This window comes from Euprymna scolopes, chromosome 26 (assembly GCF_053919585.1).
Source record: "Euprymna scolopes isolate OS-2025 chromosome 26, ASM5391958v1, whole genome shotgun sequence".
NCBI classification, from domain to species: Eukaryota; Metazoa; Mollusca; class Cephalopoda; order Sepiida; family Sepiolidae; genus Euprymna; species Euprymna scolopes.
Window position 1 is genome coordinate 73954020 of NC_136507.1, and position 144179 is coordinate 74098198.

General features: G+C 32.7%; 2 protein-coding genes across 3 annotated transcripts in view; one reads left to right on the top strand and one right to left on the bottom strand.

Annotated features, from left to right (window-relative positions):
* The first annotated feature begins 2553 nt into the window (after positions 1 to 2553).
* On the top strand, positions 2554 to 66248 carry LOC145248186 (protein pelota-like). The gene is made up of 12 exons (XM_080110043.1): positions 2554 to 2712; positions 20116 to 20208; positions 22353 to 22503; positions 23872 to 23959; positions 28772 to 28935; positions 30883 to 30943; positions 32403 to 32443; positions 39725 to 39845; positions 43944 to 44064; positions 53312 to 53383; positions 64298 to 64404; positions 66002 to 66248. Exons 1-12 carry the CDS (start codon positions 2672 to 2674, stop codon positions 66085 to 66087), a joined length of 1146 nt encoding a protein of 381 aa, XP_079966169.1. The 5' UTR covers positions 2554 to 2671; the 3' UTR covers positions 66088 to 66248.
* A 38986-nt stretch (positions 66249 to 105234) lies between these two features.
* Positions 105235 to 144179, bottom strand: part of LOC145248188 (uncharacterized) — a 558365-nt gene continuing 519420 nt past the window's right edge. The window contains exons 12-16 of one of the 2 annotated variants that reach the window (XM_080110044.1): positions 125234 to 127612; positions 122649 to 122777; positions 116780 to 117754; positions 113920 to 114031; positions 105235 to 105867 (exon numbers count right to left, since the gene is read on the bottom strand). In XM_080110044.1, the coding sequence (XP_079966170.1) occupies positions 105371 to 105867; positions 113920 to 114031; positions 116780 to 117754; positions 122649 to 122777; positions 125234 to 127612 (4092 nt within the window). In that variant the 3' untranslated portion in view covers positions 105235 to 105370. The remainder of the gene's footprint in view (positions 105868 to 113919; positions 114032 to 116779; positions 117755 to 122648; positions 122778 to 125233; positions 127613 to 144179) is intronic. The other variant, XM_080110045.1, reaches the window with a different exon arrangement.

Sequence of the window (144179 nt, forward strand, 5' to 3'; positions counted from 1 at the left end):
GGATCGGAATGTGCCTTTAAATAAACCTTCAGTTGGCGATACAAGCATTCGACCAAGCTGTTTGAGGACAGGTGATAAGGCATGGTCCGTATATGCTTGCATCCAAGTAGATGTGAAAATTCAGTGAAAAGATAGGAATTGAACTGTTTACTCCTGTCGGTGGTAATAATTTCGGGCACACCAAATCTTGATATCCACTGTGAAATGAGTGTTTTGGTGATAGTCTTGGCAGAGATGTCAATGATGGGTAAGGTTTCGAACCATCTGGAGAATCTGTCAACCCAAGTGAGCAGATATGTAAAGTTCTTCGAAGGTGGTAATGGACCCACTATGTCAATATGAACATGTTCTCCAGTTCAGGAATAGGGAACTTTACCAGGGGGCTCTTAATATGTTGAGTGACTTGGGATTTCTGGCAAGGGCTACAACTCCGTGGTCAGTGGAGTACATCCTTGTTAATAACGGTCAATATGAAACGTGTCATCACCAATTTCTGTGTCACTCGGACGCCTGGGTGCAATAAATTGTGTAATTTTGAAAAAAACTGCTCGTCTGTGTTTGAGGGATACATTATAGACGTTTGTGTCCATTTAGAGTATACTGAGGAGCTGAGCGGTAGCTGGGCAAAATATTGTAGGTTATATAATTTCTCGTCATGCCCCTGGTTTAAGTGCAAGTGGGTCTGCATAGTTAAAAGTGATGGGTGCAAGTGAGTCTGCACTGGTGTTATTGATGGCTTGAATGGCATAATTATCCATGCGTGACGATGTATTGGGATTGCTTAAGAATCAGAGGTGGTTGTAGTGGGCTCATTCTGAAGGTGCTAAGCGTGGTTGGCCCGGTGTGGGGAGGTGGAGCATTATTAAATTCTGCACGTGCCGAAAATATGGCCTGTGTGGCCGTGATTGATGTGAGAGCATCTATCTCCATTGTATCACATATTTAATAAGAGATTCGGTGTTAAACAGGTGTTGATAATCACCGCTGGCAATAGTGTAGGTAAAATTCCAACGGAGGACAAATTGTTCAATGTACTGACTGCGGGATGTGAATCCATAGGAGGACCATGTGTGGCGTGAAGTTGGAGTCTGATTCATAGTGAAGCCGGGTTTTGTTTAATTTTCGATTTTTGAGCGATTATTGGTATAAATCGCTACTTTATTGAGACCAGTGTCATTAATTTGTAAGGAGGTCTGTGTTTGCATGAGTCGATATTCTGTTTAAGTCGAAATTAGATGACGGGAAAAGAATGATTAGTTTTGTTCTTTTTTTCTTTTCTTACTTTCAGAATGTGTTCGTTTCTTATTTGTAACGCGTTAATTTTTTTAAAATGAAGTGATCCACGATTTTGATGTATTTATTGTTTTAACAAAACTCATTAAAAAAATTCATGAGGACCAGCAGTAGTTTGTGGGGAGCGCCGAGATTTTGTGTGCCACCAATTCACTGTAGTCGAATTTGATAACAGTGTCGTTCTCCATTGTGAGCCATGTGGATGTTCTAGTCTGCCACTGTCGTTCGGTAATTCCTTGATCACTGTCCGTATACCACAGAAATTATGATTTATTAAATTAATAAAATTATTGTGAACTTAGTGCAGATTTTTGAGTAAGCAAAAAGGAACTGTCTCGCATCGTCATCTTGAAGAAAAAAATAAAAGCAGATAACTCTAGGTCGCTTGTTATAATAAAGTCGACAGATCGATTTTTTAATATGTAGTTTTAAGCAAAAACAACAGTACTTACTTGTCATGTCGAAAATAGTAATATAGCAAAAAAATTACGAAAATTCATCGAGTAGAAAATTATTAAAAATAATTTTTACAGAAAATTAAGAGAAATGGCATTTTTCCTAGGTCTGAACACCTTGAAGATTGCGAATCCAGGGGACATACGTTTCGCTACTTTAACGAGTGACGTACTGTTTTAGACCATACGAATAGACCGTTTTTTAACTAAAAAAGCAGTTGTTCTATTCGATGAATTTTCGTAATTTTATTATTTATTACTATTTTCGACATGACAAGTAAGTACTGTTTTTGCTTTAAACCACGTATTAACAAAAATCGATCTGTCAACTCTATCAGAACAAGAAAACCTGGAGTTATCTGCTTTGGTTTTTTTCTTCAAGATGACGACGCGAGACAGTTCCTTTTTGCTTACTCGAAAAATTTGATTTTTCTAATAAAACTACTTGATCAAATAATGTGACTTTTGGAATCAACACTTTCGTTCCGTGACAAGTACGTACATAATAAAGATTTTTTTTTTTTTTTTGAAATGTGGACTTGCACCAAATTCTATTTCAAAACCGAAGACATAATACAATTTTTTTTTTTTTTTTTTTTTTTTTGCGTAACAATGAAATATAATAATACTTAGTCCATAACCTGCTCGTAAACAAAAATATTAAGTCATTGTAAACGATCATATTTTAATTTTCTGCATGAAAACAGAACACATTTTTTTTTTTTTTTTTTAAGGAACTTTTTGTAGATTGACCGAAAAAAATGACCAATAAAAACCAATGTAACAATTGCTAGTGAGAAATAATTAGCCAATGAAATCGTAGTTTGCAAAAAGAGAAATCGCTCTTTTTATATATACAAGTAATGGCGACTAGGTGACAAACGTGATTTTACTGATGGGGTTAGCTTCTTGGACAAGCAATCATGAAGATTACACACCGAAATTTGGATAAAAATAACGATGGGTAAGTCAGTAGAACACCTCACATTTACTTGGAAGTGATTTCACCTGTTGTCTTTTAAGCTATCTAAATATAATCGCCATTACTTATGTTGGAGAAGGGGGGTACTTTTGGTTTGTAACCATTATTTTCCCGAACTTTTTTGTCTTTTACTATTTTTGTCATTCCAAACATTTCTAAGAAAATAAAAATAAAGTTTCCATTACTTACTCGTTTATTTATCAAAGTTCAGTAATATTTTTTTTTAAATAAAATTTAAATAATGGTATTTCAAAATCTCTATATCGAAAAGATGTTGATATATAAACAGGTTCGTTCTTTTTAGAGATTCGTCGAATAAAAGACAATTCTTTTACAAAGTGCGCTTCTATGGCCGAAACTAAAATAGCTAATAAATTTGGATGCTTCTTTACATTGGTGATTTTTGGTCAATGTGGTCTTGTTGTTCCACTGAAGACTTACTTACATGCAAAAGGGTGTTAATTCCGAAAGCCAATCTTAACATGGGGAGGTTGGGGGGTATCTCTAAAAAGAAGCTCTTTGCAGGTAAGTCTTCGGTGGGACAGCCAGGCCACATTGACCTATATTTTAAACCAACACATTTCAGGTGAAAACCTTATTACGTATTTACGTGTCATGGCGAAATTAATATAAATTCCAAAAGGTAAATTTTCAGATTAGGTCCACCGCCACAATTTTCTTTTAAATGACGACTTGAATAAGTTTTCTATGCTGAATACGAAAATCGCCTTGAAATTTTGCAGAAGTAATTAGTTATCGAGATATAAAAAGTTGTATTATGCATTGTATTCTTTGTCGGCCATCTTTGTTACGCGCGTAAATTTGTTTATGGAGCGCGCGCGTTAAAACGATGGCCGCTAAAGAATACAATGCATAATACAACTTTTTTATATCTCGATAACTACTTATTTCTGCAAAATTTCAATGCGATTTCCGTATGCAGCATAGTAGAAAACGGGTTTGTATTACTGTACACATAGATTCGAAAAAGTTGTCAAAAAACAAATATATAACAAATAAATGTTATCAAAGGCAAGATAAGTTACTTTTCTACCTAACTGGATATATTTTTCGTGTTTTTATTCAGTGTAACATGTTTATTCAGCTCGAAAAGCATACAGTGTTTACACCGATGTATTGGAAAATTCAAAATGGCGCCCGACACTCTCTTTAACACGGTAAGTTCAGGAAAAGATGTTATGAATAATAAACTAGACAAAATACTGTTAGAAATTCGCTCATTATATGTTACCGTGACATATATTCGGTGTTTTTTGTTTTTCGAACCGAATAAACGTTTAAAGTGAGTAAAACCACTAAAACCAGATAAGAGTAACTTACCTTGCCTTTGATAACATTTATTTGTTATAGTTTTGATCACTTTTTCAAGTCTCTGTGGACTGTAAAACATACTCGCTTTCCGGATATTGAGCTATGTAATTCCTTATGCTAAAAGTGGTGGCCATTGTTGCGCGCGGAAACTACCTATTTGCCGAAAATTTAATGCTATATTCGTTTTCAGCATACTCAAAAACCTAGACGTCGTCATTTTAAAGGGAAATGGGTAATGCTCCAGCATATTTTAAACACCCCAACAACCTCCCCATGTTAAGAACGGCTTTCGGAATACCCCCCCCCCAACCTCGAAAGCCGTTCTTAACATGGGGTGGTTGGGAGTGTATTTACTACGCTGGAGCAGGTTGTAAAAAAAAAATGGTAAATTTATACAAATACCGTGACAGCGAATTAGTAGAAAAAAATGTACCCTAACCCTAACCCTAACCCAGTTTTCAGATTCGTGTTCAGCCAAGACCGTCTTTATAACGAAGGCCACGGTTCAGCACACCGAAACGTAACAGAATACTACGTAAAAGATTTTACTAATTCGCTGTCACGGTGTTTGTATAATAATACCAAAAAAATACCGGAAAATGTTAAGGTAGAAACCAAGTCAAAAATTTATCGTGAACTCTTCATCGTCTACTTTATAGCATCTAAGAAAAATGCAGTTTAACCTAATTTTCTGTAAAAATGTTAACTATAAATAACCCGGATTACTCTAAAAAATAAATTAGAGTGGTCGGTGTTCGCTATATTTACCATAACTTTCTACATTATTTCTACTCGATGAATGTGTAAGAAACAAAACGTTTACGAAACTTGGAATATTATTTGCTAGTAACTAGTCTAAAGGAGATAAAAATTAAAATATTTTTCGCCTTGATCGTCATAAAGCATTATTTTCTTCTTTCAAAAAAAAAAAAAAAAAAGGCCTGAGAAACTGAAGACTTAATTTTAACCTTTTAAAAGCAAGTTAGGATCATTAAACCGTAAACGGTGCTTTTATAGATCAGCCCCAATGGCTGTTGTTGTACCTCGTTACCGTATTTTATTGAGCCAATATTGTCTGCCATAGGGGGAGATGCAAAAGCACCCTAATAAACATAAACACAATTAAGTTGATCATTTCCACCGCCTCGTTGGTAAATGTTGTCTATTTTATTCCTGTTTGCGAATTTTTAATTGGTGTGTAGTGTTAAGAACTTAAAACTGTCCTTGCAAAAAAAAAAAAAAAAAAAGTTCATATTCCACTATTGTTTTTGCCAATTTGTTACGATTTCATGTTTATGTTTTCTTTGTGTTTTTATTATTTTGTTTTTGGACATTTTTATATGGAAAGTAAATCCCATAGTCTGTTAAAGGCGCGCACCAGCACCACCTACCTACGCTGAAAGAATAAAAAAAAAAAAAAAAAAAAAAAAGCTCACACTGATAATGATGATACAACGAAAACAAAGGGGGGGGGGGGGGAATGATGAATTAAAAATGTAATTTTTACATTTTTGAAATCTCAACAATGACTTAAAAATAAAACAAAACGGTGGTAGAAACTCACCCAATAAATGTTACCGTCAGATTTATTGGGTGGGTTTCTACTCCAATTTTGTTCTATTGTTAAGGCCCAAAGATGTAAGAGACCTTGCTGCTATTTTTTCTTGTTCTCACGTAGCGTTCAACACTACTTGTTTTTCAGACTGAATAAACATTTAAAAATAAGTAAAAACATTACAAACTTATCCAGTTAGGTAGAAAAATAATTTGGGTTTGTATTACTGTACACAATAGATTCGAAAAAGTTGTCAAAAAACAAATATATAACAAATAAATGTTAATAAAGGCAAGATAAGTTACTTTTCTACCAAACTGGATATATTTTTCGTGTTTTTATTCAATGTAACATATTTATTCAGCTCGAAAAACATACAGTGTTTACCGATGTATTCGAAAATTCAAGATGGCGTCTCACACCCTCTTTAACACCGTAAGTATGGAAAAAGGTGTTATAAATAATAAACTAGACAAAATACTATTAAAAACCCGCCGAATATATGTCAACCTATGTCACAGTAACATATATTGAGCGAGTTTTTAACAGTATTTTATCCGTTTTTTTATTTATAACATCTTTTCCCACACTTACTGTGTTAAAGAGAGAATAAGACGCCATCTTGAATGTTCCAATACATCGGCAAACACTGTATGGTTTTCGAGCTGAATAAACATGTTACATTGAATAAAAACACGAAAAATATATCCAGTTTGGTAGAAAAGTAACTTATCTTGCCTTTGATAACATTTATTTGTTATATATTTGTTTTTTGACAACTTTTTCGAATCTATGTGTACAGTAATACAAACCCAATAATTTCTCTTGCCTTTGGTAAGACTTATTTGTTATATTTTTGTTATTTGACCACATCTTCGTACCTCTGCGGATTGTAAAACAAACCAATATTTTATTTTCTAGATAAAAAATGAAGCAGAAGGATCTGTGAAAAAAAAAAATATACAAACCTGTACTTAAAAAAATAATTGATTATCTAACACACACACGCACACATAATTATAAAACTCGGGACCTACTTGTATCTTCCCTGATTGGGCAATTCCATCTGTTAAAAAGGCATGACTGGTGAATTATATATATATATATATATATATATATATATATATATATATATATATATCTTTGAAGTTTTTAACCTTTAAAACTATATCAAAAAAAAATATTTATCATTCGTTAAAAAACCATCTAGTCAGTAAGTCATTTAATCACCTGCAATCACTGCATCAACTCGCTCTCGAATTTACTATAATACCAATAATTTATTTTTCAAGGGATCATCAGTTGTTTACCATGAAACACTGTTTCGGGGGATTTAAAAACTATATACTAGCAGGTGCAATGTATCCAGCGTTGTCTGGTATTAATCGTAACAAATTCCTTAAAAAAAGAAAAAAAAGAGACATGTGCATGCGAGTATGTTTTTCTTAACAATTCCTTTCTTGTAACAAAAAAAAAGAAAGTACTCGAGCTGAGATTGAATCCAAGATCTACAGTCAAGCACGATAACCGTTAGACCAGTTTGACATGATCTTAGAAAAGTGATTTCAAACCAACTTATACTTAACATAAGGGAGCTGTCATGTTTCACAACCGTACATGTGTAGTTGTGAAATAATTGAGAACAGATAAAAATCTGACGCCTCCCACGTACTAATTTTTCAATTTTGACTCCTTAGCAACCCTTTTTTTTTTTTTCTGGATGAAAACCGATTAAAAAGTTTTTCACATGTCTGAATATTCTATATACCAAATTTCAAGTCTGTAGATCAAAAATTCGTTGACTATATAGGTTGAGAATTGTCCTCAGATACACACAGTGGGCTGAGACGGTGAAATATTAGAAATAAGTCAATATCTCGGGTAAAAATAATCCTCCTGATTATGGTTGATGGCTCGTTGAAGACGTATTACCAAGCTTATTAGTGATAAAAATCTTTTTTGTGATAAAAATTTCGATTTTTGAGCGGTATGAGTCCAAATAACCATATTTGGTATAGTTGGCTCCCTCTACCGTGCTAGAAAACTACTTACGCCTGACAGTATCCTATACCTCTATAAGGCAACCATTCGCCCATGTATGGAGTACTGTTGTCACATCTGGGCTGGTGCATCTGTTGCTTGTCTCTCGCTCTTGGACAGGGTTCAAAAGAGAGTCGCCAACCTGATAGGTCCTGAACTGTCATCTAGGCTTCAGCCTCTGTCCCATCGACGAGATGTTGCATCCCTCTGCCTGTTCTACAAATACTTTAATGGTGAATGCTCTGACGAACTGCAAACACTTGTACCTCCCCGACGTAACTACCCCCGACAAACCCGACAAGCTACCAAGTCTCATCCCTTTACAGTAGAGATCCCTAGGTGCAAGAAAGCCTTTTACTCCAATAGTTTCTTCCCCAGAACTGCGGGTCTTTGGAACTCCCTTCCGGGATTCTGCTTTCCCAACTGCAATGATATGCAGAAGTTCAAGTGTAATGTTAACAAACATCTTTCTACTCATCTCCTTCATAATGACCCCGCTAATTAAGTCCCTGATAGTAGGCCCCTGCTTCAAAGTGGCAATGTGCCTTGTTTGGGGTGAAAATTGAATAAAAATGAAAAAAAAAAAAAAAAGAAATATTTGGGCATTGCAGACCAGAAACACGTTTTTGGCATATTTTAGCATAAAATAATCCCCTGATAATGGTTGAAGGCTCATTGGAAGCGTATTACTGTGCTAATTACAGTGGTAAATGGATTTTCCAAAAATTTCTATTTTTGAAGGGTCTGGGTCCAAATTACCATTTTTGAGCATTACGGGCCAGAAACACGTTTTGGGCCAATATTTGGTTTTAAAAGGATCCTCTGATTGTGGTTGAGGGCTCTTTTAGAAGAGTATTACATAACAGAAAGAAATGATTTGTTCAAGGTACTTATTAATGGTACATTTTTCGGTTTTGAAGACCAAGGCCAAAATAAAATCTGGATAGTAGGCCAAGTCTAGAAAGAAGTAATGCTTGAAAATTGGCAACTCCATTTCCAAATTTTTATCAACATTACCATCTGACTTTAGAAAATAAACCATGTTCAACTATTAAGACAAACAACATACAAAGCATCACATCATCACTTCAACAACATAGTTTCTCATAGACTGGGTGGGTTTTCTTGCAATATTGTGTACGATGACCATTCTCACTACAATGTTTGCAGAATGGCTGAGCTTGCATTCGTATGTTTACTTTAGGATCTGAACCTAACCGCAATCTGTTTATCACGTCTTCCAAATTGTCAGCTTGAGAGATTTTGTTGTTGGCCTCTAAACCAGATTCATCAAAAGACTTCAACCAACGACCATCGTTCATGTCAATGAGTTCCCACGAGTGGGCATGTAGTTTGTGTAGAATCAGTGGAACACTAATCTACATCAAATTCACTGGTTGAGTTGGTTTCTTCTTCGATTGGGTGGGTTCGAACTTTCTAAATACAATAAGTAAAGGGTGCAAATTTGGAGGTTTGAAGTTAACTTGTTTTTTTTGCACTTGGCAGATGGAATAGAATAGTCGTCCCATGTTAATTTTATAGTGAGATATAATCGAAAAGTATAGTGTACTGTCAATATATGCAATGTATGGTATGAGGCAAAATGTGGTTTGGTGTTATCATGCAATATGTGGTAGTTTACATATGATAATGCATACAATCATAACTAGAAAAAGTAATTTTTAATAATATTAAAAGGGTTGATTTGGAGGGTAAATCTAACAGCATTTTTTGATTTCTCAAGTCAAAAACGTTTCCGATGTAAAACTTCAGCATCAGAACTTAATTTGATCTCAAAATATTCAAGAAATGCTAAATTGGAAATTGGATGTTCCGAAAACGGCCTCCATTAGTTATTTGGAAATTGGCTTCTGTGTAAAATTAATTTTTCTTGAATTGCCACAGATCCGATTTCGCCATATATGGATTTTTTAAGACCTATAGACCTATCCCACGAGTGGGCATGTAGTTTGTGTAGAATCAGTTCAGAAAATATACACTGGGAAAAATCTAGCTTGTGGCATTTTGAAATGTTTACTATTTTGGGCAGAAAAAAAAAACATTGAATTTTAAGGATTTTTATCAAAAATAGGCAAAAATTTTGATTGAAAACCTAGATTTTTTGCACTTGAGGACAGCATATTTGATTAAATTCAGTAAACTTGGGGGCATTTCTAGTTTACTGTGAAAAAAGTAGGCTTTTGTTAATTTTTAAGCCTTTCAGCGATTTGGTGGTAAAATAAAGTTTCCATGAAAAAAGTGGGATAACGTTATTGCAAAATTAAAAAATTGCTAATCTTCAAACGTTCACCATTTTTCTTGGAATTGAGCATTTAAATTTTTTTTTTTTTTTTTTTTCTTGTTTTATTGAACTGGATTTTTTTCTCTAGTTTCTGAAACACCATGAGCCGTTGATGCCTGAGGAGTCGATTTTTTTATAATTTCCATACTCCAGCCCACTATAACATATTCTCACTTTTATAGATATTTCCGCAAAATCTCTCGCCTTGATGGAGGGGAGACTAAAACTTGCTTCTATGGTTTCAAATGATCTGAAATAACAGCAAAGGGAGATTTAATTCCACATATTTCTCATATGTTATATCGTCCCTCTTTTGGCAACGGGGTACGATTATGAATATCTCTAGTATCAAATAATCTTTATACACTGTGAAATTTACTTTATGTATGAAAACCAACGAAGGGAGATATAACATATGGAGAAATATTTGGAATCCAGTCTCCCCTTGCTGTTATTTCAGATCATTTGAAATCATAGCTGCAAGATTTAGTCTCCTCGCCATCAAGGCCAGAGATTTTGTGGAAATATCAGATATTTTGTAATTCATATGCAAAACTAGGAAAACAAGTGACTATGATTGCAGTATTGGTAAAGGTGCAGCATCTTTCCACCCACAAAAAAATCCTTTAAAATTACTGCTACTATAAGTTTTGGAGGATGATGAAAATGAAAATAAGTCAAAATCCCAGAAAACGAGTAGTTTCCACGAAATGAAGAAATTATAGTTTGAAAAAAATGGACGCTCACTTTTCTATATTAATATAACGTAAAATGAACACTCACTTTATAGCCGTCTTTTTTTTTGGGGGGGGGGTATTGTATTTGTTTTAGGGGTGATGTTTATTTGATAATTGTGGCCTAGTAGACCGACACAAAACCTACCTTAAAAAATCTTATTTTCTATAGGTTTTTGGGTGTGCTGAAAACGAATATCACATTTTTCCACAAATGAATATTTTTCCTGATATTAAGCGATATAATTCTTTGTTATAAGTGGTAGCCATTGTTGTATGCACATACGCATGCATATTTTTACTTAATACCTGGAAAAATACTTATTTGCGGAAAATTTAAATGCGATATTCGTTTTCAGCACACCTGAGAACCTATAGAAGATAAGTTTTTTAAGGTAGGTTTTGTATTGGCCTACCAAGCCACAACTCCCCCCCCCCTAAAAAAGGTAGCCATAAAGTAGGTGCTCATTCTATATTAAATTAATATATAAAAATGATTTTTGAAACAATGTGCAACCTTAAGAACAAATGTCACATAGCCCACTACACAATATAATATAATCGGTCTATAATAATCGGAAAGAACGTGTTTTTGTTACTGTTTGTTGGGTTGTTCTTCCGCCAATACTTTTTTCGTTGCCTCCTCACGAGGGCAAAGGTCCAGCTCCCCCCCCAAAAAAAAAGGCACTCCGGACGGGTACAAAAATCAAAATCGCCTCAATTTAGAAAGATTGCTCCTCCACTGATCGAGGACAGAGTAAACCAAGTGTAGCATCATAACAGATACTACAATTTGTTCCTAGCCAAAAGGTCAATCTGAGGCAAATACAATTTTTGATTTAAGGAATATCCTCCTCTCGCCCAGACGAGTATTTTGGATTGAACAAAAGAAATTAAAAAAAAAAAATAACAACCTGTCTGCACTTCCTAATTAATTAGTCAATTAATTGTGGAGGACACAGAGACAACCAGTTACAAAAATCGATGGTGATTCTTTATTTCATTGGACCGGTCGAATGATGATGACGTCAGGATTTCACATTTGGGATCTACGTAGTTTGATGTTCTTTCCTTCGCTTCCAAAGGACTCGGACTCCAACTCTCTCTCTCTCTGACTAGCAGATGCGACTGTTCTGCCTCAACTACCCTCATCTGACTAACTCTAGCTCCTATATTGAGAATCCCCCTTTTGCTATGACATCAGAAGTGTGTTCCCCAAACATGACCAATTCATGTGACTGTGCACACGTTTTTCCTAACACACTTTTGACAACAATTCTCAACTAACCGATTTTTTAGCCTAACTTATTTTTTAACAATACATTTTTAATTTGTATTGTTCATTTTTTTTTTTTAGCTGACATTTTTAATATTCAGTTTTGTAAAAGAATGAACAATCAATTCTTTTTACGATATAAACAATATCTTAACTATTTATAATAGAATTTAACAATATAAACAATATCTTAACTATTTATAATAGAATTTAACAATATAAACAATATCTTAACTATTTATAATAGAATTTAACAATATAAACAATATCTTAACTATTTATAATAGAATTTAACAATATAAACAATATCTTAACTATTTATAATAGAATTTAACAATATAAACAATATCTTAACTATTTATAATAGAATTTAACAATATAAACAATATCTTAACTATTTATAATAGAATTTAACAATATAAACAATATCTTGACTATTTATAATAGAATTTAACAATATAAACAATATCTTGACTATTTATAATAGAATTTAACAATAGACCTTTTTAACATTCCGATTTCTAACATTCCATTTCTTAACCTTGCTTACAAGGTTCGAGTCTCGGCTTATCCTAATCTCATTTTCACTTATCTAATGTTTTTTGTTATTTACATGGAAAGGGACAGCCCTTTTTCCTGTAACACAACTACAACTGTGTGATATAAGGCAAAGCTGATATAATTCAAATCCAGGATCTACATAGTTAACCTTCTACCCCCTTCGCCTCTAAGGGGACCCTCCTCTGACCATGTCAACTTTTGGTCGATCAACTCTCTCCGACCGACTCTGCTGGCTGTTCTACCTCAACTGCCCTGATCTGACTAACTCTAGCTCCTATATTGAGATTCCTCCTTTTGCTATGACGTCAGAAGTGTGTTCCCCAAACGTGACCAATTCACGTGTCTATGCACGCTTGTCCAAAACACACTTATGCAAACAAAGAATCCTCTCCTAACCTATGTTTTTAACAATGTATTTTTAATTTGTATTGTTCATTCCTTCTAGCTGACATTTTTAATATTCAGTTTTATAAAAGAATGAACAATCAATTCTTTTTACGATATAAACAATATCTTAACTATTTATAATAGAATTTAACAATAGACCTTTTTAACATGCCGATTTCTAACATTCTATTTCTTAACCTTGCTTACAAGGTTCGAGTCTCGGCTTATCCTAATCTCATTTTCACTTATCTAATGTTTTTATTTACATGGAAAGGGGACAGCCCTTTTTCCTGTAAAGTTTTGATCGTTACTTAGCACATATCCATTGAGCAAAGGGTTCTTGCAAATAATTCAAGTACAGATTCTCCAGTGTGGCGAGATAAACAAGGGGGAAAGAAAAAAAGAACATTATCTTCCAAAAAGTATTGGACTGAATGAATAAATTAAAGATTATCCCTTACATTTTGATTTTAGTATTTGTATTGAACTATGTAGCACAATATTACTTTAAGTAAGCTGATAGGAGGTTACGTCGACCAAAACACAAAAATATCATCCAAGATGAGAGCATTACTATAAATAATAGAAGCTAGTGGAGCCTGTGGAAATTCCATGGAATGAGAAATATATTTAATCAACAAACATAAACCTGATATTTTTCTGGAGAGAGCCAAAAAATTAGTGTTTTGGACAGAAAAAAAAACAATAACCTGCAGCAAATATGAGATTATTAACATTGCTATGAAAAAATGTGTCTGTTGTATTTTAAATTTAGAACTGATCCAAATGAGATAAATTAATAAATACTTAGACAATAATATTGTGCTACATAGTTCAATACAGATACTAAAATCACATTGTAAGGGATAATTTTTAATTTATTCATCTGTCCAATACTTCTTAGAAGGCAATGTTCTTCACCCCCCCCCCTTTATTTTGAATGTTCCCTTTTTTGCGTCACGTTTTGCTGACTTCCTTCGGTGAAGAACCACTGCATGTCGAAATTACGAGTTTTTTCTCATACTATTAGAACAAGGATTATATATTATTATAATAATATTTCAAAAGGAGGCTACATCAAAGGAGGTCACTCATATTCTTGTCCAGGGTTGCCAGATTGGCTTTTTTTGAAAGAAAATCATGCATTTTTTTTTTTTTTTATATATATATACTTATTAACACCTTAAAACACAGATTTTTATGTTGAATATCTATCTCATAATGACAGGAAATTATGCAGGTTTCTAACAGATAACACTTGGCTAGAAACTTCCAAATCTGACCCTCAAGATCGCCATAGGCATGGAATATGTGCCTATATAAAAGATGGCTTTCCATGTGGTAGGGACATCTCCAGAGAAGATCCTAACTTACCCTATATGTGCTTCCGGGTTGCACTAGCTCAAACTACTGCATTTACATTTGCTCTCTATCGCCCCCACAACAGCAGAGTTACTATCTTTAAAAGAATATCTGAGAAAATTGACCACGCCCTATCTGCTTATCCTTCAGGTAATATTCATGTATGTGGAGACTTCAATGTTCACAATGTGGAATGGTTAACTCCCTCAAACAAGACGGATGATGAGGGGAGGTTCTGTCATGATTTCTCCATTGCTTATGACCTCACTCAGATTGCTCACGAACCCACCCGTGTTCCGATACTGATGGCCAGTATGCAAGTCTCCTTGACCTCTTTCTCACAACTTGCCCTGAACTGTGTTCAGCTTCTCTTCTGTCTCCACTTGGATCTTCCGACCACTCAGTTGTATCAGTTAAGATAAAAATGAAATGTAATAAGTCCTCAGATGTACCTCTCCATTGTACAGTATATCGATACTCTATGGCTGACTGGGATATTTTCCGCACATTAATATCAGATCTACCTCTGGGTTCCATATTTAAAAAGAATGTGTCCTCTGTAGTATCAGACCTGACAGAATGATTAATTGTAGGTATAGACCGTTTCATACCCTCGAAAAAATTCCAGCGAAAACCTAACAGCCAGCCGTGGTTCTCTCCAGAATGTGCTGCTGCCATTGCACATAGAAATCACTTTTTCCATTGCTTATAACATAATAGATGTACTCAGACTAAAGCCGCTTTCAGGACTGCCAGCAACCACTGTAAAAAAGTAATAAAGAATGCAAGAGAGTTGTATGCTCAGTCCGTCAAGTCCAAAGTAGCTGAGCAGCAGCTTGGTTCCCACCAGTTTTGGCAAATAGCAAACAGAATCCTGAACAGAAGCGTGTACTCTATCCCAACTCTCATAAATAGACCTGAGGTAATCTCGTCAGCATCAGACAAAGCCAAACTCTTTGCCAAGAACTTTGCAGCTAATTCTAACCTTTGCGACCAAGACTGCCAACCTCCAATATTTCCTCCTGTATCAGAAAACATGCTATGTAATTTACAAATATCTGTATGTGATGTTGCCAAGCTAATCAAAAACCTTGATTCTAGTAAAGCAACCGGCCCTGACGATATTCCAATTATAGTACTCAAAAGACTTCAATCAGAACTTGCGCCCATCCTATGTTTAAACGTTGTCTTAAGGAGAATTGCTTCCCGTCACCCTGGAAAATCTCATCAGTATGCCCCGTATTTAAGAATTCAGGTGATCGCTCATAATCTTTGCAGTACAGGCCAATAAGTCTCCTGTGCATCATGAGTAAGTTGCTGGAATCTGTTAAATAGTGAAATAATCAACCATCTTAGCAAAAATAACCTTCTTAGTGACACGTAATATGGTTTCCGTTCTGCTAGATCTACAGCAGATGTGCTTACAGTTATATCTCATAGGATTAGCTAATCTCTCGATGGAGGCTACCTTTTCTAGGGCAATTGCTCTTGACGTATCAAAGGCCTTTGATAGAGTATGGCATAAAGGTTTACTTCACAAGATCTCCAGCTACGGTATAGCTGGAAATGTCTTCTCAATTATTAAATAATTTCTCTCTGATAGGTTCATAAGAGTAGTAGTTGATGGGCAGAAATCAGAAGCTCTTAGTATTAATGCTGGAGTCCCTCAGGGGTCCATCCTGGGCCCAACTCTCTTCCTGATCTATATTAATGATCTTCCAAATCACATCCTTACATCATTCGTAGACATCTATACTGATGACACTACTATCTATGGTAGCACATCTAAGATTGTAAACGACCAAGTTCTCTCTGATTCTCTCTCCTCTGATCTTGAGCAAGTGGTACAATGGGGAAAGAGGTGGCTTGTTACTTTTAATGCATCTAAAACCAAGCTTTTATCTTTACATCATCAATGCTCTGATCCCCATCTGGCATCAATTGAAATGAATGGCTCTCGTCTTGGGGAGGCCTCATGTTTTGACAAGCTTCTGGGCTTGACCTTTACTCCTGATCTTAAATGGAACACATACATTAAATCCGTTGCCAAGGCTGCTGGAAAAATGGTGGGATCCTTCTATCGATCCAATAATCTCACTGCTGATGCAATACAAGAGCCAGGTACGTCCAAGGATGGAGTACTGTTGCCACATCTGTGCAGGAGCTGCTAGAAAGGACTTATCCTGCTTTGATAGTTCAAAATAGACTTTGTAGCCTTGTGGGGAATGTCCTTTTCTTTTCCCTGCAACTTCTTTCTCACAGAAGAGATGTTGCGAGTTTGTCTCTGCTTTATCGTTGGTTTCATGGCAAGTGCTCGGCTGAGCTCCATTCTATGGTCCCCCCCTCGCCAAACTTTCACAAGAAACACCCGTATAGCAGAAAACACTATCACTAATTTCCCCCACTCTTTATCTGTGCCTAAACCTAAACGTAGATTCCATGAGCAAAGCTTCTTTATTAGAACTGCACGCCTATGGAATTGTCTTCCGTTTTCCAGCTGACTACAATATGGTTGGTTGTCTTCAAGTCTAACGTAAACAAGTTTTTGATGAGCCGTTCCATATAAGTTAACAAATTTGCTGAATCTCCATTATTAATGGTTACTATATTGTCCAATTTCTACTGAACACTCTTTAACCCTTATCCTCGAGTGGCCTCTTGGCCTTAATAAGTGGTGATGCCTATGCAAAAAAAAAAGAAAAAATCTGTTAACGCAGCAATACTGGAGGAAGTATGTCTGTTTGCTAAATAAACAATGCGTAGTTGAAATCACACATGCTGTGCCATAGGGAGTTTTACTACATTGATTGTGTAGAGGAAATCGCAGAATAAGTGTTGCAGCTGAGAATATGCAGATATCCAAAAAAAATTCCTTCAATCTGTTAAATGTGGAAAGAGAGCAGTTTTTAACAAGATCACACTGTTGTTGGATTTGGGGAGCCATTTCAAATCTGTTTGTGAGGCTGCGGATCTTGGTAGCATTGTCTTCCATGTAAGAAGTAACTCTAGGACGACAATATTTAGAGGCATCACGAACGCTGCTTGTTTTGGTGTTTTTGTACAGTTATTCATACCATTTTCTCATCACATTTAAATCTGTGATCGATTTCTTGATTGGATAAACCAGAAAGATGAAGATTAATGAGTTCCTGGCGATCACTAAGAGATATGGACTAAATGTTACGTTATATTACCTAGGAACAACAATTATGATTAGAGATGCTAAAAGGTGGATATTTTAAGCTCATTTGCTGCGGAGTTTCTTTTTGCCTTCTCGATTTGACGTTAATTTTTTTAAAATTGACTTGAACACTAGGATACTTCAATAAAAAGTCAAATATGAACAGGTAAAATTATAGAGAAATAAAAGGTGAATCAAAAAAGGTATAGATTGTTTAAACACTTACATTCAATTTTGCTTATTTTTTCAGTTTCTAAAAAAATGACGAGTGCAGCATCTTTTTGGCGGCACTGTGTGTGTGTGTGTGTGTGTGTGTGTGTGTGTGTGTGTGTGTGTGTGTGTGTGATCTCTGGAAACACTAATGCTAGGGTTCCTGTTGTGTGTTCGTTTTTCACGTGTCTATTTCACACTAGCAAGACCGTGTGAAAATTCTATGGCGCTTTCTACATAAATTTGTATAATTTACTGTTAATATTTTTTTAAATAATCAGTATTTGACAGGGTCAGTACTATTAAAGAAAAACTTCTATTTTCATATAATATTTTAAAAATTAAAATGCATATTTCTTTATTTCATTTGAAATTGTAATTTGATTCATTTTAAAACAGTACATATTTTCTATCTGTAAAAATAATTCTCAAATATTCTTCAAACCAAAGAAACGAAATGTATTTAAAATGCTACTCTTGTAACCAACGGATTGACAATTGTGATTTTAGAACAATTCACTTTAAAATATATAAAGTCAGGTGATTAATGACATTGCCACTAGCATCATTTTTATTAATTAAACAATCTTTTTTTTTTTTTTTTTTTTTTTTTTTTTTTAATGGGTGTGGAAATGTTTTGACAAAGCTGATATTTTTGTGGATAGTGCAATTTTTTTTTTTTCCTGGCAAAAAACAATAACATGCAGCAAATATAACTTTGACATTTCTATAAAAATAGTCCAGTGTGTTATTTTTTTTTATTTTTTATTTTTTTTCCTTACACTATTACAACAATGATCACATATTATTATAATGCCCGGTGCTTCCAGATCAGGCTGTCTGAAGATATTGGCTTCCTGATACGAGGTCCTGGATATGACCTTAAACTATATCCGATGGTGAGGCCCCAGCTTGCAGGCTCTGGAGAGTGTGGAGCCACCCTTTAATTGCCATTGCTCCCAGGTCCACTCTGACCCGGAGTGGTAGTACCTGTTAGGGTCCCAACTATGGGTTGAATAGAAACTGACTTGCAAAAAACAAATATATTCTATTAAAAAAACATTTCTTCAAAATCACCGGATTCTGCATTAAATAACCTGAAAAGGGTTGATATGCCGTAAAACAAAAACAACCAACCATCTTGATACGAAATGCACCTAACATTGATGCTTTTTGTTTTTCTACTTTTGCAAAAACAAAAACAAAAGCAACAACCCACCTTTTCCCCTTTTCCGTTTTCCCATTTCCTCTTACCCACCCTCCCCACTTCCTGACTGGTTTCCTTACTTAAAATGTACCAAACATTAATACTGTAATCCTTTTCCCTCTCTCATTGCAAAACTCATTCATGTTCTGCAGGGCAGGGAACAAAAACGATAAAATCCACTATAAAACGACCAAACCAAACACTACAAACTAGCGATTGAAGATACAAAAAGCTTGAAGGAAAACCTTCTACAAAATAACTGGATGCAACATGAACGCTATTTCAAAAGTAACTGGATTTTGGCATGAAATAACCGAAAAGGTTTGATATCCCGTAAAACAAAACGGCCAAACCTATTATAATGATATTCCAAAACGGGGCTACATCAAGGGGAGGTTACTCATATTCTTGTTCAGGGTTGCCAGATTTTGCTTTTTTAAAAGCCAAATTTAATGAATTTGTTCTCTCTTTGGAAGTAGTTTAGCCATAAAATTATATTTGGCCTTTTTCAAAGTGTAATGTACGGACGAAACAAGGAAGGAACAAGCATGGTATTAGATAATAGAACGATGAAACTACTAGTGTAGAATAGAGAAAAATCTTTAAATATTTGTATCCTCCCCCTTGTAGTGACTTGAGAATTAGTGCCACAAAAATTATTGTGAACAGATCATTTTGATGGAAAGACAGAAGTTAGACCTCCACTGGAATGGCACAAAGAATGCTGGAATCCTGGGATAGTTTCTTTCCACTCAAATTCTAGGGGGAAAAAAGTTGTTTTCAGCAAGAAATCAGTGGTAGATAGCTGTTGAAAAACACTGCAATTTGCAGTGGTTATCAAAAAAAAATGGAGAGTACTAGAAATCTGGGGAGACTTGTTGTCATTCAGACTCCAGGGAACACAACCTGTTGTCAGTGAGTAATCCCTGATAAAGATTCCTATGAGAACCTTTAGTGAATCAATAATAATAATAAACACTTATGTGTTCTAAAACTATTGGTCAGAATTACACCACGTTTAGGCATGAAGCCACCTTGGCATGTTGATTGTACCATAAAGAGAAGTATCAAAATTACTATACTACTACTAATAATAATAATAATTTATCTGTATAGGCTTCAAACTTATTGGGAAGCAAGTACCATTAGCTATGCATAAAAAATTGTCTAGAAAGCAGCTTAAAGTTAGTATACCGTTTTTTTTTGTTTTTTTTTAATTTTCTTTTTTTATTATATAGAGCTGTTACACTCATTCCTGAGGAAGCAGAGGATATGTGGCATGCCTACAATCTTGTAGCCGTGGGTGATACACTCAAGTCCACAACTATCAGGTAAGATAAAGTGTATTTGTGTGCATATAAATCTCTTCTGTTGTAAGACTATGAGCTCCCCTTGCTTGAAAACAATCACTAACACCAGTTTTGTTTACATGGTTTTCTTCTCCTTTGTCTTATTTTCTGGCCACGTTATTGTCATTGGCAACTACTGAGGGGGGCACACACTGGTTCACAAGTATAAAAAAAAACAAGGAAAAATACAAAAAACACATACTCCAATGCATTCTGTAAATATTAGTTGAGCTCTGTGCATGTGTGACTCCATCGCAGAAGACTATTCTTTAAACACTAACATCCACATCTTCGTCTGTCAAGGCTTCTTTGTTGTCGGTTGAGTTCAGCTCATTTTGGCTTCCTTAAGCTCTTCCAATTTGGTCCAAGCTGCAATCTGCCTTCAACTGTTCCAACCTCAAGACTATCCTTGACTGTTGCAAACAGTCAAAAACAATATATTTCTACAAAACAATCAAACCAAATACTATGAATAAATATAAAGAAAAAAATAAACTTTTCTCAAAATTACTGGACTCTGTATTAAATAACACGAAAAGGGTTGATATGCCATAAAACCAAACAATCATTTGGACTCTACTGAAATCTTGACTTTCCAATCCTATATATATATATATATATATATATATATATATATATGCAGGGTGACCCAAAAAAAAAAAAAAGCTAAATGGAGTAGAATGGAGAAAAAAAAAAGGCCAAAGACCCTAGTGTTTTGATGTGATGTTTTAAATATAATAAACTAGTTATGGCCGAAGTTTCATTTCATTCGAACAAAACACTAAGAAACGGGGCCTCATAGAGTTGGGGCCAGTTTTTTTTTTTTTTTTTTTTTTTTTTTTTTTTTTTGGGGTCACCCTGTATTAAGGCTCATCAGGTGGGTTGATGGCAACCCATCTAGGAGAAGCAAGCTCCGATGTAAAATCTGCAGCCAAAGTAGTTACCAGTTATCTTGCCTCGGCATGTCACCATGTTATAGTCATGGGTGCTCAAAGAGTAGTACCTGTGTTGTACAAGCATTTTTCACTATAATCTAACAGGTTCTTACCAGGACAACAAAATGGGTATATAACAAATGCACAGATGTCTCTCTGTAAACTTATGTGATACGAAATTATATTAAGTCTTAAAAGCCATGGAGGAGTTTACAGATATAAAATTCTGGCAATATAGATCTGGAGTTTGTCTAAAAAGTCCCCCACAAAATCATGAACAAAGCTGTAATATCAGTGGGGAAAGATTATGCATAGGCAATCTGAAAAAAAAAATATCTTGAGCTGAGAGCCATTCTTGTAATAGGAAAACGATCCAAAAAGGAATGGCAAAAGAAAGAACTATCATAGAGAAAATAAAATTCTCGAAGTGTGGATATTTAATTTAGTTGCCTCAACAAAAAGTTGGAAATATCAATTTAGTCAGAAGATTTTATTTTTAAAGAATTTCAGGTAAATAATGGTAATATTAATCCAGTCAGGATCAGCAGAACATAGTTTCCTTCTCGTGTTGAGACAAAAAAAAAAAACTATGACTGAAAAAATCAGATTCACTATATTTTATAGTCATTCTGGTACCTGATATTGTCATTTTTATCACACCTAGCTATGAATGTAATCATCAAAATCTTTGTAATCATACCTAGTAAAATTATGCCAAAAATATTTTTAAAAAGTCCTAAATATTCAATTAGAACAACAATCAGTTAAAATTTTTAAAAATGATGAAACTGATATTTTTGAATTTACTTATTCCATGTTTGGTATCAAGAATTTGTCTAAGTAGCTGAAATTTGGAACATGCATTTTGTCTATACGACTGTATCATGAAACCATTAGTCATGAGACTACATTCTTCTGCGTGACAACAAAAACTCATTCATTTTAACACATTTTTCAAAAAACTATTATATTATATAATAGGAATATTTATTAAAACTAATGGGCTAGAACACTGACAATTCAAAAAAGCCAGTTCTGATAACAATATAAAATACTGCATTTTTTTTTTTTTTTTTTTTTTTTCAAAAATGAAAATCTTATTCGAGTAATGTGGTTTACAAATGTGTTAATGACTGTAAATATAGAAGCCGTTACTGTTTTTTATCAAGAGTTCAAATTGTTCTGTTTCAGGAAAGTACAGAATGAATCTTCTACAGGTAGTGTGAGTGCTAGCAAAGTACGGACAGTGCTTACCATTTCTGTTGAAACGATAGATTTTGACACACAAGCTTGTGTTCTCCGGGTAAAGGGTAGAAACATCCAGGAGAACCAGTATGTGAAGGTAAAGACTTTCTTTGTTTTCTCTCATCTTTGCCTCTCTCCTCCTCATCACCCCACCCCTGTTTGCCTCTCTCTGTCCTCCTCATCACCCCACCCCTGTTTGCCTCTCTCTGTCCTCCTCATCACCCCACCCCTCTTTGCCTCTCTCTGTCCTCCTCATCACCCCACCCCTCTTTGCCTTCCTCCTCACAACAACCTCTTTGCCGCTATCCTCTCTCTATTTCAGGTGAAAATATTACATGCTTACGTGTCATGGCAAAATTATAAATTACAAAAAAGAAAATGATTCAGTAGATGTGTAAAAAAAAAAGAAAAAAAAAAAAATCCCAATTACATTTCATTAGCATCTCGTGGTGGGGCTATCGTTTTTCTTTTTGTTTTTTTTTTTTTCACACTTTAATTTACAACTTTGCCTCAACGGTTCCGGTTCGATCCTCATACTTACCTACCAAAACATTTTTTTTAACCCCCCCCCCCCCCCCCGGAGTTCACACACACCTCCAAACACCCGGGCAATGCCAGGTACCCCTCGCTAGTATATATATAAGGGCAATTGTCTGTGTGCATATGTCCAGCTAAAAACCAATAACTACAAAAACACCCACAAATTTGGTATTTTCTTGATCAGTATTGCTCCAGATGAGTAATATTTACAATTAAAAAAAATATATATATATCATTCTTTGACTCTAAACTAATGCAGATTTCATCAAAGGTGCTCGGTTTTTCAGCTATTTCATGTACTAAAGGGAAATAATTCTGATTTTTCTATCAAGGAGTTAATTCTCTTATGCTGACTTCTTCCTCAAATAATCTAAATAAAGGAATAGTTGTATATGTCGAGAGGGGAATGGCCTGGGTGAAGAGGAAAGATGTGTGGGGAGAGGGAGGCAGAAAGATAGAGATCTAAAAAATAGACGTTTTAATAGAAATGTTACACTTTTGCCCTGGGCAACATTGGTTAACTCTGCTAATATATATGTACACACACACACAATTAGCCTGGTGGCTTTCCTTAGAAATGAAGCATAAATATTTTTGTGTAGCTTACTTGCCAAAAGCATGTTTTTATATTACTATTAAGTGAAGCACTACAGAGTAAATGAGGAAAAAAAATATGTAATATTTTGAAATACCACAAAAAGGGGTTGATATGCTGTAAAACAAAAACAACCAACCAACAAAGAACATTTCGTTTAACCTTTTATAAGATGGGAGTCAACAGTCATTGACCTCTTCAAAAACTCTTTCGGATGGTGTTCTTAGATATCCACTTTCCTTTTCACTGTTTGTACAACAAATTTTGATGAGTAATGATAAAATAAACTTTTGGTTCTAATTTTCATTCCGTCTTTTGTTTCCCTGACAGATGGGTGCATATCACACACTTGACTTGGAACTGAATCGAAAGTTTACACTTGTTAAACATTGGGACTCAGTTACATTACAACGAATTGGTAAGTAGTTTTTGCAGTAAATTTATATTCTTGAATTAATTTTTAAATTCTTTTTCTGGTAGGTATTTATTCCATACTAGCGGGGGTACCCGGCGTTGCCCGAGTGTTTGTTTCCGGGACGTGGGGGGGAGTTTTAAAAAATGTTATGGTAGGTAAGTAGGAAGGATCAAACCCGGAGTCATGAGTAAAAGTAGGAAAATAAAGTGTGAAAAAAAACAAACATCTGCAACGTTAACAGTTCGGCCACCAAGAAAAGTCCATTCCAGTTGTTTAGGAAAAAAAAAAAAAAAAAACGACTACGGTAGGTCGGCGCGAACGTGAAAATATAATGTGAATTGTCCAGCACACTAACCACTACGCCACAGAGCACTGCAGCTTAGTTTAGTGATTTTAAATAACTTCACATGAAAGAACTACGAAGCCAAACCGGTGTTCTCTTCTCAACTGTTCCTTGTGAACGATCCCCAAACGGTGTTAAGTGGTGGCAGGGGGAGGAGAAATTTATTAGAGAGAAAATATTTTACCACTTCCACTGATCTTAACCGATTTTGGCCGTGACTTCTCAGCAGAAAAAGTATAGAAATCTAAGATTATCGAGGAATTTGAGAAATAATAAGCCTATAACACACCTCAGATATTGTTCTGCCGTTTGTGCATATTATATTTTGCATGAAATATCTTGATTTTTAATCCTATTAATGTCAAAATCCGACGGGAAAAAATGAGTTCATTTTATTTATATAGAGATTAGTTTATTCTGATTCCTTTTATATGTGAGTTTGTATTTTTTTTTTTTTTTATCAACAAGTGTATTCGTTTCTGATGGTATTTAATTGGTTCTTGTCTAGAATTCCCAAATCAAGCATAATGCAAAGGGACTTAATTCTGTTCCTAATGTTACAAGGGAAATAACTCCATAAGTAATATTTAAAAAGTCTAAAAAAAAAAAAAAAAAAACAGTTAGGGGGTATATTATGATCAGTTATCTGACTTTAACACCTGCTTGATTTGTCTATACCGGCCAAATTAAAAAAAATTGAGATTTTTTTCCATAAGTGTTTTTACAGGTATTATTCAATTTGCTATATCTTGATTTTTTTTTTTTTTTTTTTTTTTTTTTTTTAACAAAAGCTTTAAATATGGTTTTATGTAATAAGTTGTTTCAAAATAGTGCTGAGCAGTTTTTTGTTTTTTAATGATTCCTTTAAACGTAATTAGGTTCTTGTCCAAAATCTTCCTCATATTAAAAAACAAAAATAAAGAAAATCTCTGTATTTACTCATTCATGATGAAAATTGAATTGGCACTATATAAAAAATTGAAAATATCAAAAAAAGGTTATATTGTACGTATTCGTTTTCTACTGAAGATATCCGGGAAAAAAATTCACTTAATTTGATCGAGTAGTGTTTTTTCACAGCGAAAAAAAAAAATGTTTTTATGACAGTGTGTAGAAGATAGACATCTTGGAATTTTTTTTTTTTTTTTGAACCCGCCACTGGGAGATAACTCAATGTAAAGCGCCAACACTCCCTCTCCATCTTTAATACTAGCTTTTCCTCCTAAAAATCGAACCTTTTTGTTTTTTTGCTGTAAAAAAAAAAAAAAAAAAATACTTGATGAAATCATTCTGGCAAAAAAAAACAAACAAAAAAAAATACTTGATGAAATTAAGTGAAATGTTTTTTTTTGGTTTTTTTGAGAACTTCATTCCATAACAGATACGTACAATTTAAACTTTTTTTCAATATTTTCATTTTTTAATGTCTTGATTAAACTGTAGAATTACCATTTAATTTTCCAAATATCACAAATTGATCAAGAAATTTTATTTTTAAATAAAAAATAAAATTTTATGTGTAGCATAATAGCAGCTGTCTTGTTTGCCATTTTGAAAACAATCTTTTAAAAAAAAAAAAAAGTGAAAGGGAGATAACTCAATTTAAACTTGCAAGATTTAAATTGCATGAATATGAATTCCCATTAATCGCTTAAAAATAATTTTCTTTATAAAAATAAAACTACTTGATCAATTCAATTCATGTGATTTTTTAAATATGATAACTTTGTTTTGTCATGTTAAGAATTGCGAACGTCACTGGCATTAAGTAATCTATTGAAAAAAAAAAATGTCTTAACATCCAGAAAACTACTTGTGTTCACAAAATTTGGTACTTATACAGTTTAGTGACGGCATTAAAAAATGGAAATATTGAAAAAAATATTTATTGTACGTACCTGTTATAGACTGAGGTTCTCCGGAAAAAAATTTCACTTCATTTGATCAGGTAGTAGTTTTTTTTTTTTTTTTTTTTTTTTTTTTTTTTTTTTTTTTTTTACAGCGAAAAACAATTATTTATCACGACGACGTCAACGTGGCCATTTTGGAAATGTACCTAGCAGAATACCTCCATTTTAGGCCAAATTTCGCAATCTAGCCTTTTTTTTTTTTTTTTTTTTTTTTTTCGCCAGAATGAGATGCACACATCACCTCTACAAATTTTTTCCTTTTTTTTTTTTTTTTTTTTTTTTTTTAAAGCAGAATACTATTGAATATGCAAAGAAATTGAAGAATGCAAAGAATTGAAGAATTTTTTTTACGAGATTATTTTCGAAACATGCGCAGTTGGACACGCATGGATAACTTCGAATTTTTTTCGCGCGAATGAAATTTCTTCCCCATGATAACCAGGATGGGTTTATTTGGGTCTGCTACAATTACAGATGCAAAAAAAGATATCAATCAGAAAAGGGAGCTTTTTTTTAAATCGCATATCTTCTTGAAAAACATAGTTAAATTTTTGTATTTATGAGCTCGTAATACAGCAACTTATGAGTGGTGCAAAAGCGAATGCCTCATGGACTCGTTCAGCACAATTGCTGACTGGCGAATGTTTGTGAGGGACATTTGTGTGGAACACTTTTTACGGCATCCCCAAATACTTGGCGGAGAAGGCAGAGTTGTGGAGATTGACGAAAGTCTTTTTTCGCAGAGAAAAAATCATGTTGGCCGCATGGTACGACAACAATGGGTTTTTGGTGGTTACGAGCATGCCACAAAATCTGGTTTTCTGGTGGCAGTACCAAAGAGGGACGCCGCCACATTATTACCGATAATAAGGAGATATATTCGGCCGGGTACAACAATTGTATCCGATTGTTGGCGTGCCTATGATAGGCTCACATTTGTATGGATGTGAGACCTGGCCCATACGGAAAGCGGATTTGCGACGCATAGAAGTTTTCGACCGCTACAATCTCTGCCGCATTCTCCATGTCCGTCCTTTGGATTTCGTCGCTAACAAAGAAGTCCGGCATCGCTGCAATCTCCAGGCAATTACTGACCTACTGCGGGCCCGACGCCTTCGATGGTTCGGCCATGCCTCTCGCTGTGATGCAGGGGTCTTTATCCACGAGGCTATCTCCCCACGTCCTCTACCCGGCTGGAAAAAAACGTGTCGGTGGCCAGCTAAGAACGTGGCTCGGGACTATCAAAGCCAACGCTGAGCTTATTTCGGGCCCGCTCATCTATGGCCTGTCTCGTTGGAGACGTGACTGGCTATTGCTCACTCGGGATCTTGCCTCTGATCGCCGGGCTTGGGCCGCAGCGGTACGAGATGTGCATCTTCATGAAGCCGACGCAACTCCTCCAGGGTGAATGTCGTTTCAAGTACAAGTAAGTATGATAGGCTGGGGAACACAGGCTACAATCATTTGCGCGTCAACCATCGTTATAATTTTGTAAACCCTATAACAGGTGCCACCACAAACCACGTCGAGAGAATGTGGAAAGAGGCAAAGCGAAGAAATATGCATGAGTGTGGTACTCATACTCACATGATAAATTCATACCTGGCCGAGATTATGTGGCGGCAGAAATTTGCTGAAACCCCCCCTAGAAAGTCTTTTTCAGCAAATAGCTGAAATGTATCCATTTTAATATTATGGAAGTGGATATATGCAACCGGTTGCAGATAATTTTGACGACATAATTGAACTTGGTCCAATGGATAAGGACCCAAAACTAAAAAATACTATTTAAGCATAGCGTGGTTCAATAAATGCACTAGCACCAACATTTCAATTAGCTTTAATTTAATTTTTAATTGTATTTCCAAGTTTAATTAAAGTTTAATAAATAAGTTTTTTTTTTTTATTTAGGTTAAAGTACAGAAAAAAAAAAAAAATTTTAAATTCGAAAATTTCGGTTGCATATTTCTAATTTTTCTGAATTTCTATTTTTTCTAATTTTCTATTTTATGATAATAGTTAATAAAAAAAGAATATTTTATTCTTTTTATTTTCTTCTGTTACAAATTAAAAAAAAAAAAAAAAAAAAAAAACACCCCCAAAATGGCATCTGTCTTCGCAAAAAAAAAATTCTCATTCTGGTGGAAAAAAAAAAAAGGGCTAGATTGGCCTAAAATGGAGGTATTCTGCTACGTACGGCAGTTACCTGCCCTTGGCGAATTCCTGGGCACTGCAATAACATTTTCAAAATGGCTACGTTGACGTAGCCATGATAAATAATTGTTTTTCGCTGTAAAAATAAACTACTTGATCAAATGAAGTGAAATTTTTTTTCGGAGAACTTCAGTCTATAACAGGTACGTACAATAAAAATTTTTTTCAATATTTCCATTTTTTAATGTCGTCACTAAACTGTATAAGTACCCCAAATTTAAATGATATTTGTTTCCAGCATACCTTAAAACCTGTAAGTCATTTTAAATGTGAGTGTTAAGGTGGAAAGAAAGTAAAAATTTACCCTTATTTTTTTTTTTTTTTTTTTTTTTTTTTTTTTTGTTCTAGATTCAGCCTGTGATCCTACACAAAATGCAGATCTTGCTGCTGTCGTTATGCAAGAAGGTTTAGGTCATGTGTGTCTGGTTACTTCAAATATGACTTTGGTGCGGGCCAAAATTGAGACAAATATCCCTCGAAAAAGGAAAGGCATGTGTGCTCAACATGATAAGGTTAGAAATTCATCATTTTCATCAACCCCCACCTCACTCCACATTCCCCCACCCCCTTCCTCATTTTCTATTGTTACAGCTTTTGAAATTTTATACAATTATTTACAATGAAATGCATTCTAGTATTACTATCTAACAACTTATACTAAAAATCATGTTTTAGCAAAAGATAAAGTATATAAAAAATATGGTGAATTTAAAACATCCTGTTGCAGAAATATAATATGGCTTCCAAGAATTTTCAACAACACCTAAAGAAATCCAAATTCATATAGGTAATCAAGGAAAATAACTCCCACCTCCTTATTTAATTTATTAGAAAGAGATATATTAAAGTGGTTTGCTCCCAAAGAGCCTGCCATATTTTATCAACTACTTTTTTTTTTTTTTTTCAGAGGTGACATTACAAATTTTTTCACTGTAAGTGTGAATATTAAGTTGTTTTCTGATTATTGCAGATTATTTTGCAAATGTTAATCTTTTTTTTCTTTGTTCGGAGAGGAGACTCATTGCCTCTTGGACTTAGAGTTAAGTGTTTGTGTTTGTGTTGTTTTTATAATAAAATCAAATTAACAAAACTAGTCTTTAAGATATGGCAGCTTCTATGGGAGTCAACCGCTTCAATATACCCAAATTTCTGTGGCAATGTTCTATATTGCATAAAACTTAATGCACTCCTTAATTTGTAATATATATTTCAATTTCATTTTTAATTCGATTATTTCTTTCTTACAAAACACACCCTCTTAATTCTACCACTAATCCTAAATCTGGGAGGTACCCCCCTCCCCTCATCATTACCACAAAAAAAAAAAAAAGAAACAAAAAAGAAACAGTATTCATGAAACAAATTAATATTTGTAAAATAAAAATGGATAAAAAGAAAATCATAAAGCAGGGAACCAATCTGTGCTTGTGCAGTATTTCAAAAAATGCATTTTAGGTAAAAAAAAAAAAAAAAAAAAAAAAGCACTTTTATACTTGTCATGTCGAAATTTGTAAAAATTCCAAAAATTATTAAAAAAATGATTGAGTAGATCTGCTACAAAAAAAAAATATTAGTGGTCTACAATTTTCTATTTTGAAATGACAGATTATAATTATTTTGTCAAAATCTTAGACTGCAGTTACTTCTCCTAAATTAAGAATTCTTTCGCATTAGCAAATACAATAAAACTATGATTTGATAAATTTTATTTTTACTTGTAATTCTTTATCTGCTCCGTCATTTTTTTTTCATATTTTTGGGAACTTTTACTAATTTCAACATGACACGTGAGTACGTAATACTTTTTTTACCTAAAATGCATTTATCTGAAATCCCATTCAACTACACAAACACTAAAGTAATCAATTTTTACATTCTGGACTAATTTACTCTATCACTGGGAAGAGGGGGGGGGGTTACTAATCGATAAAATATGGTAGTCCCTCTAGTCACTATTTCAGTATACTCCCACCTTTTTTAAATGTGTAGGCAAGTTTTTTTGTTTTCACCCTAAACAAGGTATATTGCCACTGGATGTAAAGAGCTACTATATTAGATCATATCTAATGGGAATGCGGGGAGTTTTCTGTTTGCGTTACATTTGAACTTCTGCAGGTTAATACGATTTGGGAAACAGGGAGAGAATTCTAAAGTTTAGTAGTTCAAGGGAAGACTAAGGACCTCAACAGTGAAAGGGTGAGATTTTTTTTTACTGCTTGTGTAGCCATATTTTTTTTTTTTTTTTTTTTTTTTTTTTTTTAAGACTGATCTAATGGTTGCTATTGAAGATTATGAAATCAACTATGACGAGTTCACATTCAGATTTATCTTATTTGATTTTACACGAATACGAAGCTACAATTTTTATAGGTTTATGAGTAAAAATATTGTTTGCCAGCATTAAGTAATTGAAATGATTATGAAACACAGGACTTCATCAGATACTGTTTCTTTTTCAGGGTTTGACCAAATTTTATGACCAAATTATTCAGGCAATTTTAAGGCATGTAAATTTTGATAGTAAGTATTTACTTTTATTTATTTATGGAAATCACTCCAGACAAGGCATAAAGCCACTTGATGTAAGGAGCTAAAAAAAAAAAAAAAATATATATATATATATATAGTACTCCAACGTAAAAAAAAACTTGTCAATGATATGTGTTAGAATAGATTCTGACCCAGAAAACAGCAATTCTTCCCTCTTTGTCTCCTGGAATGTGAAGACTAAAGGATAAAATAAGGGGAGAGAGAGTTACGTAACTGCCAAAAGTAAACGCGACATTCACTTTCTACTCTCCATTCCTACCTCACGCTCCGAAGTTTTGATCAGGATTATCCAATTTTCATTTATTATTGTTGTACCGTGTTATTGGCAATAAACTAACCTTGCTACAGTTTATTTATTTTTTTTTTATACTTAATCTGATGTGGCAGTTTACTAATATGTAGACATTTTTAAATAAACACCTGAAAATAAAAATCAACTGAGAGGAATGGCTGTTATTTTTTTAGTAAATGCTAGTGCTTGTTGTTTACTTTGTTAGCTTACATACCAAACTCTTTACATCAACTCATTTTATAATTAGATTAAAACATTACTTTTAAAGTTAATTAGTTTTATAACAATTTTGTTCAATTAAATATTTAAAGACTAAATAGTACCATAATAATTAAACTTAGCTTTCAAAATCTTTTTTTTTTTTTTTTTTTTAATATAGTAAAAAAAAAAAAAAGAAAAAAAAGTAAAATGATAATTCCCAAGTAACACAATATAGGTTCATCTAGTTTGTAATAAATATTCAAAATCCTGATCATCTCTACTAACATGTATGGGAGTTTCCATATTAAATGACCCCCACGTGATTTATAGGTGATAACAAATACAAATCAAACCATATCATTTTTCGGTACTTACAGTTTAATCAAGACATTAAAAAATGAAAATATCGAAAAAAAAAAGTTATATTGTATGTATCCGTTATGGAATGAAGTTCTCTGAAAAAAAATTTCACTCAATTTGATCAAGTTTTTTTTTTATTTTACGGCGAAAAAACAATTTGTTATGATACCGAGTAAAAGGTTTGATTTTTAGGAAGAAAAGCTAGTATTAAAGATGGGGAGGGATGTCGTCGCTTTAAATTGAGTTATCTCCCCGTGGCATGTTCAAAAAAATTCCAAGATGTCTACCTTCAACGTGCTGTCATAAAAATGTGTTTTTCCACTGTAAAAAAAAACAAAAGAAACTACTCGATCAAATTAAGTGAAATTGTTTTCGGAGGTCTTCATTACAAAACTGATATGTGCAATATAACCTTTTTTTTTTTTTTTTAATATTTTCATTTTTTAATGTCTTGATTAAACTGTACAAGTGCCCATTTTTCAATTAAAGAATGATAATAATCTAAGCAATTTAAATTTCAGACGCAGATTTAAAAAAAAAAAAAAAAATGATCAATATTATTTTTAATTTTTACAGTTGTAAAGTGTGTACTTATTGCAAGTCCTGGTTTTGTAAAGGTAAGTTTTGCATGTCAAAAAATCTATCTTTCTCTCTAAGATAAACAGACATTTTGTTTCTCTCTCTCTCTCTCTCTCTCTCTCTATATATATATATATATATATATATATATATATATATATATATATATATATATATATAATCTGTAAGATACAGGGTAGCCCACTTAAAAATAGCCCAATCTCTCTAATCTTTCTCTTACCGACCAACTGACACCACAAGATAAAATGCAGTTCTTTTTCCAACAAGATCTCACAAATCGATGACACAAGTTCATGACATGTTAACGGAAGAGAGAACAATAAGCAAAGTGTTACAGCCACCATGTTCCCCAGATTTGTCATGTGATTTTTATCTTCTAAAACAAAATGTTTATGCAAATAATCCTCACAATTTAGACCAACTAAAGGAGAACATTACCAATGCTATCAGGAGAATTACCAGAGAAGATCTACAGGCAGTATCTGCAAACGTTAAACGTGCCCAGAAATGCTTAGACGTCAACAGGGGGCACTTCCAGCATCTTTTATAACACTACAGATAATTTAAACAATAAAAGAATGTTCCTCCTCTCTACTCCATTTTCTGGACTACTTTTAAGTGGGCCACCCTGTATAAAAGGTGGGTTGGGAGTGGTAATAAAAGACAATAAAATCAGAGATCAATAATAAAATGATTCTTGATTATTTATTTATTTGAAACCATTTGACAGTTTATATATTATTCTAATTGGAATTCATTATTGAGATGAGTATTATTAATTTATTTATTGCGGACTATTATCCTCATCTTTCTTAGATGTTGTTTCACAACGTTTCGGACAACTATTCCTCTGGCCTTCGTCAGGTGGTAACCGCGACGGGATAGAAACTCTGAATCTCCTAACTGCATTCTCAGCAATTACTGCTATCCATAGTTGTCGTCTCACTACGTTTTGGCCAAGTAAGCCTCTGGCCGGCTTTGGGTAGGATTGAAATCGATTAGAATAATATATATACTATTCGGTACAGATCCGACCATGGAAGATCAGATAATAAATAAACATGGATTTATGAGACCAAAAAATCCAACACTTGGCAGTTGTTAAATTTTCCTCCAATTCCTTTGGGACTATTAATTAGAAGCTCAATAATTAGCAGGTTGTATTAATTAGAGATTTCACATAATAGGATACGAATCATATATTTAAAAAATATTAGAATTCCAAATATTCAAGTTCTGTAAATGAATATTCTAATGCATACTCCATGTGTACTCACTTTTTGAAGATTCCAGCTTTGATCATGAACAAAATTTTGAATAGCTGAAGAATTTACTTCAGCATTTTAAACTAATTTTCTTATTACAATTTGAGCAGTATCATAAAAAGCATTTGAATATTCAATATATATATATATATATATATATATATAACTATTTCATTTATTCACATAAATTTACTATACGAAAGTATAAATTTATGCGTAAACTTTAAGTATTTACTTCAAAAGTGCTCAATACGTAGGTAGAGCTAGTTAGTAATTTATAAAATATATATGGCGATTAAGCTACACTGAATATTCTGCGTTTCATCCAACTATAGGATTCGTCAGGCTTATGCCCAGTCCAAAACAAATGTCTAACAAAAAGCGTAGTCTATCAAGCAACAATATTTGCAAAAGAAAACCCGAATAACAAGAAATATTACATAGGCATGACTTCCTTAGATTTCAAAACCCGATACTATGACCACAAAAGCACATTCAGAAATAAAAAACACTGTATAAAAACAACACTAGCGAATAAATACTGGGAACTCAAAGAAAGCGGACATTCGCCGGTAGTCGAATGGAAAATAATAAGACAAGCTACCACATGCAGACATTTAGACGACCCATGTAAATTATGCCTCCATGCAAAATTCTCTATCCTGTACTTTAAAGAACCTCAAAATCTATTAAACTGTAGGCGGGAAATAGCAAACAACTGCGTTCACAAAATAAAACTTACTCTAGGATAGCGATACAAAATAGCTTTAAAACTAACAATAACAATAGAAAACAAACAGACGCATAAGCCTGACGAATCCTATAGTTGGATGAAACGCAGAATATTCAGTGTAGCTTAATCGCCATATATATTTTATAAATTACTATATATATATATATATATATATACACACACACACACACACTAGACTACCCGTGACCCGTTGGGTCAGTATGTTATATTAGCTATGGAATTAATGTATGAGCGTGACATTTGTGATGTAAAGAAAATAGTTTTTGTGACATGACAGAAACATTTCTATGAAAGTATATTAAAATGAAAAAAGAATATAGATAGATTTCTGAGTTGTTCTGTTTATAAGTGTTTATTTTTGGAAAAAAAATTACAGCCATTGAATTATAAGTGGTTTGCCACACATATCGGTAAATGTGCACTGAACATATACCATAATACTTAGTTACATTCAAATTTTGATATATCTTTTAATTTAAACGCAAAAAAAAAACAATTGGGATGCTTACACAGTAAAATAATGTTTTATTGTTTTGTTGATTATTTATTTGTAACACAATTTAAAAAAACATTTTCGGGGTTATTTATTTATGTTGGTAGTGTAGAAGAAAATGTATGAATGTTTTTAAGAATGATGTATTTAAAAATGGAGGATAAATTTTAAAAAATTGAAGACAGTAGGGAAATCGCCGCTGTAAATACTCTTATGGTTGTCAATGGTTAAAGTAGATTTATTTGTAAGAAAATTATGTTAAAATAACTTAAACGTAATACAGAAATGAACGATGTAAAAAAAAAAAAAAAAAGCAGAAAGTATTAACAATTGTTTATTTGGATAATTTAAATGCGAAAAAAACAATTGGGATGCTGAAAACGTACACAGTAAAACAATACGTTTTATTGTCATGTTGATTATTTAGTATAATATATATCGTATATACAAAACGGGTCGATGATTATATGTATTATTTGTAATCATGTTTTGCGTTTGCTTCCCATATCTTGAAGTTTTTTATTCAATAAATTTTAAGTATTCGCTTTTCTAAGGACGTTTGTTTGTTTGAACGAAACCGATCCAGCGATTTGTGTTTATTTGTTTACGCTGTTATGAGTTTGTTTATGTACGTATGCGCAACTGGAAGTTGTAAACTGGATGTTGGGTTATAATACGCATTACAAGGTCATTTGAGTTTTATAATTATATATATATATATGTATATGTAGAGCACTGTTGTGAATCTTGCTCGTTACTTAATTGGCTGAAAAATACGAAGCTTACGGTTTGTTAACAAACGGGCAGTTTCAGCACTGTACAAATAGCGGACGGATGTTTGTTTAAATAGACATTCGAACGAGTTATTTGCGGGTGTCGAGAGGTAGAACTGCTGACTGTCAACACGACAGTTTTAGGTTCAATCGTTGGCTTAGAAGTGCTAGTCTAGCAGCACTGATGAGTTGTGATCCATAAATTCTTGTATCCTAAAGCTTTTTTTTATAACAACAAAACAAAAATATTGGAACTAACATGTTCTCCACTTTGATCAACTCTCTCTTAGAAACCATCAAGAATAAGGAAGAATTCTCTTCTAAACTCTGAACCCTGGTAAAGTAAGAATGAACTTGTCTGTAACCAATTTGTCTTGATAAAGATTGCGATACATAAACACATCCAAAACCTATAATTTCCGAAAACGATCACAGACAAGTTTTTATACATTGATTCTCAGCTGTGTCACTTCCACCTTAGGTATTGCAATACGGCATAATCACGTTGACACACCGGTTCCCGCTGGATCACCGAAGTTAAGCAATGTTGAACCTGGTCAGTACTAAATGGGTGACCTTTTGAGACTTTCAGGTGCTGTATGTGCTCTCCGCTTATCTTGGCATTGTTTCCAGTCGTCCTGGTCTTCTCCTTGCCACTGGGCCCAAACAGTGTCGATTCAGGAGAAGTGTGGTTAGGGATTGCATGACCCTTGCCTCACAGTTACACGCGCAACTGCCCCTACAGGGGTATCCTTTGTCTTTCGAGACTGAACGGCGGCATCGATCATGGTATTGCAAGAAGTGTTTTTTCTTTTTGTTTACTTGCCTCCCCATGAGGGCAGAGTTAGACACAAGGTCGGTTTTTGATGTGGGGGGGGGACCAGCTCCTAAAAAAGGGGGCACTCTAGATAGTAACAAAAAAAAAAAAAAATGGGTACTTGTGCATTTAACGAACCAGACGTAACTCAGCATTTGCTCGGCTTTGTCCGGCGCATGACGTCAACAGCCGGATAAAACCGAGCGTTGGTGATAAAATAAAAACAACGCTACAACAAAATAACTATACAATGAAATCGTAAAATGTAGAAACATAAAAAAAATTAAATAAGTAAAAAGCAAAAACCTACCGTTCGTTTTTTTTTTATTAATATTGTTTGAAATTGTTTTCTGTTTTCAAAATAAATACATATAAAACAAGTTTTTTTTTTTTGTTAAATAATAGGAAACTTTTTTTTTTGTCTGAACTTTTTTTTTGTTTGTTTTTTTTTTCAATTTTTAACGTAAAAAAAACATTGTCTATGTCTTAAACATGTAAAAGTTAATTTTTTTTTTTTTTTGCAACTCTTTATGTCAAATGGAAAAAGCCTTAAAAAAAGGGGCAATAAAAAGCATTGGGGGGGGCAGGAACAAGGATTATTTGTATATTTTTTTCGCCAGAAACAAGGACTTTTTTTTTTTTTTTAAATTTATTAGTGAAAAGAGGTTTCGGCGTTCCTATTTGCTACAGTGACCAAGAAACCCTTCTTTTCGGCGGGGTCGTATCCACTGAAGACCCAGACGTTGTGTTTTCTGCAGTTAAAAACGGATTCGTCGGTTTCTACCGTATAGCCTGGGCCTCCAATCTGCCGGGGATTCCTGAGAAAATAATCCCTGCATATATCACGCAGGAAAATTTTCCAATCCACAATTGTGTGGCGAGAACGTAACCCACATTCACGATGGAGATTTTTTGTAGATGCCATCTCGAACGCCCATAAGTATATTATTTTTATGATACATGCGATGGTTAGTCGGGATTTTGAGAAGAAGGTCCCAATCCTAATGGAGGTCCATCGACGACATGTTACACTTCTACACCTCCAACCGTAACCGTCGGAAAGACTTGTTCTCTTTGCAAGTACACAATCCTGGCCAAAATGTAAACACCTTTTCTCTTTGGGCCAACAATTTCCGTTGAAGTTTAGTGCAGCCTCTGGGATCTGGAGCTGGTCCGCAAGGTTTGTAATATTCATTATTATTTCGTCAGTTATCTTTTTAAAACAAATTTTTTTAACTCTCTTCAAATAAGCGTTTCTTGAGTTGTGACACTCTTCCAATTGATTTCGAAATTCTTGTCTGCTTAATCGGCAACGCTCGGTTATATCCGGCTGTTGACGTCATGCGTCGGACAAGCCGAGCAAATGCTGAGTTACGTCTGGTTTGTTAAATGCACAAGTACCAAAAAATGTATCAGTCATGAAGGATTTCTCCATTAACTGAGACCAAAAAGTGTAATGCAGCATTAGAACAGATACTACACTTTGAGGTATTAAAACTTTGAGTTTAAAACAATACAATATAAATTAAACATGAACAAAAGATTTAGGCACAAGGCCAACTCAAAAAGGGGGAAGAATGGGGATGGTTGGTCATCCTTGTCACTTTAGAACTAAAACGATTCTCTTAGCTAGTATTCTCTTTCACCATAATACCACATTCACCTTTTTGTACTGTGGGATTTTTTTTTTTTTTAATACACTTTGATCTTAGCCTGAAGACCAAGAAAGAAAAAAAACGACTCTTTTTTTTTTTTTTCTTCTATTTTTAGGCATTTTTTTTTTTTTTAGTTATCCGTAATATTTGGATTCATGGGACTACTGTTCTCATCTTGAGTGTGATTTTTCACTCAAGATGAGAACATTAGTCTGATGAATTCAAATATGAATAACCAATCTTCATTTCAAAATTTCAGAAATTTCTTTTTTTTTTTTTAATTCATCTGAAAATGAAATATTTTCTCAAAAACCAGGAACAGGTAAACTGTGCAAAAAAAAAAAAAAAAAAGTACGTTCTTGTTCCAATGGGTGAACTAGCACAACTAAAAAAAAAAAAAAAATGTATAGCTGCCATGTGGAGAGTTGACAATTTTACACAATGCAGCGATTGCTGTGGAACACTGTTCAACTCGCCTGCTTCCTGGCCAACTACAATATTGTAGCCTTCAAGTCCAATGTAAACAAGTTCTTGTTGAACTGCTCCCTTAAATAATAAAGTTCTACCCAACTTATACCATTAACAGTTACTACACTACCACATTACATTCATTAACCCCCTTATCCTTTAGTGGCCTTTAGACCTTAATAAGTGGTGATTCCCTTGTAAAAAAAAAAAAAATTTCTAAAAAATCCCATTGTAGAGTGGCAGTGTGCTTTTGTGTGGTTGCAAGAGTCATATGATACAATACTTGTGCATCGGATGGAGAACATTGCTATTGCTGTACAAGCCTTCAATAGAAATTGTGTTGAACAATGACATCTCGACTCGTCACCTTCTGGTAGTCATTTGAAAACACATCAAAGTGTTTACCATATATGGCAGGTTGCTTAGAACATGAAAGGGATCAGTTGACATCATCCTGATCCTAGCCGGCGGGAGAAGCAGAAAGGCAACGGGAGAAATTAAAAACTAGTCATGAAATGTCTTGAGCTCAGCAGAAATGAAAATGTGTTTTTGTCCGGAATTCTCCCTAGAGTAAAAAAAAAAAAAATAAAAAATAAAGAAAAATCTGTATGATGTACATACTCATGACAAAGTAAAAATATCATGTTCCAAAAATCATATAAATTGATCAAGTAGTTCTATTTTTAATTAAGAAAATTAAAATTTTATGAGTATCTGAAAAATGACTGTCATACCTCTAAATTTTATTTGGGTGGGGGATAACAAATGGAGATGACTCAATAATAATTCAAGCTTTCTTGATTTTATGTTGTAATACCTGTGAATTCCCATTAATTGCTTAAAAATGATTTTCTTTATAAAAAAAATTTACTTGATACTTTTTATTTAACTTTTGGAATATATTTTCATTTCGTCGCGGGTACGTACATCATAAAGATTTTTTTTCTTTATTTTTTTTTTTTTTAATGAAGAAGAAATTCTAGAATTCTAAATAAAAACTTGAAAATGATACAAAAGAAAGTATTGAATTTTGTTGAAATGTGTTTTAAATCTTGAAACTAATTCTGTTGCAGGACCAGTTTTACTCGTACATGTTTGATCAAGCCGTCAAGAATGACTGGAAAACGCTTTTAGAAAACAAAGCTAGATTTGTTCTCATTCATTCCTCATCTGGTTTTAAACATTCGCTGAAAGGTGAGTTTTTGCTTTTCAAAGCTCGTCTTTAAGGGGATTTGTTTTCATGTTGAAGTTGCTCAACTAGCATGGTTGGTCTCTTTTCAAGCAGAACGTTTTGACATGACATAAATTGAACATAAAAATCATTAATCTATTATATAAATCTCACCTGTCTGTTATGTATGTATGTTTGCCTAAAACTTTCGACAGAGGCAACGGATTTTCACGAGATTGGTATTGTTTTGAAGCTTGACCCTTCAAACGACAATATATATATAAATTGGCCAAAAACATTAATTCCTTCATCCTCAACTGGGCACTTTTCTATTGGGAGGGGTTGCTTTTTTTTGCCAATATTTTCAAAAGTCATCCCTTCTTTTTAATTAACTAACCTTAATTTAAACCTTTGTCACTTCCCGTTTGGCGATGGGCGCAACAGCAAAGACGTCACAGTGGGAAGGGAAGATGAAAGTTCTAGATGGAACAACACTGAGTTTACATACCTTGGCAGCAACGTAGGTTGCACGGAGAGAAAAAAATCGAAATTTGCATCTCAAAAGCATCGGCTGCATTGGATATGCTTTGGTCATTATGGACTTCAAGGCTAACTGACAAACTGAAAAGACAGTTCTTCAGAGCAGTGTTGGAGTCTGTCCTTGTTTATGGTGCTACAACCTAGACACTCACCAAAAGATTGGAAAGAAAACTAGACGGCACATACACCCGTATGCTATGAACACTGTTAAATATATCTTGGAAAGATCATCCCATGAAGCAGCAACTTTATGGCAATCTACCTGCCATATTTACTACCATCAGGGAGTGACATCTACGTTTTGCTGGTCACTACCAAAGAAGCAAGCAAGAGCTGGTTAGAAACGTGTAGCTGTGGACTCCATAGCACGAGTGCATGAGAACAAGACGACCTAGATCCACGTACATCCAGCTAATTGTATATGACACCAACTGTGATCCTGAAAATCTGAGGCAGCTGATGGAAGACGGGGGAAAATCTGGAGAGAAAGAGTCACATTGGTCTGGGCAACGTTCCCGACAAGATAAATAGCTGGCTTTACATGTTTGCTATCGTATCGAAAAGTTCTCCACTTGAAAGACTTGAAACCAAAATTTTAAATATTAAACATTTCATTCGTAAGTTTTTTGTAAACACGAAACTAAAAATTCCACATTTATACATACAAAAAAATATTAACTTTTTGGTTATTTTTATATTTATTTATCTTTTTAAGTAGGACCGTAATGAATTGAAAAAAGAAAAAAATCAATTCACCCGATGACAACTAAAAAGCTGCAAAGGAACGTTTAAACGCAAATGCGAAACATTTTTTATTATAAGAAAAGACAATAAAAACAGCACTAGCAACTCGTTAATGGGGGGGGGGGCAGCCACACCCCCGATTAATACAGTGGAAAATAGTACAACAGGCCAGTACACATAGAACTTTAGACTACCCATGTAGATTATGTCTAAAGGAGAAACTTTAAATTTGAGCATTCTCACATGAATAGATATTAACATTTTAGTAATTTTGACCTTTTAAATAAGGCTGCCGAGAAATGAACAGAAAAAGAAAATCAATATGATTGAGGTGTGTGTGTGTGTGCTCTTATTTATTTATTTATTTATTTTTTATTTTTTTCATTATTAAAAACAATTTAAAGAAACAAATACTAAATAAAAATAACAAACCTAAAATTGAACTATGAAGGAGGATAAAACAAAACTACTGCGGATACTGGTGTCATGAGTTTGATCCTAACCTATACTGACTTCGGCTTAAAGCTAGAAACCTGCATGTACATAGGTATGCTTTTATGTACATAAAAATAATATTTAATAATAAAAAAAAAAACTCGAAAATAGCGCGTAAAACTCGGGCAAATTAAAGATAGATGCGATCCCCATTCTTAAGTCGTAGATATTATGATTTAGACAGTATATAAAAAGTTTTAAGGAGTGAGCCGACTGAGAAGCCTGGCGAAAAAAGCCTTTTGCAGACATACAGAAAAAGTACACACACTAACACACATTTTCGCTTTTATATATATACAGACTAGCGGGAGTACCAAGATCGAACCCGAAGCCCTGAGGCGAAGTTGGAAAATAAAATGTGAAAAAAGCATGACACGTTAACTGCTCGCCCAGCCAGAATGAGTTACTGAAAGATGTTTGAATTTATTTAAGAAGAGAATTGACAGGTGCCCGCACTTAATGACGTCAAGTGGAAGTCGTAGAGTTAACATTTTGTGCGAGCGTTACGACGACGACATAAGCAATAGCTATTCAACAGTTAACATTTTCTGCGGGACAGTTTTTAATGCGGTCAATAACCCGGTTTGTTTGTTTTTACGTAACTTTGGGGAAAACCAGCTGCCCCGTTTATTAGGGGAGTGTCTCGTCTTGAAATGAAAGCAACCGTCTGATATGACGACGGTAAACCAACATTGACCAAACGTTACATCGCTTTCTAGAGACCACTAGCTGTGGGCCAGGGATTCGAATCGAGTTTCGCTTTTTTTATACCGAAAAACGAAAGCAATATGTGGCGATCCCAAAATGTCGAATATTTAACGTTTCAAAATCGGGCAAATTAAATAGACGGGCGACCCCCCCCGTTCATAACTCGTAGATATTATGATTTCGATGTGATATAAAAAGTTTTAAAAATGAGCGACGGCCTTGAGAGCCGCCGAAAAAAGATTCTTTTGCGAACATACACAAAAAGCGAACATACAATACATACACACATTTTCGCTTTTATATATATATATATATATATATATATATATATATATATATATATATAGATGGTTAGAAACTGAAACAAATTTGTTGAATGATAAAATGTTATAGTTCTTATAATGTTAATAGTAATAGTTGAAACAAAAATATTAATCTATATATATATAAGTCTATAATATAAAAGGGAAAATGTGTTTGTATGTGCAATTTTTTTGTATGTCTGGCAAAGGCTTTTTTCGGGGGTGGAAGGGTACCCTTTCTTAGAACTTTTCATATACTCCTTAGATTGTAATATCTCCGATTTATAAAAGGAGGTTGCGCCTGCATTTATTTTCATTGACTTATCGGGAGCTGCTTTTCCCGAACATCTTCTGGAGCGTAAAGCTTAACTGGCTTGAAACTAAAGTTAAGTGTGTCATTTCCTTCCCCTATGGTGCGAAGTTTGATCTCATTAAATTTACGCATCTGTGTGGACTCCTTCACTTAACTTTTTAAAATTTAAACGTCTTTCACTTCTTTTATCGCTGTAGCGCAGCAGTTAAGACCTCAGGTTTTTTGCCTTCACATCACATGTTCGAACCTGCCTGCCTACTACCCCCCCCTCCACACACATCTCTAATCACCCGGACAACGCCAGGCATCCACGCTAGTAGATAAATATAGTAAAGTACTAAAAACAATGGTTAGTTTTAAATAATAATAATATTGCTAATAATATTATTGTACCTATTTACTTACCTCCCCACAAGGCCAGGGTTAGAGATGATAATATTTTTTTAATATAAGATTATATATATATATATATATATATATATATATATATTTGACAATTTGTTGTTTTTTTTTGCGCGTCGAATGATTCATTTTATTCCTATAGAAAAGTTCATATTTTTGGTCCCCCTGATTTATCAGAGAAGAACCTATGTTTTCAGTGGCGTCCGTTAGTCTGGACGATTGCCACTGTTCATTAGTTTTTCCTGAAATTTTGCCACAAATCTCATTTCATTAAATAGATGTGCACAGTAAAAATTTTTTTTTTTTTTTTTTTTATTTATTGTGAAAATTCCCGTTGCATCCCCAGGGGCTCAAAAGAGGTAAAAAATGTCCAAAAATGACACATTTTGCCCTATAACTTTTGCTCCATCCATTAGATTTTTCCGAAACTTGGCCAAAATGTGAAGCCCATTGTTCTTAATATAAATCCATTATGGGTGACCCTGGCAAAATTCTTGTTCATGTTCCTGCTAATGTCATGGGGACTTTTAGTGCTAAAAACACCTCTTTTTGTGGCTCTTTTTTTCATATTTCTTTCTTATTAACATTTGTTCATTTATCTTTTATTTTTGTTCCAGAAGTTTTACAGGACCCTACGGTTGCGGCTCGTTTAGCTGACACAAAGGCCCTTGGAGAAGTTAAAGCCCTCGATGATTTTTACAATTTGTTATTAAATGATCAAGATCGTGCAGTTTATGGGTAAGCCGCTTTGATCTTTTTCCATATGATACTATCGACACTTCTCCCTCCAAGTTTTAGGAAGTGAAAGCAAAAAATAAGTTTATCAGCAGAACAAAGGTATAATAAGTTGTTCACCAAGGCACACAAAAGAAAACTGAAATGGGATTGTTGGTCGGGATGTCATGGTAATTTGGACAAAAATAGTCCATATGCTTAGAGTTAGCTTGCAGTCAGTTTTGTGAATGGGAGTGGGTTATGTACCATTTTGGGTTTGTGATGTTTGATAACAGTTTTGAGTTGAGTTTTCTAGTTGGACACAGTGGAACATAATTTGACAGCTCGGAGATTCCTCCAAGAAAAATTGGAGTTGAAGCCAGATGGGAGTAGATTGGGCCGAGAAGAAAATCGCTAGGGACTGATGTGACCAGACAGCTAGTGAGAAACGTTTTGCGTTCCTTTTTCTTCTACTCTACATGACAGTATCACACGCACACAAAACTTAACTGATTCACATCAAGCACTTGTCTTGTGTTGCTTTATCGTAGTGTAATCATGAAGGTGATTGGCTCACACCTATATATATATATATATATATATATATATTTTTTTTTTAAACGCCTCTTTCTATAACGATTGCACAGTAAAATCAAATGATCCTCTCCTCTTCAAAAAATGGAGGTCCTTAAACTATATGCGAGGGTGAGGCCCCAGCTTGCGGGCTTTGGGGGAGTGTGAAGCCATCCTTTAATTGCCATTGCTCCCAGGTACACTCTGACCCAGAGTGGTAGTACCTATTAGGATCCCAACTGTGGGTTAAATAGAAACCAACTTGAAAAAAAAACAAAAAAGCAAATGTATTCTATTAAAAAATTGTTCTTCAAAATCTTTGGATTCGGCATTAAATAACCTGAAAAAAGTTGATATGCCATAAAACAAAAACAACCAAATCAAAAAATGGAAAAATATGCATTTGATAAAGTTTCAGTATTTTTTGTTAATGATGAATGAAGGGGGTGTGTGGGCTTTGGATCAGTTAGACTTTTGACTGCTAATCGAGAGAGACTGGTGGTGATGCATCATATATGGCAACAATGAGCAAATTTTTTTATTTTTTATTTATAGATATTAAGTACTGTCAGGTGTGTATGTAATTTCTTAGCGCGGCAGCATCCAATTATATATATATATATATATATATATATATATAACAAAGAGGAAAATGGAATAACCAAAATATGAAATCTTGTTAAGGAGGCTGCTTGATCCAGTTACACCTCTGTATTGCACGAAAGAACATCTGTTGGATAGCAGAGTTTATATATTACTAGCGGGGGATACCCAGCGTTGCCCGGGTCTGGAGAGATTTATAGTAAGGGTATTGAGTAACGGAGCCCTCAAAAAAGTTTCACTGGTGCTACCAGATCAGGCTGTCTATTGGCTTCCTGAGACGAAATGCACCTACATTGATTTGTTTTTGTTTTCTATTCTCTTTTATAAAACCTAATTATGTTATACGAAAAACAACAACCCTTCTTCCCTCCTCCCCTCCTTTCTTTTTCCTTCCCTACTTCCCGGTTGACTCTGTCGGTGGGGCATTAGAATATGCCGACTGCCCCCCTGCAGAGGGTATAAGTCCCTCAATGGGGCCACCTGTTGACCGTGGGTGGCATCCCGTAAGGCTTACGAACGGAATCCTGGTGGTTGAGTAGATCATGTCCAGGATATTTTAAGGACATGAGATGCAACACACCTCTTTGGCCCTTACTTAAGCTAAGACGGACGGTTGGATAGGCCCGATCCAATCAATCAGTTGGTCACGCCTAGCCCTAAATCAGACAGACATAAGAAAATATGCTTGCACTTCCCACACTATACAATAAACTGATTTAGTAAGCGGTGGCTGGAGGGCCAATCAACTTGCTGAATAATGGACTAAACACGACTGAAAAACTGAAATTCTTACTGAAAACGAGGCATTCAGAAAGAAATTGAAGAACCACAGGTGCTTGAATCCACCAGCAAGAAGAGTATACTTTTCCTGTATCCCTGTTGGGTTGGGGCGAATGGGTATCCCCCCCAACACTTCCCATATAGGACTCCGAGGTGGGTGGGGAGCATGAAAAATGAAACAAACCAAATATATTAATGGAATCCAGAAAGCCTCAAAAAAGAAACCACACCGAAGTATCTGATGCCAGTAGTTTTGACACTGAAACAGAGCTTCATCAAAAAAACCAGAATGTTCCCCGCTTCATAGTTATAGAAGCAACTGAAGGGGAACCAATAACCAAAATATCCCCATTCAAAATTGAAAAGATTCTATCTAGCATCAAACCTAAAATGGTTAAAAAACAAAATAATGGTACATTACTTCTCGAAGTAGAAAACCAAAAATATGCTGTTGAAATTTCCAAATGGAAACGTTTTAACAATCAAAATGTTAAAATTTACCCTCACAAATCTCTGAACATTAGCAAAGGTGTAATCAGGAGTACTGAATTATCACTGTGCCCCTTGGAAGAAATTCAGACTAACCTACAAAAACAAAACGTCACTGACGTTAAAAGAGTCCAAATTAATAAACTTGGCGAAATAATAAAAACAAATACTTACATTTTAACATTCAATACTCACCAAATTCCAAACAAAATTAAAATAGGGTATGAAATGGTAAACGTTGAACACTACATACCAAACCCACTCAGGTGTTACAATTGCCAGAGATACGGACACCATCGAGACCGGTGTACCCACCCTCCAATATGTATAAGGTGCGGAGATAATGAACCTCATACAGACTGTAAAAAAGAGCCAGAATGCATCAATTGTCAAAAAGGCCATAGCGCCAATTCAAAAGAATGCAACAAATGGAAGAGTGAAAAAGAAATCAACAAAATAAAATATACAAAAAATATTACCTTCCAAGAAGCTCGCAAACTATCAGAAAATGCAAAATATTCTGAAATAACAAAAAAAAACATACAGCAAACTACCGAACCAAATAAACAAACAAAAATAAATTCACTCAACATTAAATCCGAGGACATTATTAAATTACTTAATGAAATGAAGGAACTTATGGAAGAATTTAAAAAAATTATAAAACAATTCAACAATGAAAAAAAAGTTCCTATAACTGAACAAACCACTCAAGCTAAAACTAAATCAAATAAACCCATAAAACCCCAAAATACAACACCCATAGAAACATCTCCACTTACAGAGGGGAAAAAACAGACACCAAAATATGCCCATGAAGAGAAAAGAAATAAACCTCCACTCAAAAAAGAAACTAAAACAAAACTAGACAGATCACGCTCAAGTTCCAGACCAAGAATCCCTACACAAAACAGATTTGAAGAAATGGACATAGAAGACCGAAGATCTGATACCAATGACTAACAAAAAACAAAAAATAATCCAGTGGAACTGTCGCGGTTTAAAAACAAACATGAATGAACTGCTTCTGCTACTAGCGCAGGAGCGCCCTGCAGTGGTGTGTCTTCAAGAAACTTTTCTGAAACCAGGAGACAAAATTAATATTAAGCAATATGAAATTTTTAATTTCACTCATAACTTTGGGGGCAGGGCCTCCGGGGGAGTAACAATTCTAATCAGAAACGATATACCCCATAGCAAAATAAACATAACAACCAATATCAAAGTAATTGCTATTAATGCCACACTACATAAACCAATGACAGTATGTTCACTATATATACCTCCAAACGATGACCTAGATAAAAACGAGATTAAAAAATTGATTGATCAATTACCCAAACCTTTCGCCCTATTAGGAGATTTCAATAGTCATAACATACTATGGGGATGTAAAGACACCAATAAGAAGGGCAAAACGTTGGAAGAATTTATCAATGAAAACGATATATGCTTCCTCAACGATGGAACACCTACACACATCAACCCAACTGGTGGAAACCATTCAGCCATTGACCTTAGCTTGTGTGATCCATCACTATATATGGACTTAACCTGGAAAGTATATGATGACACTTGCTGCAGTGACCATTTTCCATTAGTGATAGAAACTCCAGAATTTAACAGCGAAAAACTTCCCAGATGGAAGCTAAATAAAGCCAACTGGCAATTATACAAAGAAAAATGTCGACATAAGTTGAATGATTCAGAGACAAACAACACTGTAGAATTTTTTACAGAAACACTAGTAGAAATTGCAAATGAATGCATCCCTAAAACTTCAGCATCTAATCGGTACAACAGACCCTGGTTTGACAATAAATGTCGGGAATCCATCAAATTGCGAAAAATTGCACTGAAGAAATTTCAGAAACAACCCACAACTTCAAATTTGATAGAATACAAATTAAATAGAGCTAAAGCTCGTAGGGTAATAAAAGCAGCTAAAAAAGAGAGTTGGGAAAAGTATGTCAATAAACTAAATTCCTCTACAGAACCGAGAGTAGTATGGGAGATGATTAGAAAAATTTCAGGTAAACATCAATCAACACCAATTAAACACCTGCTTAAAAACAACAACAGAGTAACCGATGAAAAGAATATAGCAGACCTACTAGCCGAAACTTTTTCTCAAAACTCATCTAACCAAAACCATAACTTTAAATTTATAACAATTAAACAAAATATCGAACAATACAAACTAAACTTTAAATCAAAAAACCTAGAAGATTATAATAAACTACTTACATTAACTGAATTAGAAGATTCTATTAAAAGATCCCACAACACAGCCGTAGGACCTGATGAAATCCATTACGAATTCCTGCGACAACTCCCTTTGGAATCATTGAAGCTGCTACTAAAAATTTACAACAAATTATGGACAGAAGGTGAATTTCCTGACTCGTGGAGGCAAACCACAATAATAGCAATACCAAAACCAGGAAAAGACTATTCGAATCCACAAAACTACAGACCAATCTCACTGACTAGCTGCTTGTGCAAAATAATTGAGAGAATGATAAATGATAGATTGGTTTGGTACCTAGAAACCAACAACCTTATCTCCAACCTACAATGTGGATTCCGTAATAAGAGAAGCACAACAGATCACTTGGTTAGATTGGAAACAGCCATAAGGGAAGCCTTTATTAGAAATGAGCACCTATCAGCAGTATTTTTTGATCTGGAGAAGGCCTACGACACTACGTGGAAATATGGAATTATGAGAGACTTGCACGAATTTGAACTAAAAGGCAGACTCCCACAATTTATAAAAGGATTTTTATCTGACCGAAAGTTTAGAGTCCGCATTGGAACTACTTACTCAGACACCACAAATCAAGAGGAAGGAGTACCTCAAAGTAGCATTTTATCTGTGACACTGTTCAATATTAAAATGAACAGCATAGTGAAATGTTTGGACCCTGGTGTTGAGGGATCTTTATATGTAGATGACCTACTGGTGTTCTGCAGATCAAAGTATATATACGCAAACTCCAACACTGCTTAAATAAATTAGACAAATGGGCAATGGAAAATGGATATAAATTTTCCCAATCAAAAACCAAATGCGTTCATTTCTGCCACATGAGAAAACTTCATAATGATCCTACATTGAAGCTTGGAAGAACAATAATCCCCACCGTAGAAGAACACAAATTCCTGGGCCTTATATTTGACAAAAAACTGTCATTCATCCCCCACCTGAAGAATCTAAGAAATAGTTGCAACAAAAGACTGCAACTACTACGGGTAATAGCCCATACAGAATGGGGAGCCGATCAAGAAACACTAATGAAATTATATAGGACTTTGATAAGATCAAAACTCGACTATGGTAGTTTTATATACCAATCAGCCAGAAAGTCCTACCTAAAGATTTTAGATCCAATCTGCCATGGAGGACTGAGGTTAGCTCTCGGTGCTTTTAGAACATCCCCAGTTGAAAGCCTCCATGCAGAGGCCAACGAAATCCCTATAAATATAAGGAGTCAAAAACTGGGTGCACAATATTACACTAAATTAAAAGCACAACGAAATAATCCAGCATATGAAGCTACATTCAATCCGAGATATAAAGAGGCATTTGAAGCAAAAAGAAAGGCCATAAAGCCCTTTAGTCTTAGAATGAAAGCAATACTGCAGGAATCAGAAATGACTGTAGAAAATATCCAAGAACATATACTACCTAAAACCCCACCTTGGATACTTAAAAAACCAAAAGTAATCTTAAACTTGAATGAACTCCCAAAAGCGAAATCCCACCCTAATATCTACCACGAAAAAGCCTATGATATACTCCTAAAATATTCAGACCATCTACCTATTTTCACCGATGGCTCTAAAGACCATAATAGAGTGGCATGTGCTGCCGTGTCGAATGAAAAAACTCTTAAAAAAGCTCTTCCAACAGAAAGCTCTATTTTTACTGCCGAAATATGTGCCATCGACCTCGCACTCAGCATTATAGAAAAAGATGAACATAGGAAATTCCTAATTTTTTCAGATTCACTTTCCGTTTTGACATCTCTGAATAACAAAAAACTTGAAAACCTACTAATCATCAAACTAACAAATAGAATTGATTCATTATCCGAACACAAAGAAATATTTATATGTTGGATCCCAAGTCACATTGGGATAAGAGGAAATGAAAGAGCCGACTTAGCGGCCAAATCAGCTCTAAACTTAAAACCAGATACAATAAACATACCATATACCGACTTCAAACCCAAAATTAATCAATTAATTCATGCAAAATGGCAACGACAATGGAATAACAACACAAATAACAAATTATACCAAATCAAACCCATACTGGAAAAATGGAGACAAACTCCCCCCAAATCCAGAAAAGAACAAGTCGTTATAACTAGAATACATATTGGCCATACAAAACTCACACACTCCTTCATTCTAAAACAAGAACAACAACCACAATGCCCATTCTGCCAGAAAACTTGCACCATTAAACATCTTTTTGTGGAATGTAGAGCTCTAGATAAAGATAGAAAACAATACCTCAAACACAACAGCATGAAGAAACTTTTCGAAAACAACTGTCTAGAGGAAATATTATCCTTTTTAAGAGTAACAAGGATCTTTACAAAAATATAAATCATTCTCTGAATCAACCCAAATAAACCTTATGAATAAATATATGAGGATATATAAAACTTAAAAAAAAAAGAAAAAAAGATCGTTAGATATTAAAACAAACAAAACTATTGAACTATACAGAATTGATTGATACTTGACGTCATAAAGTTCTTTGAATACATAATTTATTTTTTTTTAATCCTGAGTTTGGCATTGAATAACCGTAAAAGGGTTGATATGCCGTTAAGCCAAAACAAAACCAAAACCAAACCAAAAAAGTTTCAATCGAGCGAGTACACAAAGAAACAAAAAAAAAAAATTAACCAAATACCCTAAAAAAATGAAACTAGCGAGTTAACAAATATTTTAACTAAACATTCCTTTCTTTCAAAACATTATCTCTGCATACCTTTTTCTACATAATTTAACACAAATAATAGTGTTTGTTATCTAATATTTTAACTTTTAAATAATAACATAGTCTAATTTTCTAAATTTACTATCAGCAAAACAACCCGATGCCGCCCTGGCATAATCTAACAGGTCTGTCATAATGAATCGCTGACACTCCTGTTCAGAAATCTGAAGTAATTTTTATTTTTAGTCTTTGTATCTGCTATAGTTGTAATAAGGTACTACGATCTGAATTTTAACTGACCTTATGTCAAACTTGTTTACATGGAGGAGGATAAACGGTATTTTATCAGAAAGTTTTTTTTTTTTTAATTTCTATATTAATCATAGGGATAAAAAAAAACGCCTGCTCTAATATAATAAAAATACATTTTTTTCACAACTTCAAAAATAGCTTAGTTTTGTGTTTTGATAAAAATTTTGGTATTGAAATAATAAAAAGAATCTTTTTAATTAAAAAATTTTGGAGGCAACCATATTTTATGGGGTGTTTTATTTTTAATGAATACCCCTAAAACTGATTGATTGGTCACTTTTTTCTTTCTTTTCCTTTCTTTTTTTCTTTTTCTTTTTTTCTTTTTCTTTTTTTCTTTCTCCTTTTCCTTTTTTTCTTTTTTCTTTTTTTTCTTTTTCTTTTTTTTCTTTTTCTTTTTTTTCTTTTTCTTTTTTTTCTTTTTCTTTTTTTCTTTTTCTTTTTTTTCTTTTTTTTTCTTTTTTTTCTTTTTTTTCTTTTTTTCTTTTTTTCTTTTTTTTTCTTTTTTTTTCTTTTTTCTTTTTTCTTTTTTTTCTTTTTTTTTCTTTTTTTTCTTTTTCTTTTTTTCTTTATTTCTTTTTCTTTTTTCCTTTTCTTTTTTTCCTTTTCTTTTTTTCCTTTTCTTTTTTCCTTTTCTTTTTTCCTTTTCTTTTTTCCTTTTCTTTTTTCCTTTTCTTTTTTCCTTTTCTTTTTCCTTTTCTTTTTCCTTTTCCTTTTTTCCTTTTTTCCTTTTCCTTTTTTCCTTTTCCTTTTTTCCTTTTCCTTTTTTCCTTTTCCTTTTTTCCTTTTCCTTTTTTCCTTTTCCTTTTTTCCTTTTCCTTTTTTCCTTTTCTTTTTTTTCCTTTTCTTTTTTTTCCTTTTCTTTTGTTTCTTCTTTTTCTTTGTTTCTTCTTTTTCTTTGTTTCTTTTTTTCTTTGTTTCTTTTTTTTCCTTTTCTTTTTTTTCCTTTTCTTTTTTTCCTTTTCTTTTTCTTTTTTCTAAGCACCAAGTATATGTTTCATTTGATAACTGCGAAAAATAATTCCTTGTTGCTTAATATTAATGACAAATGTCCATATAAGTGGAATATATTGTATTCAGTTTTTATTGCTGTACAGATGCATAATTATGTAGTAAGTCATGTCAAATCGTTGCTTTTGGAATGATAGTGAATGATCATTTGTTTAGCTGTAACAATCTAGAGACAGCAAAATAAATGGTCGCGATTAGCATGTGACTGCTGTAAGGAAATAGTGACATGCGAACTTAGAACCATTTGGTTTCGAGATGAGGTTGATTATGTAAATTTTGGCGCTGTTGGAAGTCCAAAATGGTTTAATAAAAGACAATGGATCTTTTTGCTTAAGAATCAGTTTTTTTTCGGATGCCATCTTGATTGGCTACTCTGACTATTTTCTTTCACATTTATTTTGATGGAGTAAATGAATAGCAGAGCTGTTTATATTTTATAATATTTTATATTTTATAATATTTTATAATATTTTATATTTTATAATATATTATATTTTATAATATATATTTTATATTTTATAATGTATATATGTGTTTTTGTTTCAGAATAAAACCTGTTGAAAAAGCTGCGTCCTTACAAGCCATTGAAGTTTTAATGGTATCCGACGAATTATTTAGGTAAATGCACACAAATCTTTATTTTCTGAGGTTGTAATTATAGGAAATGATTTCAATATTTTTATCTCTATATTTTTCGCTTCTACGTAATTTATACATTTTTTATAAGTCACGTAAATTAATCGATTAAGATAAAATGGCATCGCATAAAATACTTACACAAACTTTAAGTCCTATTCCTAAAAATTGAATTACAAAATTAAATTCACTAGAATGCATTTTAGTTTCTTTGTAAACAAATTATTCATTTTAATCTTTTGTTGGCCCTGTTGGTGGGGCATTAGAATACGCCGTCTTCTCCCCTGCAGAGAGTAAAAGTTCCTCAATGGGACCACCTGTTGGCCGTGGGTGGCAACCCGTGATGCCTAGGAAAGGGTAGTGTAATAAATCTGGCAACAGGTGCTCAGGATTGCCCACTTGACCAAGTATACTGTCTTGTGTAGCCCTGACGTTGTCAAGGCGAATGGGTTTCCCCCTTGACAGGTCCCAATATCAGGCTCCGAGGTGGGTGGGGAACACAGACAAAGAAAATTTCCACTTAAGTCAATGTCCAAACAAACCAAAAAAACCCAAACGTGCCTTATCTGATTCAGAAAAAGAAGAAAGCCCGGAATTCCCCAGATTCTACGTTATAGAATCACTAGAGGAAACCCCGATGGCTAAACTCTCCCCCTTTCTAATAGAAAGAGTATTATCAAATAAAATTAAACCTAAATCAGTTAAAAAACTGAAAGATGGGAACCTGTTGATTGAAATAGAAATCAAAAATCAAAGTTTTAACTTGGAGAAAATGAAAACATTCCAAAACATTAACGTAAAAACATTCCGGCATAAAAATCTTAACCAATCTAAAAGAATAGTTCGCAGCAGAGAATTAGCACTTGCCTCTCATGAAGAAATACAAAAGGAGCTAAATAACCAAGTTACAAAAGAATAACTATTAAAAAAGACAATGGAAAGATAGCAACTAACACATACATATTTACATTCAATACCCCTAAAATACCCCCCCAAATTAAAATTGGTTATACCATCGAACCAGTGGAAATCTACATACCCGACCCTCTGAGATGCACTGGTGCTACCAGATCAGGCTGCCTATTGGCTTTCTGAGACGAAATGCACCTACATCGATTTCTGTTTTTGTTTTCTATTCTATTTTGTAAAACTTAATTATGTTCTAAAAAAACAAAATAAAAACATCCCCCTCCCCTTCCCCCCCCCTCCTTTTTTCCTTCCCTACTTCCCGGTTGACCCTGTCAGCAGGGCACTAGAATACGCCGACTGCCCCCCCTGCAGAGGGTAAAAGTCCCTCAACGGGGCTACCTGTTGGCCGTGGGTGGCAACCCGTGATGCCTAGGAAAAGGATCCTGGTGGCTGAGCAACCGATGCCTAGGGAAAATAAAGGTATCTGTAGCAACACTCTACTTTGGCCTTGTACTAGGCTAGACGGGCAGTTGGAGAGGCCCGATCCAACCAATCGGCTTGTCATGTCAAGCCCTAACACTTACACTGAAAACGTCAATTATAACATCTAAAAAAAAAAAAAAAAAAAAACTTAATCCAAAGATAATACATTTCATTACTACAAACATAGACAAACCAGTTAAGTGTTAGAAGGCGATGGCAAGGGTCAATCAATTGATGAGACAAAAACCACACAACTGCTCCCTAACGAACGTTTCTATCAAACTGGGAAAGAAGAAACTAAAGGAGGAAACAGGAAATGATGGAACAAACTCAGTCAATTGAGTATATCTCTTTTGTATCCCTGGGATGAAAGGGCGAATGGGTTTCCCCCCTAACATCTCCCAATTTCGGGCTCCAAGGAGGGTGGGGAGCAAGAGAGATGAAAATCTAAGCAAACTTCTATGGATATAATAAACCCAAACAAAAAACCCAGAAATCAAAAAAATACTACAAAATCGAAAAGAACCCACTCTGACGTAACCAGCTCAGACAGTGAACAAGAATATAACTATGAAATAATTGATAAAGAAAAATATCCAAGATTCATAGTAATTGAAACCTTAGAAGGAAAAAAGATCAGCGATCTATCTCCATTCTTAATTGAAAAAATTCTGTCTCAAAACAGCAACCCAAAAACAGCAAAAAAAATGAAAAATGGCAATCTACTTGTCACCGTCGATAACTATAAAGACGCAAAAAACATCTTAGAGATGGAGAAATTCCATATCTATAAATGCAAAAGTTATGCTCATGAAAGACTAAACACATCAAAAGGTGTTATAAAAAGCCATGAATTAACCTTGGCTACAGCAGAAGAAACAGAAAATGCCCTAAGAAAACAGGGAGTAATCGATCATGGCCGAATAAACATAAAAAGGAATGGTCAAACCATACCTACAAAAACCTACATACTAACTTTCAATACACCAAAAATTCCCAAAGAAATAAAAATCGGATACACAATAGAAAAAGTAGAACAATATATACCAGCCCCTCTGAGATGTTATAAGTGTCATAAATATGGACATAGCAGAGAAACATGCAAAGGACAGAAAGTATGTGGAAAATGTGGCTTAAAAGAACCTAACCATACTGAAAGTGAATGCCCAAATGAAATGAAATGCCCAAATTGCCAAGAAAAACACCCAGCATACTCTAAAATATGCAAAATCTACACAAAAGAAAAAGAAATAGCTGAAATAAAATACAAACAAAACGTGCCCTTTCCTGAAGCGAGGAAATTAGCAAGCTCTCGAGAAAAAATAAACACTTGCGCAGATATTACAAAAACTTCAAACCAAACCCAAAACCAAGACCTACTTAAACTAATCTCCGAACTCAAAAATTTAATTGAAACTTTAAAAACTAACCAAAACGAAAACAAGAAACAAATATCAGTATCTTTGAAAACTCAGTCAAATGATCTAAAACAAGTTCCAAAGAGCAAAAAAGAACCCGAACAACAAAAACCACAAATAAATCGTGAAAGATCCAAATCACGTACAAGGACAAAAGCAGAAGATAAACACACAATATCTGGAAAGATGGAAACAGAACAGGAAAACACAAATCCTCTTTCCAAAAACCAAAGCAAACGAAAAACATAGACAATATTAATTGAAAATGAAAACAAATTTGAATTGATTGAAATCGAAAGTCAGAGGAAAATATCTAGCTCCAAAAACAGAACTGACCAGGAAGAGAAAATGGAGACTGAAGAACCAAGCAGTTCAAGTAAACACAAAACAAAAACCACTCAAAACACAACAAATCAATAGAATAATAGATATAAAAACCAAACAGAAAAAAAAAGGAAAAAAAATAAATAAACGAACTTACCTATGGAAATGAATAAAAACATCATACAGTGGAACTGCAGAGGCATAAAACCAAACTATGAAGAAATTAAACATAATAGCACAATATGACCCCAGCATGATCGGCCTACAGGAAACTCTTCTAAAAGAAACGGACACCATCAACTTCAAAGGATACCACATCTACAATCAAACAAACAGATCACAAGCAGATAATCGAGCCACAGGTGGCACTTCAATTATAATAAAAAAACAGATACCACATATAAAATTACAACTCCAAACAAACCTACAAACAATAGCAATTAAAGTTACACTTCACCGACCAATAACCATTTGTTCAATATACATTCCACCTAAACATAAACTAAACAAAACCGAAATTGAAGACCTCATAACACAACTCCCCATACCTTTTATATTAATGGGGGACTTCAACACCCATAACAAAATGTGGGGAAGTGAGAATATTAACCAAAATGGGAAAATCATTGAATCATTACTGGAATCACCCGAAGTAACTATATTTAACGACAAAACACACACATACCTTCACCCAGGCACAGGAACGCTATCAGCTATCGACCTAACACTATGCTCCCCCACAATATTTATGGACTTCCAATGGGAGGTACATAACGACCAGTGCAGCAGCGATCACTTCCCAATTTTTCTCAAAACCCAAGAACCTACAACAGAAGAATCAAAACCAAAATGGCGAATTTATAAAGCTAACTGGACTGAATTTAGCAAACTTTGCACAAATCTAATTAATCAAGAAATAGTTAACAAACCAGATCCTATGTTAGCTTTCACCAATACACTAAATGAAATAGCAATCAAGACAATCCCAAAATCTTCCACCAAACCACACCCAAAATCAACGCCGTGGTTCACAATAGAATGTAAGCAAGCAATAACCAACAGGAAAAAAATGCTAAAACACTTCAAACAACATCCTACAAAACCCAACCTTCAAAAATACCTACAAGCACGAGCAAAAGCACGCTATATTATAAAAAAAAGCAAAAAAGAAACCTGGCAAAACTACATTTCCAAATTGAACAACAACACGCCATCAAAAAAAACATGGGAAATAATAAGAAAAATAACTGGAAAAAAACTTGGAACACCAATAAATAATATAAGTACACCAAATGGTAGACAAACTATAGACAAAAAAGAAATAGCAAACATAATCGCAAATGAATTCAGTCAAAACTCATCATCCAACCACTACTCCCCCAAATTCCAAAAATACAAAAACAACGCAGAAAAAGAAAAACTCAATTTCACATCCAATAACAAAGAATACTATAACACCTCTTTCACTATAACAGAACTAAAAAATGCAATTCATAAAAGTAAAGATACAGCTACCGGTCCAGACGACATCCACTACCAATTTCTAAAACACATGCCAGACACATCTCTCAACATTCTCTTACAGATAATTAACAACATATGGTGGACTAACAATTTTCCAAAACACTGGCTCGACTCCAATATCATCCCAATTCCTAAAGCAGGAAAAGATCACTCCAACCCTACCAATTATCGTCCTATCGCCTTAACAAGCTGTATATGCAAAACAACAGAAAGGATGGTCAATACAAGACTAATGTGGCATTTAGAAAAATATAACCTCATTTCTACACACCAAAGCGGATTTAGACAAAATCAAGGTACTAATGACCAACTTATTCGGCTAGAAACATATATTCGTAACGGTCTAATAAGAAACCACCACGTGGTCTCAATCTTTTTTGATATCGAAAAGGCGTATGACACCACGTGGAGATATGGAATCTTGAAAGATATTCATAATATGGGAATCAGAGGAAACCTAGCAAAATTTATCCAAGAATTCCTATCCCACGGAACATTTAAAGTATGCTTAGGAAATACAACATCAGATCAACACACACAAGAAACAGGGGTACCACAGGGTAGCGTACTATCTGCCACCCTTTTTCTAATTAAAATCAACGGTATAATCGAAAATGTTAACATGGGGTTCGAAAAAACACTATTTGTTGACGACTTTTCAATAACTTGCTCATCACCAAATATGCCAACTATTGAAAGACAAATGCAACATTGCCTTAACAAAATAGACCTTTGGGTTAACCAAAATGGATTTAAAATGTCCAAAAGCAAAACCACATGTATCCACTTTTGTAGGAAACGAAAATACCACCTTGACCCACAGCTCAAACTAGATGGACAACTAATACCAGTAGTACAACACACCAAATTTCTAGGGATCACTTTAGACAACAAACTAAACTTCAAGGAGCACATTAACAAATTAAAACAAAAATGCTTAAAAGCAATAAATATCTTAAAAATAGTATCAAAACTAGATTGGGGAGCAGATCAAGCTACAATGCTCAAAATATATCAACCACATATCAGATCCAAACTGGATTATGGTTGTGCCATATACAGCTCTACTTACAAATCCTACAAAAACAAACTACTAACAATACAGAATCAAAGTTTAAGACTTAGCCTGGGAGCCTACCGAACTTCTCCAATGGAAAGCCTTCACGTAGAAGCCCAAGAACTACCCCTGCATTTAAGATGGAAAAAACTAGCGTTACAATACGCAACAAAACTACAAACCAACCCCGAAAACCCAACATACAAAACTACCTTCAACTTACAATGTACAAACTCTTATTCAAGGAAACCAAAAAGTATACCCTCCTTTGGACACAGAATTAAAGAAATAATACATCAAATCAATGAAAACCCCGACAATATAATTACTCAGAAAACAAACGACAGACCCCCATGGACATTACACAAACCAGAAACCGACATAACACTTACTACTTACAAGAAAAACATTACAAATAATATAACAAACAGAAGCAACTTTGGAGAACTAAGAGAAAAATATGCAGAATACATAGAAATATACACCGATGGGTCTAAAACTATAAACGGAACAAGCGCAGCATGCACAGATGGACAAAAACAATATCAAATAAGACTTCCCAACGAGGCTTCAATATATACAGTCGAGCTGCAGGCCATCAAAATAGCTCTCAAACACATCAAAGACATCAACGAACAAAAAGCCATAATATATACAGACTCGCTATCCTGTATCATGGCCCTTGAAGTAAAATCTAAACACCCTTTTATCACAGAAATTATACAAGAATACAATGAAATAACCGAAAAAAACAATAAAAAAAATTATAATAGCCTGGATACCAAGTCATGTCGGCATTCCAGGAAATGAAAAAGCAGACAAACTTGCTAAAGAAGCCACAAACCACCAAATGGAAAAAAATTAAAATACCACACACAGACCTAAAAAGAAAAATCAACGCATATATAGAAAACATGTGGCAAGAGGAATGGAACAAATGCACTGCAAACAAATTGCATGAACACCAACCAATAATTAAAAACGAAAAACAAAAGATTTTTAAAGGAAGAAGAGAAGAAATTGTACTAAACCGAATAAGAATCGGACATACAAAATTAACTCATTCCTACCTAATCAAAGCGGAGGAAACACCAAATTGCACACTCTGCAACCAACAACTAACAATTAAACATCTACTGACAGAATGTAGAAAACACAAACACACTCGGAAGAAATATTTTAAAACAACAAACATTAGAAAAGTGTTCCAAGAAGTGGAACCCCAACAAATCATAAACTATTTAAAAGAAACAAATGTATTCAAACTCCTATAAAGTAAACCAGTAAAATTCAGTTTAGAAAAACAAATCTCTTACAACTAAAACAATTTTTCGGAAAACCTAAAACATCTTGCTTCAAAAGATAAACTTTTTCAAGAAACTTAAAAAATTTTTACAAGAAACTGAAACTTTTTTGGCATTAAATGACTCTTAGAAGTTGAAATGCCGTTAAACAAATACACTCACTCACTCACTCACTCACTCTGAGATGCTACAAATGCCAGAAGTTTGGGCATCATAGAGATGTATGTAGAGGACATCCCACGTGTGCTAAATGTGGCACTAAAGAAATAAATCATAACGAACAGGAATGCCAAGAGACAAAATGCATTAACTGCCAAGGTGAACACCCTGCTTTTTCAAAAAAATGCGAAAGATGGAGAAAAGAAAAAGAAATTCTAGCCACTAAATATAAACGTAACATTTCCTATCCAGAGGCAAAACAAATAGAAGCACTCACCAAAAACCAACCATTTTAGATTTTCACAGGTTCGATGGTATAACTTAATTTTTTGGGGTATTTTAGGGGTATTGAATGTAAATGTGTTTCTCAGACTTGGAAGAACAAAGAATGGGAGTTCTGCAGGGATGCATCCTTTCTACCACATTATTTAACATTAAAATTAATAACATCACAAAATGTCTTACCCCTGGTATAAAAGGCTCACTATATGTGGATGATTTCTTGATCTGCTATAGATCAAAACACATCCATACTATAGAACATCAATTTCAACAATGCCTAAACAAAATAAGCAAATGAACCACTGAAAACTGCTTTAAACTATCAAAAGAAAAAACCAAATGTCTACATTTCTGCCATATACACAAAATACATAATGACCCAACTCTCAAACTCTTTGATACAGAAATCCCAATAGTCAAACAACATAAATTCCTTTGCGTTATATTTGATCATAAACTCTCCTTTATCCCACATATAAATCACCTGAGAACCAAATGCAACAAAGCCATCCATCTCCTAAGGACTATAGCCCACACTGAATGGGGAGCCGACAGAAAAAACTCTCATTAAACTTTACCAAACATTAATACGCTTCAAACTAGATTATGCATGATTCATTTACGGATCAACTAGAAAATCTTACCTACTAAAATTAGACCTTGATGGTGTATTGTATCTAAGACTCGCAACAGGGGCTTTCATTACCTCCCCAGTAGAAAGCTTATATATGAGCTCCTACTAAACCTAAGAAGGCAAAAATTGGGAACACAGTACTATATAAAACTTGCTTCAAACCCTTCAAACCCCGCTTACAAAACTATCTTTGAATCCCAATTTAACCTAACCCTCAACATAAAAGAAAAAACACTATTAAACCTTTAAGTTTTCACATAAAAGAACTCCTCTCCGAGACACAAATAAGCGTTACCCACATACACAAAACTGTCACTTCAAAATCACCCCCATGGCTACAAAAACCTCCAACAATTATATTAGATGTCACTAAACATCCCAAAACTAAAACAAACCCGATCACCCAAGAAAAAACCGAATCCATCAGAAACGTTTTTTGTGACTACTTACACATATATACTGATGGATTCAAAAATAAAGACGAAGTAGGGTGTGCTGCTGTACTTAATAACACACAACTACAACGACGAATTCCGAACAATGCTTCAATATATAGTGCTGAAATCCTGGCCATCAACTTAGCCCTAGACATCATCACAGCAAACCAATCCAACAAGTTCATCATCTTCTCAGACTTCAAATCAACACTCTTATCCTTATTAAACCAAGAATCGACAAACACATTAATCATCAAACTCTTACATAGAATAAACCAATTATCCACAAGCAAAACCATCATATTCTGCTGGATACCTAGTCATATTGGCATCCCCGGCAACGAAAAAGCTGACAAAGCAGCAAAAAAAATCACTACATCTAAATATTTCTGATTTCAAAATCCCCCATTCAGACCTCAAACCAAGAATCAACAAGTTTATTAGAAATAAATGGCAAGAAATATGGAACAATCAAGCAAACAACAAACTTCAAAATATCCAACCTAATATCCAGGAATGGCATCCAGGATACCGGAAAATAAGGAAAGGAGAAGTAGTACTAAGCAGTCTCGGAATAGGACATATCCATATTACTCATTCTCAACTTCTAAAAAATGAAGTACCCCAACATGCATTACCTGTCATGAACCATTTACAGTAAAACATATTAATCTACTGCCATGTTTTTAACTCAATTCGATCAAAATACTACCAATCTAAAGACCTAAAAGACTTATTCAACAATACAAACCCAAACAAAATCTTGAAATTCTTAAAAGAAATAAAACTATACAACAAAATTTAAACCTTCCCATTCTATAGGAACATTAATTACTACACCATTGACTAATATTTAATCTAAAACCGAACATATCGCCAATAACCAAACAGAACCCGGCATTAAATAACCTAACAGTTGATATGCCGTTAAACAAACCAATCCATCAACATTTAATCTTTTGTAGTTGTAATAATAATAATAATAATAATAATAATAGTTGTAATAATAATCATAATAGTTGTAATAATAATAATAATAATAATAGTTGTAATAATAATAATAATAGTTTTAATAATAATAATAGTCGAAAATAAAAAAATGGATTACTTTGTGCACCTTTCAAATTTGAAAGAAATTTGGAAGCATTAAAACTAATCTTCATAAGTAAAATATTTAACATTTTGGAAACCATCCCATCCAATCATTTTATAAACTGAAATTTTAAAACATTTCAATCAATTGTTTTTTTTTTTTTTTGTTTGTTTTTTTTTTTTCTAAACTATGCGTCTGTTTTATTCAACAGGTTATTTTTCTTAATTAGGATATTGAAAATTAGATTTGTTTTACAGTACCATTTGGTAATGATCAATTTATTGTTTAATTTTCAAAATCCTATTAAGAAAATAATTTTCTTTCAGACACATTGGCGCTTCTTCGTTATAATAGCAAACTTTGAAAATCGGAATATTAAATTTCCACAGTATTGACTGAATTGTCATGCCACAGTAATGAACATATCCAAAAATTATTAAAAACGGGAGATAGAAAATTAATTATTAATGAAAATTGAGGTTTGCTTAAAAAAGAAAATAAGCAGAAGAGCTCGAATCGTAACAAAGGTGGTAATTATTTTCTGAAAACTGAAAATCTTAGGTCAATTTAGCAAAATTCAATTTTCGGCAATTCTCTTCAAAAACTGTTTTCGTTAATAATTGATTTTCTACCTTATTTTTTGTAATTTTTTCGTTCATTACAGTGACATGACAAGTAGATACCATTGGTTTTACTTAAAATTGAATATTTCAAATTTTGTTATTTATGGAGAAGCACCAACACATACTTCCATATCATTTTCATATCGTTTCTCTCCGTGCGACCTGCCCTCAACTCTCATTGGTTAGGTTGCGGTTATTATTACACTGCTTACATTTGCTTGATAGCCATTTCCTTTGGTCGATAGTGGTAATGCTCTGCTAGTTAGTAATGACTAGGGCTATGACAACAATCATATTCTTTTCCTTGTTCTAATTCTTAGATATATATTCATTGATATCTCATGTTTTTATGTAGAGTGATGCGATCCTCAGTTGATTAATTGTGCCTAACTGTGTCAGAATTATATACTTGAGTCAGAACCATGAAAAGAATATGCTGTTGTCATAGCCCTAGTGGTGACAGTAATATGAATTGAATAAATCCACTTTTACAAAAAGGAGTTTTTTTTTTGTTTTTTTGTTTTGTTTTTTTTCTCAGTTATTTTTATTTATTTTTAGTAATTCGCTTTTTTTCTGGATGTGTTTTATATTGGCTAATCTGCAATTAAAAAAAAAATTTTTTTTTTAATTCCTGTCTCTCTCTCCGTAGATCAAGTGATATAAAGAAACGACAACGCTACGTAGATCTTGTAGATAAAGTAAAAGACAATGGAAGTGAAGTGAAAATATTTTCAAGCCTTCATGTATCTGGTGAACGTAAGTTATACTTGTTTATTTTTTTTATTTATTTTTTTTTATGAAAATTGCTCCAGACAGGGCATAAAGCCACTTGATGTAGAGAGCTATTAAAAAAAAAAACTACTACTTCAAGGTTAAAAACAGCCAGTGATAAGTGTTAGATGGATAATGGCAATTTTTCCCCTCTTTGTTACAAACATCGCTCATGGAATGCGAGGACTAACGGATGAAATAAGGGAAGTGAGAGTTACGAGGATGTCGAAAGTAAACATTAGATCCATTTTCTACTCTCCTAAACTGATTGACAACATCTTGTTGTTTTCATTCATGACATCATAAAAGGTTTCTTCCCATTTGTTAATAGATGTCGCAAAAGTATGGCTGCATTCATTTACGACATCATAAAGTATCTTAATATTTTCTTTTTGACTCTACACACACTGAATAACTAATTTTGGCCCTTTCTTGGCCTTCGGGCCAAGATCACAGTGTGGTATCTGTCTGAAGCTACACTTCGCCTTTTCTGTCCTCGGTCAGTGGAGGAGAAGTCCTTCATGACTGAGACAATTAAAATTTTTGTTCTTATCTAGAGTGTCGCTTTTTGGGGAGCTGCATTTTCCTCACATTAACCAACCTTGTGTCTTACACTGCCCTTGTGGGGAGGCAAGTAAATAGAAACATAGGCCTTTTGATAAGGAACAAAGTGTAGTACCTGTTCTGATATTACACTTCCTTCTTTTCTCTCTCTCTCATTTCTTTCCATCGGTCTCTCTTCTACTTTCCCATCCTCTCTCTCTCTCTCCCATCCTCTCTCTCTCTCTCCCATCCCCTCTCTCTCTCTCCCATCCCCTCTCTCTCTCTCCCATCCCCTCTCTCTCTCTCCCATCCCCTCTCTCTCTCTCCCATCCCCTCTCTCTCTCTCTACCATCCCCTCTCTCTCTACCATCCCCTCTCTCTCTACCATCCCCTCTCTCTCTCCCATCCCCTCTCTCTCTCCCATCCCCTCTCTCTCTCCCATCCCCTCTCTCTCTCCCATCCCCTCTCTCCCTCCCATCCCCTCTCTCCCTCCCATCCCCTCTCTCCCTCCCATCCCCTCTCTCCCTCCCATCCCCTCTCTCCCTCCCATCCCCTCTCTCCCTCCCATCCCCTCTCTCCTTCCTTCTCTCTCTCCCCCTTCCCTGCTCCCATCCTCTCTCTCTCTCCTCACCTCTCTCCTTCCTTTTTCCTCCCCTTCCTTCATCTATCTCTTTTCTCCCCATTCATTCTTTTCCATTCTCTCTCTTCCACTCTCTCCTTTCCTCTGTTCTGCTGTCTTTTTTCTCTTTTCTTTCCTTTCTCTCTCTCTCTCTCTCTATTCTTTTTCTCTCTTTTGCCACTATACATGATTAAAGGCAAAATATTGTATTTTATAAAAAAAATTTTTTTTTTTTCTTGTCAAAATATAGTTTATCACAGTTGGACCCAATTGGAGTATTATTTTATTTTTGTGTTTTATATTTTTTACTTAGTTGCTTCATTTTTTATTTATTTTGTCATTGTTTTCTACTTGATAACAATTTTTGTTTTGATCAACATCAGTTTATAAACTATTTTTTTGTTTGTTTCTCTTGTACAGAACTTGGACAGTTGACCGGTGTAGCAGCAATGCTGAGATATCCCGTTCCTGAAGAAGAAGATTATCAAGAAGAAGAAGAAAATTAGATGCAATATTAAAATATTTGGGAGGGGGAAGGGAGGAGGGTTGGGGGTGTTGTTGTGATGATTTTAACACCAACATCCCCATCCGACCACCCATTGTTGAATGTGTCCTTCATTTGTACTCATTGATGACAATGAAAGACTTCTGTATTTTTCTTCACAAATCTCGTTCAGTTTTTGTTTTTTTTTAACTTGTTTTTACTGGTTTTTTTTGTTATTTTTAATTTTTGTCCAAGGTTTTTCTTATTCAGAATTCCTTGAAAAAGAACAAAAATGAAGAAAAATCTGTACAATGTACATTGCAAAACAAAAATATCATATTCCAAAAATCATGTCAATTAATCAAGTTTTTAATTTCAAAGAAAATCATTTTTTTTTTTTTTTTTAGCGATTAATGGGGATTTGTATGCATTACAACAGAAATCTCAAATGTCTTTCTCTGTTTTTAGATTATTTTCAAAATGGCAGACAAGATCTTCACTCTTAAGGTCCACATAAAATTTGATTTTCTTATTTAAAGATAAAACTATTTGATCAATATACATAATTTTTGGAATATGACATTTTCGTTTCATTGCGGGTACATGTATGATACAAATTCATTTTTTTTATGGGGGATTCTGATCAAGAACCTACATTTTTTAGCAATATTAATATGCAAAAGAAATATCTTTTATACAGGTGTGAATTGGTGTTCACTGCATAGGTCGTGATTGTACGCTTGTTGTGCACATTCAAAGTGTTATACTTGATTCTGACACAATTCAATCGTGTCTCCTGTCACTGTTGTAACAAAATGATTCTCCCTACAGACAAAGCCACGACTCCACTTTAAAACGAGTAACCACATTTTATTTTGAAGAATCCACAAGTGTAACATAGTCGTCTATTTTTCTCTAACGGATCCAACAGGTACGCATGCTTGATCACAAAGGAAAATGATAACGTTGACACAACTCTTCTTGGTGGAGAAAAAAGGTATTTATTTTGTCATTTCATGTAACGAAAACAGGTTCTTGCTCTCGGTACAGAGTAACAGTTTTACAAAGTTCAACTTCAACGCCATTGGCTAATCTACCAGCATCCAGCAGCGATTTCTTTTTCTTATCTTTCTTCTGTCTCCTTGCTTTGCTTCTGTCTTTTCTCAATATTCATCCATCTATATATATATATATATCTTGGAAGTTTTTTAACCTTTAAAACTATATAAAAAAAACTTATTTCATTTATATAATTTTTTATATCATTCGTTGGAAAACTATTTAGTCAGTAAGTCATTTAATCACCTGCATCAACTTGCTTTCTTGAATTCACAATAGTCCTAATGTTATTCCAGCAATCATCAGTTGTCTACCATGAAACTGTTTCGGGGATTTAAAAACAAAACAGTATATTAAATCATGGTTCTCAAGCAGTGCTGATCAAACACCACCTACCTTAATAACAAGTAATCATATATATATATATATATATATATATAATCTCCGTCACATTATGCTTATGCCACACCACAAATCCTAACACAATAATGTTATACAAGTAACCATATTTTATTTTGAGGGACATTACGATGACATTTGTTTTCTTCTACTGAATGACAATCCTGCAAATGAAGATAAACATATCTTCCAACCAAACACAAACAGTTCATTAGCTTAAGGCCCACAAACCCATCTGTCTAAGACTAAGCAGAGACCAACTGATCTCCCTGCTTGTTCTGCTGGAACATATCTAAATACTGGTATCATTTTGAGTAGACAATACAGTCAGTGCACTTGAAAAGGCTAAGCTGCTTATCTATGGACATAAAAAAAAAAACTTACTGCCTAGAATGTCTTGTTTTTGGGGACATTAATTTTGGCAAGTCTTAAGTGGTTCATCATCACAGTCATATCCAAGAAGGCATTACTATTTCAAGACTTTACCTCGTTGGTCTCTCTTCTCACAGCTAAATATTTCTTCCATTGCAGGCCTATCGTCGATGGGCATTGGAACTGTGCACTTTTAAAAAAAAATTTTTTTTAACATGAGAGATACCACTTATCAAGGTCTGAAAGCCAATCAAGGATAAGAGTTAATGAGTGTACGGTAATTACAGAGACAGCAGCGTATTAATAGCAGTGGAAATGGGGTAAAAATGGATTATTTGGCGGGTGGAGGGGGGCTCAACGAGAACTTGTTTACAATATAGCCGTCTTCAAGTCCAATGTAATCAGCTGGAAAGCAGGCGAGCAGTTTTAGGATCAAAGTTTTGTTCATGGAATTTTCTCCATCTGCATCCTTTATGTATTTTCTTGTAAGAATCATATTTCAGTATTAAATTTCAAATATAGGAAGTTACACCCCACCTTACTAAACATGCAGCATGTCACATATTTTATAAACATGAATGCATTTTTTAAATCACAGATAATACAAAAACATCTGATTAATATCTACAAAGTGATTGGAAAGTAACTCCCTATTATTAAATGCTTACAGAAATATAATTTTAACAAGAAATACATATAATAAGAAAGTGTATAGCATAAAGTTTTGTTACACAAATATGGGTGCCAGCATTCGACACTAGCTTTTCAAGACATCTGGGCAGGAGCTGCTAGAAAGGACTTGTCCTGCCTCGAGAGTTCAAAATAGACTTTGTAGCCTCGTAGGAGATGTCCTTTTCTCTTCCCTGCAACCTCTATCTCACAGAAGAGATGTTGCGAGTTTGTCTCTGCTTTATCGTTATTTTCATGGCACGTGCTCGACTGAGCTTCAATCTATGGTCCTCCCCCTCGCCAAACTTTCATAAGAAACACTCGTCTAGCTGGATCAATAATTCCCCCCCCCCCCACTCTTTATCTGTGCCTAAACCTAAACGTAGATTCCATGAACAAAGCTTCTTTCTTAGAACTGCATGCCTGTGGAACTGTCTTCCTGCATTCCAGCTGACTACAATATGGTTGTCTTCAAGTCCAATGTAAACAAGTTCTTGATGAGTAGTTTCACTTAAGTTAACAAATATACCGAATTTCCATTACTATATTGTCCAATTGACTACTGTACACTCTTAACCCCTATCCTCGAGTGGTCTCTGGACCTTGATAAGTGGTTATGACTATGTAAAAAAAAAAAAAAAAAAAAAAAAACCCTGTTAACAGCATCAACTGATTTCATAAGGAACTTTTTTTTTCTCCTTAGTAAAACGAGTCAACACTTATCTATGACTATAAAAGCGAAAATGTATGTATGTTTGTATGTGTGTTCGCCTTTTCTGTACGTCTACAAAAGGCTTTTTTTCAGAGAAGCGGTCAGTCGCTTCACAACTTTTTAAAACTTTTTATATCACATATAAATCGTAATATCTCATAGTTAACAATGAAGCTCGCCTGTCTATTTAATTTGCTCGATTTCGGGAAGATAAATATTCAACATTTGTCGCTCGCCGCATATGGGTTAGTCTTTTTGCTATAACATCTTGGGGGGGGGGGGAAGCGTTCAGCAGTAAATGAAATACTATCCCGCAGTCAAACTTGACCTCATTAACTCATTAAAACGGGCACCTGCCAAATCCAAGTAATTAAATAAATTCAAACGTGTTTCCGTTAGCATCTCGCGGTGGGGCAATGTTAACGTCACACTTTTTTTTTTTTTTTCACACTTTAATTTACAACTTTGCCTCAACGGTTCGGGTTCAATCCTCATACTTACCTACCAAAACACCTTCCAAATACTTACCTTCCAAACACCCGGGCAACGTCGGGTCAGGTTCGATCCTCGTACTTACCTTTTTTTTTTTTTTTTTTTTTTTTTTTTTTTTAAACCTCCCCCACTCCCCCGGAGTTTCCACACACACCTCCAAACACCCAGGCAACGCCGGATACCCCTCGCTAGTCAATGCTAAAAGTCAATTTGAAGATTAGGGTTAATGAGATGCATAGATTGACAAATGATGATGAATACTATGACAGGATTTAAAATCTTCATGTATCACAAACTCAAAAGAACAGCTGACCAAGAAAAAAACATTTTGGTCCCCTGATTTATTGGAGAGAGACCTATATTTTCAGTGGTGTCTGTGCGTCCGTTAGTCCGAACGATTGGCAGATAGTTTTTCCTGAAATTTTGCCACAAATTGTATTTCATTAAATAGATGTGCACGGTGAAATTTTTTTTTTTTTTTTTTTTTTTTTTGTGAAAATTCCCATTACGTCCCCCAAGGGCTCAAAAGATCATAAAATGCTCCAAAATGACACTTTCTAGCCCTATAACTTTTGATCCATCCATTAGATTTTTCTGAAACTTGGCCAAAATGTGGAGGCCATTGTCCTTAATATAAATCCAGTATGGGTGATCCTGACCGGGGACTTTCATTGCTAAAAACATCGCTTTTTGTGGCTCTTTTTTTATATTTCTTAACAAAAACTTGATATGCCTGACTATCTAGTGGTTTTTCACAGTGATCAACTCAAATACACATGTGTTAAAGCGTGAAACTGCACTGTTATCCATTTACACTGAGATTCAGCATCCCCAGAGGCTCAAAAGAGATCAAAAATACCCAAATTGCAAAAAATGACACTTTTTGCCGCATAACGTTTGATCCATCCATTAGATTTTCCTGAAACTTGGCCAGAATGTGGAGGCTATTGTTCAATATAAATTCAGTATGGGTGACCCTGGCAAAATTCTTGTTTGCATCCCTCTGGGACTTTTAGGGCTAAAAAAACATGCCTTTTTGGAGCTCTCTTTTCATATTACTCAAAAACTTGATATGTATGTCTATATAGTGGTTTTCCATGGTGCTGAATTCAAATATACATGTATTAGGGTGTGAAACTGCACTGTTTGTTAATTTTCACTGTGATTCGGCATTCCCAAGAGCTCAAAAGTGGGTGGGGGTTACAAATGCCCCAAATTGCAAAAAAATGACGTTTTACACCATAAGTTTTGCGCCATCCATTTAGATTTTTCTGAAACTTAGCAAAAATGTGAAGGTAACGTTGGCCCTTCACACTTCTCACATTCATCATTTCTTCATTATTTTTTTGTGGCGTCACATGCAGCACCAGAGGGGAACCACGCACATACAGCTTGTTTTTTTTCCTCCTCATTAGAAATATTGCTCATGGAATGCAAGGACTAAAGAAAAATAAAAAAAGTAACCTTATAACTCCTCCCATTTTATGTATTTCTTGTAAGTTACATCCCATTTAATCTGTGAGCCGTTTTTGTCGTCCTGTTCTTCAGTGCACTTCCCATTTGTAACTATTGTTGGTATACCTGCCTATATATATCTTTGTATAGTGTTGATGGATGTTAATATACTGTCCTTTGTGTGTGCACATAGTCCTTCCTACCTGTAGCAACATTCACCCGGGATGGGTTGAGCTGGCCCCAGTGGTGTTAATCGCATCGCTCATCGAAGCTATCCACCCCTGTCGGTCAGCAGCAGAGTTAACAGCATGATCCAGCCATTCACGGTTCCAGCAACGGACACCAAAAACGTGAGGACCGGACATGATCTCCATCTGCTTTTACTGTTGTGAGCCAAGTCTCAAGTTGTTGAACTTGGTGCTTCTTCCAACCAGTGGGTGCGATGGGCACTACCGATTGACAAACTTATCCCTCGGCCACATGACAGAACTACTGGAGTTTCCTTTTCAGTAGAGTTTCCTCCAGGTCCGGGATGTTACATCTAACACATAAAAACAAAGTTTTTAGGGATCCAGTCGGAGAGGTAAATGCACAGGATATAGTGGAGGCAGTAGTGATCGAAGACTTCAATTTTATAAAGATCCTCTCTGTGCAGTGGCCATCCATAGAGAAGAAGTGTTCTGGCCATGGCCTTGTAGACCCACAGCTTTGTGGTACGTCTTCTCTACAGGCGAGATCACAGTCGTTTTTGAAGATGGGCGGAGGATGCTCTAGCCAGGTTAATACTGTTGATGATTTTGTCCTTCGCTTGACCGGTAGCTGTAAAATTGGCGCCATGGTGTGTGTCACATATAGATCTAGGTTTCATCCTATGTGATCAGTCTTTTATAAAATTTTGACTCATCTTTTTCGCACATCTCCAAATTTAATTCTTGAGCACTCAACATATTCTTGCTTCTGGAAAGGTGTTGGAAACCTGGGAATCCATCTGGATTATGTGTATACCACATGAATGGTTGTTTCCACAAACCTTATACTCATCTTGATGTCTTCGGCTATTTAGCAAATAGTTATGTCGATCTTTCAAAGTGGCCTCAATTTAACTGACATATCCCTCATCAATTACAGAAGGGGGGGGGGCGACCGTGTCTATGAACCGTTTTCACAGATTTCCGGCCATGTTTGATTTCAACATGCCAGCGTTTTACAAGGTCATATTATAGGGCAGCATTACCATATGTTTCTTTTTTTTCTCCTTTGGTATGCATTCTTTTAAATACAAAAACCGGATCACTGCATGACACTCAACAAGCTCCATTACACACCTGACTCTGTTCAAATACTTGTAAATCAGAAACCACAATTATTTCAGAGCTGTAATTTTCCATAACCCATAGAAATATAAAGCATTGTACATGCAAAATTTCAGCTACACCAGACAACTGAGGTATATTTCTCTCATCATCTCTAGCAATGGCTTTTCTAAACAAGATGCAACTCGCAGACTCAATTGCATTTATATAGTACGTATATGTTGACAGACTCTGCTTGTTTTGTATTCCTGCTTTTATAACTCTTTCCAGGCCATTGTTTTTGTTTCTTTGAATAAATTTGATTTAAACTGTAGAGAAGTTTAACCAAAATTTGGTGACCCTTTTTCTTCAAATAAATAAAAAGGTGGGTGGATACTGATGCAGCAACATCCACTACAAAATGGCAATCTCAATATTCTTCTCTCAAGGTCTCATCAGGGGGACATCGGACGTAGTTTTGGTGAATTTCAGAGAAGCATGACGGTTCTAAAGAATGCAGAGTCACTGCAGGCAATAACTTTCAGCAGCCTTGTAACTCTTGCTTCCCTTATTTTGTCCTTTAGTTCTCACATTCTAAGTGATGTTTCTGACAAAGGGGGAAGAATTGTTTTCTGAATTGGAAATTCATCTAACACTTATTGTTGGATAATTTTTTTCGCCTTGGAGTGGTATTTGTTTTAGCCACTTACATTAAGTGCCTTCATGTCTTGTCTGGAGCGATTTCCATTAAAAAAATAAATAAATAAATAAAATGGAGCGGTAGTTTGAGCACTTCCAAAAGTCATGAAAGCTGTACTGTTTTCTGACTTTGTATGCATGTCCAGATGTTCGGGGCCCATGGCGCAGTAGATAGAAACGTTGAATATGGTTCCAGGTGAGAATTGTCTGAAGATAGCGGTTTCAATCCTACCCAAAGCCAGCCAGAGGCTTACTTGGCCAAAATGTGGTGAGACGACAACTATGGATGGCAGTAATTGCTGAGAATGCAGTTAGGAGATTCTAAGTTCCTATCCCGTCGTGTTTACCACCTGACGAAGGCCAGAGGAATAGTTGGCCAAAACGTGAAATAACTAAGATGAGGATAATAGTCTGCAATAAATAAATTACTAAATAATACTCATCTCAAAAATGAATTCCAATTGGATAATATATGTCCAAATATGTTAGACACATGGACATCAAAAATGTGCTCCAGGTTAGTGTTGGTTGTTGTTTATCAAGTCGGTTGCTACATGTTGGAGCTTCAATGAATCCAAACCCAAAAAAACGAGGTTGTAATATGGCTTGTTTGGAATAAAAAAAAATTTTTAAAAAAACAAAACAATTTAAAAATAAGTAAATCAATAAAATAAAATAAAAATTTAGTCAAAAAAAAATTAATCAAATGAAAAACATTCTGGATTGAATAAAATAAAAAAAAAAAAAAAATTAATCAAATGAAAAACATTCTGGATTGAATAAAAAAAAATAAAAAAAAATTAATCAAATGAAAAACATTCTGGATTGAATAAAAAAAAAAAAAAAAAAATCTTATGAAACAATGGGTGGAAAAAAAAAAATAAACAAGGGAGATAACTCAATTAAAACCCAATTGTAAAATGTTCAAAGAAAATAACTGAGTCGAGATATATATATATATATATAAAAGGAAAGTTTATTTCAAATCCTCATCTCCATGAATTTCTGTAACATTTATTACATATTTGTTCTTTGCAATAACCTTTCCTTCGAGTTTTGATACAATCAAACTGGCATTTTGTTTTTCTTAAATATACAATATGAGGTTAAGTATAAAAACAAACAAAAAGGGGTTGATTTAAAAAAAAATAAAAATAAATCATGAACACGCAAAATACAAAATGGTCTCAAATGTTTAATACAAAGTTTTGGCTATTTTTTTTTTTTTTTTTTTTTTTTTTTTTTTTTTTTTTTTTTTAAATTGCAGATTATTCCTCACCATCTAAAAAGGAGAGAAAAAGAAAATACATCTAAGGAAACTCTGTACTCTACTCGGTAGAGTTTTCATGGCTCCCATTTTTTTTTTTTTTTTTTTTTTTTTTTGAGAAAAAAGAAAAAAACATCAACTGGGATACTTTTATGCTTTTAAAAGCATTGTAAGCAAAACCTATAACCTCACATAATCTAAAATGCGAGATATCGCTTGGTTTGAAAACAATAGAAAATATTTAATTTCACTTTTCAGTTAAGAAAATTTTAACTAGTTTCATTTCTAATGGGTTGTACTAATTATGTATGACAAACATACGACAAAGCATGACAACTGCTTCTATTTGTGTTATATTTAGCCATGTAATTTGAACAACCTGGGATTCTTATGTCAAGAACAAGAAGCTACCGTTTTTAATATAGACAGATTGGTATTCTGTTCTTTTTTTTATTTTTTTGCTAAAAGTCTTAAAAAAATAAACAATTTTTTTGGGGGGGGGTTGTATGATTTGGATTTTTTGGACTATTGTTCCCATCTTGGTTGTTTTTCTCATGATGTTTTGTTCGATGTAACCACCGACCGTCCTCAGGTGAGTATTTACACTGGATGTTATTGGTTAATGAAAAAAAATTATTTTTGTTTTCCAACGAATATAGCCAAAACATTTTGAGAAAAACAAACGAAAATAAGAACAATAGTCTGGACAATTTAAATAATATAAAATAAAAAAAAATTATCAATTCTCGTCTCAAAAATATACAATTTTTTTTTTTTTTTTTTTTTTTTTTTTTTTTTTTCAGACTTACGGACCAATTAAATAATTTGTTGATGTATTTATTTTTCATTATTATTATTATTATTATTATTATTATTGTTTTTGTAACATTTATTAAGAAAAAGAAAACACTATAAAAAAATACAAGAAAAAAACATTTACAATTAAAAAAAAAAAAAAAAAAAAAAAACATTGTTTTGTTTTTTCTTTTTATGTTTGACTCTTTTTTTAATATTCCTGAGTCTGAAAAAAAAAACTGTATATTTTTTACAAAGAATTTAGCAAAAATGAAACAAAAAAAAACAAAAACAGGAGGCATTTGTCATGCCTAAATATTACACAATTCAGCAGGAGCAATTGTCATGCTTTAATTTGTTATACATAAATAGTAAAACCGATTTCTATATGTTTTAATGACTAAGGATGTAATAAATTAATCTATTTCAAAATATTTTTAAGAAAACAAACAAGCAATTTTAACATAAGGGAAAGATTCATGAAAATTCCCAGTATTTTACAAATTATATTTAAACAAAATTTTGATGAAGAAGATATGAAAATATATTTCTGTAAAATCAGCTTTTTTTTTATACAAGTTAAGCCAAAAGTAGGTGGACAGTAAAAAAAACAAAAAAAACAATTATTTAAAAATCACATATACGTACAACTATATGCAATAAAATAATTATTAATGAGAATAAAATGTTATTTATCAACACAAGTGCTCAAACTATTTTCCTTCTTGATTTATACAGCTTTGAAGTCTGCCTCTTACGCTTGGACAAACATTTTCTACTTTTGGCTCACCTTGTATATTATGGTACAAGTCCAGAATTCAACATAATTTAAAAAAAAAAAAAATACAGAATATATAGAAAAATCTTTATGGTGCATGTGCTCATCACTGAACCAAAATGTCATATTCCAAAAATCATGTAAAGTAGTTTCTTTGTAACTAAGAAAATCAAATTTTATACTTTTGTGTTTTAATAAATAAATGGAGGCAACTCAGTTTGAACTACCGAGATCCAAATCAGCTGACAAAGCCGACGGGGGTAGGTGGGGGATCAATCATGGAGAGAAGGTTGATAATAGCTAAACTGCATCAATTATCCATCGAAATATGTGGAGGCTAGTGATTCATATGCAAATCATCTTAATAACACTAGAAACACCAATCTGAGATACGTCTTTGACAATCAGCCTGACTGATTTTGTTGCTGATTTTGTTAGGAATTAATTGTTTTCTCTTTGAAATTTGAATAATTTATTAAAAAAAAAAAGTAATTCTAAAAACATTTAAAAAATGGAAATAGAGCACCATGGGATATTTATTTTTGATATTGTTTTTTGTTTTTTTTTTAAATTGGCTGCGAAAAATGCAAAAAAAAAAAAATATCATCTAAAAATCTTTTTCTGTATATAAAAAACTACTTGATCAAATTATGTGATTTTGGAATATGATAATTTCATTCCCATACAGATACATACATCATAAAGATTTTCCTGTATTTTTTCTTTTTTTTAAATTACTGGACTTGCTCCTATTCCTTTTGTAAAACTTTTCAACTGAACTGACTAACAGAAAAATAGCAGAGATGAGTTTAAAGTACTAATATTCTATTTTAGATAAAAACAAACAAAAAAATTACAATTAAAGAAAAGGTTCATAAAATTTCCCAGTGTTTGCTAAATTATATTTAAACACATTTTGATAGAGATTTTTAAAAAAATGCATTACTGACAGTCAATGTTTTTTCTAAATAATATTAGCCTCTGTTTATTTATATATATATATATATATATATATATATATATATATATTAAGTGATTGAATGTTTTAACAAAACTAGCTAAAAAAAATTTAAGTAGCAAAGATGACTTCAAAATATTTTAAGTAAACAAAAGACTTCTAATTCTATTATTCCATTTATTTTTACAATTTTAATAAAAAAAAAAATGTATGTTTAAATAAAAATTATTTTTTTTACTTTCTTTCCACCTCAGCATTCATCTAAAAAGGTATGCTGAAAACGAATATCACATTTAAATTTGGTGCAGATAAGTATTTTTCTGAATATTAAGACCTTAATTATCCAATGTAATCCATTATGTTTTAATTGGAGGCCATGTTTATTCTGAAGTGAACAAGTACTAGTGTGCATGCATGTTACAAAATAACCCCTCCCCATGTTAAGAATGTCAAACGCCATTGACATTTATTAAGTAATGCATTGGGGAAAAATGTCTTAATATCCAGAAAACTACTTGTCTGTGCCAAATTTGAATTGAACATTCATCTTCATCAGACTCGAAAGCCTTTAAAAGTCGTTATTTTAAAGATGAGTGTTAAGTTGGAAAGAAAGTAAAAATTTATCAAATAAAATGTTTGGCTAAAAGAAAGTTCAGAGACCCAACTGTTGGAGTCTCCAGTCTAATATCGTTCCATCTTTCAGACAATAAAAAATATTGATTTAAAAATTTAAATTTCAGTAAATTTGTACAGGTTGTTCTATGCAAATATTTGATTGTTAGAAGCTTTAGTTTGGGTGCTTACAAAATGTGAACTCATATTCTGGTTCAGGTTTTGTAACAACTCTATGAAGAGAAGACACTGTCTGCAAATTGTTTTTTTTTTTTTTTTTTATACTTATGCGCTTGTTTAGTTTAGAGATTTGAAGAGTGAACAACAGGGACATTTACAAAGAATAAAATTTGATGATTATTTATGTTTTATTACAAAAATGTCAGAATTTTGATTATCTTACAAAAAAAAAAAATCTATTTTCTGTTGAAAAACACCCTCTATTTTATGTTGGTATAATTTTCTAAAATTTATTTTAATTCAATAAATGTGTAACAAAAACTTTCTTAAAAAAATGTTAAAAATTTCGATTCGGTCCTGAAATTGCATTTGTCTGCCCCTGCTATGTACTCTTCAAACTGAAAAGTAAAAAAAAGTGGTTCCTTCGCAGTAGTGCAAATGTGCCACTAAGCCTCGTTTTTTCCAGTTTAGAGATGCAAATCCAAACTGTGCGTTCGAATTGTTAAAAAAAAAAAAAAAAAAAAAATCTCGCATTTTGGTAAGAAGTGTCGAAGAGAAAACAAATTTTTCAACTTATTCAAATACCTAATTAACTTAAATCCTAAGAGAAAATTGCGTTTTCACATATTTCCATTCTATGCGAATTTCATAGGTTCTCAACCCTACTCCCTAAGGAGTAAAAAAAATTATATAGTAGCAGGGAAATAATTGAAGTACCTGATAATTTAAAAAATAATTATTTCTTTTCAGATTGTGTCATGTCTAAGAAACGTAATACAAATTGAATTCATAATTTTCTATTTAGAAAAAGTTCGATTTTTTTTATTATTTTTGTGATACGAATGTATAATACTGTTTTTATACAAAACCTAAACTCCTAAACAATTAAAAAGGTTTTTTTTTACCTTCTTGTTCTTTTTTTTTTTTTTTTTTTTTGTCACTTTATGATGGGATGGATATGACTTTTTTTATGATGGCTACAAATTTTTTCTGTATGATAGTAGGAGGGTAAATGGAGAAATACATAAAGTCAATGGAGTCAATGATGGAGAAAAGGTTGAGAATAGTTAATTTACATCAATTATGCATCAAAACATGTGGAGGCTAGTGACTTATATGCAGATCATCTTAATAACACTAGAAACACCAGTCTGAGATACGTCTTTGACAATCAGTCTGACAGTGATTTTGTTGCCGATTTTGTTAGGAATTAATCGGTATTAGCTTTGTTTTCCCTTTGAAATTTGAATAATTTATATATAAAAAAAAAAAAATTCTAAAAGAACATTTAAAATATGGAAATAGAGCACCATGGGATATTTATTTTTGATATTGTTTTTTTTTTGTGTTTGTTTTCATTTAAAAAATTTTTATTTAATTTCAGGGTAAAAACGAAAATCAAAAGCCATAAAATTGAATTTACATTAAAAAAAAGTCAATGTTATCTACTTAGTTTTTCTGTCACGATTAGTAACATATTATATTACTATATTTTCTACAGAAAACATGTACTTCCACGATTTCACGATCTATTGACTGCCATCATCCTTTTTTTTTCTTTTTTTTTGGGGGGGGGGTGTATAACAAGATAGACTATAGTTACCTCCTCTGTTTATTTTGTTTATACTTTATAACATTTTTCTTGACAAATATTTTCATTAATAATTTTCTACTTTATCATTTTTCGCAATTTTTTGATATTTTACTAATTTCGACATGCTAATTAAGTAGATACTATTGGTTTAAATGTAAATTCAAGATTTTGAGTTTCATTCTGATTCTGAGGAAGTGCCCAAACAAAATCATGTCTTGACACTTTCTTCTCAATAATCTGAATATGTCACAATTCCAAACGCTCGTTTAGCTTCAAATATGATTAATATACTTAAATATGCCTAAAAAAAATCTTAATCTCGAAACTAAAATACATAATATTAAACACTAGAGGGAGGTGGGGGGGGGGGCTTTACCTAGTCATAAAATACGCTTAAACATGATATTTTAATTTACCCAGATTTCGTATATATTATTGTAGAGTCATGATTTCAAAAGTAAAACAAAAAGCATTTGGGTGCCTTCAGCTAGAATCGAAACCGAAAACAAAACTGCAGCATTCAAAGCTGGTGATGTTACCACTGTACCAACGTGACACGCATATGAACTGATTAAAAATAAACTAAAATGAATGTACAAAATGTATAACGATTTTTTTCGATTTTGATCCCTTAAAAACTATTTCAACCGGCTAAAAACCCATAAAAGAATGGTCCATAAAAAATCTAATCGAGGCCCCTAGCGCCACACTGCGACTTTTAGTTTCGGAAGAGATAGAGTTTGAAAATATGAAGACAGGCATAGTGAGTTTCATAAATTAGATTTAACAATAAACCCGTTATAAGCCATACGTATGATGCCAATTTTTTTAAATTTCATTTTTTTTTTAAATTTAATTAGGTCTTAAATCTTTGAGAGCTAATCTCATCAGAGGCATAATATTACCGTTTTTTTTGTTTTTTTTTAGTAGAAAAAAAAAGGTAATATTAGTAATAAGAAATGATATGTCTCTGATGAGGGATTAGTCCCTAAAAAATTTTAAAACAAAAATAATAATAATAAAAACGGTTTTATTGCTAAATTTTCAAAGTACAAATTTAAAAGACACTTCAAAGAACTTTCATTTGCAAAAATCCATAAGTTAGAGGGACTAATAATAAAACATTGACCAGAAAAAAAAAAGGGGAGGGGGGGTAATGTTGAGACACAGCAACCTAGGAAGAAAATGACCACTGAGTTCGAGTTTTATGTAAAAGCTAAAACTGAAAGAAACTGAAACGAAATAAAAAGTGAAAGTTTTGTGTGATTATATATTTAAAAAAATATTTTATTCAAAATAAAATATTTTATTCAAAATAAAAAATTTTATTAAAAAAAAAAAAATTTTATTCAAAAGAAAATATTTTATTTTAAAGATTTCTAAGAGTCGTTATTTATTGTTCTATTTTTTTGTGGAATATTAAAATTAAAGTTTCGGTTTTTGACGAGCGTGATTATTTTGTATTTCACAAAAGAGATAAATTCCAATAGTTTTTAATTGGTTTTCTTTGAAGAAATATTGGAATTATCTATATTTTTTAAAATTTTAAATGTTCTAAATATATTTACCTTTAAATTCGTGGAATTTCTTCCAAGAAAGCCAATTAAAAATATATTTTTCAATTAAACCTTGTATTAATGTAAAATTTGGGAGGGTAGGGGTTAACTACGCTGAGTTACGTCTGGTTATTTTAGAGTGCGGGTGGACCTTAAGTTCGTGTTTAATTTACGTTATAATAGAAAACTGAAAAAGCCGTGAAAAGTTATAAAAAATGATTTTTAAAAAGTATTTTTTAAAATTATCTGATACATAAGTCTCTATTGGATGATATTAACAAGAAAAAAGTTCAAAAAAGTGAAAATTGTGGAATTTATAAGGTAAGGCTTCAGGCTCAGATTCCCAACGTCCGCCCAGTTTTGGACTGAAGTTCTTCAAAAAAAATTTCAATTAATTTGATCGAGTAGTTTTTTAATTTTTTTTTTTTTTTTACAGCGGAAAAAACAAATTTTTATGACAGTGTGCTCAAGGTAGCCACGTTTGAGTTTTTAGAACACGCCACGGGGAGATAATTCGGTCTAAAGTGTTGACACCCACCTCTCCCCAGGTTTAATCATAGCTTTTCTTCCTAAAAATCGAAACATGGCTACCTTTTAATCGGTATCATAACAAATTGTTTTTTCGCTGTAAAATAAAAACTACTTTATGAAATAAAGTGAAAAAATTTTTCAGAATCTGTACATAACTTTTTTTTTTTTTTTTCTTCGATATTTTAATTTTTTTTAATGTCTTGATTAAACTGTAGAAGTGCCGAATCTTCACTTCACTTTCACTTTTTATTTCGTTTCAGTTTGGTTCAATTTCGGTTTTTACATAAAACTCGAAATCAGCAGCCATTTTCTTCTTAGACTGCTTTGTCTAAAAAGATTAGCATAAATAATTTATGGTTTGAATTTTGCTTACAAGATTCAATAATATATCGCAAGCTTATTACTAACATTACATGAGTAAATATAATGCTAACACCATTTCTGTATATGCCATGCTGGAATAGGTAGTGTATAGACACAGCGGCCTAGAAAGAAAATGGCTGTTGAATTCTTAGAATATGTCCAACCAGTTTTGTAAATGATGTTTATGAATATGATTTCATATGGACTGAAAATAAATAACAATATTCCAACTTGTCATGAAGTTTGCTGACAATTTGGAAATGATTCAATGGATTGCCAAGCCATTGAATAATAGCCAATTCTTGAAGGTGTGAAATCTATAATTTACCATGCACATTGAACCGTTATTCGCAGTCAGTTGATGGTTGGAGATGAAAATGTTCAAAAGATGGATTTTGTAGCAAACTTTTCTTACGAACGATCATATTTTGTAATTTATATGTGGAGTAAGGATTTTTTTCAGTTTTTACTGAAAACTCAAGCTCAGCAACCATTTTCCTTCTAGGCCGCTAGACACATTACTGATATTTAATATACTTGTGTTTAATATGTACGTGCATGCATGTCATCACGTACAATATGCTGTTGTTTCGTATAGAATTTGTGTTATGCAGTAAAATGATTGAAGTAAGACTATGTTTTAAAAAACGATTCTTGCGCTGTAGAATCAAGTTTTTTTTTTCTTTTGAAATTGAGCGGCGTAGAAAAACTTTCTAGAAAGATAAAAAGAGTACATTAAAAAAAAATGGAAATAGAGCACCATGGGATATTTATTTTTGATATTGTTTTTTTTTTTCTTTTGAATTTGATATTTTTTAGATAAAAATCTATTATGACGGACCAAGGACAATATCTATTAGGTAATATTTTTCATTCCCCCCCCCCTTAAAAATCACGACTGATAAGTTTGTTTTTTTTTACACATTGCCATCCTAGACTTTGGGTTAATGTTTGTGTTACTAAAAAGGCATTACTTTTCTGATTTAAAAAAAAAAAAAAAAAGACCAAAAAAACGTGAGCATTTTTTTTTTTTTTTTTTAATAAATATATTTTAGATTTTTTTTTTTTTTTTTTTTCATTTGTATTCCCAGCCCAGATTAATGTGAGGTTCATAATTTGTTTGCATAAAAACAAAAAAAAAAATTTTCGGTAAAGAAATAAACTAAAATAAATAAAAAAAATATGTGCCCTTTATTAACCTAAACATAACCGGAAGTTAGGAGTGATAGCATAATCCAGATAATATATCAAAGTTATGCAAATATAATAAGTCAATTGATTTGTCAGGTTAATATGATTTTAGTAAATGAAAAAATATTATTTAATAAATTAAAACAAAATATATACTAACCAGATTTTTTAAGTAGATTTTTTAAGTCAAGAAAAAATAATTTCTAAATGTTAATAACAAATAGTCAAATAGTTAAATACTAAATTTTAGCCTAACGAATCCTTATAACATTTTATGTGGGTACATGAAATAATAATAATACATATATCGACTGAAATTTTGGAATACTTTCAGATGTATTGTTTTTTTTTTGTGTTTGTATTGCTTGTATAATACTTAAAAATCAAAGTTCATATAAATATTAGTATCAATATTTATAAGACAATCCCAATCAGATAAAAAAAGCTCAATATACGAGATAGAGCAATATCATAAATGAAAATTTGGAATTAAATTCAGTAAATTTTTATAAATTTTACGATAAATTTATTATTTGATGAGAGATGCAAACATTTAAAGTTTTTTCCTTAATCCATGGCTTTTCAATAAATGGATCATCTCATCAGAGGAAATATTTTTAGCAAAATAATTTTTATAGGCAGTCATAAATTTTGTTATTTAGCACATAGATTGAAAAACTAAAAAACTTTTCATATATATTATAAAATTTTAAGGTTAAAAAGCTTCTAAGTATATATATATATATATGTATGTATGAGTGTGGTAATGTTGCTCCCTTTCCAGGTGGCGTCAGGATAGAGTTTTATGTAAAAACGAAAACTTACTGAAAGTCAAAATAAAGTAAAACTAAATACGAAATCAGCACATTATTCAATAATATTAAAATTATTTATTCATTTTTTTCTTTTATTTTAATTTTATTGAGTAATGTGCTGGTTTCGTTTTATTTTGACTTTCAGTCAATTTCCATTTTTACATAAAACTATTCTGACACCATTTTTTGCAGGGTGGGTGAGGTTAACATTGCCCCCCCCCACACACACACACATAACATGAAGAAAAGTTTGTACATTGTAAATTTGCCTTACACAAATGAAACCATCATCCGTAGTCCATGATAAAAGTTTTGTATCATTTTTTTTTTTTTATTTCTTCAAATTTTTATATTAAAAAGTCTTTCTTAGATAAATATTAGAAAAAATTTCAGTAGAAGAATGGAAGCATCATTTTTACTTTCTGTGATGGTGGTCAGGGGTGGAGGGTAGTTTATGCAAATATCAGATTAGCTGGTTGAAAATATGTCCAACTCACTAACGTTAATTTTCGCCCCACCCGCTTAATACTCAGAAAAAAAACCCCCAAAAAAACAAGAAGAGAGAAAAACATGAAATAAAATTCAAATCTGATGGTGGTAATTGAATAAATTAAAATAAAATGCATTCCAGAGTTCAACCTTATCAAAAAAAAAAAAAAAAAAAATACAGAAAAATCTTTATGATGTACGACGTACCCATCACGGAATGAAGATATATCCCAAAACCCACGAAAATTAATCAAGTAGTTTTTTTTAACTAAGACAATCAAATTTTATAAAGAAGCGAGTGATTGTATCTTGATGTGCCATGTTTAATAAATAAAAATAAAAAATATATATATATTATTATATAAATAAATAATATATATATATATATATAAATAATATAAAAAATAAAGGGAGACAACTCAATTCGAATTAATGTGATCAATATTAGAGGTTTGTATTACTATACACAGATTCAAAAAAGTTGTAAAATAACAAATATGTAACAAATAAATGTTATCAAAGGCAAGATAAGTTACTTTTCTACCTAACTGGATATGTTTTTTTAGTGTTTTTATTTTATGTAACATGTTAATTCAGCTTGAAAAACAGTGTTTACCGATGTATTTGAAAATTACAAATGGCGCCAGACTCTTTGTTGAACACTGTAAGTTTGGGAAAAAGAGTTAGAAATAAAAACTATACAAAACCCACCGAATATATGTCAGCTTATGTCACAGTAACATATATTGAACGAGTTTCTAACAGTATTTTGTATAGTTTTCTTTTATTTTTAAATCCTTTTCCCAAACTTACCGTGTTCAACAGAGAGTCTGGCACCATTTGTAATTTTCAAATACATTGGTAAATAGTGTATTTTTTCTAGCTGAATAAACATGTTACATTAAATAAAAACACTAAAAAATTATCCAGTTAGGTAGAAAAGTAACTTATCTTGCCTTTGATAACATTTATTTGTTATATATTTGTTATTTGACAACTTTTTCGAATCTAGGTGTATAATAATACAAACCCAAAGACAAACATACTTGATCAATTTATACGATTTTTGGCATATGACATTTTCGTTTAATGGCGGGTATGTACATCATAAAGATTTATCTGTATTTTTTTCTTTTTATGAGGTTGAATTCAGGACTTGCACTAAAAACATATACCAACCAAAGTTTTCAAATGAAGAGGAAAAATTTGAGTGCTTATCCATTTTATCTCAATATTTAAAAAAATTATAATTGAACAAAAATTATATCATGTACTTACCTGTTGGGTTAAAAAAAAAAAAAAAAGGCTGTACACTAAAATTTGCGCAAATTTATCCAGTATTTTTTATTCTTTTTTTAAATAGAATCAAATTTGATCAGTAAACGATTTTCAGTTGATATTTTTATGGTGATATGTGAGTTATGTCCCTTGGTTATTGACTTTTTAATGTGAGCAGAGAGACATTTTACTATTAGAATGTGTTTTTTTTTTTTTCTTGTTAAACAAATTGTTGATGAATTTGCGTAATTTTTGGTGTATTGCCTTTTTTTTCCTTCAAACTAACAAGTAAGTACATAAAATGTTTGTGTAATTTTGTTTAGTTTATTTTTACGAGCAGTTTTTAATGTTGGGGGTGAAACTGGATAAGCAGCAACACTTCATTATTGTCCATAACAAACGATTAAATGTATCGTAAATTTTATTCTTACAGATAGTCAAATTTCCTATGACAACCATCGACTAATGGGCGCTTTGTTAGAGAGAACATTGCAGCATCACGGAAGACCATTCTTGACAACCGGAAAGTGCACTGCTTCAGTGAATGGAGGACCATGAAATTGTAAAGTGCACAGGTTTGTCAAATCGTATACTTCTCGAGGCCTGGAGATGCATGCAGCAAGTATGTTACTGTAACCTGCTAATACACACGTGTAATGTCACAGAAAAACAATAGACTCCAGTGCATGGTTTTGTTCTCAAACTTGTGGTGAAGCTTTACAGAGAAATATACACGGATTGACCGATGGATCGTATATAGATTTAAATGCTATGAAATATAAGTTAATTGCAAGAATTGAAACAACTAACTCCTTGATTAAAAGTTTTGTAATTCTACTTTGTATGAGAAACAAAGTGTAGTATCTGTTCTGATACTACACATTATCTTTTCTGTCATCAGTCAGTGAAGTAGAAATCCTTCTAGATTGAGACAATTTTTATTTTTAACCCAGTACAGAGTGTCTCTTTTTGGGAAGCAGGATTTAAAAAATTTTGTGAACTTTGGCTCAAAGTTAAAAATCATTGTTTAAGCAAATCTGACCGAAATTTTAAAAAGTTTAGAAATCTCTAGCTCAATGTTTTAATGATTTTAGAGATGTTTGATCCAAATTTGTAAGAGTTTATGGATCTCTGGCTCAAACAAAAAAAAGGCCAGTGAACTTTGGTTAATAGTTAAAAAAAAACATCTTTGTAACTATAACTCAAATTTTAAAATGTTCATAAATCTCTGATTCAAATTTTAAAACGTTTATGGATACCTGCCTTAATTTTTTTTTTAATTTATGAATCTCTGGCTCAACTTGAAACAATTTAAGGGCCACTGGCTCAAATTAAAAAGTTTAGAGATGACTAGCTCAAATTAAAAGTTTAGTGAACTTTGGCTTAAAATTTAAAAATAAAAATGTTTAGGAAAATCTGACTCAAGTTTAAAAAAATTTTATTGGATCTTTGGCTCAAATTTCTAAAAGTTTAAGGATCTCGGACTCAAATGTAAAAAAAGAATGTTTTAGTTAACAAATAAAACAAAACATCATCCTCCACCATCACATAATTCTATTCCTCTTATTCCCATTACAAAACAATATTTTATTTAAAAAAGATTTTGAGGGAAATTTACAAAATATTTTGAGAAAAAATTTCAGAAATTATCAAAAATCTTCCTGTTTGTTTTGTCAAGTAGAAAGAGTAAGTTTTTTAGAAAAGGTTATAGACAAATATTATTTTTATTTGTTTTGTAAGATCAGTAGAAGCAGAAAAAGTCATTTTGTAGAATTTTTTTTTTTTTTTTTGACAAAGGTAAAGATTCTTACTTTTTTTGTATGAATTTTCAGAAAATAATAAAATGAGTTTATCAAAATTTTGGCACAAGCATATATATTCGAAAAAAAAAAATATTAATATAATTCAAATCAGCAGAAAGATGAGGAAAAAGAAACATCTAAGTTAAAGAAAAAAGTACTTTAGTCTGTATACATAATTTCTAATCTAGCACCGTTTGTTGCTGATTAAAACTATCACAAATGTGTTTTAATTATAAAGGCAAGGGGATTTGTTTGAGAAAAAAAATACTACAAAATTGATTTGAAAGAAAGGAAAATTGTGTCAATTTCTTTATAAAAATTCAAAAGCTAACAATACTTTTTAACTAAATGTTTAAAAAAAAATTAAAAAACGTTTTAAAAAGATGCTTTTGTTTTCAAAAAGCATTTTTTTTTATCCTATGAACAATTGTCTTGTTGGTGCTTCTATATTATAACAACGAAAAAATATTGACTTTCAAGTAAAATAAATGGTGCCTAAGTAATTGTCGTGTTGCAAATAGTAACATATTATCCAAAACTTATGGAAAACGATTCAGTAGAAAAGTAATTATTAATGCAAAACATTTTTTGATAAAGTTTAGGTGAGGAATAAAATTTGTCCACCATTTTGAACACTGTTCATTATGTGACGTAAGAAACAGAACTTAATTATCAACTTATTAACTTATCTTTTTTTTTTAGTAAGCGTAGCATAGTAATTCCGTTTCCTTTCACAAATTTCGTTTTTCATTAATTATTTTTCTAACTTATCGTTTTCATAATTTTTGGATATGTTACTATTTGAGAACTGACAATTTCGTTGGTACCATTTATTTCACTTGAAATTCAATATTTTTTTTTTTGTTATTATAACACAGAACTTCCATCTTTTTTGTTCCTATAACATTTATTTTATTTTCTGGCCTTCTTCATACTACCCGTATAGAAAGAGACGGTCTCTTTTTTTCTGGTAGCGTAAAAACAAACAAACAAAAAGAAATCATATATATTATTAAAACCCCAAAAAGCATAAAATTTAAATTTTAGCATGACATGGGTAAGATACAATCTTTAACAATTAAACAGAGAAAGAAAGAAAAGGAAAAAGAAAAAATAAATGAAAGAAGAAAGAAAATAAATGATAGAATAAAAATGAAAAGAAAAAGAAATGATAAAAAAAGAAAGAAAGAAAAAGTATAAAAATAAAAAAGAAAAAGGAAACGAGCTGATTTCTATAATTTACTGCATATGAAACCATTTGGGTGATGTAATGCCAAAATAAATTGTATATAAGTTGAACATAAATCGCTGTTTTACCCATGGATGAGAGGAAATCATTGTTTCATGCCTTTTCCAACGATATTAGTGCATTATTGAACAGTAGATACGACAGAATTTGAAATTGTCATAGATGATTCTAAAGTCTGTGATTTTAACTATTTGGCTAATCATATACACCCCAAAAAGAAATAAAGAAGAACAGAGAGAAAAAAAAGAAAGAAAAGGGAAAAGAAAGAAAATAATTTAGAAGAGAGAAAGTAAAGCAAAGAAAAAAGAAACAAAAAGGAATAAAGAAACAGAAAAGAGAAAAAGGAAAGAAAAAGAGAAGAGAGAAAAAAAAGGAAGTCAAGAATAATAAAAAAAAAAGCGTAATTTCAATAAAAGGAAAAAAATCACTTTGAATAAAAATGCCTTTTCTTAAATATAAAGAAAATGCTATGCAATAAAATTTATTTCAACTTTAAGTGAAAAATGATCTTACTTTGATTAAACGAGTCTTATTTTCTTTTTTTCCTGTATTTACATAGACTCTTTTCCAACCACTAAAAATATAGATACAAAAAAATGGAGCTGGAGACGCCATTACATTATAAAACAAAATCATTTATGCAAATATACATGAAGATGCTGGTCACAAATAACGAAGAAAATCAAACATTAAAGGATGTAGCGTTCTTATATGGTACATTTTTTTTGTGAAAACAATTGAAAAATTTAAACATTAAATTTGTCTGAATATGCAGATATAAAATAAAATTTTAACGAAAAAACAAAAACAAAAAAGAAGTTATTTAATTTCATATATATATATATATATATATATATATATAGAGAGAGAGAGAGAGAGAGAGAGAGAGAATGAATGAATGAAATTAAGAAAACAAAACACCAGTACAAATATATCAAAAATATATTTTCAAATATTTTTACTGGTGTTTTGTTTTCTTAATTTCATTCATCCAGAGGAAGTCTCACAATAAAGACGAAACGTTGATGAACACATAACTTGGTTTGTTCCTTTTTTATCCCTCTATTTTGTCGGAATACTATTTTCATCATTCTCATAATATATATATATACATATATGTATGTGCATATATATATATATATCTATATATCTCGCGTTAGGTTAGCTGAGTTTTTTTTTAATTCATTATGTTAAAAGAATTTGGTCTGTATCTACCTATTATAAAATTCTGAAACCCGAAAATATATTTAAATACATAGGCATTAGAAAGAACCAATCTTATCTAATGTTTAAATGCTCTTTGGAAGAGTGTAATTTCTATAATAATATCGAAGTTAATAATTGTATTGGTTATACGACTACTACCCTATTCCACTACCTCACCATGCAATATGCATCAATTCTAATGCAATCTATGAATAAAATAAAATAAAAACTCTTCGTAACACAAAAATAATACATTCAGAAGCAAATTTTTAAAAGTTAAAAAACACTTGAAGAAAAAACTACCTCTTGTCGTAACCACCACGCTTTTCCATGTGATCCAAATTCTGCCCCCAGAATTCAGGTTACTAACAGTCCTCAAAAACACTCTGGTACCCCACTGTCTGCGAATACTGCTATTAAAATTCCTTTTCTTTTCTAGCTTCCCAGTCTACTCGTTCATTTGTTCTCTCATCCAAAGATGATTTAACGCTGGATCGAAAACGTTCATGACACTCATGGAACTTTTTTTTTTTTTTTGATTTTCACACAAAATAGATAAGAAAAATAGAAAATAATTAAAAAAAAAAAAAAAAAAAAAGGTTAAAATAGGAAAAAAAAAATATTCAAGTGATATTGAAGAGTTCCAGTCGAGAAAAAACAAAACAAAAACAAAACAAAAAAAAAAAAAAAAAAACCAGCACATTAGTTGAATAATTTAAACATGAACAGAAATAATTTTTTATTATGAAAATCGCTCCAGACAAGGCATGAAGCCACTTGATGTAATGAGCTAAAAAATACTACTTGAAAGTAAAATCTATCCCACAATAAATCTTATGTTGGTAAATTCCTACCTAGAAAACAGCAATTTTTCCCCATTTGTCAGAAACATTGCTCATGAAATATGAGAACTAAAGAAAAAAATTAGGGAAGTGAGAGTTATGCTTATATAGGTTGTGCACAACTTTTTTTTTTTTTTTAAATACTCTTGAAGACATGGAATTTAATAGAATATCAAGATATCTTAATTTATGCTATAAAATTAGCACTTCTAACCGGTCATGGCTGTCGGAACAAGAGCAATCTACCCTCATGGATTAAAAAAGGCCCATTTCGAAATTCCGTACAGGTTTCCAAGTTTGAGATAAAGATTCCCAAATTTAACTGGAAAGTTTATGAGATGAGTATATCTTTCAATCCTATAATAGTGTGAGCACAACAATTTTTTATAGAAACATTAAATTGAAACGGTAAAGAGAAATTATTTTTTTTAAATTACCAAATCATGTGATCCATTCTCCTCAGAAACTTTTTACATAAACCAAGAACAATCTGTCTGAACAGTTCACTCATAAACATTCATAACTTTGTGTGTATGAGCTTAGGTGTTTGGATAATGTCAAAACATTGTTAATTCACTACCTGCATAGCAGCAGCCGAATAGCATAACAGAAGTGCTGACTTGTTTGAGCGGTCTAGTTTCAATCCTGGCTTGAGGTAGTTGCTTGTCTAGCCACACTGATGAGCTGTGATACAGCGAAACAGTACTGTGTGTGAATGACTATGATGTTCCATATCTTGGGTTGAGCATATTGGGAAGTGATATACAGACTACCATTAGCATATTAAGCCATGCTCTTTGTGTAAACAAATTGAGCTTAGGTATTTAGACAATGTGAAAACATTGTTAATTCACTACCTGCATAGCAGCAACTGAATAGCGTAATGGTTAAAAGTGCCGACTGTCGTTTGTGGGTGGTCTAGTTTCGATCCTGGCTTAAGGTAGTTGCTTGTCTAGCCGCACTCATGAGCTGTGATACAATGAAACAATACTGTATGTGGATGACATATATATATATATATATAGCTTTGAAATGCCGGCATTTTTTCCTCTTCTGATAAGAAGCATTTAGCTTCAAAATGCCATGTCCTAAAGAAGTTTTTTCCCTTATTCCTCTTTCTGTAATCCTTATTGACTTAATGATGTAATAACTTTGCACTTTTAAAAAATTACCAAATCATGTGATCCATTCTCCTCAGAAACTTTTTACATAAACCAAGAGCAATGCTCTTTGTGTAAACAAATTGAGCTTAGGTATTTAGACAATGTGAAAACATTGTTAATTCACTACCTGCACTATATATAGTTGTGTGTTTGACGTCCTTCAATTTCCCTTTCAATTTTGATTGTTAGCATGAGTCACTGTCTGTGGATAAAACAAAGACAAAACGTCATTGTCTATTCATTTATACCAAATGCCCAGGTTCGAAAAGATGCAACTAAAAAAAGAGTTGGAGGTGACATCAGCCGAAATACTGTAAAAATAACAACCAAAATAAAAATAGTAATCAGACATGTCAAGAAACTGAACCATTTTCACGTGACCTGCCTCTGCGGATTGATGAAAGCCAAGTGGCAAGACAAGATACCAAACACAGAGGTTTTAACCCGGCAATGCCTCCTGTCAGTATACGTCATGCTGCAACAGTATCAAGTTAGTTACGTGGATCTTATACGCCAGATGTCAGTTTCAAGACTGTCAAAAAAAGGTCCCTTTTAGCATGAGATAACCAAAGGCAGAAACATCGTAGGTGGACAATGGAAACGATTCAAGAGCAGCTTGAAAGTGCCCTTCACATAGTTCAGTTTGTATTCTGACTCATGGGAAAATTTAGCTCGAGACAGATGCTCTTGGCATACATAAAGGGGCTATGATTGCTGAATCTGCATGCATTGAGGAATGCAAAAGGAAACAAAAAACAGAGCAGTCATCACCCTTGCTACAGAATCATTTCACAGATGCCCTACATGCAGATGATACGTCAAAGTTTGGATCGGACTTCCGGGCCATCATCAGACCTGCAAAACAATTGCATGACCTCTGTCATCTTTGCAAGGGAATAATCCAAATTATCAACTTTCAACACAAAAATTGTGAAATATTGAACTTTTTTTTTTTAAGAACATTTTGAAAGAGAAAATGGAACATGCACAGGTACTTGGCAGAGATTGTTTGAAAATTACTTATATTGCCTGATCATTTTTTTTTTTAACTTAAATGTTTTGGAAGCTATTTTTTTTTTGTGTGTGTGTGTGAGAGAGAGAGAGAGAGAGAGAGAGAGAGAGAGAGAGAGAGAGAGAGAGAATGTCGTCATAAACTGGTGCCACACCAAATAAGTGAGATTGGTCAAGGAGGATGGAAAGACCAAGATGAGAAAGCACTAGCCAGACCTCCACTGGATGAGTGCAAAGAGGACTGGGGTCCTGGCCACCCAAATACCGGTAAAGATCAATGGTCGCTGCCAACAAGAAATTAATGGTAAGTGGCTGGTACGATAATGCAAATACATCTACAAAAGTTATCGAAAGAGATGGAGAGTACTGGAAATCTAGAGAGACTGGTCACTCAGACTCCAGATAACACAAGTTGTTCTCAAAGAAAAATCTTAGATGATTGTCTGTGTGACTACTCAAAGTGAATAAATAATAAATATTTAAGTTGCACTTGTATAAACAAAAAGAATTTCTAAGTAGGAGTTTTTTTTTTCTCTTTGTGAGAGGATGACCTGCCTCCGTGAATTGATGGAATGAAAACAAAATGAAGAGGAAAAAAAAAACTAAAAAACCTACAGTCTTTTTTAAAAAGGTGTTTTACAATGTAAGTCTTAGGAAAAAGAAATGGCTTTAATCATTTAACAAAATATTTCAGAACATTATTTAGTTTTCTAAAATTTAAAAATTAATTTTACGAAATAATGTTTTGTACAGATTCCAGAGTTCGACACAAAGATTCCAGAGTTTGACACAAAGATTCCAGAGTTCGACAAGACAAACCTGAAGAATATTGGAGTTTACGTCTGCCAAAACGTTTTAAAAATATAACAAACCAAGATCAGAATAGTAGTTTATATCGGGGTTTCCCAAAGTGGGCTCCGCGGAGCCATGAAGCTCCATGAGTGAGGCTGAGGGGCTCCGGAAGCCCTTTCTTCAATAGGACCAAATGTTTTATATGGAAAAACTTATATGGTTGCAGACATTTAATTATTGATTTTTTTTTACTGGAAAAAGATATGATACATAACTGTAAGTGTAAAGAGCTTCAAAATGGTTCATAGTTAAGTAAATAAAAAATAAATTAACAAAAAAATAAAAAAATGCAACAGTTTTTGATTAATCAAAAATCAAACATTGGTTGTAAACATTGTCATTAGTAAGTGCTAAAATTTGAAATTAATATTTTTCATATTTATTTTAGAAATTATCTTGTTAGTGCTCCGTGGAAAACCTTTGCCCTGCTCAGGGGCTCCATAGTGTCCTAAAGTTTGGTAAACCTTGGTCTATCTAATTCAAATAACTCAAAGAGATCTTAAGAAATTTTTATATTATTCTTAATTAGTCTCACCTCCAGTGGGGATTGAACCAACTTCCAGTAAACTATCATTTAAAACCGATTGTTACTTAAAATCTTTATTTGTTGTGCCACGTAGACGAGAACAATCTACTCCCATGGTTTAAATAAAGAGTTCAGTTAGAAATTTGTAAGGATTTCTGAGTTCGATATAAAATTTTCTGAGTTTGACAAAATGCGCCTGAAGTAGGTTGATGGTTACACTGGCCAAAACGTTGACAGAATGAGAACAATCTACCTTCACGGGTTTAGTTCAAAATTCTGTGTAGGTTCTTGAGTTTCTAAATAAAGATTCCCAAGTTTCGCTGGAAAGGTTCTTGTGTTCAAAAAAAAAAAAAGGCTGGTGATTACATCAGCCGAAACGTTTTGTATAAATAACAACTAAGGCGAGAATAGTGAGTTGTATAATTCCGTTACACTCAATGCTTGTGCAGTTTATCAAACCAAAATAATATTATTTAGAAAGGTATTCTTAACATATAAGGGCGGGGGCTTTGTAACTATTCTGTATTTTCACCTAACAATTTAATAATAAAAAAAAAAGATTATATATGTCATCCACATACAGTACTGTTTCGCTGTTTCACAGCTCATCAGTGCGGCTAGACAGGCAACTACCTCAAGCCAGTTGAAACCCGACCGTCTGTACGACAGACGGTCAAGGCTCCTAACCATTAACATTGACATACCAGTTCTTCTCAGATCACCAAAGTTGAGCCTGGTTAGTACCAGATGGTGACCATTTGGGAATTCTAGGCGCTGTATGTGCACTCCGTTTATCTCGGCATTTTTTCCAGTCGTCTTGATCCTCCACTTGCTACTGGTATTTAACAACACCAACTCAGGAGAGATGTGTTTTGAAATTGCTCAACTTTTGCCACAAAAATTCCATGCGTAGGCACCCTTACAATGGGTATCCATAGTCTATCAAGACTAAAGGAAGCTAATATATATATGTGTGTGTGTGTGTGTGTGTGTGCATGCGCGCGTGTGTGTGCGCACACGCATTTTTAATAAAATACATTTTGCAAATGCTCTGGTGATTTGAGCCTGAGATCATCAAGAGTCTTGCAACATCAAATTCTTTCATCCAGTGGATATATATATATATATATATATATATATTGATGAATACCAGCTTACAGCCTGGTGGGGAAACTATAAACTACAAAATTCTGAGACATCCTAATAAGATTAAAAAGAAAATAAAAATGACTGATGCTCTGTGGTTGAAATTTTAGTTTTCACTTTTGTACTTTCGTTAAGATTAAAATGAATGGAATTCAGGAGTTTAATGTTCAGAGGTTCAAGACAAATGAAAAAACAAAACAAAAAAAAATGTTGTGAGCCGTTATCTTTATAAACAATTTACATAAAAGCATCACAAACTCATTGGTTGACTCATCCTTCCAGCTATTTAAATATTGCATTCAGGCTGCTAACTAAATAAGGAGCATTCTGTTTCTCATACAACATTCTTTCTGCAAACTCATTTCTGAAATATTACCCTCTCTTTACGTCTCCTTCGTTAAACCACTGTTAGATTATGGTGTGCAGGCCTCTTCTTTATATCTAATACATTATATCCAAAATCCGGAGAGAGTTCAAAGACTGGCTACTCAAATGGTGCAGGGTCTATTGGATCTGCCCAATGAAAGAAGATTAACCTTTTCTCTCTTGAGCGTCAACGATTATGTGGTGGTGATCTCATTTTCACCTACAATCTCATCAATGGTTATTATGATATACTTCAGGACCTCATTTCAGAAATGACGCAAGATTTGATTTTTCATTCTGCCTAAACAAAGCAAATAATAATAATAATAATAAAAAAAGATTGGACCTGCATCCAAGATTTAGTGCTGTGTTAGTTCAACTGTTTTTGGTGTGCCCAAAATAGGTTTCGATGAGTGGCAGTGATTTATAATCCGGGTTGTTTAGCTTTGTTGATAAAGCAGCACAAAGTCAGTGTGATTTCCATGTTGAATGCAGGTGCGATCCAGGCAGCAACTGCATCTGTTGGCTATTATTTTATTTAAGTTAATTCTCAATAAAAAGAATGTTGTGCATACATTATATATATATATATATATATATATATATATATATATATATATATATATATTCGTTTTTTTTATTCAAAAGTAATGGACTAGTGAATTCAACGAAGTTGTTAGATAGTGCTCAATAAAAAGAGCTGATAATACAAACATGCTCACATCCCGCTGCTACAAACAGCCACTTGTTTCAATCAAACAACAGATATCATCAGGCAGCGACTTGACTATTCAAATGTTCAATGATGTATCTACATATAATTTGAGAAAATTAAAAAACGACCCTGGTGTCTAACTCTGTCCCATGGAGAGGCATTGTAAATAGGTACATATAATTTGAGAATATATATTATTGATTAATTGAGATTGTCGGACTGACTTCCTCATCTTGGTTGTTATTGTCACAACGTTTCAGCCGTTTTGCCATCCGGCCTTTGTCAGGTGTTTTGTATTGAACTGGGGAACCGTTTGTTAGGTTCAATACAAAACACCTGACGAAGGCCGGAGGGCAAAACGGCCGAAACGTTGTGACAATAACAACCAAGATGAGGAAGTCAGTCCGACAATCTCAATCAATGAAAACACCTCATCTCAAAAAGAAAAAAAAAAATACAGACAATTACTAATATATTATTGATGTTCAGCATTTATTTCAAGAGTGTTCAATATCTGAGTAGAGGTAAGTAGTAAGTTATGAATATAATATATATATATATATATATATATATATATATTATGACAGCCCTTTTAAGAAACTCATTTCTTATCGTTGAGCACTTTCAGTTGAATTAAGTTGGTCAATTTAGCTCTTATGCATAGATCATCATATAACGATTAGATCACTGTTCTGATGTAAAGAACATTTAAAATTAAAATGTTTAAATTCAATGTTATTTCACGTGGTTAATGGTAGCCGATTGGGTATGGTCTTTGCTAATCGAGCCAGAGATGTCTCGTGTTGCCAAGTTCGAATCTGTCGATTGGTGTTAATCGTGACACTCTGCTCTGAAGATTCTAGACAGGATGAAACACCTTTCTGTAGGTATTTAATTATTATAGTAAAAAATTTATATATATATATATATATATATATATATATATATATATATTTATTTATTATGTATCACTTATATGCTTGGATTCCTTTTTGTAATTGTGAATTTTCCAGTGGTAAGTTGGCTTATGCAAGTGATAAGTTTGTGATATGCTGAACTTTGTATACATAGAAATTTAAACTGCATTTTTTTTTTGCTTATAAATTACTCAAAGCTTCTTTAGACTATATATATATGTGTGTGTGTGTGTGTATGTGCGTGTGTGTATGTGCGTGATCCACAGATAAATATATATGTTTATTTATTGAAAGAAATTCTGCACTTGTTTGGTATGTAAACTTATTTTTTTTCTACTTGGAAAGTTACCACTTATCAAGGCACGAAAGCTTGAGTAGGGCCAGGTTATCCAAGAGGACAACTCAGCAGGAACCTATTAACATTATACTTGAAGACTGCCATGCTATAGTCAGCCAGGAAGCAGACACACAGTATTGCATTTCTAGGAAAAAAACGAAATTTTCGTTTAGTCCTAGGCACATATAGAAAGTGAGGGAAATAGTTGGCGGTCGTTACAGCTAGACGAGTCCATGCATGTTTTTTATTCTCTTCACCGTTGCTGTTTCACAAGTGGCTATTTTGTCTAGTAGTTATCGAACACCTCATCTGTCTCAGATGGATAAAGCATTTCATCCATGAAAGACACAATGAGACGTCTGCTGAGTTTTCTCCAAGTTTTTTTTATTTGGGGAGAGAATTTACATATGAAGAGATAGAGATTAAATAATTATTTTCAGTTTTCTAACTTAAGAAATGAGTTACATAGATGGCAACATCGATAACATTCGCTGAGATTATTTACAATATAACATAAAATTAACACTCCTACAGTCATGAATGACTGAACGAGAACAATATACACTGATGGATGAAATAAAAGGTTAATTTCAAAATTCTTAAATAAAAAAAAAACCCCAGAGAGACAGGTTTTTGGCGTGTCCCATTTGTATGGCTTCCAACAGAGAGACTGATCTAAAAGATATTTTTTTTCTCGTGCTCGAAAACGTGACACCGTTCATCATCATTCGACTCCTGTTTTGTCTACAGAATTTGTACTTCTTGTCCCTGCTTTGTTACTCATCCGTCATTCAACTCTGAGAACAGTTCTGAGTCACCCTGACATGCACTAAGAGTGATCATTATCAAAATTCACGCTAGTTACTTACTGGCATGGGATTTCTAATATGTAACACCTGATGAAAAAAAAAACAAAAACAAAACAAATGAAACAAACAAAACAAAAACAACAAAAATGGAAACAAAAAAAATTTAAAAAGTGAAAAATGTTTATTAGCAGTTGTCATTAATAATTAGGTTTGATAATATTTCTTTCTTAATGGAAAATTATTAGCAATGGTGGTTTTAAAATTATTATTATTATTTTTTTTTTTTTAAATGGTAGAAATTAATTTTGGAGATTATAACGAAATGCATAATATGACAAAAAGATGATTATTATTTTATTTGCAATGAATTATGAATGTAATGAGATATACATTTTTTTTATAAGAAAAACAAAATGAAAAGAAAACATTTCTTGCTCATTGGAAAAATATATATACACACAAAATGTAAAACAAAAATTCAAAAACTCGAAAAACAATTTAAAAAAATGGGAATATAAACAAACAAAAAACAAAAAGAAACAAAAAATTCAGCTGAATTACTAAAGTAAAACTTCTTTTTCTTTTCAGTTTTTTTTGGGGTGGGAAGGGGGATTTTTTTTTCTCTTTCTATAAGGCGAAACAAATTTAAATATTCCTTAAACTCCCCACCCAGTAACATTAATTTTACACTCACTCCTCAAAATCCTCTAAAAATGAAGGAAATTTGATTAAAACGTTTTTTTTTTATCGTAAAACAAACAAAACAAAACAAAAATTAAAAAAAAAAAATATTAAAAAAAATTTTTTTACATGATTTTTTTTTTTTTTTTTTTTTTTCACTTGCGATAGAAGTGATAGAAGAATTTTATATTGTTCCCGTTTTGGAGATTTAAAAAAAAAAAAAATATGTTTCCAAAATCTTCATGATTTGTGGAATGAATTAAACCAACATTTTTTTTTAATATAATAGTTTCCCGACAATTTGATAATTACAATTCAAATACATTTATAAAATATCAGAGTATACTAAGTACATTTATAAAGTAAATCAATTACATTTATAAAGTAAATCAAATACATTTATAAAGTGTTAGAGTACATTAAACGCATTAATCAATACAAACAAAACTGAAACTGATTTTCTATCAACATTCTACAACCCCCCCCTCTTTTTTTTTTGAAGCAGTACAGAATTTTTTTATTACAGCATTTCAAATTCATTTCAACTTGAAAGTTCAAATACTGTCATATTGGCCATTTTTAAACTGATAGCAACATTTGTGACTGCATTGGTCACTTTTTTCGTTATGTTTTTTTTTTTTTTTTTTTTTTTTCCAAAAGTTTGATTATTTTTCATTTTCTAAAAAAAAAAAAAAAAAAAAAAAATGGATTAAAAATGTATCTTAGAATAAATATCAGTTTATGGAAAATTCTGGAAGAAAAAAAAATGGTTGTATAAAAATTGAAGATTCTAGACAGTCAGCATTGCTTAATTTTCTGAGAACAACATTTCTCAAACAAAACAAATGCAAATTATAATATTTATATTTAATGCCTTTTTTTTTAACTTCCTGTATTTACACCAATACCACAATTACTATTATTTGTTTTTTTTTGTGTTGAAATAGAAAGCTAAAATTCAGCTTTAAAAACAAATCTTCCATATTTTTTTATTTTTACAAATAGCCCTGCGAGATTAAACAGCAAAGAAAAGTATTGCTAAGTTTTCGTTGCAAATTTGTCCTTTTTCTTTCCCTCCTTCATCAGATCAAAAAGAAAACATTTTACAATTGTCTCAGAGAGTTCTTAAAATAATCGAGGGAGAAAAAAAAAATAGCAAAGAAAAGCAAAATATCTCAAGAAATATATATTTATATAAATATATATATATATATATAAAATGTCTTTTTAGTTGTAAAAAAATTTAATAATTGCTTTAATATATGGATACATCATAAGGGTTGAATGAAAAAATATTTAAATAAAAAATTAAATTAAGTGCAATACAACGTTCAGATGGCAGTTAAGTTTTTGTTTTATAATAGCAAAATGCAATAACTAAAAAAGTGTACATTTTTAAAAAGATGCTGAACATATTAGTGTTAAACTCGATTTAGTACTATGTATCAATAAGAAAAAAAGAAAAACAAAACTTTTTAACATTTTTTTAATTTAGTACATCGGCTTATTTCCAATATGCCAGAATGAGAGATAAAAATATGGGAATGACAACAAGATACAACGAAAAGAACAACGAAAGAAAATAACTTTTCTTCTTAGTGGGTTATCTATATATTAATACTGTAATACCTTTAATGTACGTACGTGTGTTATGCTTTCCAGATTATAAATTATTTGATTGGGAGATCCTATTTATTAAAGAGGAGGGTAGAAAGTGATAACATACTACGAACATTAAATTAGTATATAGATATGCTAATTTAATGTTCATAGTATGTTGTCACCTTTTATCCTTCTTTTTAATAAATAGGATCTCCTGATCACTGAAGACGCAATGTAAAAACAGAAAATTTATGTAAAAAAAAAAAATTACTTTTGGGCCATACATGAAACTAAAATATACCTTCTTGGTTTTCTGGCTACGATCCAAGGGTAGTATCTGTCCTTTCTAAAGAGGATATAATTGTATTGTGGGGTTTCTGTTCACGCCGGGCGTCCATACAATGTAAATATGTCACAGACCCCTATAAGGATATTGGAGATAAACTGTCATAACCAGATATATTCTGACACTACATTAACCAGATTACTTAAGTAAATACTTTTACAGTTTTAACAAAAGGGCTACAATAATATTACGACTTTTGGCCTTCGGGACAAGATCAAAGTGTAGTATCTGTTCTTCAGATGCTGCACTTCTATTTCTTGTTCTCTTTCGGTGGAGGAGAAATCCTTCACGACTGAGACAATTTTTATTTTTGTACCTTTTCTCCACGTTAAAAAACGACCCTGGTGTCTAACTCTGTCCCGTGGGGAGGCATAGTAAATAGGTACAATAATATTACGGGGTCTTTATTCACACTGAACGTCCACAGAACGCCCAGCAGTAATATATTACATATGAACAATACCGCTGTGGAATTTCCACAGGTTCTGCTAGTAAAAATAATTTACTTAACAAATTTAAAGTCTTAAATAAAATTTCTTTTAAACAATGTAGCACAGCATCTCCTTCACTTTTACTCTCCAGATAAAGCAAGAATAATATTTTCAAACACATAATTTTTCATAAATATTTTATTTATTTTAAATAATATATTTTTTTATATACAAGTCACCAACAGCTTCTTTTCACTGGAACTAGTTCCAATTCCCGTTTTTAAATGACTATCCAATAAAATATGAATGCCTGGGGTTTGTTTTACAATCCACAGACATACAAAAAAGTGGTCAAAACTTAAAAAATATAACAAATAAATGTTATCAAAGGCAAGATAAATTACTCTTCTACTTATCTGGAAAAGTTCTTACTGTTTCTACTCATTTTAAAACGTTTAATCGGTTTGTAAAATCATACCATGTTTATCAATATATGTGAAGAAACAAAAACAAATGGCAGTGAACAGTCAGTTAAATACCCAAAGTTTTGGAAAATAAGTTAAAACTTAAAAATTATACAAAATACTGTTAGAAACCCAATATATGTCACGGGAACATATATTGGGTGGGTTTCTAACAGTATTTCGTATATTTTTTTTTAGTTTTAACTCATTTTCCAAAACTTCAGGTATTTAACAATCAACTCGTCGCCATTTGTCTTTTTCACATACATCAGTAAACACTGTATGATTTACAAACAGATTAAACGTTTTAAAGTAAGTAAAACCACTAAAAACTTTTCCAGATAGGTAGAAGAGTAACTTATCTTGCTTTGATAACATTTATTTGTTATATTTTTTTTATTTTTGGCTACTTTTTGTACATCTGTGGATTGTAATACAAACCTAGTGTTTGTTAAGATAGAGTTGACAGATCAATTTTTTAAATATGTCGTTTTAAGTACAAATGATATTACATATTTCATTGTCATGTCGAAAATCGTAATATATCCAAAAATTACGAAAATTTATTCAGTAAAAAAAAAATATATATATGTATATATATATTACTATAGACAACGAATATTATACACCATGAACAAATAATCTAAAATATTCATTTCAAGTTATTTGTCCTCTGAACTCTTCACTGTTTACTTTATAACGTCTAAGAAAAATGCAATTTTACCAAATTTTCTGTAAAAGTTGCCTTTAACTAAAAATAACTTTCTACCCGATTAATTTTTTTTCTTTTGTTTAAAATGACATATTTAAAAAAAAAAACAACGACCTGCCGACTATCTTAACAAGCACCAAAATATGTCACTATTTTAGAAATAAGCCGATAATACTAGCATATTTAATAATATAAAAAGTGTATTTTTCCTATTTTATACATAGTACTAAATGCCAATACACTAAGTATGTTATAATCTTTTATAAAAATTTTACAATTTCTAAGCTATTGTATACTGCATTTCCGAAAAACCTAAGAGTCACCTAAAACTGATGTTTGCTTAAAATAAAATAAAAAAATTCTTGAATAGTTATTTTCACCTGAAAACTTTTCAACTACCTAAGATTTGAAAAACAAAAATAAAACATTTAAAAAATTATTCATTATATAAAAATAACACATTCTAATTGAATAACTTCAACACAAAAACGAATTATTTAGTCTGTAGAATTTCTTTTGCATATAAAGTATTTTTTTATGCTTCCAAAGCAAAAATATGTAAGAAAAAAAATATTTATATAAATAAATGTTATTCTTAAAAGAAAAGTAAAATGTTCTTTGAGAATATTTGGAAATATTCATTGTCTTTTTTTTAAATCATGAGGATGCTTTTTTTCTTAAATTTGAAGAAACACGTTAGAATATATCTTGATTTCCATGTAATAAAAAAAAATGTACGATTTAACGTGGTGGAAACGATTGTATGAAGATATAAAAACAGTTTTTACCTCACTATTATATTTATATAAATATATATTTTTAAATATATATTTTTTATTTTTTTTAGATACTGAAAGAAAAGAGATATGATAATACACTTTTAATTCAGTATTTTTAAGGATGTTTGCATAAAAAACAAAACAAAAAAAAACAACTTAAGCCGACCTTCTAAAAGCAAAAAAATCTTTTTTGTGTTGAAATTTCTTTTGGCCGATTTTCTTTTTTTGTTAAGTAAAACTTTTTATGTCATATAAATGTCTTGTCCTTGGGTGGTTTTTGGCCTTGATAATTTGTGACTCATTAATAAAATAAAAAATTTTAATTTAATTTCAAAAAAAATTTTTTTTTTTTTTTTTTTTTAAATTTTCTGGAAGATACTTTTGAAGAAAATTCTCAGTTATTCAAGAACATATTTTAATTTTATTTAAAGTTTTTAAGGATAATAAAAAAAAAGATTTTCTTCTTTTAACTCTTGTGATGTATCCACATCTAAATGCAATTTGCGTGTCTGTAGAATTTTTTTTTTTTTGCTCAATGAGCACATACTGGCTTTATGTTTTGGTTGAAAAAATTTTTTTTTTTAATGCACCATTTGTTTTTCTGTCTATGACCAATTCTTCTTTAGAATAAAACTATTTTTTTTTTTAATTATTATTAAAACCCAAGTGTTATTACTTTTATTTTCAATATTTTAGTATAAATTGTTAAAATAACCAGCTCCAATGCACCGATTCAGAGTCTTATGGCTTAGCACCATTCTTTACAAGTAAAAAGAGGTGAAATCTGCTGATTATTATTTTTTTTTATTCTTTCCAACATAGTAATGATATATATATATATATATATATATATATATATATATATCTAAGAACACAACTGAAAACTGTAAATCATACTGTACAAGAATTTATTGTTGGACAGGATACTCAAATAAAAAATATTAATATTTCTTATTTGAGTATCCTGTCCAACAATAAATTCTTGTAAATTATAATTTACAGTCTTAAATTGTGTTCTCCTATGAAAAGCTCTATTTCCTATTTTGCTTGCATCGAGCTTTTTTATTTGGTTGGGATTACTATATAAACATTAATATTTAGATTTGCTTTAAGCTTTTGGCTTGTAAACTTAATTTTTACTTCTTGATTATATATATATATATATAGATATATATATATATATATATAGGTGATGCTATATAGCATTATAGTCATTATATAATTAGTTTTCAGATTAGGTATGAAATTCAGCACAAGCTAAGAGCAAGAATAATTTCTACTCTTTTTTTTTTCATCAGCCAGTATTAGAACTGTGTACTTCCAGTCTCAATACTGCCACCATTAGCCAGTTCAACTGAGGTGAACACAATAGAGTTTATCCTCAGCCCAAACTTGACCCGGAACCAACGGTAGTTGATAGCTAATCACTGTATTGTTGTATCACATCACTTATAAATTTATATACAGGCTGTCCATAAAGTCTGGACACAAGTAAGTTAAGTAAAAACCAAGTGATTTCTTGTGCCATATCTTTATTGCGTTTCTCCGCTGCAACAAGGCTGGAAAGGTGGAGCGAACCAGCTCCCCCTAGTGAGCACCTAACTATTTTTTAACAGATCAGAGAAGTTGCAAGGCTGAAATGCAATAATATTATGTGTTCAGACTTTGCGGATGCCCTGTGTGTGTGTGTGTGTGTGTGTGTGTGTGTGTGTGTGTGTGTGTGTGTGTGTGTGTGTATATATATATATATTAATGCCCTTTATATAAAATTAGTGAGTTTGAAAGCCTTATTATTATTCACAGCAAGAATCACTGAGAGACAAATTACTGGCCGATCCATCTTCCGGGGACTCTAGCGAACACGTTGAGTAACTGCGGCACAAGTCTCGACTTGACGTTGATGGGACAGGTGTTGCAGTGGTGGTGGCGGTTGCAGTAGCGGCAGCAGCAGCTGCTTTGGCTTGGTTGCTTCGGCTGCAGTTTTCCAGGTGTTTTAGATCTTTCTTTGAGGGGAGCTGACCTTTTTTCACCTTATGGCATTTTGTCGGAGAGGCATGAGGTGTAACATCTGGATCTGAGAGTGGAGAGTAGTTCTGAAATTCTTGCGGAAGACTGGCGACATATTCGGCAACATTCGCCATGAGCGGCGGTTCAGAATTGGCACTTGACGTTGAGAATTGGTCCAGAAAGTCAAATGCTGAAACTGCTTCCTCTTCCTGGTAACCGAACCGGGTAAAAAGCCTTTGGAAATTCAATGAGGGGCTCGTCTGCGCAGATGTTTTTTGTCGACCTTAAATAAAGACACAGAAGAAAACATCTTTATTTAATCAAAGAAACAATATATATTACACACTAAAGAAAAAAACATGAAATTACATAAGAAACGTATTCTTCAATCAAACTTCTAACCCCGCTCTTTCTCTCTCTCTATATATATATAGGAGTAGAAGTCTGTATCCAGACAAAAGCATAAAAAGACAGATAAATAGCCAGCCAACCCTTATTTATTATGTTTAAAATACTGCGAATATAAACTCCGCTCAATAGTACAGGTATTAATTCTACTAGATCTATTCTAATATATATATATATATATATATATATATATATGTGGAAATTCTGAATAAAATCATGTAGAATTACAACAAAATTTATTGTTTAAGAAAGGAGTACAAATTATTTTTTTTAAATTATTTGTACTACTTTACCAAACAATGTGTGTGTGTATATATATATATATATATATATATATATATATATATATATATATATATATATAAAATTATGTATATATATAATTTTTTTTATCTGATTGGGATTGTCTTATAAATATTGATACTAATATTTATTTGAACTTCAAGTTTACAATTTTATGCAATCTGTAATCTGAAAGTATTTTAGCATTTCATTTAATATAGATAAAAATTCAACATAAGCAATAAATTTGTGCATGATCATCTCAGAAACGACTGTACACAGATTTGTTGTTTATTCTGAATTCTTGGAGCGTATATACATAATGATCTTATAATTTCATTTACCTCATATATATATAGTTAGTGAGTTAGCTATGTGTACATGTTGATATATTTCTATGTATAGGATTCACAATAAATAAGTACAATAATAAGAGAAAAAGAAAATAAAAAATTAATTGAAATATAATTTGATAATTATTGATATAAAATATAACTGAAATAAAAAGGAAAAAAGCAAAGGAAATTGAAAAAAAAAAAGAAAAAAATTTAAAACAAAAATTTGACAAAAATATGAAAAAATGAATGAAAAAAAAAATGGAAAAATAAATAAGAGAGAAGAAAGAAAAAATGTGAAAAAATTATAATGAACAAAAGAAAAAGAAAAAGGAAAAAAGAGAAAAAAGAAAAAAGGGAAGCAAAAAAGAAAAAAGGAGAAAGAAAAAGAAAAAAGGAAAAAGAAAAGAAAAAATAAAATAAAAAATAGGGTAAAAGAGAAAAGGAAAAAGGAAAAGGAAAAAGAGAAAATGAAAAAATGTGGAAAAAAAGAAAATAAATGGTCAGTAGTTTATTTAATTGCTAACAGATGAAAAAAATGGTGATGACGATGATGATGATGAAAATAAAAGCTGTTAGATGTAGATCGCCAAACAATTTTAAATATTGATTATAAAATAAAACAAATGGAAACAAAATTCCAAAATGTTTGCAAAGATGCAGATTCCTGTTAGTAAAGTTTCCTTCCAACATTTTAACTTAACTGAGTCATCACAAGGTATGACCAGAATGACCTTCACATAAAAAAAAAAAAAAATTAGAAAAATAGCTGAAAGAAGCAAATAAAATGTTAGTAAAATTTTCTCGGCATTTTTTTTTCTTTTTAAAACATTCACCAGTATTTCCGAAATAAGACACGAATGCATGGAAATTAAGAAAAAGATGAACACAATTGAAGCACTGAGGATGTTCACAAAATACTTTAAAAAGTCAAGGTGCGCACGCGAGTGTGTGTGTGTGTGTGTGTGTATATATACATACATATATACATATAGATATTCATTATAATTTTTCATATTTTTTCTTTCTTTTCACTTATTTTTTTTCCATTTTTTATTTGTTCATTTATTTTTCATTTTTTCATATTTTTGTCAAATGTTTTTTTTTTTTTAATTTTTTCTACCTTTTTTTTCAATTTTCTTTGCCTTTTTCCTGTTTATTATTTTCAGTTATATTTTATTGTATATATATATATATATATATATATATATATATATATATATATATGTACATATATATACACAGTTTTTGTATATGCTCTATCGCCTGAAGAGATATCTAGTTACTAGTAACTAGCTGACCGAAACATGCTCATAAATGTGTAGAGATAGCAATATATTAACACTTATGTAAAAACCAATAAAAAGTATATCTTGCCCTACTTCGGTATTGAGCACTCTTGTATTAACCTAGAATTATATATGTCTTTATTATTCAGCCATGGTCATAAAACCGTTAGCAATAGACAGAGGTTACTAAACTAATTAGAGAATGTATGAAACTTGTGAACATCAGAGAGAGAGAGAGAGAGAAAGAGAGAGAGAGGTGTTACATAAGAGCTAAAAGCAAAACTGAATTACTTTATTTTTAATAGTTTCCATTAATGATAGTGAATGGGGATAATAGTCCCTATTAATTCAGCCTGTATTTTATTTTTTGATTTTTCATTTCTAATATAAATGTTCTCAAGCTGATTTTATCTTTGTATACCCATGTAGTGTTATAAAGCTGGTTTTTTATCCTCTTCTGATGAGAAGAATTTAGCTTCGAAATACGATGGCCTAAGAGATTCTTTTCCGTTTTTCCTCACATTTTGTTCTTATTGATCTGATGATTTAATAAAGTTCTATGTAACTTTTATTCCTCATATATATATATATATATATATATATATATATATATATATATATATATATATATATATATATATATATGAGAGAGAGAGAGAGAGAGAGAGAGAGAGAGAGAGAGAGAGAGAGAGAGTCTCGCTTTATTGACAAATGCCAATAATAATTCACGGAAGGTGGTTGGGTATCGACCGAAATATTTTATCTATACTGTTTCATTTATTAATGAAAAAAAAAAAAATCTCTTAGCACTGAATTTGGTTTTAAAATGATTTTCCTGTTTTCAATTCTGTGGTGCTTTTCCAATATAGAAATATCACAACTATTACTATGATTTTGTATGAATATATTACAAAGTGAATGTGAACACTGGGGAGGCATATTTTTTTCCATCGTTTTTCATAGTAAAAAAGTATCCATTAGTAAAAAGGAGAGCAAAGATGTAACAGACAACTGAAAGGACATTTTGATTTAAAGAGTTTTAATCAATTGAAAGTAAAATTGATTTTGTTAAGATTTTATTGGACTTTTTTCTATTTTGATGTGAAAAAGGAGGAAGACGAAAACGTCCAAGAAAAAAGGAAGAGGAAAATAGAGAGGGGGGGAAAGAAAATGTAGAGAGAAAAAAGAGAGAAAATTAAATGAGGGAATACGAAGAATAGGAGGGAATAGGGAAAAGAGAGTAAAGAAATCAGGGAAGTGAGATAGGAAGAATAAAACGAAAGGGGGAAGTGAGGAGGAACAATAGGGAAGAGACAGAGGAAAGAAAAATGGAGGGGGAGGAACAATAGGGAAGGGACAGAGGAAAGAAAAATGGAGGGGGAGGAAAGGGAGGAAGGGAAGGAAGGAAAGGGAAGAGAGGGAGAGGACGGAAAGGAAAGAGAGGGAGAGGACGGAAAGGAAAGAGAGGGAGAGGACGGAAAGGAAAGAGGAAGGAAAGGAAAGTGGGGGAGAAGGAAAGAAATGAGGGGGAAGGAAAGAAAAAAAATGACAAAGAAAAAAGGGGAACGAAGGTAAAGCAAAGAGGGAGAACGGAAAGAAAATGCATAGAAAGAGAGGATGAATAAAAGAGAAGAGAGGGGAATAAAAGAAAACAAAAAAAAGAAGAAAACGAGTAAAAGAAGTAAAAGAAAAGAAAAGGAAAAAGAAAAGCAAAAAAAAAAAAAAAAAGCAAAGATAAAAAAAATTAATTATTTTTCAAATTATAAAACTTCAGTCGGTTAAATGCAATGAAACAATAAAATAAAACGCAAGATAGTTTCCAATAATGGTTCAAAGAATTCTAATTTGTACGACCACTTGGAGAGAGAAGCCAAAAAAAAAAAAGAAAAAAAGAAACGCACACATCCATGCACACCACAAAGACGTACACATATGTATGCAGATGCCAAAGAACAATTCAAAAAAACAAAAAAAAAAAAATCAAAAAGAACCTTTCATTATTGGTTTGTGCTTAAAAAAGAAGAGTGGTGCTTTCAGTGAATCTCAGTATTCTGAAAATAAGGAAATGGTTTTGTGTGTGACAATACATTTAAAATTGTTGCAACTTAAAAAAAAAAAAAAACAAGACGTTGATGATCATGTAACAATATAATTTTACTGTTGAGTTTAAAATGTTTTGCCAAATGAATAAGATGTTAGGTTCGCTGCCTCAATATATTGCAGTTCTGTTGATTTTAATCACATGATCTAGTGTGATACTATCGACGTCCCCCACTCCACTCCAAGTGTAGAAAGTAAATAAAAAGAAAAAAAAAAATAGAAAGAAAAAAAAGAGGAAATAAGTTTATCAGCAGAACAATGGTATAGGAAGTTGTGTTGTGTGTCAATATCGCGGTACTAGCTTGAACCAACTTGCTTGTGTTCAAGTTAAGTGCAGAGAGGTTAAAGGGTTACCGGTGACATATATCAAACACGATGACTTAGGTTGACGAACGCAGTACACCGAAGGATTGACAAGAGGTCATGAGGAAGGTCAGTGCATGTTGAGTGCAAGTTGCGTTGACAAGATTTGCCACCCCACTCTACACCTGGTGGTGATTGAGGTTGAAAGCAGCATCAATTGGCGCTTACGGAAAAGGCATGCTCTCCCAGTCCCGGACTCATGTCAGAGCAGTGATTGAGGCTGAAGGTGGTTACATTGAATAGACGCCAGCGCTACTACATAATCAAGTTACCTGAATTGATTTTTTCAATAAAACGTTTTAAAATAAATCTGTAGTGTTATTATTTATCATTCCATCCTCTATTATCTGGGAAGATTTCCTAAGTCATTTGCAATTATACTTTGAACCTTCAACCTCTAGAAGAGTGTCACTTAGAAATTGATTTTACTTAGTACTTTATTCATTAACTCATAGCTCCTTGTACCCGGTCATGGCTAATGGAACACTCAAGATAAGAACAATAGTCTGAATAATCCAAATAATATAAATTATTAATCCTCATCTCAAAAATTAAGACTCATAAGTATGTAGCCATTTTAATACCTGTTTCACCCGCAGTTTTCAATATTTCTTCAACAATGCATGAAAGCCATCCAGTTTTACCTTTCTTCATCTTGAGCACAGCTTCCGATGCCATTTCTTTTCTCAATTCTTAAAGCTGGACCAGATACTACTTCTACAATATGTAGAGTTTATGTGACTTATTTGCTACTCAATTATTCTCTCAGTCAATTCCAGAAGCTGATCCATCAACTTGAAGTTTCTGTAATTTCTGCATCCTGCAGCCTTGATCTTCATCTTACTTGCAGCATCCCGTACCGTTTCTTTCTCAAGTCTTATAGTTAAACCAGATACTTCTGGGACTTCTAGATTGTCACGGTTTCATGAAAACTCAATATTCAACAATTTCTCATCGTGACATTTCCCAGCATTCTTCCTGCTCAGCTGAGCTTCAATCTATGCCCCCCCCCCATCTAGCCAAACTTTCACAGAAAAACACTCGTCTAGCCGAAACCACTATCAATAATTTCCCACACTCTTTATCAGTACCTAAACCTAAACCTAGATTCCATGAACAAAGCTTCTTTCTTAGAACTGCACACCTGTCGAACTCTCTTCCGTTTCCCTGTTTTCCAGCTGACTTTTTTTTTTTTTTTTTTTACACAGTGATCACCACTTATCAAGGCCCGGAAGCCACTCAGGGATAAGGGTTATTGCAAGTACATTACGTTAGTGTGGAGATTTGATGAAGTGTTTACTTAAGGGGGCGGTTCATTAGGAATTTGTTAACATTAGACTTGAAGACATCCAAGGCGTGCAGTTCTAAGAAAGAAGCTTTGTTCATGGAATCCGCGTTTTGATTTAGGCACAGATATAGAGTGGGGGAAATTTGTCACAGTGGATTCAGCTAGACGGGTGTTTTTCGTGAAAGATTGGCGAGGGGGGACCAGGGATTGGAGTTCAGACGAGCACCTGCCATGAAAATAACGATAAAACAAGGATAGGCTCTTCTGTGGGAGAGGGGTTGCAGGGTAGAGAAAAGGGCATCCCCCACTAAACCACGAAGTCTATTTTGTACTCTGATTGTCTTCAGGTCCAACAAGTTCTTGATGAACCGTCCCCCCAAGTAATTCAATTTTCAAAATTCCCACTACTTATGTTTACTATGCTATAATCACATTGTATACCTATTAACCTTATCCTCGAGTGGCCCCCGGGCCTTGATAAATGGGGATTTCTGTGCAAAAAAAAAAAAAAAAATAAAATAACAGGACAAGAGTTGCTAATACTCGATAGTCGTTTAAAATCCACTTCTCACCAACAATATCCATCTTTGTCCTGACCATCTATTTAGCTATCCTTCATTCTTTTGGTCATTTTCAGAAACTATAATTTTAAAAATCCTTGAGTGCAGAAACCAACTTATAGAACTAGCCAACCAGCTATAGGTAAGTTGAAATAGAATAAAAACAAAAAGAACATCACACGAGCCCAAAGGAACTGACACTGTCAGAAATGCGATAATCACACCACGTTTTGAGTGGTGTTGAGTATCTACGATTCCAGGTGAGCATTGTCTGAAGATAGCGTTTCAATCCTATCCAAAGTAGGCCAGAGGATTAGTTAGTCGAAACGTGGTGAGGCAACAACAACTATGGAAGGCAGTAATTGCTGTGGATACAGTTATAAGACTCAGCATTCCTAACCCATCGCCGTTAATCACCTGAAGAAGGCCAGAGGATGAGTTGGCTGAAATGTGGCGAAACAACAACAATGAAGATGAGGATAACAGTCCGCAAAAAGAATGAATGCACAAAAAAGATTTTGTTGAGACAAGAATCATCTTAATTGTACGGCAAGCATTAATAAATGAAATAGAAATTTAATTTGAGCTTTGATAAACTTGCCTATATCTATAAATATTCTATACTTAAAATTTTATGACAATTGGTAAAAAAGAACTTATATTTTTAACCCAATAAAATATGCTCAAATTTTCCTACATTTGTATATATAGTGTCCTGGTAGGCTAGCTTCAGTTTTGCTGCTTTGGGATGAATTTTGCTTAGGGTTTTTTTCTTTGCTTGGTTGTCTTCAAAGCTACAGTATAAGATCAACTTTATTTTATATATCAGATATATTTTTTTACTTTACTTTATTAGATATATTTTTTCCTTTCAAATATTTATTTAATTTATGCGATAAAAAAGAAAATGAAAATAGAAAACGAATAAAGAAAAAGAAAATATTTAAAAATTTCAAAAAATAAAGAAGGAAAAAAAATAAAAGATTAAAAATTAAAAATATTAAAAATAAAGAAAGAGCAAAAAGAGAAAAAAGGAAAAGTAAAAAGTAAAGAGAAAACTAAAATAAAAAGTGGAACGTGGAAAAGGAAAAGAAAGCAAAAGAAAAAAATATGAGATTAGGAAAAGAGAAGAAAATTACAAGAAAAGAAAAACGAAAGAAAATGAAAAAAATAAATAGAAAAAACGAAAAGGAAAAATGAAAGAAAAATTGTATAAATAAAATAAAAAATAAAAAAATGAAGCAAAAAATCAAAGAAAATGCAATAAGATTAGAAAAAGCATAGGAAAGAGAAAGCTAAACTAAAATAGAAATAAAATTAAAGAAACAAAAGAAAATGAAAAAATGAAAGAAAGAAAACATTTAAAAATGAAAGAAAAAACTGAAATGAAAGAAAACATTTAAAAATAAACAAAATTAAAAAAATGAAACAAAATGAAAAAAAAATTGTAAAATCAGAGAAAACGGAAAAAATGAAAAGGAATAGGGACATAAAAATAAAAATAAATAAAAAATTAAAACTGAAACAAAAAGAAAAAAATGAAAAAAAAAAACGATTAAAAATAAAAGTTAAAAAAATGATAAAAAAATAAAAGTAAAAAAAAATGATAAAAAATAAAAGTAAAAAAAATAAATAAAACAAAATAAAATAAAATTAAAAAAAACTCAAGTGAAATATTTCATTTCTAGATCATTATTATTACTTTCGTACCTTTTTTATTTTTAAACTTAGAAACTGACATTCTATCATCAGCACTGCTGCTGTCATCACTTCCATTTGCTGGCGAAACGTCAATCATCGCATCAAGAAGATCAGCTCGGGTCTGAAAAAGAAATCAAATTCATTTTGTTTGAAAAATATAAATCTAATGCTTTTTCTCATCAAAATAAGGATAGTGAAGAAAACAGTGAGAAATTAACATCAATTGCTCGTCCGAGCTTCAATCTATGCCCTTCCCTTGCCAAACTTTTACAAAAAGTAAAATAGACCATAGATTGGAGCTCGCCTGTAGATCTCTCTCTTGTTAGTCTGTTTTCCAGCCGACTACAATTTGGTCGTCTTCAAGTCCAACGTAAACAAATTCTTGATGAACCGCCCCCCCCCCATTTAATAACCCAATTTACATACTACGTTCTACTACTAGTGATTACTAAGAAATTATCCCATTGACTACTGTACACTCAATAACACTTATCCTCGAGTGGCCTCCAGACCTTGATAAATGGTGACTCCTTTGCAAAAAAAAAAAAAAAAAAGAACTCGTTTACCTACAACCACTATGAACAATTTCCCTATTCTCTATCTGTGCCTAACTCTAAACACAAATTCCATGAACAAAGCTTCTTTCCTAGAACTGCCCGCCCGTGGAACTCTCTTTTTCTCTTTCCATCTTCGTCTCTCTCTCTCTCTCTCTCTCTCTCTCTCTCTTTCCATCTTTAGCTTTCGCTCTGTTTTGACAATATAATCATGAATAATTTTGAAAATATTCCAGTTTTTTCATAATCTCTACTAAAATCAAGGAAATAGCAATCATAGTAACACATGATCCTCCCTGTAAAACTTTCACAAAAAAGCACACGTCTAGCTACAGCCACTATCAAGAATCCCTGCTCCACTCTTTATCTGTGCCTAAATCTAACTGCAAATTCAATGAACGAAGCTTCTTTTGTAAAACTGCCCGACTGTGGAACTCTGTTCTGCTGCTTTACTTTCCAGCTGACTGCAATATGGTTGTCTTCAAGTCCAATGTAAACAAGTTCTTGTTGAACAATCCCCTTAAATAATCAAATTACACCCAATTTCCATGACTAACGATTACTATGCTGTTGTCCTGATGACTGCTGTGCACTTGTTAACCTTTATTCTTGAATGGCTTTCGGGCTTTGATAAATGGTGAACTTCTTTAAAAAAAAATGTAAAATGACAAGCGAACTTTACAGAGTGTAAGTATGTAATTTGGTGATCGTCTCATCAGAAGGAGGAGTGATCTAGAATGTGATTCATACATAATAGATGATAATCTTTCAAAATTTTACGTGTGGAGTTATCGCAAAAATAGAAACCATCAAAATCATCCCGACATTATTTTTGAACTGAAGTGGACCATCGCAGCCAAAATCGGAGCAGTGGATCAGAATTATTGACAACTAGCAGGCTGCCCAGAGTTGCTCGGTCATAAAATACGTTAAAATATAATATTTTAATTTATGTAGATTTTGTAATGTTACACACGTTATTTTCACACATATACACACACATTATTTTTATTTATATAGATAAATATTACATGTAATATATATATTATATGTAATATATATATTACATGTAATATTTATCTATATAAATAAAAATAAGAGATCCCTAGGTGCAAGAAAGCCTTTTACTCCAATAGTTTCTTCCCCAGAACTGCGGGTCTTTGGAACTCCCTTCCGGGATTCTGCTTTCCCAACCGCAATGATATGCAGAAGTTCAAGTGTAATGTTAACAAACATCTTTCTACTCTTCTCCCTTCATAATGACCCCGCTAATTAATTCCCTAATAGTAGCCCCCTGCTTCAAAGTGGCACTGTGCCTTGTTTGGGGTAGAAAATTGAATAAAAAAAAAAAAAAAAAAAAAAAAATATTTGTCTATATAAATAAAAATAATATATTTGGCTCTTTTTTATTGAGCACTTTTGATTACCTTGCTTTAATTCATGGGTTTTATCTCCTGAATACTTTTAACCTGGTATATATATATATATATATATATATATATATATATATATATATATATATATATATATATATATATATATATATATATTATTACCGTTTTATCTGTTTAGTTATATATATATATATATTTTTTATTACCGTTTTATCTGTTTAGTTATATATATATATATATATATATATATTTTTTATTACCGTTTTATCTGTTTAGTTATATATATATATATATATATATATATTTTATTACCGTTTTATCTGTTTAGTTATATATATATATATATATATATATATGGACTAGCAACATATTTCTATTAAAATTTCTATTTCTCTCCAATTTTCCTCCTCCTTCTCTCCACTCTGCCTCTCTTTTTTATCTGGCCAGCCCATTCCTCTCTTTGGACATACACATACACTTATATAGATTACTTGAGGAATGAGTCAGACTAAGGGAAATAACTCATTGAAAAACAATATCAGAGTTGCTTCCTTTTAGTTAGTGCATCAAATGGTTGACTCCCCCCAACCTCATGAAACCTGTTTAGAGTCAAAAAATGAATATATATATATTTAATTTTAGATATTCAGCAATCAAAAAAATAACAACTTTGCAGGTGTTTGTTTTGTAATTTTAGAGTTTTAGCCAGACATACACTCAAACAACCACCCTTTACATCATGGGATGCATGAATGACATTTTTGGTGAGCCGCCGTGTACTTCAGTTAGCGGCTACTGATTGAAACTAATGTTCAATTACTGAATTACCTCCCTTAATTTTACAGCTGTGAAATCTCCATTTTATTAAGGACAACGTTTTTGATCAATGTTTGAATACCAAGAATGATTATTTGTTCTCACCTGTGGATTGGTGACAAGGATGTCATCCACTTCTTTTTCAGGTGTCGACATTTTCTCTTTCCCTCCGCTTATCTTTCCCTCGTCCACACTTTTGTTGGCTACCGCACACAGTTTTTCCATGAAATGCTGGTCATCGTCACAGCTTTCCGGAAGATAAAACGCCTCCACACTTTCGTCGACGTACTCATTCATCCACTCGCACGAAGCGGACGAATCATTAGAATTGGAGAAGATGATGTCGCCGCTGGATGGCGTCAGGTAAAACTCATCTTCTACCCAGTGATAACCCTCGAGACTGCTGTTATGTCCACTGGCCGGGGTCAACATGCCACTGCCGACGTCCGAGTTGCACTCGATGCTATTTAAGCTAGAGAAACTCAGATGAAGTTCGTTTACCGTTCGAGACAGATGGTCAATTTGAAGGGAAACGTTTTCAATTTCTTGGATGTCGGACTCTGAACAGCCGTGACAGGTATCCTCAGATTTGGTGTTGGTCAGCGGAAGCAGTTTCTGCGCTAAGTTCTCTTCATGGCTGCATCCAGAAAAGAGACTCCGATTTGATTCCATACAGCAAAGACTATAAAATTCTTGCCGGAACTTTTTCTGCTCTTCAAAACCAGAGGGGCTGACCGGACTTAATGGAATCGAGTCATCATCTCTAGATATGGCGCCTAGCCCGGGACTGGGGTTACAAATCGGCAGGGTCATATAACGAGAGACAGGGATCCGTGTCGGGTGGGGTTTGTGTTGCATCGTCTGCCAATACACTGTGTGGTCGTCTTCAACATTTTTGGTTTGGGAAGGGGAATGGCTTGTGTGACCATTGTGAAGACTCTGGTTTTGGCGCTTTTGATAGAATGCCAGGTTTTTTTCGATGTCTTCTTTGGAAAACTGCAGCAGCCATTGTTCTGCACTTTTGGTCTCGTCTGGTGAATGGAATGGTGAGGATGATGAAGATGATATATTTTCTTTGATCTACAAATGAACAGAAGAGAAATTAAGAAAAATGATAATTAAAGATGAAGAAAACCAATAGACATACACGATGTGTAGAGAAAAAAAAACAATAAAAACAAGTGAGGCATGCATGGTCCCTCGTAAGAGCACAGTGAACAAGGCATAAAAAAAATGACTAAGTTCAGCATCAGCTACCTCCCTTCCCCCATTTAACCCGAAAAGTCCCCAGGGTACATCAAATCCTGGTGAAGATGAACAAACGGTGCAGTTTTAGACCTTAACATATGTAAATTCGAGTTCTGCCCCATGCAAAAAAAGATATGACTAAGTCGATCATTTGCCCCCCCCTTCCCACCATTTAGCCCCAAAAGTCCACAGAGCCTTAACATATTTAAATTTGAGTTCAGCACCATGCAAAACTGCTAAATAGGCATACACACAAAGTTTTGGACAAATATGGTAAAATAGTCCCAAAAATGGAAATGTTTTTATTAGCCCTAAAAGAGCCCCTGTGGAAGACCCAAGAGTTATCGCAAAGTATAGACAAACAAAATTATATAGAAATCAGTTAGTTACAACTTTTCAGTAAATTTTATAACATGAAAGGCATCAATTTTTTTTAATGTGCACAAAAATGTCAATTTTAGCCATTTTAACCCGAAAGGCACCTCTAGGGGGGCAACTGGAGTTTTCCCGGAAAATCCGTCCTGTTATTTTTTTTTACTCATATCATGTTTATTGTTTGTGCAAAATTTCAAAAAATTCCAAAACGTAGTTATTGAGAAAAGTGCAAACAGAAGACAGACAGACAGACAGACAGACGAATAAAGATAAATTTACAGGTCCACGCTCCTTTTGTGGGAGGAACCAAAAAAAGGAAGGAAACAAATCTAGTTAATTTATATATATATATATATATATATATGGTGTAACAATTTGAAAAATAATTACAACTTCTCTTCCAATTTTGGATTTTGTAATCATGCCCATATTCCTTTGATGATTTCTTTTTCTTCTGATGAGTTAAGGGCAGAATAAATTCCAAAATTGACATAATAATTAAATGAATGATTCTGCACTACGAAACAGGTGCTGTCAAGAATTGTGCATTTCAACGTACTTAAAGAAATAAATGATAAGATGGTCAACATCTTGAAGTTTGGAATATAGACTTTTGTCATATATACAGTTGCATCCAAAATTCAGGGACAAAATTTTCAAATTTTTTTTGGACGTTCCTATTTTGAAAATAAATAAATAATTGTTACAATTCTTTTTCTATCCTTTGCAAATGATTCAAATTTTAGTATGTTATTATGGATGATAACGACTACCAGTTGTCAAAATTTCAGCTTTTCACAGTTATTTCTAACAAATATTAGGTTTTAAAATTTTGTCCCTTAGTTTTGGACACTACTGCATATATATTAATATATATATATATATTAATATATATATATATATATATATATATATATATATATATATATATATATATATTTATTTCTGTGGGAATATGATTTTTTTTTCAATTATATTTCACTTTTTCTATACGCTAATCCTTAATTTATGAAGCTCAATGTAATTACAGAGCATATAACAAACAAAAGTCTATATTCCAAATTTCATGATGTTGACCATCTTACAATTTTTTCCTTTAATTACATTGGCATTTACAATTCTTGACAGCACCTCGTTTGTAGCGCAAAATCATTCATTTAATTATTATATCAACCAATGAATCTATTTTGCCTTTAACTCATCAGAAGAAATAGCAACTATCATTCCAATTGGAAAGACACTAGCCTACAAAGTCAAGTGTGGCTTTGTGACTGGATTCAGATCTCTTGACCAGCAGTAATTATCACTTTTTACACTGATGATTTCATAAGTATGAAACACTAGTGCCTGTAGATATAAAAATTGTTAATATTTATTTTAAAAATATTATAGCTATAAAACCCCTTTAAGAAATTTTAGATATAAAAAATGATAATATTTATTTTAAAAATATTATAGCTATAAAACCCCTTTAAGAAATTTTAGATATAAAAAATGATAATATTTATTTTAAAAATATTATAGCTATAAAACCCCTTTAAGAAATTTTAGATATAAAAAATGTTAATATTTATTTTAAAAATATTATAGCTATAAAACCCCTTTAAGAAATTTTAGATATAAAAATTGTTAATATTTATTTTAAAAATATTATAGCTATAAAACCCCTTTAAGAAATTTTAGATATAAAAAATGTTAATATTTATTTTAAAAATATTATAGCTATAAAACCCCTTTAAGAAATTTTAGATATAAAAAATGTTAATATTTATTTTAAAAATATTATAGCTATAAAACCCCTTTAAGAAATTTTAGATATAAAAAATGTTAATATTTATTTTAAAAATATTATAGCTATAAAACCCCTTTAAGAAATTTTAGATATAAAAAATGTTAATATTTATTTTAAAAATATTATAGCTATAAAACCCCTTTAAGAAATTTTAGATATAAAAATTGTTAATATTTATTTTAAAAATATTATAGCTATAAAACCCCTTTAAGAAATTATTTAGGGAATTAAGAAAAAGCAGTCAACTTTAGTGAAAGCATATCATTCTGACTCAACTATGAACGCCCACTAACAGGGCATTCATAAGTACTTAATTTCTTTCCATTCGTGTGTTCTTACTGGTGGCTTGGAGGAAAGACACTAGCCTACAAAGTCAAGGGTGGTTTTGTGACTGGATTCAGATCTCTTGACCAGCAGTAATTATCGCTTCCTAGACTTATGATTCTGTAAAAGCATGAAGCACTAGAATCTGTAGGTATAAAAATTGTTAATATTTATTTAAAAAAGACATTATAGCAAATTAATTTTATTTAAAGGTAGTTTATATAATGCATATGGCACAATCATGTTGACACACCGGTTCTGGCCAGATCACCGAAGTTAAACAATGTTGAGTCTGGCTAGTACCAGATGAGTGACCATTTGAGAAGGCTAAGTGCTGTATGTATCTCTTGGGAAGGTTAGGCGTGGGGCCAGCACCCTCTCCTCGAAAAAAAAGAACCCTTCACTATAAAAGCATCTATAGAGTTGTAGATGGCTTATGCCTCCTCCAGTGGCTCAATGCTATGGATAGGATTATACAATGCAGAGGTATAAAAGGTAAACACATTAAGGCATATATACAAGTGAATGAGTTTTGTAGTTTCCACCTTTTATTAATATAAAGTTTTTATACTACAATCTTAATTGTCATCAGTGTGGTCCAACAGACGTTCCGTTAAACATATTATTTTAGGAAAATATTCTATTCCTTAAATGTGTGTTCAACTGTATTTCGAATGTGTAAGAGAAATCTTTGAGAGGTAGTTCAGCAGAAAATGAGATGAATTAAATTTAAAAAAAAAATTGTTTCAGGTTTTTTGTTTTGTGTTTCATTTAGTGTTATTATTATTGATAATGATTACAAAACTTTATGTTGTTTGTATGTATTAAAAAAAAAAATGATTGATTTATTTATCAGTTATTACGATCACCGTGTTATTTTAACTAATTTCAATAATTTGTAAATTGATGAACTAGTTTTATTTTTATAAAGAAAATAATTTTTTAACCGCATTTGATCTTTTCCACCCTCCCCATGTTAAGAATGACTTCCTAAAATCTCGACTGCTTTCAATATAGAATTGCAAGATCGTCTCTCATAGTTCAGTCATAAAATTTGGTTTTCTTTTTAAAATTAGAACTACTTGATTAACTTACATAATTTTTTTTGTAATATGATTTTTTCCATTACGTCACGGGTACACACATCATACAGATATTTCTTTATTTTTGTTTTTAAATATAAGGGAGAATTCTAGACAAGAACCGAAAGTTTTTAACAAGATTTAACATTCAAACGAAAGATGTTGATTTTAAAGCTTTTTTTTATTATTATTTAATATATATATATATATATATATATATATATATATATAGAAGTTAACTTCTACCTATGTGTTGAGCACTGTTGAAATAAATACTGAAAATTTATATCTTCATATATTAATTTATGTGATTAGATTAAGTAGTCATATATATATATATATATATATATATATATATATATATAAATTTAATATATGAACGGTTATGTCTGTCTCTATATTTTCAAACTATCTCCTCCAAAATTAAAAGTCACACTGCGCTAGGGGCCTCAAATGATTGGACTTTTTACAGGCCGTTCTTTTATGGCTCTTTAGCCGATTAAAATACTTTTTAAGTGGTCAAAATTGTAAAAGATTGTTATACATTTCGTATATTCATTGTAGTTTATTTTTAATCAGTTCATATACGTATTACATTAGTACAATCGTAATGTCACCAGCTTTGAATGCTACAGTATCGGTTTAAATTCTAGTTAATGGCGCCTAAATACATTTTTTTTTGCTTTTGAAATCACGATATTTAAATATTATATTTAAGTGTATTTTATCTCTGCACAAAGCCAGACACCCCTTCCCGCTTATATATATATATATATATATATATATATATATATAATTATTATTATTATTAAATTATTATTAAATTAAAAATAAATTAAATAAATCAACTTTATATACTATTTCTAAACAGATTACTTAAAACAATTCTATTACTAATTACTATTAAAAGGTGTATACCTAATTATTAAAACAGATTTTCTTTAATGTAATATGCAAATGAGATAACCTCTTGAATGTTGATTTTTTTTTAAATAAATAATATATATTTATAAGTCCGTTTTCAGTATTAATATTTATTTGTGAAACATTCTACTTTTTGTATATATTAATCAAACCGTGACAGGAATAATTAATTGATAATTAATCAAACAAACTGACAGGAATACAACTTTATTATAACAGATGGACTTACATTTTTGTTTGTGTTATTTGGATGACAGGCACTCTGAATGTGATCGACAGCAGGTGAATATGATTGATTGTTTCCCAAAGTGTGATGCGCTTTACTTTCGTTGTAAGTAGAATTTTCGGTCTTTAAAACCTGTTTTAGAAAGAAAATTGTGTTAAATAATGAATGAATTAGAAAAATAAATAAACAACAGAAGGAACTAATTGTTACATGGAACCAAAAAAAAAAAAATTATTATGATTGCAAATTTTCTGAATATTAGATTTTAAAATTCGTATTATTTCGAATCTTCGACTACTGTTCTCATCTTGAGCGTTATTTTCACAACGTTTTGGTTGATGTAATCTCTGACCTTCTTCAGGTGTATCTTGTCGAACTCAGGAATCTTTCTATCGAACTCTGGAATTTGGACGGAATTTTGAACGGAACTCTTTATTTACTTCACGGAGGTAGCATGGTCTTGTTCCATCAGCCATAACTGGATAGAGATCCTCAGTAATTCACAATTGTAAATTTCGCTCGTCCACACTGAGAATTGAACCTTCAATCTTCAGAAGGATGTTACTTTTATAATTGATTTTTCTAGGTACTCGAACCACTGTGCCATGGATCCTTAAAATAAGATACAATACGTATTTTAACTATACACTTAAAAAAAAAAAAAAAAAAAAAAAAAAAAAACAACAACTTTGTGAGTGTTTGTTTTGTACTTTTAGAGTTTTAGCTAGACATACAGATGAACACTGCCCTTTATATAATAAACTTGCATGGATAGCCAGCATTGCCCAGCTGCACATGAAGTTCGGTTTGGACACACCTGCTATACTAAGGATATTGACCAGTTTTTCATTGTTATATGTCATCGTGGGCAACGTCGATACCTCCCACAACAATTTAAAATATAAAGGATACTGTAATCCTACTTAAAAATGGATAAAAACACAAAAAAAAAGAAAAAAAAAAGAAGTATGTGACAACCTTCCTACCAGATATTTTGGCAGAAGGGATACGAAGAGAAAAAGCTATTCTCCGGATATTAAGCACTTTTTGTTGCCCATGCGCTGGACCCCCCCCCCCCCCCAATAAAAATTAAATAAATCAAAACAACTTTTCTTTCAATCAAAATAGCAGAGAGTGCCCGTGCGAATGAAAAAAAAATTTGAGCGATGGTATCTGGGCTCAAATATGAAATGCGAAAAAAGGGAAGAAGACAAATGCTTTTGCCCACATGGCCAGCCATGAGTGCTTATGAGGTCATGACATTGCAAAATAAGCATTTTAAACATAGTTTTAGTTTAATACACATGTGTGACTTGCGAAAAAAGCAATGCAAAAAAGGAACCCTCCCCTTCCAAAATGTGGTCCAGTTGACCCCCACAGAATGAATCATTTTTAATTTTCACATCTTATGCATCAGGGGCATCGCTCGTTCAGATGGTACCAGTTTTGACCCAGCTGGATGCAGATGACAAATCTTTTTAGCAGACATACAAACACACACACAAACAGGTCTCCTTTATATAATAGACTAGCGGGGGGGGGGTACCCAGCGATGCCCGGGTGTTTTGAGGTGTGTGTGGTTTTGGGTAAATCAAAACTCCGGGAGTGGGTGGGGGTTAAAATAAAAAAAAAAAGTTTTGGTAGGTGAGTGTGAGGATCGAACCCGAACCCTTGAGGCAAAGTTGGAAATGAAAGTGTGAAAAAAAGACGTACGACATTAACCACTGGGCCATGGAGGCATACAAGAGAAATATGTTTGAATTTATTTAAGTATTGACAGGTGGTAGCAATAAAAGTTAATTCTGCTGCTTTTATTTGACCTAATTATTGAGGTCAAATAGAAGTCACGTAATTAACTTGGGTTTGTTTACCCAAGTTTTTTTCCCCCAACAGATGTTGGGGAGGGGGAAAGCAGCTCCCCATTGTCCAGATTGATTAGAATTGTCTGATATGAGAGGAGTTTGTCCCCATATTGATCAAAGCTGATTGCTTCTGGACGTTTCCTGGCGCGATGCCGAGAACATTGTTAACTTTGAATTAGTTTCGCTTTTTATACGAAAAAGGCCAATCAAAACGCGAGAAGCCAAAATAGCAATAATTTTGTAAAAGTCAATGTAAATAAATCTATACGCGACGCGCTTTCCCAAATCCTAGATATTATTATCTAGGGTGTATATAAATACTTGTAAGCGATTGTTACCCCCCCCCCTCCCCGGGACCGTGTGCGAGAAAAGCCTTTGCAAGACATACACGAAATGGTCACACACATTTTGCCTTTTATATATATAGATTAACATTCAAAGATAATAAAACTAAAGTTTAGAAAAGTCCATTATAAACAATAGAGGATATCATCATAGAATTAACACTATTTAGCCCATAGTTGGAGAACTAGAGAGAGAGAGAGAGAGAGAGAGAGAGAGAGAGAAGTATAATTCACAGAAATTTTGTCTTTTTATGTTATTTTAAAATTTAACTGGCTTTGCAAACTCAGTTTTTCCTAATTCAACCAATCTAATCTACCCTTAAGGGATAACTCAACATTTTTGTTCACATTTTTTTTTTTTTTCTAATTTGAATATACTTACTAATTTCTTCTGGAGCCATTTTGACTGGACACCCAACTTATTATCGTGCTGGTCAACATTGACTAATGGTTGCCATGGTGATCGTCTCAATGATCCGGTCAAAGGTAGAGGTGATTGGGAAGAGCGACTTGGGCTGAGGTCTGACAGGGAAATGGTGCAGTCGCTAATGCTGTTATCCAAATTACCAAAAAGTAAGGAATCTCTGAGGGAAGCCGCCGATTTTGATGAAATCTTGACAAAAAGGTGAGAGTCGGATCGGGTCCGTTTGATGAGAGGAGTTTGGAATCTCTGAGAAGCCGGGAATGTGAAGCGACTGTACAAAGGCACCTTCTTGCGGTCTGATGTGTCTGAAGACCGACACAGCTTTCTTGCTGTCCTGTCGCAGCCGTTTGTATTGCTGGCATCTGGCAACAGGAAAGAAAACCGTGATGAACTTTCTAACGAGTGCGAACCTGGGGAATAATCGGAAGAGCAGTGTAATGATTTTGCCGATTGGTGGAATGACGACGACGATGACGATGTTGATGCTTCTAGAAGGCTCTTGCGTTTAGAAGGGCAACAAAATTTTGGAAAAGTGTGCATGCAGTTATCTGCATTTCTTGCCTCGTTACAGTTTTGTTTTGAAGTGTGAAGCCGTTCTTCTCTTGGCTTCCTTGCTGTCAGACCTTTACGATTGCTTGAAACAATAGTTGAGGAACTAAAGAACTCTTGCGAGTTGAAGTTATCACCAGTGCCATTTAAATCTGAGCTGTGTTCGGAATCGGTCGGAGAGCTACTAGCACGATTATTCCGAGACAGAGCAACGATGTTGGATTTGTTCACATGAGGCACTATTTTTCCACAGCAGTCGGTGGTCATCTCAATACTATTGCGTCCACTCATCCGTTTCATCATGGCCGAGTCGCTAAATCTTTCAAGCATCTCGGGTTGCATGTCGCTGGACATTGTTGAATAGCCATCGTCCCGACTTCCTGAGTGTTCAGCTTTAATGCTTTCATAGCTGGAATCTGAGGAGATACTACAGAGCTTCTTCAGTTCCGAGTTCATTGCTTCTCCTTCGTTGGCACATGCAGTCATCACATTCTTTCGCCATTCACTACATGTGAGGTAGACATCTGGCAGAGTTTTCTTGTTAAAGGCAAACGGCACGTTTTGCCCGCTATGTTCCAATCCGTTATGGTAAACCTTACTGTGTCGGATTTCGGCATCGTGGGATTTGGAGAGTCCATAGGCACAGACTGGCAGTTTTTTTGAACTGGGGTGGTTCGCCTTCTGCTGAAATGGGGTCATAAAGGCCAGGTATGATGGCGGAGGATCGTCCGGGGAGTAGTAATTGGAATTCTTGGATTTTCTACCTTTCTGGCTGTCGTGTTCCTCTTTTCGAGATTTATGCCGAGGGCCGGTTGTGTTGCTATAATGGCTTGCTGATGCCAATGAAGACGAAGATGACGGCTGTCTCGGCCTACAACAATTACTCTCACATTCAGAAAGCCCGCCACCTACTTTCTTTCTACTGTATCGCTTAGTCAGATAAGGGGAGAGAGGAGATGTCTGAGAGTCCTCCTGTGAAGGAGAATCAGAGTTGTGAGTGGGCGGGCTGAGATCCAGGGTGTCAGGCCTGGAGACATTCGGAATGATAGTTTGTAAGATGCCGTCATGAGAGAGACTCTCAGGATGAGCATTTCCCTTGCAGCCAGAGCATCGTTTTCGTGGCTCACTGATTTTCTCCCTCCCTCGCAATTTTTCAAAATCGGCGCCCATTTGAGCGGTACCATTCTTCCTATGACAAATATCTGTTCTGAACACTGGAAATGGTTCTTGATGGCCAGTTTCGTTCTCAGGCGTTGCTAGAGCATCCAGGCTGTTCTCTAGTATGTCGTTCGGTGACAGAACGTGGCTACTCTTTTTTGTCACCGTCATGGTTTCCGTTTCATCGTCGCTGTACATGTCTTGATCGAACTGATGCGTAAGCCCCTTGCTGATGGTTGCAAAATCCATTTTCCAGCCACTTTGCTCTTGCGAAATGGCACTTTCGCCAGCATTCAAAGATGGTAACTGCTGACAGTTTAATGGCCGGACTGTTGCATACTGCTTCGACTTCATGCTTTCATGCACATGTACTGTCGCCGATGCTCGGCTCTGGGAAATTTTAAGACTGCTGCCCATCGCGGTCAAATCATCTGGATTTGAAGAGGGGTTCATAAACTCGGCCAGGCACAAGGCATCTTCGGTGGAGGCCTGGATCTGAGCCTCAGTTACATGGTTAGACAAAATGCTAAGTCGGTCAGAGAAAGCGTTTAGCTTGTCAGAGTGGGCGATGAGTTCATCTCTCAGCCATGGTGGAGGCGTGCTCATCCGGGGCACGTTATCTTCATAGGACTGCAAAAGAAAATTGAAATACATTATGGAAAAAAGAAAAACAAATGGATGTTTCAAACATTTTAATGGATCAAATCTTAAGAATATTTCAAGGAAATTGAACAAAATAATAATAAAAATATATATTGGACTTTTCTTCAAAATTGAACAAAATAATAATAAAAATATATATTGGACTTTTCTTGAAAATTGAACAAAATATATAATTAAAAAATATATTGGACTTTTCTCCAAAATTGAACAAAATAATAATAAAAAAATATATTGGACTTTTCTTCAAAAACCTGGAGAATCGGTTTAAACAAACAAAAAAAAACAAAAAAATTAAAATTCGATTAAAAATAGGATTTTTATTCGAGCAAATATGAAATATCAGATCAAATAGACATAAACACACATTATATATATGGTTTTTTATGGAAATCGCCTCAGACAAGGCATCAATGTAAGGAGCTAAAAAAATAAAAATTACTTCAAAGTCTAAAACTTGCCAAAGATAAATGTTAAATGGAAAAAATTCTGATGTAGAAAACAGCAATTTTTTCCTCTTTGTCAGAAACATCACTTATGGAATGTAAGGACTAATGCACAAAATAATGAAAGAGAGTGTGTGTGGGTGTGCGTGTCTATATATATATATATATATATATATATATATATATATATATAATTATGCCATATTTTTCTTCACTTTATCTATATCTATCTTCAGCTTCACAGCTCACTATATAATACAATTAAGTTATCAAAGAGTAAATCTTTAACAAGGCAAAACTTATCAAAATAAGAAAAGCTCAACACTATTAAGAGGAGCAAACAAATATTAAATGAAGAATGAGGAATAAAAGTTATATATAACTTTATATCATCAAAACAATAAGGAAAAGTTATGAGGAAAATTAAGAAAAAAAAAACTCTTTAGACCATAGAATTTCAAAACTAAATGCTTCTCATTATAAGAGAAGGGTCAGAATTATACAAAATACAAATATAGAAAAAACTGGCTTAATAACATTTAGATATGAAGTGAGAATCAGAGCATTGCCACAAAATTCAACATTTAACAAAAAAATAAATGAATCATCAGGAGATGCTAAAGAGTGTGGTGCCGCTATGTCTTCTAGCAAGCCTCCAATTTGGCTGTTTTGTCAGCTCTTTCATTTCCTTTTATTCCGATGTGACATGGGATCCAGCATATAATTATTTCTTTGTGTTTAGACGATGAGTCAATTCTGTTTAGTATTTTAATGATTAGAGAGTTTTCGAGTTGTTTGCTATTCAGTGAATGTGAGTACAAAAAATTGAATCTGAGAGTGTTGGAATTTCTGGTTTTTATTACTGTATACAGATTCGAAAAAGTTGTCAAAAAACAAATATATAACAAATAAATGTTATCAAAGGCAAGATAAGTTACTTTTCTACCTACCTGGATATATTTTTCGTGTTTTTATTCAATGTAACATGTTTATTCAGCTCGAAAAGCATACAGTGTTTACCGATGTATTGGAAAATTCAAAATGGCGTCCGACACTCACTTTAACACGGTAAGTTCAGGAAAAGATGTTATAAATAATAAACTAGACAAAATACTGTTAGAAATTCGCTCATTATATGTTACCGTGACATAAGTTGACATATATTCGTTGTTTTTTTAATAGTATTTTGTCTAGTTTATTATTTATAACACCTTTTCCCAAACTTACCATGTTAATGAGAGTGTCGGGCGCCATTTTGAATTTTCCAATACATCAGTAATCACTGTATGTTTTTCGAGCTGAATAAACATGTTACATTGAATAAAAACAAAAAAAATGTATCCAGTTTCATAGAAAAGTAACTTATCTTGCCTTTGATAATATTTATTTGTTATATATTTGTTTTTTGACAGCTTTTTCGAATCTATGTGTACAGTAATACAAACCCGGAATTTCTTATGTTTATTTTTGTTGAAAATGTTGAGAGCTAAGTCGATGTCACATGTTTCAGCAGTAAAAATAAAGCTTTCTATTGGAAGGGCCTTTTTTTTAGGGTTGTTTCATTCGATACGGCAGCACACGCCACTCTACTGTGGCCTTTGGAGCTGTCATAGAAAATGTGTAAATGGTCCGGGTATTTTAGGAAGGTATTATAGGCTTTCTCTTAGTAGGCATTAGGGTGGGTTTTCGCTTTTGGGAGTTCATTTAATTTTAGAATTACTTTGGGTTTTTGAGAATCCAAGGTGAGGTTTCAGTCAGTATGTGTTCTTGGATATTTTCTACAGCCATTTCTGATTCCTGTAGTATTGTTTCCATTCTAAGACTAAAGGACTTTATAGCTTTTCTTTTTGCTTCAAATGACTCTTTATATTTTGGGATTGAATGTAGTTTCGTATGCTGGATTACTCCGATGTGCTTTTAATTTAGTGTAGTATTAAGCACCCAGTTTGTGACTCCTTATATTTGCAGGAATTTCGTTAGCCTCTGCATGAAACCTTTTAATTGGGGACGTTCTAAAAGCACCCAATGCTAATCTTAGGCTTTTATGGCAGATTGGGTCTAAAATCTTTAGGTAGGATTTTTTAGCTGATTGGTATATAAAACTACCGTAGTCTAGTTTGATCTAATCAAAGTCCTATGTAACTTAATTAGAGTTTCTTTATCCCCCCCACACACCTATGTGTAGTAATCACATACTTTTATTGCAACTATTTCTTAGGTTCTTCAGGTGGAGGATAAATGTCAGTTTTTTGTCAAATATTAGTCCCAGAAATTTGTGTTGTTCTACAATGGTAATTACTATTCTTCCGAGTTTCCGTGTAGGATCATTGTGAAATTTTCTCTTGTGACAGACATGAATGCATTTGGTTTTGATTTGGAAAATCTATATCCATTTGTCTAATTTATTTAAGCATTGTTGGAGTTTGCACTCAATGGTGTGTATATACTTTAATCTGCAATACACGAGGAGATCATCTAGATATAAAGATCCCTCAACGCCAGGATCCAAACATTTCACTATGCTGTTCATTTTAATATTGAATAGTGTCACGGATAATATGCTATCTTGAGGGATACCCTCCTCTTGGTTTGTGGTGTCCGAGTAAGCGGATCTAATGCAGACCCTATATTTGCGGTCAGATAAGAGTTCTTTTATAAATTGTGGGAGTCTGTCTTTTAAATCTAGTTCATGTAAGGCTCTCATTATTCCATATTTCCATGTAGTATCGTAGGCTTTCTCTAGGTCGAAAAAGATTACTGAGAGGTGCTCATTCCTCATAAATGCTTCCCTTATAGATGTTTCCAGTCGAACTAGGTGATCAGTTGTGCTTTTTTTTATTACGAAATCCATATTGTAGGTTGGAAATAAGGTTGTTGGATTCTAGATACCAAACCAATCTGTCATTCACTATCCTTTCCATAATTTTGCACATGCAGCTAGTTAATGAGATGGGTCTGTAGTTTTGTGGGTTCGAATTGTCTTTTCCTGGTTTTGGGATTACTACTGTAATTTGTTTGGAAATTTGCCTTCTGTCAATAATTTGTTGCAAGTTCTTAGTTGTAATTTCAGTGATTCTGTAGAGAGTTGTTGTAAGAATTCGTAATAGATTTCGTCTAGTCCTATGGCTGTGTTGTGGGATCTTTTAATATTTTAATAGAATCTTTAAATTTGGTTAATGCAAGCAGTTTATTGTAATCTTCTAGTTTTTTGATTTAATAGAAACCATTCTTGAAAATGGATTAAGAATGTTATATTAATTCATGGGCAAGATTGGAAATTTTGCGGCAAAATACCCTAGATTCCTACATCACATAAAAGGAGCCAAACTCCCCTATTCACCGATTAAAATTGTAATCACCTAATTATTTATTTTCTTTTTCCATGTTTTGAAAACAATTTTCAATTTCTTAATTTTGTCTTACAATGGATTATGCCAGCAAGAAGACGTTTATGTTTATATTGCACGCACAAAATGGCCACCCGTGATAGCATATAGAATTACATGGTTTAATATTTGGAAAACTAAATGTTTTTAATTTTAATTTTTCGCCAATACTACACTGTGACAAGGCAGTTTCGTACGCGAATGCACATTTAACAGCCTTTTTTATGCTCGCGCATAGCGTAAACGAAGGCTGGGCTGTGAAATGGAAAATAGTCCCAGAGTTAAGGGGTTAATATCATACAAACGGTAAATTTGCGACGGAAACGGTTACTATATTCTTTTAAAGCACACCAAAAATTACAAAAACCTTTTTTTTTTTCTATACAAATGTGAGAGGAGCCTTAAAGTAAAATACCGATTTTTCTTTACTTTTTAAAAATTTCCTTGTGTCTTTATTGAAAGATGAAAACAGAAAAAGAAATCGAAAAAACCTTTTAACCAAAAAAAAAAAAAAAAAGAATGGCTCCCCCTGGCCTGGCCCCTAGGCCTCCCCCTGGCCTGGCCCCTAGGCGGCTAGAACGTGGTGCTCATTTTAAGTTAACCACCCACTTAACCGACACGTAAGAACGGAATATTTTCGCCTGAAATGCATTGCTTTAAAATATTATCACTGTTAACATGCACTGAAAATTGTAGCAACTGATTACCTTTGTTCGATTATCAATCATACATTAACATTAAAACAGTCAAAATATCTAAAGGGAAATAACTTACTTTGGTTATCTTTAAGAGTTATCTCCCTTGGAAAAACCCAAAACCAACTTGTACGACTTTTTTTTTTTTTTTTTTTCAACATAACTTACGTGCTCAGAAGAGTGAGCGCTACTAACATTGTATCAAAAATAGTTTAGGTTCTTCTTGAGATAATAATCCTCGGTACCTACAGTAAATACGATTCTAATTTTATGTTATGCAGATTCAGGCTATTTTTAAAAATTATTTCTGCTTCTTATTTCCTTTGGCGCTTTAGGACGAAATTTCGGAAATCGTAATACTAAATTTCACATGAAAACAATGGTATCTACGTATTTTTAAAATGATTATATTAAAAAATTACGAAAATCGATAAGGTAGAAAGTTATTTATTAAAGAAAATTAAAAAATAGAATTTGATGAAACCGATCGTAAGAGTTAAAAAAGAAGGTAATTTTCCGTTTCGATTTAAACAAGATGCCCGCAAGTTTTCACCTGCTAACAGGATTAAAGTTTTTTTTTTTTTTTTTTTTTTGTCTTTTTTAAAAATAATTCAGTAATATTCAGGTAATTTCGATTGCATGTAGGGGAAAATAAATTTAAGAGAAATTAAATTCCTCTGCCTCAAACAAAATAATAATGAAAAAAAAAAAAAAGAAATAAAACATAGACACCTGCTGCTTCTCGTTTAAAATGTGCCGCATTTATTTTTCAACCAAAATAACAAGATAAACAAAGTCCGATCGGTTAGAGTTTTTGTGAAATCATTGAGGTTAGAATATTCAAATTAGGTGAAAATCCTTTGTGGAATTACTAAGATTAAAAGGTAATTTTAGATGAAAGTCCTTCGTTAAGATAATAAGATTGGAAGGTGAAAGTCTTGTGAAAATAATGTCCTTATTTTAAGGCTTTTGTTTTAACTGGTGTAGTTAGTGGATGCGACGATAGTTGAAGTATATCAATATCGTATTAATAAAAAAACAAATAAATTTAATGATTAAAAATCTCCCCCGCCAAAAAAACGTGAGAAAAATAAGCCGTTACCATAGCAACAATGGCGATATCTAAGAGTGAAATAAAAAATTAAAAAAAAAAAAAAAAAAGGAAAGAAAAACACTGATATATTTAAAATTCAGAAAAAAAAAAAAAAAAAAAAGTATCCAGCGTCTCTTTCGGAAAAAGCTAGCCGTTAAAACTTTTAAACGCCAAATTAGTTGCAGACAGGACCCCGTTGAAGAAAAACGTCCTCCGCCGATAAAAATGAATATCACGAGAAATACAGGAATTGTATATTATTGTTGGCCTTCAGCGGAAAACAAAGGTTGGTTCCTATTTAACTCTTTCCATTTATAAATAATAAAGGAAATATCAGATCTCTTTAAGAGGAATATAAAAAATACGAAAATTCAGATTTCGTTAGTGCTTGACAAAAAGAAAAGTTCATCGTATGAAAGAAAGAAATAAACAAAACACTATAAACAAATGCGAATAACCATTAAGAGACATAAAAAGCAAAATCGATGGTAAAAGGGGAATAACTCTATTCTTTTTGGTTTGTGAATCCGTTTTGATTCGTTGCTCAAGAAAAAAAAAAAGAAAAAAAAGCCTTATTGAACTGAACTATTATTGTCATTTTTATTTATTTTTTTTATATATTACCTGTTCATTCTTGGATTCTATTCATTAAAATAAAACAAAGAAAATAATATATATATATATATATATATATATATATATATATATATTTTTTTTTTTTTTACAAAGGCATCACCACATTATCAAGGCCCAGAGGCCACTCAAGGATAAGGGTTAAAGAGTGTACAGTAGAAGTTGGTCAATATAGTAATCATTAGTAATGAAAATTTGGTAAATTTAATAACTTATATGGAACGGCTCATCAAGAACTTATTTACCTTAGACTTGAACACAACCATATTGTAGTCAGCTGGAAAGCAGGAAAACGGAAGACAATTCCACAGGCGTGCAGTTCTAAGAAAGAAGCTTTGTTCATGGAATCTATGTTTAGGTTTAGGCACAGATAAAGAGTGGGGGAAATTATTGATAGTGTTTACAGCTAGACGAGTGTTTCTTGTGAAAGTTTGGCGAGGGGGGACCATAGATTGAAGCTCAGTTGAACACCTTCCATGAAAATAACGATACATCAGAGACAAACTCGCAACATCTCTTCTGTGAGATAGAGGTTGTAAGGAGGAGAAAAGGACATCTCCTACGAGGCTACGAAGTCTATTTTGAACTCTATCAAGGCAGGACAAGTCCTTTCTAGCAGCTCCTGCCCAGATGTGGCAACAGTATTCCATCCTTGGACGTACCTGGCTCTTATATAGATAGAGAATAGCATCAGCAGTGAGATATCTACTGGATCGATAGAAAGATCCCACCATTTTTCCAGCGGCCTTGGCAACAGATTTGATATACGTGTTCCATTTAAGATCAGGAGTAATGGTCAAGCCCAGAAGCTTGTCAAAACTTGAGGCCTCCTGAAGACGAGAGCCATTCATTTCAATTGATGACAAATGTGGATTAAAATGTTGATGATGTAAAGAGAGAAGCTTGGTTTTAGATGCATTAAAAGTAACCAGCCACTCCTTTCCCCATTGTACTACATGCTCAAGATCAGAGGAGAGAGAATTGGAGAGTACTTGCTCGTTTACTGTCTTAGATGTGGTACCATAAATGGTAGTGTCGTCAGCATAAATGTCTACAAATGATGTAAGGATATGATTTGGAAGATCATTAATGTAGATCAGGAAAAGAGTTGGGCCCAGGATGGATCCCTGAGGGACACCGGCATTAATACTGTGAGCTTCTGATTTTTGCCCCTCAACTACTACTCTTATGAACCTATCAGAAAGAAATGATTTAATAATTGAGAAGACTTTTCCAGCTATACCATAGCTAGCGATCTTATGAAGTAAACCTTTATGCCATACCCTATCAAAGGCTTTAGATATGTCAAGAGCAATTGCCCTAGAAAGATTGCCACCGTCGAGAGATTTGCTAATCCTATGCGATATAACTGTAAGGACATCTGCTGTAGATCTAGCAGAACGGAAACCATATTGAGTGTCACTAAGAAGGTTATTTTTGTTGAGATGTTTGATTACTTCTGTATTTAACACAGATTCTAGCAACTTACTCATGACGCACAGGAGACTTATTGGCCTGTACTGAGAGGGGGATGAGCGATCACCTGAATTCTTAAATACAGGGCATACTGATGAGATTTTCCAGGGAGATGGGAAACTATTCTCCTTAAGACAACGTTTAAACAGTTTTGTAAGTATGGGCGCTAGTTCAGGTTGAAGTTTTTTGAGTACTATAATTGGAATACCATCAGGGCCAGTTGCTTTACTGGAATCAAGGTTTTTGATTAGCTTGGCAACATCACGTACAGATATACGTATATCACATAGCGTGTTTTCTGATACAGGAGGAAATATTGGGGGTTGGCGGTCTTGGTCGCAAAGGGTAGAATTAGCTGCAAAGTTCTTGACAAAGAGTTTGGCTTTGTCTGATGCTGACGAGATTACCTCAGGTCCATTGATAATAGTTGGGATGGAGCACACGCTTCTGTTCAGGATTCTCTTTGCTATTTGCCAAAACTGGTGGGAACCAAGCCGCTGCTCAGCTACTTTGGACTTAACAGATTGAGCATACAACTCTCTTGCGTTCCTTATTACTTTCTTACAATGGTTGCTGGCAGTCCTGAAAACGGCTTTAGTTTCCATACATCTATTACGTTTGAAGCAGTGGAAAAAGTGATTTCTGTGCGCAATGGCAGCAGCACATTCTGGAGAGAACCATGGCTGGCTGTTAGGTTTTTGCTGAAACTTTTTAGAGGGTATGAAATGGTCAATACCTACAATTAACCATTCAGTTAGGTCTAATACTATAGAGGACACATCCTTTTTAAACATGGAATGCAGAGGTAGATCAGATATAAATGTACGGAAGCTATCCCAGTCAGCCTTAGTGTATCGATATACTGTACGATGAAGTGGTACGTCTGGGGACTTATTACATTTCATTTTTATTTTAATTGATACAACAGAGTGGTCGGAAGATCCAAGAGGCGACAGAACAGAAACTGAACATAGTTCAGGGCAAGTTGTGAGAAAAAGGTCTAGTAGGCTCGCATACTGGCCGTCATTATCGGGCACACATATATATATATATATATATATATACACACACACACACACACACACACACACACACACACACACACACTTGTGAATTCATTATCACTTCATGTCCAAATATATGCAGAGACTTTTCTAACCCATATTCTATTGCAGCGATGATTAGCTGATGGCTAAGAAAAACCTATCCATCTATCTAAAATATATTTTATACAACACACAGCCTATACACCGTATTTAAACCAGAGAAGAGAGCGGATAATTGATATCCCCGTTTGGATGCTTTTTTTTTTTTTTTTTGGTGGAGGAAGTCGATGAAATACAGCCTGGCGCATACCCCTCTACAGCGCACTTCCATGCGATCTGAGATGAAAGATTCCTTTTTTTTTTTTTTTTAAATTTTTTTAAGTTAATTTAAAAAAAAAACACAATAAATAAATAACCTCAGAAGGGGCACGTCACACTGAAGAAGTTTGCCTTATTCGAAAGTCCCATGAGGAAAGTAGACCGTTATTAGCAATTCTTATAGAAAATGTACGGAATGGGTGCATATGTGCATGACTGTGTGTGTGTGTGTGTGTTTTTTTTTTTATTTTTTTTTATTTTTTTTATGCCCGCGTGGTGTGTGTAATTATGGTTTCAACAGATTTGAAAACGACCATGAGATAAAAGCAAGAGCATGTTCTCGTGTCAAGTTGGAGTGAAGAGAGAGAGAGAGAGAGAGAGAGAGAGAGAGAGAGAGAGAGAGAGAGAGAGAGAGAGAATTTTGTTGCGTTTAAATACTTTTTGAATCGGATTCAAGCACAAGATTGCTGCTGCTGATATTTGGTTTGGGAAAGCGTTAAAAAACAATCTTCTAAAATTTCGGTACTCCTGCAGTATTTTACCCACCGATTTCACGATCTTAGCCGAGCGTTGATCGACATCCGTCGGAAAACGCCGGAACATGGCGAGCGGTACGATACTCAATCAGCCAATCAGGGCGCTTCAAACGAACGCGCAGCAGACGAATAATTTTCATTGAAATTACACACACATAGCGTTTCATTTCAGTTATTTTATTGTTCAAAGTAAAAATACACAGCCTTTCATTTCAGCTATTTAATTTAGCGATAAAAAAAAAAAAAAAAAAAAAAACCGGGAGCTGTTGGAAACATATTTATGCGAATTTATGTGGAGACAAAAATTTGGACACAACCCTTTTGTCTCCATAATAAATCAAATCGCGGAAGGCTACCCGGTTTGGGAAGGAGCTTCTTTCCACATCCTCTGAAAACCCTTTGCTCCCTACTTTGCCTCTCTACAGTCAGTAGAAAATCTTCCAGTCGGAACTAAAGATAAACAGTAATTGTTGTCCCCCCCCCCCTACAAACATTACTGAAAAAAAAACAAAAAAAAAACATTGTTGTTACTGTTTAATAACGTTTTGTTAAAAAAAAAATTAAAAAAAAACATTGAAGTGTTTATTACTGTTGCTTACCCCCCCCCCCCAAAAAAAAAAGCTATCGGAAAACAAAATGAACCAAAAAAAAAAAAAATATTCAACAAAATAAATTTATTTTACTTTAAAAAAACTTACGGTAAGTGTTTGTGATTTATTTTATCCAAATTTTTTGTATTAATTTTATCCATTTTGTTGTGTGTGTGTGTAATATCTTTTCCTTGTAATGTTGTTGCTATTCACATACTTTTAGCGTTCTTGCACCGTAGCTCCGAATTCTCGGCTTTCGTCGGCGTTAACGCCGAAAGCGTTCGTCAACGCTCGGCTAAGATCGTGAAATCGGTGGGTAAAATACTGCAGGAGTACCAAAATTTCTCATAGGTCGATATTGTTACATGGTATTGTCTTCGCCTACGTCCGCCAGAAATATGTCCATTTTGCTTTTGTTGTTGCGAGAAAAACGCGTGGGTGTATTTGAAATTATGTCGCAGCTAGAAGAACTTGTTTTAGTGCAAATGCGCGGGAAATTAAAATCCATGAACGTTTGTTTATTTGCGCACGAGTGTGTGTGTGTGTGTGTGTGTGTGTGTGTGTGTGTGTGTGTGTGTGTGTGTGTGTGTGAGCGACAGCACACTGCATAATTTGGAAGCTACCATTGTAATTTATTAGAATTAACAACAAAAATCAGTAGAAACCATTGTTTTTAAAAAATCTGAAAACTCCATTTGTCGACTACAAAATGTCGTCCTAATAGTGTAGAAGTGCCTTTATTTCAAACTTTTGTTCTCACCAAACAAGCATATTGCCACCGAGGCAGTGGAGGAGGAGCTATTATTGTATTATTAGATTTGTAAGAAATGTAATAATTTAAGGAAACTAAAATAAACACTTGTTCTTTTCGGGATAACAATTCTCATATCCAGTAAATACTGGGTAGAAAAATATCATTCCAAGTTTTAGTGAAAACAAACAAAACATTTCAAAACACATGTTAAACAAATGAGCGCATGATTAAGCGCTAACACACTGAACTGGACGATACAACTTCTGTCTTCGACAACTAGAGACTGCGTCTGCGCCAACACCATCATGGCATAACAAATATTGTCTAAACCTTCTCGATGAAGGGTTTTGTATAAGCCGAAAACTATGAATTTTCAATAAATATTTATTTTAAAGAAATATAAATAATACACGTGTGTGATTTTTAACCGTCACGTTTTGAATTTCATTTACAAAACAGTGGGTTTCTATTATTATTATTATTATTATTATTAAATTCTTATACGTTATAAATATACGTTTTTTTTTTTTTAAATTCTTATACGTTATAAATAGAAAAAGCAGGAATATTGAATTTCACATAAAGCCAATGATATCTACTTAATTATGTCGTAGTAATGAAAATATCCAAAAATTACGAAAAACGATTAGGTAGAAAATTAATTATTAAAGAAAATACTTTTCGGGGTATTTGCAAGTTTTACTTATATAATAAAATGAATAACGCGAATATTAGCAGGGGAGGTAATTAATTTATGAAAACTTTCAAAACTTAGGCCAAGTAAGGACAAATGAGTTATTTCCCTTTTTGTTACGTCACGCCAACATGGCGAAATCGTTTGTTTTTTTTTAATCATGGAAATAGTTGTTTTTTTTTTGTTTTTTTTTTTAAAATGCAATATTCCAGTAATATTTAACTAATTGCGACATGACAATTAAGTAGATAGCATTGATTTTAGTTGAAATTGACATAAGTAATTAATAGGTCCGAGCAAAAATGGCGGAAAAAGATAGGGGGACATAGTTTTGAAAGCCGGTTTATCATAATTTTTTTTGTAAGTTTCCGAATGTGTGCATCCGTAGAGTCTTTTTGTGAACGTTTGTATAATTTTTACCATTTTTTTAATTTAATTATTTTTCTATCTTCCTGCATTTAAATTAAAAAATAATTTTTTTTTCAAAATTATATAAAAATGATGTTACACCAACAGTTTCACATTTATTCAAGCAAGGAAAATATTAGAATCTTACATATAAAAATTATGCAAAACATGTAATCTAAAAAAAAAAAAAAAGTAGAAATATATTTTGCAATTATATTTTTTTGTATGTGAAAATATTAAACAAACAATGCTTAATTCAATGATAATATCGGTAGTTTGAGAAATTAATTTTTCTTCAAGTTATATCGAATTTGTTAATGCAGACTTTAGGGTTTTGTTTTTGTTTTTGTTTTGTAATCTCCCTGAAAAAATTAAATTTTCTTTATTTTTATTGTTACAGTTTACGATGCTTTATTTTCATAAAAAAGCAAAAATATATTCATTTTTTTTTTTTTTTTACACTACTGGAAACCATAACTTTAGTGAAGGTATTTTTTGTTTAAACAAAATAATATATTTCCACTAAGATTTAAATATAACATAATTGGTTCATTATATTCCATGATCATTATTTGATAAATACTGAAAATATCATTAAAATTGGTTAATTTCCTGATTGTTTGTGAATTTTTAAGTAAAGGTCAAAATGTTTAAACATTTTGAGCATCGGCATCCATTTAACACGTACCTAGTAATTAGTTGTCATCGTTTTTTTTTATGAAAAAATTTTTTTTCGGCTGTCGAATTTTGCTTTTGTAATAACGAATATTTTTTTTTTTAATTTAAGATTGCCAAAATTTTCTTATTTTTTGAAAAAAACTTTGTAAATGACTACCATTTGTAATGAAATAAAGTCAACTATAAATAGTAATATTCAAGAGAAGATAATTCTATAAGACTAAATCAAAATGACACTCCGACAATTTCGATTTGAAAACCACAAAATTAGAAAATTTCTATCAGCATTTTGTTTCATTTTCGATCCTTGAGCGATTATCTAGACTCCAAAAAGTATCCATTTCACATCTGCCATTTTGTTGTCATTCAAACCTAGCAACTCAGGACTACTGTTTCGAATTAAATAAACACTAAATTAAAACACCAAAAACTTATCCAGATAGGTAGAAGAGTAACTTATCTTTGCTAACATTTATTTGTTATATTTTTGTTTTTTGACCACTTTTTTTTCGGTTTGTTATATAAAATGCCCGAAATATTTTTTACAAAAACAAACTACTCGCTTATTCTTTTAAAACCTGGAATAATATTATTATTATGATAATAATAATATTATTATGATAATAATAATATTATTATCATAATAATAAAATTATGATATAATAATAATAATAATAATAATAATAATAATAATAATAATAATAATAATAATAATAATAATAATAACTAGCAGTAAAATTCCACTCCTTGTAAACGTCCCCAGAGCTGGAAAAAAAAGCTTAAAAATAATCAATCAACCTTAAGTTTTATAATTAAAGTCCATCAAAGGGGAGAGAAAGCAAAACAAAAAGCAAAAACAAAAAAATCTCATCAATAAACACAATTTACTTCCATTTTCAACCCCCTGAAAAAAAGAAAGAAAAAAAAGAAAGAAAACTTCAAACCATTGCATGTAAAAGAAGCAAAAATTAATTGCTGAATGACACCACATTTAAACAATGGATCAAGTTTCGTTAGCAGTGATGTTATAACAAGATTCGTTGAGGATTTAAGGTCTTGCAACATCAATCTGGAAGACCCTTCAATTTTATTAATAAAATTTCATGCACCTAAAGAATTAAGCAGCTCAAACGATGATGCACTTAGATGCAATTGCAATATCATGCTGACTATTTACAGTGCACAACGCCATGCATCTCCTTTACAAAAAAAAACAAACAAACAAAAAAAAAAAAAAACAATAAAAATAACAACAAAAAACAACAAAAAAATAACAACAAAAAACAACAAAAAAATAAGATAGATTTTTGTTAATGAAATGAAAAGTAAAAAATTGTTTATTGATCCTTTTGACCTACGAAGCTATTTTGAGGAGTCCAAATTCATTTGACTTTTTTCTTTTTTTATTAATGAGTCACCACTTATTAAGGACCACGACCCACTCGAGGATAAGGGTTAAAATGATCGTCAGTTTGATGAATAATGATATCACGTGAGGATTGGGGACAACTGATGATTGACTTGAAAATTACTTAAGAGATCATCCAAGAGGACAGCTCATCATGTACTTGTTTACATTAAACTTGAAGACGACGATGTTGTAGTCAGTTGAGAACTTTCAAAGATGGGATGTTCTAAGAAATAAACTTTGTTTATAGAAGTTTAGGTTCGTTGGTTGGTTGTTTTATGACATATCAACCCCTTTTCAGGTAACTTAATGCCGAATCCAGTTATTTTGAAGAATTTTTTTTTAATACAATATATTTCTATTTAACCATTAGTTGGGACCCTAACATGTACTACCACTCTGGGTTAAAGTGGACCTGGGAGCAATGGCAATTAAAGGGTGGCTCCATACTCCCCAAAGCCCGTAAGCTGGGGCCTCACCATCAGATATAGTTTAAGGTCATATCCAGGACCGTAGAAGTTTAAAGTTCTATTTGATTTTTGGTAGAGAGAGAGAGAGAGACAGAGAGAGAGAGAGAGAGAGAGAGAGAGAGAGAGGGAGAGAGGAATTTGTTGTTGTTGTGGTTGTAACTGAGTGAGTTCTTGCTGTGAATGTTTTAGGGGGGGGGGCTGGAACTGAAGGTCAGTCGAGCATCTACTGTAAATATAACAATGCAGTAGAGAGTGAAAATGGCTGCAAGAAAGAGAAGAGATCATACTACCACTAGATTGTAAAGTTGTTTTTTGTTTGATTTGGTTTTGTTTTACGGCATATCAATCCTTTTCAAGATATTTAATGCCGAATCCAATAATTTTGGAAAACATTTTATGTTTCAAGTTCTTTATAACTTCAAATATTTATTTATGGTGCTTAGTTTGGTTGTTTTGTAGAGGAAAATTGTTTTTATTTTCAACTTTGCAGAACATGATTGAGTTCTGTAAATTGAAAGGATAAAAAACAACATCAATGTTTGGTAGATTTTAAGCAAGGAATTATCTCCAGACAAACCTGATCTGGTAAGCATCTGGTTGTTTTTTGTATTGTATATCTAGGAAATGCATAAATAGCAAACATCTCGTATGAATTGTGTTTGTGGTCCTATAACCTGTTCTTCCTTAAAAACAATTACTATTAAAAAATAAAGTGTTAGAAAAATAGAAAGTATTGGAAAATAAAGTATTGAAAAATAAAAAAAATATTGAAAAAAAAAAAAAAAATTTTTAAATATTGAAAAATAAAAAAGTATTGAAAAATAAAAATTATTGAAAAATAAAAGAGTATTGAAAAATAAAAAAGTATTAAAAATATATAAGTATTGAAAAATATATAAGTATTGAAAAAAATAATGTAAAAATAAAAACAAATATTGAAAAATAAAAATCAAGTATTGGAAAATAAAACGTTTGGGAAATAAAAAATTTAGAAAAAAGTTTAGAAAATAAAAAATTTAGAAAATAATTTAAGATATTGGAAAATAAAAGTATTGACAAATAAAAATGTAAAAATAGCAACAAAGAATATTTACAAACAAAAATTATCCCCCCCCCCGTCCCAAAATAAATAATTACCAATAATTAATGGATCTATATATAAAATAAATAAAAACTAATTTTTTTGCACTACCCAGAAAAAATATTAGCTTTATCAAAGCATATTTGTTGATTGAAAAAACAAAGATACGTCTTGACAGAGAGAGCGATGTTATTATAAAGATATGAGTTTCTGCCCCTCCTCGTTTTCCCTCTCTCTCACTAACCTACCCCGTCTCTTCTGTCCAACCCATTCTTCTATGCGGGGGACACACACACACACACACACACACACACACACACACACACACACACACACACACACATGTATTTAAATCTATATGACCCCGAGCAACGTCGGGTTCCTCTGCTAGGGAGTTAAATATTAAGAAAAAAAGCAGTTAATTTTCAATCTCTGAAAACTATTACAGATAAATAGATAATGTTTTAAAAATTTCTTAAAGCAAGAAAAAATAATTAAAAAACAACGTTTCAAGGAAAAAAAAATTAAAAAGAAAATGACACTACTTAAAAAAAAAAATGTAAAAATAAAAAAAAAGATCTTTCTAATGAAATGAAAAAAAAAAAAAGAAAACAAGGTGATAAAAATAAATGTTAGAAAAATAAAACATTAATAAGTTGTTAATGACTGTTTGGGATGTAACAAGTTATATTCATTAGTAAAAATTTCCCTTTTGTGGTGAATGAGTTAAGATTTGAATAGTGAAATGGATCTGTGAGAGAATAGGGACATTGAATAAAAAATCGTTGTTATGCATTGAACTGAAGTATCAGTGTCGGTCAGGGG

What these genes read in the sequence shown, in the direction of transcription:
- LOC145248186 (XM_080110043.1), top strand. Translation starts at nt 2,672, where the DNA reads ATGAAGATTACACACCGAAATTTGGATAAAAATAACGATGG. An exon ending in AAGGCATGTAAATTTTGATA is followed by an intron (nt 30,944 to 32,402) that starts GTAAGTATTTAC and finishes TAATTTTTACAG; the next exon opens with TTGTAAAGTGTGTACTTATT. An exon ending in CCTTCATGTATCTGGTGAAC is followed by an intron (nt 64,405 to 66,001) that starts GTAAGTTATACT and finishes TCTCTTGTACAG; the next exon opens with AACTTGGACAGTTGACCGGT.